Source organism: Phacochoerus africanus, chromosome 1 (genome assembly GCF_016906955.1).
Source record: "Phacochoerus africanus isolate WHEZ1 chromosome 1, ROS_Pafr_v1, whole genome shotgun sequence".
In the NCBI taxonomy this organism is placed as follows: domain Eukaryota; kingdom Metazoa; phylum Chordata; class Mammalia; order Artiodactyla; family Suidae; genus Phacochoerus; species Phacochoerus africanus.
Genome location: NC_062544.1, coordinates 30635299 through 30779477, shown reverse-complemented (window position 1 = coordinate 30779477; position 144179 = coordinate 30635299).

Genomic DNA, 144179 nt, shown 5'->3' with positions numbered 1-144179 from the left:
CTTTTTTTTTTTTTAATGGCCATACTGCCTATAGAAGTTCCTGGGCTAAGGGTTTAATCAGAGCTGCAGCTGCTGGCCTATGCCATAGCCATGGCAACATCAGATCCAAGCCACATCCATGACCTATGCTGCAGCTTGCAGCAATACCAGGTACTTAACCCACTGAGTAAGGCCAGGGGTTGAACCCCCATCCTCATGGACACTATGTCACGTTCTTAACTGAGCCACACGGGAACTCAATCTTTCCTTTTTTCTTGGTTTATCAATATTTTATTTTATTTATTTATTTTTGCTTTTTAGGGCCACATCCTTGGCCTATGGAGGTTCCCAGGCTAATGGTCTAATTGGAGATACAGCTGCTGGCCTATACCACAGCTCACGGCACTGCCGGATCCTTAACCCACTGAGCGAGGCCAGAGATCAAACCCACAACTTCATGGTTCCTAGTCAGATTTGTTTCTACTGCACCATGATGGGAACTCCTTATCAAAATTTTAAATCAGTTTTATTGATTCTTCCCAAGAATCAATAATTTTTAAAAATGTTTTTCTGTTTTCAATTTCATTGACTTTGACTTCTCTTTGAAGAAATAATGTATATACATATATACACACACATATACATGTATATGCTTTCTTTAGTTCCCTTTTGGCTCAAGTTACTCTCAGTTCTCTAGTTTTCTAAGGTAGAAGCTTAGGTGATTGATTTTAGATTTCTTTTTTAAAAGATAAATTTCCCGGAGTTCCCGTCGTGGCGCAGTGGTTAACGAATCCAACTAGGAACCATGAGGTTGCGGGTTCGGTCCCTGCCCTTGCTCAGTGGGTTAACAATCCGGCGTTGCCGTGAGCTGTGGTGTAGGTTGCAGACGCGGCTCGGATCCGGAGTTGCTGTGGCTCTGGCGTAGGCTGGTGGCTACAGCTCCGATTCAACCCCTAGCCTGGGAACCTCCATATGCCGTGGGAGCGGCCCAAGAAATAGCAACAACAACAACAACAACAACAACAACAACAACAACAACAAAAGACAAAAGACAAAAAAAAAGATAAATTTCCCTTGAAGAACTGGTTTTGCTGCATCCCATATACTTTGATAATTTTATTTTTATTTTCATTTAGTTCAAAATATTTTAAAACTTTGCTTGAGACTTTTCCTTTGAAGCCTGTGTTATTTAGAAATGTGTCATTTATAATTTACAAACATTTGGGAGTTATCTTTCTGTGATGCATTTCTGGCTTACCTCCACTATGTTCTGACAATATTCTTTGTATGTTTCTAGCCTTAAATATTTTTAAAGATTATGTTCTGTGCCCCAGAATATAGTCTATCTTGGGGAGTACTCCATGTAAACGTGCTTAAAGGGGACCTCTGTACAGTCTATACATAAAAACAAGCCAAGTGGCATAAACAGACCAGAACCGGTTCTGTCTGCCTTGCTGCAACAAATTCATGTTCTGTTGCATCTACACATCAGGCTCTGCCTTGGAAATTCCTCTTAGGCTATTGGCAAATTTCTCAACAACCATATGAGTTGAGGTACTCTAGATGATTAAATTGAGACTTACAAACGTAAAATTATCTGTCTAGCTCTTTCTGCACGCTGTCCCAGGCCTCACAGCAACATTGCTGTTCTTTCTACCTAATACCGGGGTACCAAGCGGCTTTGGTTCTAGGCTGATTGATTAGTTGGAGTTTTATGGAGGAGGAGCTCGTCCTTTTTTTTCCATCCAGCTGAATTAATCAGTGTAGGAGGCAGCAAGACTTACAACAGGTGAAAAGAAAAGTCGTCTTTAACATGAACAAAAGAAATGTAGGAGGGACTAGCCAAGAATGGATTAGTAATAGGGTATGGGCTAGCGAATGTGACATTTGAAGTCAAGGGCAATTAGAAGCTAAGTCGTAGTTTCAAAGAAAATGAAGTAGCTCCAGAAAAGGGTGAAGAGAGCGCAAGTTTATTGGTGCTTCTATGGCCTCAGCATCACATGGGGCACCTTTACATCCATTTCCTCATTTAATGCCCAGAACCAGCCTGCGATATGGTCTCTGCACTCTGTAGCTTCTCCCTCCCACCCCTGGCCCACTCATAGAGACGCTTCCTTGGGAGGAAGAGAAGGAGCCCAGAAAATAAAGTGGCGGAAGATTTGGAAAGGAAAGTGGGACGGTGACTGGGTATCCTAGACAGAGGGAAGTGTGCCTTTATCAGTCTTTCGGAAGACCTGCAGGGAGGGGATGGACGTTGGACTACTGGTCGTCATGGGTGGGCAGCGAGTGGGTCGTGGGACTGGGGAGGGAGGGGCTTGCTCTAGACCAGGCAAGGGGCGGGGTGTGGAGGCCAAGCCAGGGTTCTGGTGGTAGGATGAGCCCTTGGGCCTGGGGAGGCACCCTGCAGCTCACTGCTCCGACCCAGCTACCTCTTTGTATCAACTTCCCAAGAATTTAGGGGAGGACGAATTCTGGGCAGAGCACATAGCTCCATATGTGCATTCTTCCAAACAGAGACGCCCTGGATCATGGCAGTGTGCATGTGTGTGGCGTGTTTGGAGAGAATTGAGTCCCGAAGGAGCTTCATTCTGGAAGCCAGAGGTCTGGTGCAGTCACCATAGCTGAATAAAACACTTGGGAACAGGGGACTTTTTTTTTTTTAAATCCCCAGAGCCCCTTGATCTCCTTATTTTGTATCTGGTGAGAATAGTACAGGACCAACAGTGGGGATGCCTGTCCTGGGTAGAGATGGCCTTGATGCTGTGAACCCCATCGGCCACAAAAGCCAGAGAGCCCAAGTCACCTAGGACAGCTATTGAGCCAAGCAGGGATTTTTGTGTTCTGACCTTTTGATGATGACTAAGAGACCTGCCTTCTGAGACTGAATTGACACCCTGTAGGTACCCAGGATCCCCCCTACGTGAGAAGAAAGACAGACATTCCCTGATAGGTAGGCTAGGAGGTTGGAGTTGTTTCACTTGAATCTTTAGAAAAATATACATCTCAAGCTGGTGAGGCTGGATGCGTCAGCTAGACACGTGACTAGTCAATTTGCCTTGCGAGGGAAATGTCTCAGAAGTAATCTCTTTGCTGTTGGTGGGGGGTGGAGTGGGGGTGGGCACAGAGGGTAAGCGGGAAGTGTATTCTGGATACCAAGGGTAAAGAATGTACATTTGTGGTAAAACCTGTCAGATAATCCTTTTATGTCCCTCTAGCACCTGGTACAGAATCCAGTGTGCAATTTAGTGTGGTACTATTTTTAAAGATTTTGGCAGCTTCACCAGGAAGAGGCAAAGAGAATGATCTCTGTAAATATTTGCTGATGGGCGGATGAATGGGTGAGTAAGTGGATATATGGATGGGTGGGTGGAGGTGGGGGTGGGTGGGTGGGTGATGGATGGGTGAGTGGCTGGCTGCAAGGATGGAGAGAGCGGACGTCATTAGAATTTCCGAGACTCAGTGTCAGTCGTGAAAGGGAACACGTGACTAGGCCATTGTGAGTCTGGATGTCAGCAGCCTGTCAACACTGTCTTATGTGACGGGCATGTCTGAGTTTCAACTGGACTATGAATCTTTCTTTTAGGGGTGAGGGGAGCACGCCTGTGGCCTATGAAAGTCCCCAGGCTAGGGGTTGAAGCAGAGCTGCAGCTGCCACAGCCACAGCCACCCCAGATCTGAGCTGCATCTGTGACCTGTGCCAAGCTTGCCACAATGCTGGATCCTTAACCCGCTGAGCGAGGCCAGGGATCAAACCTGCATCCTCATGGATACTAGTTGGGGTCTTAACCCACTGGGCCACAATGGGAACTTATGGACTATGATTCTTGAAGGCAAATGTGGGCACAGAGCCCATCAGTTGGACATGAACATAGCTGGGCTGACTCCACCTTTTCCAGCCCCCTCCCAGCCACCGTCACTTCATCACACGGAGCCTCAGTTTCCTCGTCTCCCAGAAGAGGATGAGAACCTCGGTCTTACAGGATGGACGTCAGGATTAAAGACAGTGGTAACAACCCTGGCTGACGCTCACTGAGAGAGCGCTTATTGTGTGCCAGGAACTGTCTTTAGTGCTCGGCACATACAAACCTACAGTCTAATAGGTTGGGTACCTGACAGTCCTCATTTTATGCAGGAGAGGCTAAGGCAGAGAGGTTGAGAAATTTGACTAAGACCATTAGCTAGTAAAGGCAGATCTGGGCTTCAAATCCAGACAGGCTGGCTCCAGAGCCTGTACATTTAGCCTTTTGCTCTGTATCCTTTTGAATGTATACCGTGCTTACCCCAGCCCCCGGCATGTGGTGGTTCTTCCATAAAGGGGTAATTCCTTTCCTCTTGATTCATTAGTTGCTCTGAGATGGCGATGGTGGCGTGTCCCCTGTGGCCAGAGCTGACAGGAGACCAGAGAGACAGTTGGTGCATTCGGTCTTGGCCAGGCATGCAGAGCACCTCAAAATCTGACTTTTATTTTTATGCTTTTTGCCTGGTTCTTTAAAGGTGAAAGACAGAGATGTCAAGATCCTTAAGAGTAAAACCTGCATGGTCCAGGCCTTGTAAAGGAAAAGAAACATCTCTTTCCAAGGCATTTTGAAGACAGTTCTCTGAACTGCTTTGCAGTTTTGCTGCTCGGGCACTTTAGAACAAAGTAATAAAATTACTTAAAAAAAATAAACCCAGCACGCAGTGTTCACTGTTAGGATTGTTATGATCCGTGTTATTATTATTTTCTGTGTCCGTGTGGGAAGATACCTGGGGTGGTGATGAACTTCAGGCTCTTTTCTACTCTAATTCAGGTCGAAATAGCATCACGAGAAGATGGCTCAGCCACTGAGACTCAGAAGCTAGAAGATGCATTCACGCAGGCAGGACCAAGTTCCCATGAATGAAGCAGGCCTTATACTCAATGGTTAGCAGTGTCGTCTTGGGTTGCTGGAGGCAAACCTTACTTCCCCTCCTTGTTGTGTGACCCTGGGTTAGTCATTGTCCCTCTCCAAGCTACACCTGAAAAATGGGGATGGTTTCGCGGAGAGTTGCTGTGATGATCAAATAAGATCATGTGAATAATTATGTTACTGTAACTCAGAAGGACCTGATAAGTGTCTGGGAGAGGACTCATTTTTGGAAAGCAGGGGGTCTGGAGTCTGGCAGAGCTGGTTTGAGTCTCTGCTCAGGCACTGTCTTGCTAAGACTTGGTTTTCTCCTCTTCGAAAGGGGGATAGTCACACTCCCATAAGAGAAGTTTTGTTTTTTTAGGATTCAGTGAGATTGATGTGCGTAAAATATTTGGCATAGTGCACAATAAATGATGGCAATTATCTTTTTTTTTTTGCTTTCTAGGGCCTCACCCTGGTCATAGGGAAGTTCCCAGGCTAGGGGTCAAATTGGAGCTATAGCTGCTGGCCTACACCACAGCCACAGCTATGCTAGATCCTTAACCCACGGAGCAAGGCCAAGGATCGAACCCACATCCTCATGGATCCTAGTCGGGTTCATTACTGCTGAGCCATGACGGGAACTCCGCAATTATAATTTGATTATGACTGCTGGCTCAGTATGATGCCACAAAGGATAGGACATGGGAAAAATGTGAAGTGACTCAAAGCATAAATTGCTCAATGGAACATTCTTTTACTTGTGCGTGTGTTTACGTTTGTGTGTGTACTTTAGCACATTTAATGATGAATTTCCACGGTGAGAATTGGATGAATCACAGAATCAATTTAGTCTTTAGAACAGTTGGAAACAGCATGACACGTTTTTTTCTTCTGGAGGCCATGCCCCCCTCAGCTGACTCTGGCTGGAGTCTCTGCTCTCCAGTTATTGGATGGGCTCGCTGGGCAGCACAGCAGGCATTCTAGAGAGTGGGGTTCGCCCCTGTCAGAGGGACATGACTACGGTGTACGGGGGCACATTGCTAACATAGGATGCACTGCCAACACCTGCAGTTTCACGGGCTGCATGTCCTGTGTAGAACGTGGACTTGCAGGGGAAATTGGATGAAGCAATTCATGCTCCTTTCTTCTCCAGGGAAAACAGTCTCTTGTCTGTTCCTCTGCATCTCATCGGGAGTTGTGCTCACCTTCCTCACGGTCCGCTGGGCCCTAGTCTCGTTCTGGTCAGTCATCTGCATGTCACAGTCACATCCACGGTTTACATACCCCTGTCTGATGGCATCGCGCCCCTCTCCCCTGCCAAAAAACTTACACTGGTGCGGTGTTGGGGGAGGGGTCCTGGCTGCTTTGTGCAATGAACAGACTTTTCCTGAGTTGGCCCCAACTTGCATCTTGAGCCCCTCCTCACAAGTGCCCTGCCCTGCAGTACTTATCAATGCCTACGTTTGCATATCCCGCGAGACTGTGTGCAACTCATACGCAAAAACTGTCTGATTCCCTCTTGCATTCCCTGGTACCTCTTGTAACCAGCATTTAGATGGTGCTCAATAAATGTTTCATAACAGACAGTTGAACCTAGTGTTTAAAACCTTGACTCTGAGGGAGCGGGATGGATTGGGATCTTGGGGTTAATAGATGCAGACTATTGCCTTTGGAATGGATTAGCAATGAGATCTGTTGTGTAGCACTGGGAACTATGTCTACTCACTTATGATGGAACATGATAAGTGAGAAAAAAGAATGTATATGTGTATGTGTAACTGGGTCACCATGCTGTACAGTAGAAAAAAAAATGTACTGGGGAAATTAAAAAAAAAAAAGGTACCAAAAAAAAAGACAAAATAAATAAATAAATAAAAATAAAACCTTGATCCTGGAGTCAGAGAGATCTGAGTTAGACTCTTGGCTTCTCCACCCTATTGATCTGTAACGTAGGTTAAGTAGTAAGTTGGCCAAGTCTTGGTTTCATCTTCTGTACAGTAGAAGCGACAGTGCTTACCTATAGAAATATTTTGGGGGGAGATGAAGCTTGCAAGAGGCTTGGAATCTTAAAAGATCTTAGCTTTTATTGTTATTAAATCTTTATGGAACACACACCATAGCAGAGTCTATAGAAGAAAAAAAAGAATCGCAAAAAGGATACTGAGTAATGTACGCCAACATTGGAGATAGAAACTGTTGGGAAACTTTGACATCTGCGAGTGTGGGGTAGACTGTGTTCAGTTGCAAGTAACTGAACATCCAACCCAAATGGGATCAACCAGTTTTAGGAAGAAGGTGGATTTCTTAGGCTTCCCTAGACAGTAGCAAGCTTGGGTGGGCTTCAGTGTTGGTTTGCTTCAGCTGCTCAATGATCCATCAAGGATCGTTTTCTCTATGCCATACCAGCCTCATCCTAAGGCCATCTTCTTGGTTAGTGTAACTGTAAGAGGGCTGCCAAAATCTTCTGGGATTTGATGACCATGTCCAGGGAGAGGGACAGGATTGCTTCTAGAAACTCTCTTAGAAGACTGAAACTTTGCTTTCCCTGAGCCACTGGCAAATAACTACAATTTTTTTTGGGGGGGGGGTCCCTGAATGAATCACCAACCTATCAATGAACCACTGGCTAGTGTTCAGGGAATGAGGTTGTGCTGACTGGTTTGGCCTGAGCTACCTGCTCCATCCCCAGAACCAAGGCAGGTGTTCAGCTTTGGTGGGTAGGAAAACGCAAGTCCTGAGAAGGAGGACAGGGTGCTAGGAAAGAAATGGTTTTGGTTGCTATAAAAGTTTTGGAGAGTGAGAGACCTATCTCCATACTTCTGTTGCCTCATTATTTAGGTGCTTTTAAAAGTATTCTTGGGGTTCCCATCATGGTTCAGTGGAAACTAATCTGACTAGGAACCATGAGGTTGTGGGTTCGATCCCTGGCCCCACTCAGTGGGTTAAGGATCTGGCATTGCTGTGAACTGTGGTGTAGGTCACAGATGCAGCTTGGATCCTATGCTGGTGTGGCTGTCGTGTAGGCTGGCAGCTATAGCTCTGATTAGACCCCTAGCCTGGGAACCTCCATATGTCATGGGTACAGCCCTAAAAAGGCAAAAAAAAAAAAAAAGTGCATTCTGGAGTTCCTGCTGTGGTGCAATGGGTTCAGTGGCCTCTCTGGGGCACTGCCATGCAGGTTCAATGCCCAGCACAGTAGGTTAAGGATTTGGCATTGCTGCAGCTGCAGTGTGGGTATAATGGCAGCTTGGTTCTGATCCCTGGCCGGGAAACTCTATGTGCCAAGAAGAAAACAAAATAAAAAACAAACAAATATAAAAAGTGCTTTCCTACATCATTCATTTGACAACCACCAACAGTGCAATAAAGAAATACAATAATGACATTCCTCTCTCTCTTTTAATGGCTGCACTTGCAGCATATGGGAGTTCCCAGGCTAGGGGTTGAATTGGAGGTGCAGCTGAGGCCTACACCTTAGCCATGGCAATGCAAGATCCTTAACCCACTGAGCTAGGCCGGGGAAAGAACCTGCATCCTCATGAAGACAATGTCGGGTCCTTAACCCACTGAGCCACAATGGGAACTCCAACATTCCTCAGTTTTTGTTGTATCTACTATGTGCACTACTATCTTTTTAGCTTCGATCCTTGGTTCTCTAAAGATTTTTTTTTTTCCGATAAATTACTAGATTGTCTTTACAGATGAGAAAGCAAACTGAAGCTCAGGGTGTTTGAAGTAAGTTTTTCAAATTCACACGAAAAATTAGCAGCAGAGCCAGGATTTGATCCAGGTCTGTCTGGTTCCAAAGTTTGGGTTCTTTCCAAGACTCCCTGCTACCTTCTCTCTCTCTCTCTCTCTCTTTTTTTTTTTTTTTTGGTCTTTTGGTCTTTTGGTCTTTTTAGGGCTGCACCCGCAGCATATAGAGGTTCCCAGGCTAGAGGTCTAATCGGAGCTACAGCTGCCGGCCTGCACCACAGCCATAGCAATGCGGGATCCAAGCTGCGTCTGCAACCTACACCACAGCTCACAGCAATGCCAGATCCTTAACTCACCAGGTGAGGCCAGGGATCAAACCCACATCCTCATGGATGCCAGTTGGGTTCGCTAACCACTGAGCCATGACAGGAATTCCCATGCTACCTTCTTATTATAGAAGCAAGGCAGAGACTTCCATTTGAACAGGAACGTGCCAACTTGCTATATTCTTCCCATCGCTTTCTGGAAACCATCTGAAACAATAAGGAAGGTCATGGGTGCAGCCCTAAAAAGACAAAAAAAAAAAAAGTGCCTTCTGGATATCCTGCTGTGATGCAATGGGTTCAACAACATTCCACACTCCCTTTTCAGTGCAGCTAAGAGACAGACTGAAAACCATTCTGTAGGGGCCATTCGAGAGCACACAGTGGCTGTGTGACAGGAAGTAGCCAAAAGCAGAGGCGAGAGCTCCATAAAGTATTTGACAAAAACAAAAACTAAACTTCTGAATGCTGGGGAACCATGCCATGGGAGAAAATCTATATCCTTCGACTGAAAAAGAGGGTGAAGACACAGGGTAATCTGAGAGGTAGAAGTTCCCTAAAACTTGGTTAGGTTCAGAGAAGGGAGGAGGCTGAAAGTATCTGTCAGTTTTTGCTCCACTAACAAACATCTCCAAACTCAAATAAACATTTGTTTTTTCCTGTTCATGTGTCTTCAGAGTAGCTGGGGTTGCTGTATCTAGCTGGCCTAAGCTGGGTTTGACTCCGGTCAGAAGTCTGCTTCATATGTATCTCAACCTTCTTAACCCAAGGGCAACCTGAGGCATAGTCTTCTCATGATGGACAGCAAGAATCAAGAAGCTCAGTCGAACCACACAAGCACATTTCCTGCTTTGCTCGTGGCAGACACACTCAGAGCCCTTTAGCCAGCGCAAGTTACATGGTCAGATCTGAAGCTGGGATGTAAGGAAGTACAATCCATCACCATAGGACCATGGCAAGGGTGTGCATGTACAGTACTATGGGGGATGGAGAAGTGAGGGCGGAAATTTAATCCTCCACACCAGGTTCCATGTGTAAGTGTGGCTTCTGACTTCATAGCAAATAAGAAGAGAGCTTCTGAATTGTACAAATCAACTTTATTATAATTCTACCCTGGCCTCTCTCCTCCCACAGAAACCTTTGTGCAATGTTTAGTTCAGAAGGTCCTAATGCAGTCAATAATGAGCCATACAAACAAACCAGAGCTGTGTTTTAGCAAAACTACTATAAGCAAAAAAGAAGGAGCAGCAAAATTTATGAACAAAGAATACTCACTAGTAAAATGGCCTTGGAACAGGCTAAAATTGTGAGCCAAACCTCTACCTTACATGAACTATTATAAAGAGGTAATTGCCTCTGAGAACAACCACCAGGCAGTAACTCAGGGACGAGATTGCAAGGCAGTGGTAGATGAGATGTGATCCAGCAAAACTCAGAAAAGTAGAAGCAAAAGCGAAACCACTGTTAAAATAAAGACAAAATTTGAAAGAGCACAAGGTGAATGAATAAGCACGACAAAAACACAAGAAGGGACATTTCTCATCTGTTAACTACCCACTGGTCAAAGCAAGTCACGTGACCAAGCTTATCATCAGTGGGGGTGGGAGAATATACTGTCCCCGAGTGAAGAACTTAGGACAATAAATCAATCTGTCATGGTATATTTAAGAGTACACAAATGAATGCTAAAGAAAGAAAGACACTGGTAACTAAAATTTGGTGATAGGAAACTGACAAGCAAAAAAATTTAAAAGGCTAAGAATATCATACATGATTATAATTTTTTTTTGTCTTCTTAGGGCTGAACCCTTGGTATATGGAAGTTCCCTAGGCTAGGGGTCCAATCAGAGCTGCTCTGAGCTGCATCTCACAGCAGCTTGGATCCTTAGCCCATTGAGCGAGGCCAGGGATCTAACCCATGTCTTCAGGGATACTAGTCAGGTTCATTATCACTGAGCTACAACAGGAACTCCCCATATATGATTATAATTTTAAAGCTCATCCCTAGGATAAAGTACAAAACCTTTCTTAATATCAAAAGAACTACCCATAGGAAACAAAACAAAGAAAACTGATCACAAAGCAAAGAATGCAGGAGAGGTTATCAGAACTATCAAGTGTAAAAGGGCTAAACTCACTGTGGCAGGAGGAATGATGCTTCCCTCCAGGCCCCCAAAGAGGTTCACATCTTAATCCCCGGAACCTGTGATTAAGTTGTTACGGGGTTGCAGATGGAATTAAGGGCACAGATCAGTTGACCTAGGGAGATTATTTTAATTAATCTGGATTATCTGACTGGGCCTGATGTAATCACAAGGGTTCTTTAAAGAGGCTGAGGGTAACTTGACTATAGAGGAGAAGTGATCCACTATTGTAGAGCACAGGGAAATCTACCCAATATTCTGTGATAGTCTATTTGGGAAAAGAATGGATGTGTGTACATGTCTAACTGAATCACTTTGTTGTATAGCAGAAATTATCACAACATTGTAGATATACTTCCATAAAACTTTAAATAATGGAAAAAGAAAAAAAAAAAGAGAGAGAAGTGGTCCATTTTGGCTTAGAAGATGGAGGAAGTAGCATAAACCAAGGAAGTGCAGGCAGCCTCTGGAACCAAGGAAATGAACGATCTCCCCTAGAACCTCCAGGAGAAAGGCAGCCAAGTTAGAACCCAAATAGACCCATTTCAGAATTCTGTTCTCCAGAACCCTAAGACAGTAAATTTGTGTTGTTTTAGGCTACTAAATTTGTGATAATTTGTTCTCACAGAGAAAAAATATGCTCATCTATTAATAGAAAAATAGATTCAGATTGGGTCACAAATAAAGAACCAATATTATAATGTTTATAAGACATCTCTAAAATTGAGGGATTCAATGAGCCAAGAAAAAAACAAACAAACAAAAAAACAGGCAAAGAGGGTGATTCACACTGATGTGTCATCACTGATTAAAGTGAAAACTACAAGAATTACTTAAAGGGGGAAAATACGTGATAGAAACACAATAGTATAAGTGGGACTTTCTCTTAGTAACAGATCAAGTATATTTATTTTTTATTTTTATTTATTTTTTATTTTTTGTTGTTGTTGTTGTTGCTATTTCTTGGGCCGCTCCCGCGGCATATGGAGGTTCCCAGGCTAGGGGTTGAATCGGAGCTGTAGCCACCGGCCTACGCCAGAGCCACAGCAACGCGGGATCCGAGCCGCGTCTGCAACCTACACCACAGCTCACGGCAACGCCGGATCGTCAATCCACTGAGCAAGGGCAGGGACCGAACCCGCAACCTCATGGTTCCTAGTCGGATTCGTTAACCACTGCGCCACGACGGGAACTCCCCAGATCAAGTATATTTAAATCAAATAATTAGTAAGGGAGATATATATAGCACATAGGAACTGTATGCCTTATAAACAATGAAGAGAGTTTCTTTACCTGTGCCTTCTCTAGCAGCTTTATTTGTAACCAATCCAAACTGGAAACAACCCAAATGTATTTCCATGGGTAAATGGATAAACAAAGGTTGGTGCCTACATATAATGAAATATTATTCAGCCATAAAAAATATAAGACTATTGCTATAGGCAACATTGTACATCTCCAAGGCATTAGGCTTAGTGAAAGAAGCCAGTCTCAAAATGTTACATCATGTATAATTCCTTTTAGATGACATTCTAAACAAGACAAAGAAGAGATGGATCATTGTATGGGGTTAGAGGTTGGGGGATGGAGTGCAAAGGGTCAAAGTGAAGGATTGGGAGTGATGGAACTGTTCTGATTCCTAATATTGGTGGTCGTTATATGAGAACTATACCGCAAAAGCTGATTTTATTGTATGTTAATCTTAAAATGTATAAAATAAAGTGGAGATGAATAAATTAGGCAACAAAAACCCTACAAATAATAAACTAATAAGACTGAAAGTTACTGGAAAAATATTAAAAATAAACTACTAGCCAACTAACCAAGCAAAATAAAAAGAAACTTCAAATATGCACAATAAAAAATGACCGCGGGGAAACACAATCAATACAGGAATTTAAAAAAATGAAATAACTTCCTACAACTCTCTGAAAATAACATTTAAAACCTAGATACAAGGAACGATTTTCTAGGAAAGTGTAATGTATCCAGGCTGATCTTAGAAGAGATGAAAGTCTAAATAAACTAATTATAAAGTATTGAAAGAGCTACCATCCCCTCCATGAAGAAACAAGTACTAAAAAGTTTCAAGGGGAATTTTAACCAAACTATTAAAGCACAACTATTCTTACAGCAGAGAATCTGGGCAGACACTGCATTAACCAAATCATCGAGAACATCATTTGTAGCAGGAGGAACATATGCATGTCTCCTGATATGATGCACTAAGAAGGACATGACCTCGCTTTTGTGGCATTTCCGACAAAACATCATAACTTCAATCTAGTCATGAAGAAACAGCAAAAAAAAAAACCAAGCTGAAGGATATTACACAAGAAAAATAACCTGCATTGTTCAAAAATATCAAGATTTTTAACTGAGGGATTGATCCAGATTAAGAGATGGGAGAGACATGACAATTAAATGCATGTGAGATTTAATTAGGTCCTAACTAGAGGAAAAAAAAATCGTTGGGAAAATGATGCAATTTAAGGAAGGCGTATACATTAGGTGATAGGATTGTATCGATGTTCATTTCCTGACTTGGACTATTGTATTGTGGTTATGTATGATTATGTCCTTGTGTTCAGAAAATATACACCAAAGTATCTAGGGTTAAGGGATGTATCTATAATGTAAGTGAGGCGGAAAAAAATGACATATAGATTTAGGGAACTGGGGGTATGGCAAATGTGCACTTTTTAAAAAATAACTTCTGTAAAATGTATTTCTTCAAAACAAAATGTTAAATAACTGCTCATTTCAATTTTATTTAAGCCAAAACAAAGAAAAAGAAACATATTTTTTCTTCTTTTTAGGAAAAATAGTGACATTAACCTGCTAAAGACTGAGATGAAAAGAAAATTGCAGACCAATTTCACTTATGAGGATCAAAAGTCTAAATAAAGTATTAGAGACTACAGTACAGCATCACATTAAAAGCAAAAGACTTGAAAAGAACTCTCACAAACGAAGGAAAACATAACACAAATAATACTATAAGGCTTAGTATTATTTCAGGAATTCTAGGATGATTGCTTATTAGGAAATTGACTAAATTAATGATTTAAAGAGAAAAATCACCAGATTATCTCTATGCCTGCTGAGAAGGCATTTGTCACAATTCTACTGCTTATTAATAAAATGCAAATCAATGGATTCTTCCATAACATGATAAAATATCTCGGCCTCAAGGCCAGCATAATGCCAAGGGGGGAAACACTAGCAGCATTCCAGCTGAAGTGAAGGAAGCCTTCTTATTCCTTGTGGGTTGATTACATACTAGATGCTTCCCATGTGAAACCTCGTTTATGCCTCCATTTTATTTAACTAATTTCTGCTTTTTTGGGGGGCCATACCCTCGGTATATGGTAAATGGAACTTCCCAGGCCTAGAATCAAACGCCTCAGCAGCGACCCAAGCTGCTGCAGTAACAACTGCAGGATCCTTAACCTGCTGTGCCACAGGGAACTCCAATTTCTGCTCTTTATCATTTCCTTTCTTTTAACTTCATTTGGGCTTAATTTGCTCTTCTTTCTCTAACTTCTTGCAGTAGATTCTGAGATTATTAATTTTCAGGCTTTCTTTCTCCAAATTCATGCAGTTAACATTGTACTTTATATATATTTCCTTCTAAGCCTAGTTTAAGCTGTGGTCCCCAACCACGGTTGCTTAACTTTTTGCGGGGTCTTCTGTGGTTTCCATTCTTGCAGGAGCTGATACAGAAAGCAGTCCCTGACCATCTTTCCGGGTCTCCCTGGACCTTGAAATCTGAGTAGGATCATCTCAAGCTCCCAGTGATGTTGCCCTGGAAATGAGACACCTCCAGCGTTTTTCTCTTCCTGGGCTCACCTGCTTGGGGTCTGCCTGCTGCTCCCTCATGCATTTCACTTTCCTTTGCCTTCCTCTCTGGTGCAAACCTCAGCCTCTTTGCGTCTTCCCAAAAGAAATACACTCACATGGGACGTTTTGGCTGTGCTTGTTGCATTCCTTGAATATTTGCAGGTTGAGGGGAGGGGTCAATGTGTCCCAGCGGGCCTTCCCACCTTGCTGTGTCCACCCCAGCCTCTCATTCCCCTCCATCCATTTCTCCAGAAGAGTAAACACTTTCTGCATCCCTCTCCAGTAACACCTCCACCAAGGGTCTCATCTCCTACCCCAAACACATCTTTGAGGTGTTTTCTCCACAGCCAATAAGGATCCTTTTGGTACCAACTATGAATACTTCCAGCCGCTGCCTCCCCTTTATCACCTTGTGAGTGAGGATTGAAAACCGTGTGAGAACTGGGGTGAAGTAGTCCCAGAAGGTTCAGAAGGTACAAAAGTCCTGAAATGCGGCATTGCCTTGCTGCGTTCTAACATGGTATTCCGTCGAAAATCTCAAGGTTTTGTCAATGCTCCTCAGAAGGCTATGGTTTTTTTTTTTTTTTTTTTCCTGTCTTTTCTCTTTTTAGGGCCGTACCCAGGCATATGGAGGTTCCCAGGCTAGGGGTCTAATTGGAGCTATAGCCTCCAGCCTATACCACAGCTCAAGGCAACGCCGGATCCTTAACCCACTGAGCAAGGGCAGGGACCGAACCCGCAACCTCATGGTGCCTAGTCGGATTCGTTAACCACTGCGCCACGATGGGAACTCCTGGTTTTTTTTTATTTTTAAGTAAAAAATTTTTTTCTTTTTAATGGCGGCACCTGCAGCACATAGATAGTCCCAGGCTAGGGATCGAATTTGAGCTGCAGCTGAGGCCTATGCCACAGCCACAGCAACACCAGATCCAAGCTGCATCTGCCACCTATGCCGCAGCTTGTGGCAATGCTGGATCCTTAACACACTGAGCGAGGCCAGGGATTGAACCCATATCCTTGCAGAGATAGTTTTGGGTTCTTAATGTGCTGAGCCACTATGAGAACTCCTCAGAAGGCTCTGGATAGACAGGAGATAGATTCACCTCTCCTAGATCCAGACCATACATTCTCAACAGGGGCAGTCTTGCTCCCAAGGAAGTGAAAATTGGTCCTTGGAGAAAGAGAAAAAGCCTCTTACTCTTTTAACATACAAAGCAGAAATATATATCAGTGCACAAATATATATATACTAGATCAATGACATTAGAATTTTATGGAAGGTAGTTGAGAAAATAATGACTAAAAAGTCTCCAGTTCAGGAGTGACAATTTTTTAAAAAGTTGCCAGGCGCTGATTTGGATGGGGCAGCCTTGGGAAACGGCATCACCCAGTTGCTCAGGCCAGAAATCTAGGTGTCAACCCTGGTGACTCATTTCTCCAGTCAATCTCAAGCATCCCCACATGTATCCCAAATTGAGTCATCTCTTCCAGTTTGGAGCCCAAACTCCCGCCCCCTCCAAGGGACTCCATCACTAGTCCCCTCGCCTCCACTCCCAGTGCTGGCCTTCATTTCTATCCTTGGGACAATTAAAGGACTTGTGTTTATTTGCCCGTGGCTTCTTCTGCCTCTAGATCAGGGGTGGGCAAACTGGGGCTGCCTGTCAAGTGTTACTGGAACATAGCCTCATGCATTAATTTACCTGGTGTCTCTAGGTGCTTTTGAGCTATAATGACTGGGAGGCGTAGCTGTGGCAGAAACCACATGGCCTGCAACGTCTGAACTAGTTGCTATCTGGCCCTTTATTTAAACAGTTCATGGAGTCCTGCTGTGGATTTTGAGCTGCTGAAGGCAAAGGACGCCTCTTGGTTAACACTGTCCCTGGTGCCCAAGCCTGGTGCAGAGAAGTCCGTAAGTGTAGGGAGCTGCGGTAACAGGACCACTGACTAAAGGGATGCACTGCCAGCTCATCTGGTAGAAGGTGGGCCCACTTGGTGTGAAAACCAACAGGTCATTGACTTTTCTCCAAAAGTGCCGGCCATAGCTCAAGTGCAAATCCAGCGAACTCCCTTCTCTTTCTGCCCTCCTTTCTGTTGTTTCATTTTTGATAAGAGGGAAACTTTCCTTGTGTGGCTCAAAGGATTAAAAATGAATTATCTAAGTACTGCTTCTCCTTTGGGAATCCTGAGCAGAGTCTAATGGTGGTGTGGAAAAAAAATAAAAGAAAACCTTGGGTCAATGTTAATCTTTAGAAAGTGGAAGTGTTTGCTCTGTAAGGAAAAATCCTACAGGCTTCAGATACCTCTGGGGCTGTCCTGCCGGCTTTAGTTATGATCTTTTTATGAAGAACTCATGGCAGGACTTTTTTTTTTTTTTTATGTAAGACAGTTCAGACACATTTTTGCCTGTGTTTATTTGTTTATTTATTTATTTAGTCTTTTTGCCTTTTCTTGAGCAGCTCCCGTGGCATATGGAGGTTCCCAGGCTAGGGCTCTAATCGAAGCTGTAGCCACCAGCCTACTCCAGAGCCACAGCAACACGGGATCCGAGCCGTGTCTGCGACCCACACCACAGCTCATGGCAACGCTGGATCCCCAACCCACTGAGCAAGGGCAGGGGTCAAACCCACAACCTCATGGTTCCCAGTTGGATTCGTTAACCACTGCGCCACAATGGGAACTCTATGGCTGGATTTTTTTAAACCTCTTAACTTTACAGTACCCTGAGTAACAGTGCTATGAGCTCACAGGTGTTGAGCGCTTTTGCTGTATTCTAGGACTTGGTTGGTGGCTGCCATGTGTTGCAAAATCCCCTGAGGTAGTTCTGATTATCCCCCATTTTACTGCTCTGGAAACTGAGGCTCCAAGGGAAGCAACTTGTTCAAGTTCATCAGCTGCCAAGTGGCAAAGTCAGGATTTGACAAAGTCCATTGGAGTGCGAATCCCATGTTCTTTCTCTCCAGTCAGGAGATTCATAATGGTAATAATGATAATATTGCCTTGTTTGTTGGAAGCCAGATTCCAAAGACTAGGCTCTCTTTTGTTTTAATGAACAAAGAGAAAAAGAAGTTTTCTTAAGCTGGGAAATGTGATTCTGGGATTTGAATAAAGTCAAATGGAGATGGATTGGCTCAAGTGGAAATGGATTGACTTGGAGGGTGGTACCCAGGCATGACAGATGCTCTCAAAACACTGGTCTTCATGCCACCTGTCCAGTGCACATGTCACTGGGCCGTCTTGTTCTCCTCCCTCTTTGTTCTCTGTCCTTACTCAGTACAGCCTGACCATTACCCTGCCTCTTGCAGGCTCCTTCCTTTTATCTTCCCACTCTTTCCCTTCCTTCTATTTTCACAGCTACTGCTCTAGCCCAGGCTGTAATGAACCCTGGTCTCTCTATTCCCCCTTGCCCCCCAGAACTTCGAAGGTTTTCTCACAGAAAGTCCCCAATGGCACTCTTGACTCTATCATCAATTTACTTTGATCACACGCTGTTCAACTATCCAGCAACCATCCCCTCCTCTGGAGACAGTACTTTTACGTACTTTTGGAGGGCAGCACCTCTGCACCCTTATCCATAGTGTACAGGGGGCTCTGACGCTGCCCCAAATTCTAGGGGTGAGCCATGGCCCAGGCCTGGATAAACATCCACTTACTACCCTGGTTGGTTCAGAGATGGGCACGTGACTCAGACAGACCAATGGGCTTCAGTTCTGAGATTTTTGTTGGAGCTGTTGGAAAGCTGCACTTTTGTTCATTGGAGCTTTTAGAAGTATCAGCAAGACACATCTGAATCTGAAAAAGCCAACCCAGAGGAAAACAGAGCTGAGATGTGGAAAGAACCCCTAGATCCAGCTATTCCTGAAGCTAAAATTCTTCCTGGACTTTCAAATACCAGAGCCAACAATTTCCCTGAACTCAGTTTGAATGGGGTTTCTGGCCATTTATAATCTTACAATTTACTAATAAGTAAATTAAATAGAATAACTTTCCTTCTCTCTTTTTCAGTTTCTTTGGCAAAAACAAAAAAATTAGGATTCTTTGGCCAACAAAGTGAGATGCTAAAACTATAAAATTAAAACCAAAACAGGAGTTCCCAGTGTATTGTGATTCAGTGGGTTAAGGACATGCCATTGTCTCTATGAAGATGTGGGTTCGATCTCTGGCCTCACCCAGTGGGTTAGGGATCTGGCATTGCCACAAGCTGTGGCATAGGTGGTAGATGCAGCTCGAATCCAGTGTTGCCATGGCTGTGGTGTAGGCCTGCAAGTGCAACTGCTATTCAGCTCCTGGCCTGGGAACCTCTTTATGCTGCAGGTGTGGCTGCTAAAAAACAAAATAAAACAAAACAAAAAATAGTTAAAAAATTACTTTATTAAAATTCATATTCTTGGGAGTTCCCTTCATGGCTCAGTGGTTAACAAGCCCAACTAGGATCCATGAGGATGCGGGCTGGATCCCTGGCATCACTCAGTGCGTTAAGGATCCAGGGTGGCCGAGAGTTGTGATGTAGATTGCAGACATGGCTCCAATCCTGTGTTGCTGTGGCTGTGGTGTAGGCGGGTGGCTACAGCTCCAACTGGACCCCTAGCTTGGGAACATGCACATGCCATGGGGGCAAGCCCTAAAAAGCAAAATAATAATAATGATAATTCATGTTCTCTCTACTCCTATATAACTGTATAGAATGCCTACTCCTTTATATATTGACCCAGTTTTATATGCATTAATATAATAACTTTATTTATGTATAGGCATTGTGTGTTAATGTATGAATATAGTAGGTTTCCTCCCTCTTTTGTTCCTTCTCGTCCTTCATCAGGTGCCTGTGATGTACCAAGCCCTGTGTCAGGCCCTGGATTTAGCCAGATGAGTAAGCATGATTCTGTCCACAAGGAGCCCTCCGTCCAATGTGGTAACATAGCCCAGAGGGCACAGCAATCACCAAAGAGCTTGATGGGAGCCATGATGAAAGAGGGCAGAGGATGAGGGTTTGAACAATACTGGGGTGATGATAGAGGAAGGGAATGTACAGCTGCTTAGAGGAGATTTTTTTTTCTTCTTAAGGATGAGGAAAAGAAATCTAGTCAGTGGGAACAAAGCATTGCTAAAGTAAGGCACATGGGAACAAGAACAAGTTCCTCTTTGTGTTTGGAGCCACCATCTTTCTTTTATAGCAGTTAACATGAGCCCCTACTCCTTCCCCCTGCCCTGCCAACAATATCCTGGACCCACTTCCTGAGCTGTGAAAAGACCAATGGATTTGCTTTAACAGTTTACTATTATCAGCGTGATGTTCTGCTTGCAACATCAGATTCTAAAATTGTCCACCTCCGATGGCACAAGTTCATCAAAACACAGCCTATGAATCTATGCCTGACACATGGATATTTCAAAAATATTTTTTGAGTGGTGAAAGCTAGGAATATGTCCAGAAAACTGTTCTAAAAATGAAACTTTATTAAAATTTACACCTCCTAGCTACTAACTCTTTTATAATATTCCCATATTTCTTTTTACCTGAAATGTACATATCTGTGAGATTTTAAAATGATCCTCCCCCAAATATCTGACTGTTAGGGCAGATGAAGAATGTCCGATAAAATAAACAGGAAAAGGAAGAAATCTTACTCTTATTGAACATTTCTGTGTACCAATACAGGGACATGATTTTATTTAACTTTCATCACAGGCCTGGATGTAGGGAGCATTCCCTCAGAATGACAGCTTGAGGAATGAAGGGGGCACAGGGACACAGCTGCAAAGGGGCCAGGCTTAGATTTAATCTCTGACTCATTTGATTCCAAAGCGCTTTTCCTCACCCCTGGGGAATTAAAAATCTCATCTCAACTTCTCCAAATAGGCAATTGCAAATAGGGTCAGCTTTGAACTCTCATCGCCTTTTCTCATGGTTTCTTCTGTTTTTATCCACTCCCTATAGGTGATGTCTTGGGATACAAACTTTAACTTTCTCAGATGCCCTCCTCTGCTTCTTTCTTTCTCTCTTGTTGACACCTTACCCATCAGGTCACTGTTCCACTTGTGAATTTAGATGTGACACCATGCCACAGGGTGTGGGACCTTGGGACCATGCCCACCTCTGGCATCAGAGAAGACTTCGGTGGTTTGCCCCCGCCACCTTTTGACCACGCCAGAAGCACCCCATCCTGCTTAGCCCATGCAGGAGGTGCTGCAAAGCCTCCTCCTAGTTGCAGGGTCCTGGGAAGTGACAGTGATCAAGCATGTGGGTGCTGCCTAGAGTGTTGGGCAGTGGCAGCAAAAGGGTGGATATATTCCCAGGGTTGTGAGAGCAATAAAAGGCGGTTTTTGGTCACAATGCCCTCCTCTGTGGTGCCCTCTGAGGTGATTGGGGCTGCAAGGGCTGCCTGTTCATGGACCCCTTGTGGTGGCAGGCCACGCCCACCTCTGGAGTCAGAGATAACTGTGGTAGTTTGCTCCTGCCACCTCTAGTCTATGCAAGAAGCACCTCGTCCTGCTTAGCCACCACAGGTGGTGCTGGAAAGGCTGCTCCTAGTTGTAGGTTCCTGGGAAGGGACAGCGATCAAGCGTCTAGGCCCTGCCCAGAGTGTTTGGCAGTGGCAGCAGCAGGGCAGGTATGCTCCCAGGGGAGCGAGAGCAACAAGAGGTGGTGTTTGGTCGCAATGCCTTCTCTGCGGTGCCCTCTGAGGTGGTTGGGGCTGCAATTGGTGCCTATTCAGGGACCCCGGTGGCGATGGGCCATGCCCACTTCTGGAGTCAGAGAAGACTGCGGTGGTTTGCCCCCGTCACTTGTCGACCACGACAGAAGCACACTGCCCTGCTTAGCCCATGCAGGAGCTGCTGCTCCTAGTTGCAGGGTCCTGGGGCTGTGACAGTGATCAAGCGTGTGGGAGTGTTTGGCAGTGGCAGCAGCAGGGCGGGTGTGTTCCCAGGGTAGTGAGAGCAACAACGGGTGGTGCTCAGTTGCAGTGCCCTCTTTTTTGCTGACCTCTGAGGTGACTGGGGCCACAGGCGGAGCCTGTTCACAAACCCCTAGTGGTTGCAAGCCATGCCTCCCTCTGGTTTCTGAGGTGACTGCTGTGGTTTGTCTCTAGTGCCTATAGATCATGCAAGCTTAGCCCCTGCTGCCCTTAGCCCACACAAGAGGTTCCTGGCCACCTGCAGCCAGTAGGAGAAGTGCCCGGTCTCCCAGAGCTGGGCAAGGGGCCTCTCCCACCCGCAATTGTAGAGACGCCCCGCCCTCTGAGAGCCGCGCATGCGCAGGGAAAGTTTCTTATGGCGTGGGGCTCCCTCCTCTGGCCCCTCCCCAACAATGGCACCTTGCTTCTCCTGCAGGCCCATACCTCCTCCCGGTTTTCCCCTGCTGTGGCCTTCCGCTCCCCAGCTGGTGGCACACCGCTCCCTAGCCCCTCAGGCTGTCTCCACACAGCCAATCCTAGTCCTCGCCTTGGAACTTCCCTCTGGAGCCTGAGTCTCAGCGCCCAGGTCCCCCCGGAGCGTCTCAGGCTAGGGTATCCTTGTGGGTGGTGCGGATGCATCTATGCAGCTCTCGCTCTGCTTTGCCCTCCTCAGTCCAGCTGCTGCACTTTTCTTGGCAACTCTGAGGTCTCTGCGTCTCAGCTGATCTCCCCCTCGGTTAGGTGAGTTCCCAGGGTGGGGTGGGGGGGTTCCTTTTCTCTTTCACAAGTTCCTCTCCTGAATGCTAGTCCTGTCCTGATTCTCCTGATTCCTTTTCTCTCTCTCTTTTTCTTTTGTTCTACACAGTTATGTCGAGGGTTTTTTGCCCTTTTTGGAGGTTTAAGTTCTTCTGCAAGTGTTCAGTAGATGTTCTGTGCGAATCATTCTACATGTAGATGTATTTTTTTGACGTGTTTGGGGGAGAAGATGACCATGACGTCTTGCTCCTCCGCCATCTTGACTTCCTCCCTAGGATACCGATAAAATTCTTCTTCCTCTGTTTTTCCAGCCTTTTATATCAACCAAGTGGGTGAGGGGTCTGGGAAATCATTCTTAAGCATTTACCTTGAAATGTCTGCAGTGGTTCCTCACTTGGAAATGTCACACCTATTATGTATGCGTGTATATAAAATATAAAAAGCAATATATATATATTGTTTCTTAGGGCCACACCTGTGGCCTGTGGAAGTTCCCAGGGTAGGGGTCGAATCAGAGCCACGACTGCTGGCCTACACCACAGCCACAGCAACTCAGGATCCAAGCTGCATCTGGGACCTACACCACAGCTCAAGGCAGTGCCAGATTCCCCACTCACTGAGCAAGGCCAGGGATCGAACCCGCATCCTCATGGATATTGGTTGAATTTGTTTTTGCTGCACCAGGTGGGAACTCCCACACTTCTTGCATGGTGATGTCTGGATGAAAATTCAGTTTTTTTTTTTTTTTAAATGGCTGCACCTGTAGCATATTAAAGTTCCCAGGCCAGGGATTGAATCCAAGCCACAGGTGTGACCTACACCACAGCTGCATCAAATGCTGTGTTTCTTAACCCATGGTGCTGGCCTGGGATGGAACCCACCCCTCTGAAGCGACCCAAGCCACTGCAATAGGATTCTTAACCCACTGCGCCACAGCAGGAAATCCTGAAAATTCAATTTTAATACCTGTTTCATATATAAATAAAATTGTGCTATAGAACATATAGGATACATTATTCTAATCAAATTCTCTGTCACTTACCATGGGGACTTCAGCTGCTGTAAACTCTGGGCTTCAATTAGTTTTTCTGAAAATTGGGAGCAATATTATGGACCTCATAGGATTACAGATGGGAGAAATTTCTAGCCTGGTGCCCAGCCCATTCTAGGCACTCAAGAATCTGGCTACAATATCCATTATACAGCAACAGACAGTTAAGCAGTGAGTCAGTGGGAGAACTCATGCCCCATCATAAAGACTGACAGTGACAACAATAAAGCACCAAAGTGTTTGCATGTTTCTTTTTCCTGTTTAAGAAACTCAGCAAACATAAAACAATTAGCTTTTCTATTTTGAAAAGAACACAGTTCAATGAGGAAAATTTTTAAAATATGAAAAATGAACAAAAACCATAATCCCAATCATATTATTATTTTGAAGTTTTTCTGTGTATATTTGACAAAGTTGTGATTATATTGCATGTAAGGTTTTGCATCCTGCCTTTGTTCACAGGTATTATAGACATCTCTATTGTATTACATATCCTAATAACTGATTTTTATTGACAGAATAATATTTCCTTGAGTGGATAAACTCTACATCACTGTTTTTCAATTCTTTGACATTTAGATGATACCTGTATTTTTCTCCTTTTATAAATCAAGTCAGGGTGCTTTGTTCGCAAGTAATGGAAACCAATTCTGGATAGCTTAGGCAGAAAGGGGTACATATATAAGCTCACAAAGTTCGCAAGGGGGTTGCAGAATCAGGTGAATAAAAATCCCAAAAGTTTGGGAAATTCTGGGGGTCTTGATGATTTGTAACAGCTCTGCTGTTAGAGTGAATACATTGTCAGCTACAGTTTCCTTTCCATGGGTTATTTCACTACAGAGAGGGAGAGAGAGAAGTAATGTGACTGACCTTGCTTGGATCACATGCGCAGACAGACCAGACTTAGGAGAGGCAAAGGCTGAATGCCTAGATGCATGGTAGGACCAAGACTATGCACAGCGGAGCCTCAAGGAAAATAAGGGCTTTGGAATTAGGTGACTCCTAAGCCAAGTTTTCACTACATAAATACTCCGTCTTTGCACATATAGCTTTTTTGAGATTTTTGAGTCATTTTTTTAGATGACATTTCCCAAAGTAGGATGAGTGGACGAGAAGGTTGAACTTTGGTAGTGGTTCTTGATGGACATTGTCAAGCATGTGTATAGCCCTATAGGAGGAACTTTATTAGAAATATTTGGAAGTGGTAGTTAAAAATGGAGGGTCAAGAATTATACAAACACACCTTAGGCATTTTATTTACCTATGTACCTATCTGAGTCTATTACATTGCTAATCTTATGCTATAGAGCCAAGACCATGGCGTGTATGCGTCTCTGGATTTTTATGTTGTCTTTTCTGCATAAGCATTACCCTCAACGCATCTCTGAAATTTCCCCTTTAGCATTCTGTAAAAGAGAGCAAGAACTAGAGATCTTTGGGAGACCACATGAATGCAGCATTCTTTGGGATTTTTAAGATTCTTACCCCCCAAATCTTTTCCTGTTGGCTCACCCACGCCTAATTCAACATCCATAGTTTTGCATATGTGATTTGCTCTTTTTCTAAACCTTTCCAAGGCCTTCAATTTAGTTTTCATTGAAACAGCCATTCTCTTACTTATCCCACTCATATTTAATCAGGTTTTATTATGTTTATTTTAATTAAGTAATTAGAAAAATAGTTCAAGTGGTCCCAACGGCTTGAGAACAAATACAGCTCATTCTTAGTAAACAGACAGCTCAACTGGTGGGAGCATGCGAACACCGAGTGCTAGAGTATAGACGCAGTGGTGAGTGATAACATCTCAGTGGGCATTAGTTGGCTTGCTTTACAGGGAGAATGCTGAATGGCTAAGTGGAGCTGTTTAGGAGAAATGCTGTTGTGCCTGTTGAAATGAACCCTCTCCACATCTTACATAATAAAGCAACAGTATCAACATTATGACTCTGACGTTGGTACAATGTGTGTATTTGTGTAACCATGGCGGAAATCAATTTCAGAACTATTCCATCACCACAAGTGTTTCCCTAGTGCTATCCTTTTATAGCTGAACCCATATCCTTCCCCTCCACCACCCCTGACCCATGGCAGCAACCAAGCCATTGCACATCTCCATAATTTTGTCATTTGGGGGATGTTATGTCAATAGAATCATATAGTATTTGTCCTTTTGAGAACTGAGTTTTTTTTCCACTCAGCATAATATCCTTTAGGTCCATCCAAGTTGTTGCATGTATCAACAGTTCACTTCTTTCATTGCTGAATAGTATTCCCAGGTATGGATAAACTTCAGTTTGTTTAACCATTCACCTATTGAAGGACATTTGAGTTTGCAGTTTGGGCTATTACAAATAAAACTGCTGTAAATAATCATGTGCAGGCTTTTAAGTGGATAGATACCTTCGTTTCCCTGGGATAAATATCCAAGAGCGCAGGTTCTTGGGTTGTTTTGTACGTGTGTGCCAAACTACTTTCCCGAGCGGTTGTTGTACATTTTACACCCTTAGCGGTAATAAATGAGAGGTCCAGTTTCTCCACATCCTCACCATCATTTAGTGTTGCCAGTATTTTAAGTGTCAGCTGTTCTAATGGGTATATAGTGGTATCTCATCATCACCTTCATTGCATTTCCCTAAAGGCTAGTGGTGCAGAACATCTTTCCATGTGTTTGTATCTGGGATTTGAGAGATTTTGATCAGATCAGAGAAGATGTGACCAGGAGAGGCAGTAATACCCCACAAGCTTTATTGGGTTGTGCTTGGACAGAGTTGCACATGAGTCTGTTCAGAGGCTATGACTTGAGGGGTTCCTGCTACTCAGAAGGGGTGGAGGTCAAGGGAAGAGGAGGGTCAGAGAGGAGGCTGACCTGCTTAGGGGATGTCATTCAGCAGCACAGCAGGCAGCCTCTGGGTCACAGGACCCCTAAGGGCCATCGTCTCTTGGGATTGTATAACCATAAGGCTTTAGCTTATCAATGGTCAGCAGATATAAGATGAGGTTTTGCAGGGAACGTAAAGCAGGCAAGCTCTAAATGGCTACAAATCTGCTTAGTTGGGCTATCTTTAAAACAGCTGGATGTGTAAAAATGTGAGTTTGGTGCCAGCAGGCTTTTAGCCTAATGCGTCTGAGCCTGTAGTGAAGAAGTCAGCGGCCAGGGGGCCAGTACCCAAAGGCCCTTTTGGGTTCATTTATATAACAATTTGCCATCTGTTTATTCTCTCCTAGGTAATGTCTGTTCATGTTCTTTGCCTATTTTCTAATTGAGTTAATTTTTTAAAAAAATCCTGAGTTTAGGAGTTCTTTATATGTTTTAGATACGAGTCTTTTGTTAGATAAGTGGTCTGCAAATATTTTCTCCAAGCCTGTAGCTTATCTTCTCATTGTCTTAACAGGGTCTTTCATAAAACAAAAGCCTTTAATTTTTGATAACGTCCAGTTTATTGATTTTTTTTTATGAATTGTGTTTCTAGTGTTATATCTAAATACTCTTCATCAATTCCCAGGTCCGCCAATTTTTTCTTCTTTCTTTCTTTCCCTTCCTTCCTTTTCTTTTTTCTTTTTCTTTTTCTTTCTGAAAGTGTTATAGTTCATAATTAACATTTCAATCTATAGCCAATTTTGAGTTAATTTGGGTAAGAGGTGACACTTGAATTGAGGTTTATTTATTTTTTATGGATATCTACTTTTTCTGATACAATTTTTTTTGGAAAAGATTGTGCTTTCTCCATTGAGTTACTCTTTGCCTTTGTCAGAATGAGTTGTCTCTACTTGTTGGGCCTATTTCTGGCCTCTCCGTTCTGTTCCATTGATCTGTGTGTGCCTCATCAATACCACACAGTCTTGATTCTGTAAATACATAATGAGTCTTGAAATTAAGTGGAAGGATTCCTCCCACTTTGTTCTTTTTCAGAATTGTTTTAGTAATTTTATTTCTTTAAAAATTTTAGAACAATGATGACTTTATTTACAAAATCTTCATAGGAATTGCATTAAACTAGTATATTAATTTAAGAAGAATTCATATATTTACTATGCTGAGTCTTTCAGTCCATGAACAGGGCATGCTGGTGCATTTACTTAGATTTTTAATTTTTTTTTCCCCATCAGTGTTTGTAATTTTCAAACAACAAGTTCTGTACTTGTTTTGGAAGATTCATATGTAATGATTGTTATTTTTAAACAATTATAAATCATTTGGATTTTAAAATTTCACTGTCTACATGTTCATTGATAGTATATAGAAATATAATTGATTTTTATATTTTTATTTTAAATCTTGTACATTATATATAGATCATTTGCAAAGAGGGATAGTTTTATTTTTTTATTCTGACTTGCGTGTCTTTTCAGTACTATGTTGAATACCTGTGCTGAAAGTAAACATTCTTGTTTTGTTTTCAGTCTTGGGGGAAAATCCTGTCATCATTAAGCATGATATTAGCTATAGGTTTTGCTTTATTTTGTTTTTGTAGATGTTCTTATCAAGTTGAGGATAAACTATCCATAGAGACAGATAGAATAGATAGATGAAGATCTTTCTATTCCTAATTTTCTTTCTTTCTTGTCATGTCTTTTTTTTTTTTTTTCTTTTTTGGCAGCACTTGTGGCATATGGAAGTTCCTGGGCTAGGAATCGAATCCAAGCAGCAGCTGCACAGCTGTGGCAACACTGGATCCTTAACCCACTGTGCCACAGTGGGAACTCCTGATCCTAATTTTCTGAAAGTTTTTTTTAATATGAAAAATGGTCAAATACTTTTTTTTCTTCGTTTATATAATTGTGTGATTTTTTTCCCTTTAGCTTGTTAATGTAGTGCATCACACTGATTGATCTTTCAGATATTGAACTAGGCTTGCATGCCTAGAGTAAACCCCACATGGTCTTGGTGTATAATTCTTCAATGTATTGATGAATTCAGTTTGTCAATATTAATTAAGAAGTTTTGCATCTGGAGTTCCCGTCGTGGTGCAGTGGAAACAAATCCGACTAGGAACCATGAGGTTGTGGGTTTGATCCCTGGCCTTGCTCAGTGGGTTAAGGATCCTGCATTGCTGTGGCTCTGGCGTAGGCCGGCGGCTACAGCTCTGATTAGTCCCCTATCCTGGGAATCCCCGTATGCCATGGGAGCGGGCCTTGAAAAGGCAAAAAGACAAAAAAAAAAGAAAAAAAAAGTTTTGCATCTATATTTATGAGGGATATTGCTCTGTAGTTTTTACCTTTCTTTATGTTGTCTTTGTCTGGTTTTGTTGTTGTTGTTTTGGCCACACCCTCGACACGTGGAAGTTCCCAGGCCAGGGATTGAAGGAGAGTCACAGCCATGACAACTCCGAGTCATTAAAGTCATTAACTGCTAGGCCACCAGGGAACTCTCTCTGGTTTTGGAATTCATTGTAAGACTGGCCTTATAGAATAATTTGGAAAGTATTCCCTTCTATTCTATTTTCTGGAAAAAATAAACAGAATATGTATTAATTCTTCCTAAACACTTAATTCATCTAGGCCTGGATATTTTTTTGGCTGGGAGATTTTTAATTTCTTTGGTAGCTGTGGATCTTGTTCAAACAGTTTATTTCAGATTGGGTGAGTTGGAATAGTTTGTACTTTTTGAGTATTGGTTCATTTCATCTAAGTTGTCAAATTTATATGTGTAAAATTGTTTATAGTATTGCTTATTATCTTTTTTATGTCTGCAGGGTCTATAATGACATCCCTGCTTTATTCTAGATATTAGTAATTTGTCTTCTCTATCTTTTCTTTGTTAGTTTTAACTAGAGATGTGAAATTTTAATTGGTCTTTTCAAAGAACCATCTCTTTATGTCATTGATTTTTCTCTGTTGCTTTTTTATTCTGAATTTTATTGGTTTCCGCCCTTCTCTGTATTATTCTGTGGCTTTGGGTTTATTTATTCTCCTTTTTAAAAAATTCTTTGGGTGGATCTTAGATTGTTGATTTGATACTTTTATTCTTTGCTAATATATGAATTTAGTGCTACAAGTTTCCTTCTCAATACTGCTTCAGCTCTGTCCCACAAATTGTGATTGTATTTCATTTTTATTCAGTTCAGTGTATTTAAAAACATTTTCTTTGAGACTTTCTTTTTGACCCGTGGATTATTTAGAAGTGTGTTGTCTGGTTTCCAGTGTTTAGAGATTTCATGCTTGTCTTTTTAAAAAAATGATTGCTAGTTTGATTCCATTGTGATCAGAGAACATACTCTGTATGGTTTAATCCTTTTAAATCTGAAGTTTGTTTCCTGGCCTGGATAATTGTCTAGTGTGTTCCATAGGTGCTTGAAAATGTGTGTTCTGTTGGATGGAATGTTGTGTAAATGTTGATTAGATCCTTTTGGTTTGTGGTTTGAGTTTTTCTATATCCTTGCTGATTTTTTTTTTGTCTAGTTTTTTCAATTATTGAGAGAGGGATGTTGTAGTCTGCAGCTGTAATTATGGATTTGTATCCCCAGTATTTGTATTTGTCACTAACTTAATAGATAAAATTTAGAACAACATGATTGTTTGAATTTGCATTTTGGGCTTTATGAAAGAGTGAAACTTTACCAATTTTAGTTTTTTTTTTGTGAATTAGCTCTCATCTTTTAGCCATTTATGTGTTGGCATCTTATAGTTTTGTTTTTAATTTCTGATTCACCATTAGTTCTAGCTCTGTGTATAATAAATATATTAACTGATTAATCTCCAGGGGGTGAGATTATGAGTTGTTTTAATTTTCTTATTTATTCTGATGATAAGGCAATTAATTTTATGAAAAATTAATAAAGTGGACTAATAAACTTAAAAATTGACTAGGTCTTTTTTTTTGGAAGTGGTCTCATCACTGGAGAAAACCAATCTTTCCTTACACTGTTCAGTAGGACTTTGTGTCTTTGAGGTCTGGCCTTCTTTTTTCTTTCTAGGGAGAATTAACAGGGCTTTGTTCATGAAATCTTGGCCCATGCAAAGTATTAGGCTTCACTGCCCAAGAAGATGGGGTTGGGGCTGTGTGATTTAGTGGACAAAGGTGAAGAGGGGTCCAGTTCTAAAGGAGTCTTCTTAAATACTTTCAAGAGTGGCAAGTTTGTTGCTTAATTTATAAATATTGAGGTTTTTTTCAGATATATTTTTGTTATTGATTTAATCATATGGTTTAATTATGATCAGAGCACATATCCATGTGATTCCAGTCCTTTTAAATAGACTTGTTATGGCTCAACATAACATCTAACAGTGTTTTCCTTGTGCACTTGACCAAAGTGTATATTCTGCAGTTATTGGGTATTGTCTGGGGTCTCTACTGAAGGTCATCTATGTTTAGTGAGTTCTTTCCACTCTGGCTGGTAGAAACTCAAATGTCTCCCAGCAGTGGGAATCGTTCAGCTAAGTTCTTTGCATAGTCTTGTAGAGTTTAACCTCATGCATACACAAATTATTAGTCCTCCAAAGACAGGAAAGGGACTCTTATACAGATTTTTGGAGGATATTCTCTGCTTAGCTCTCTCCTTTCTAATATTCTTCTGCACACATTCCAGTTATCGCTGTCTTCTATTGTTTCTATTTTAGTCTCTTCAGTTTAGCAAGATTTCAGTCTTGGTTTGGGCTTCTTCCCTATTCTGAGGTCCATAAATTTACTCCAGATACAAAGTCAGTGCATTTATAAAGCTCATCTTATCTGTTTCCCTACTCTTAGTAACTTTTCTGCTGGAATCACAGTACTCTTCTGCTTATTGTCCAATGTTTAAAAAAAGCTTGTCTTGTTCTTTAGGTGGTTATGGTATAGACATGGGACATTTCTTAGAGGTGCACTTTGCATACAAACTTTAATGCAATGAACAAGCAAGCCATGTAGATACCTATCTATGGGAAAAAAGCATTCTTGGCAGAAGGAAGAACAGGCCAAAATCTCTGAGGTTGAGCCATCTGTGGCTTAGTTATTATTATCCCCACCTCAGAGTGAAGAGACCGAGGATCATAGAAGTTAGCCACTTACCTGAGCCCTTACAGGTAGAAAATGGCAGGTTCAACCCAGAGCTGAAAACAGCCCCTGAACTCCTTCCTCTGGGTCTCATCGCCTTCCTTGAAGGCTGTTGTGTTTGAGAAGAAGAGATTTATAGGCTATGACTAACAAGTGGAGCTTGTTATCCCAGTAGGTTTTATGAGCTGAAAAATATAAATTGCTTAAAAACATGCTTAGACAAACTCAAGGTTGGTAGATTTGTAATGGCTTATGGGCACCAAGGGGCTTTCCTGTGAATGTTTGTTAGTTCTGGTAATGGCATTGTGTCAATGTATTTTTCCTTTGCAGTGCTTTCAGTTTGGTCTCCTGGGTCAAGGAAGTGTGCTGTCTTGTTTGACACCGCCAAGGCACTGCTCCAACTCAGGCTAGATGGGAGCCATAAATGAGGTATGTGTGTTAACAACAGCTCCACTACTTGAAAGCCTAGTGTATTCCATGTGCTTTGCATATATTATCTTGAGTCCACACAGCAACCCTGTACAATAGGAATTATTAACACCATTTATGGAGCAAGAAAGAGAGCTCTGAGAAATGTCTTGTCAAGTCCACTCAGTTTGCAAGTGGTGGAGCCGGGGTTTAATTTTTTGCCTACCCTGTCTCTGCCACATCTCGCCCTAATGTTGGCTTTATAAACACTGGGACAGAGGAACATAGTGTGATTGTTATTATTATTATTAGTCACTTCATCAGATATGAGGCTCTTTACTTTCATTTTCTTATTTTTCTATGGTTTCTGTGAGAGGGTTAAAGAAAAATAGATAGCAAAGTCAAGGAAAGTTGCAGAGAAGTGTTTTCCCCCTCTTCCAAGACTGTGGTTTTTGCTTTTTGTTTATTTTGCAGGGAGGTGTTGTGAATTGGGGGTTTCAGAATTATGAATCACAAAGAACACAGAGCTGAGGATATTTTGGATGGGAGAAGAGTTAGTAGGTTGGTTGGGAGATAAGGAGGTTCTCAGCTGTGTGAAGTGGTGCAGGTGCCAGGGCCCAGGAAAGAAGAGAGGGCAGTCTCAGCCAGCCATGTGAGCACCCACTTGAGAGAGCTTGGGAGGTCACAAAGAATCATCTATTGGACTTCTTTTGCTCCCAAGAGAGAGGAGAAGAACTATGGGGGTGGATCTCAGCGTGCATAGATGATTTGACTATTGTCAAGTTTTTCACTGTTTTTTTCTGAAACACAGTGTTAGGACTGCTTGCGAGGTTTGGGTACAGAGGGGATAAGAAAAGGGACAGTGCTTGTTCGGGCTTCTACACATTTCTAGGCATATCATGTGTGAGCAATGTGAGAACTCTCTACATGTCATAATACCTTTATAGACAAAAGGATGACATCAAGTTTCTTTTCTTTTTTTTTTCATTCGTTCATTCGTTTCCCCTAGTGTTTATGAGAGTAAGGATCTTTGTCCTTTTTTACGGCCCTCAGGTCCAAGTTTAATTCCTCAGGCTCCTAGGGATAAAAGAAATTGGGAAGAAGATGAAAAATTATCTAGATCCCAGAATCTTAAGCAAGTTTGTTGACATGCTGGAATTTTTCTTCTTCCCTTCTTCCCTTCCTCCCTCCTTCCTCCCTTCCTTTCTCCTTCCTTCCTTCCCCCTTCTTCCTTCTCTCCCTCCCTTCCCCCTTCCTTCCTCCTTCCTTCCTTCCTCTCTCCCTCCCTTCCTAACCCCCTTCCATAATATTTATTGGATTTCCTATTATATACCAGGCTTAGTACATCCAAAACTTAGCTCAAAGAGTTACCTTTCAATATTCATATGTGTATGTTGCAATCTCAACTATGTTACAAAATACCCATTGAGTTCATTATCTTTGCATCACAGTGACAACCCACATGTCATGGTAAGTATCTGAGAAGTAACTGGAAATGATGGGAAGAAAAGGAAACTCATAAGAACAGTTGAAGCATATTCTTCAGCTCTAGTCTTTGAGCACTGAGCAGTTTGCAGACAGATCTGGGCGCTTTTGACCATCATGGCACCTAAGGAGGGCTGCCATGGTCTTCCATCATTAATAGATGAGGTCAGTTGATGTCAAAACAACATAAACCTTACATGTCAACTAGGGGAAGGGGGGGGGCAGTTCTTTGACAATGGGATCTTGGTGTAGGCTTATTACATCAAAGACTCTGAGAGAATGAGAGAAGACTCTGCCATCTCCTGGCCAACTGACCAAAGATGATCTAGGCTTTTGTCATTTAAACGATGGATTCTGATTGCACTTTCCTCTCAACATTACCTCTTTAAAAAAAAGGGGGGGGGAGTTCCCGTCGTGGCGCAGTCGTTAATGAATCTGACTAGGAACCATGAGGTTGCAGGTTCGATCCCTGCCCTTGCTCAGTGGGTTAATGATCCGGCATTGCCGTGAGCTGTGGTGTAGGTTACAGACGTGGCTCGGATCCCGCGTTGCTGTGGCTCTGGCATAGGCCAGTGGCTACAGCTCCGATTCAACCCCTAGCCTGGGAACCTCCATATGCCACGGGAGCGGCCCAAAAAGCAAAAAGACCAAAAAAAAAAAAAAGGTATAAAGTGGTTTATAATAAAATCAAAGAAAAATAAGATAAGACAAAATAACAGGATAAAGGACTCAATGGGAAGGACTAGAAAAATATAAGGAAAAAATATACCTCTGTTTAGAAGGGCTATAGAATGTGCAAGAAAAACTTAGTTCTGAACTTTCTGACAACTTTGGTAAAGAAGGAAATGTTAAGGCTTTTATGGTGAAACGTTAAGGTATTATTCAGAATTACAGCCCTGACTGTGAGAGAATTTGTCATGTGAACCTTTACATTGGAGCATTGAATGCTATGTAATTTTGTGGAAAGATTTATATGCAAAGATACTCCATGCAGCTAGTGATCTCAATACTGGCATTCAATGAAAATACTGATATTTTTGCATTTATTTCATTCAATACCAAGCTGTATTTTATTTTCATTTGATTTATGTAATTATTTTTGATGTAATGGTTGGAATTCAACAGAAATAAAAATGAATAAATGCAATAGAATGACATTTACTATAACATACATAGCATTTATTCACACTTCAGAACATGAAGCCAAAACATCTATAAAAATACTTCATTCATCTTAATTCCAATATAAATCATTAACTGTTACTGGTTCTGCTGTTTTCTGGAATGTCAGTCTTATTCTAGGTGCTTTTTTGCAGGGTTTTGCTCCCCTCAGCTGAGAGCTCTGGAAAACTACTCTTGACTGGGGATTCTAAGTTGCTTACAATTTTGATTTCTCTCCCTGCCCACCCGGAGCTGTGGTCTTGCCCTGGGTTTTAAGCCTTTCCATATGCAGCTTCAGGGAGTTTTCTTCATTATCTCCTCGAACTGGGTCCATGGCAGCACTTGGTTTTGGGGGATGGGAAGTGGGTAGAGGTGTTGTGGATACTGGATGATAAAGAGGGATTTTAGGGGGGTCTAGTGAGAGTATGAGACATAAAGGAAGGGTTGAAGGAGAGAAGAATCATAGAACAAATGGTGAACAGAATTCAAACATGTGGTCCAAAGATACTGTTATGTCCATAAAAAATCAGTGTTTAGTAGAGTTGAAAAATACCCCAATTTGGATTGCAATCACTAATTGTGCTTTGTAAGGAAACAATTTGTAGCAATCTGAATGTTCAACTCTAAGGACTTGCTTCGATTAGTATGTGTATTAGTATGATGAAATAGTAAATGACCATTAACATGCAATGTCAAACAATTTTTAATGACATGAAAAATACTCACAATACCATGTTACCTTATAAAAGTCAGAGTGCATAGAGAACTTGTGATTGCTGGGGCGTGGGGGTGGTGGGGTGGGATGGACTGAGAATTTGGGCTTAATAGATGCAAACTATTATATTTAGAATGGATAAGCAATGAGGTCCTGCTGTATTGCACAGGAAACTATCCAATCTCTTGGGATAGAACATGATGGAAGATGTAATGTGTTATATTACATTATTACATTATTATGTATATACATACATTATGTTATAATGTGTATGTATATATACAAGTTTGTATACTGGGTCACTTTACAGCAGAAATTAGCATAACATTGTAAATCAACTGTACTTTAATTAAAAAAAAAGTCATAAAATTCTGTATTCATCATGATCTAACTAAAAGCATTCTGGAAAAGACTGGAAAAATTATACCAAGTGTTACCATGCAGAGAAAAACAGGAAAAATTGGGCTAAGCCTTAGTGTTGCCACCCCAGCTTGCCACAGACCCAGCCTCATACTTGGGAGTAAACATGTTGGTCAAGTTCCTGTAGCCTAGCGCAGGAAGCCAAAGCAGTGTCTCCACTCCAAAGAAGACAAAAAAAGGGCTACATCTCCATCCTTTATCATTTCTCTGGGTGTCAAGCACCATTTGTTCATGAACTCAGGGATAATGCAACTTTTTTACTTTTGACTTGTGTGGGTTGAGTCTGAAGGTGGAACTGATAATACATTTCTGTCCCTGACTCCCTTTGTTCTAAGAATACAGCTTCCTCGACAAATGAAATCATCTTAACAAAAACATGTTCAGTTAATTTCTGATCATTTAACACCCCTAAGGAGGCAGTGCACATCTTCAACTCCCACTCAGATGAGAGTTACATACCCCTGGCCCCAGAAATGTCCCACAGATTTATCACATCCTTGCAGCTTTGGTCAAGATTTTGTTTCTTTGACTTCGACCACTAGAAAAATGTAGTCCTATGGGACATACATTGCTGAGGGTTTAAAAACAAATTCTTGGCTTTCTGGATCACAAGGTCTACCTCCGTGTTATTCTTCTTTTTTCATAAAAGCCTCCCATGGTGCTTGGTACCTATCAGATGCTTAGTGGGATCTGTTATCTCTAGTTCCCATGAAGGCTCAACAAAGTTCTTAGGCCATTTCCTGCTCAACTGCTTGACTTAGCTTTTCCAAAGCAGAACTCTGGACTTCTGCTGCCAATGAGTTCTGCCTCAAATCTTCCCTACCTCCATTCAGCCAGTAGCTCAAGCCCAATGCATTCACTCTTGACCTTCACTCTTCTCTTTCTCCTTCATGTCCCATCGATCAGCAAATTCTGCTGGCTCTGCTTTCAATAGATCCTAAATCTGACCACTTCTCTTAACAACACCATCATCTCTGAAGCAAACCATGGCAACAGTCTGAACTGGTTGTATTAGCTTGCTAGGGCTGATGTAACAAAATGCTACAAACTGACTGTCTGTAACAGCAGAAATTTATTTTCTCTGTCTGGAGACTGTAAGTCTGAGATCAAGTTGTCCATAGGGTTCATTTCTTCAGAGCCTTCTCTCCTTGTCTTGTAGATAGCTATTTTCTCCCTGTGTTTTCTTTTCTCTTTTTTGTCTCTAAGGGCCGCACCAGCGGCACATGGAAGTTCCCAGGTTAGGTGTCGAATTAGAGCTGCAGCTGCAGGCCTGTGCCACAGCCACAGCAACTTGGCATCTGAGCCAAGTCTGTGACCTACACCACAGCTCAAGGTAAAGCTGGATCCTTAACCCAATGAGTGAGGCTAGGGATTAACATCCTCATGGATACTAGTCGAGTTTGTAACCCACTGAGTCATAATGGGAACTCCTTCACATAATCTTCTCTGTGTGTCTGTAGCCTAATCTCCTCCTTTTATAAGGACATCAGTTATATTGAATTAGGGCCCATCCTAATGACTTCATTTTAACTTAATTACATTTGTAAAGACCCTATTTCCAAATATAGTCACATTCTGTTGTGTGTGTATGTCTATGTGTTTTCGTTTTACTTTTAGCTATGTTGGGTTCTTAACCCACTGAGCCATAACAGGAACTCTTACATTTTTAACCTCATTTTACTTTGCTGTCTCTGAAATTTTCATGCATGTGGTCTTCTTGTACTTTTTCTTTTTTCTTTTGGCTATAAAATATTTATTAAGGTATATTTTAAGGAATATAGTGAATATAAAATTTAGGATCACAATAGGAAGCAGTTTCAATCCTCTTAAAAATCAGCCCTGTCCTCAATATACCCTGATCCATCAAAGTTAGGGAGGGGTCATTGGCCATCCATGTTGGTTCTATGTGGCCCTGTTGGCCTGTCGTACTGACTGGGATGAGGGGCCAGAGTTCATGTCCTACAAAGATGCAATTCATATTGGTGGGGACTCAGTCTTACTGCAAGGCTTGGCTTATAATTGTGAGCTCTGGGATTCTAGGAGGCGTGTTCTTTTTTTTTGGTCTTTTTTTCACCCTCTAAATTGTATGGTTTTGCAAGCAGGAGGCATAACTCTCCCAGACTTCAGGCAATACTACAAAGTCACAGTAATCAAGACAGTGTGGTACTGGTACCAAAACAGACATACAGACCAATGGAACAGAATAGAGAACCCAATAATCAACCCAGATACCTATGGTCAATTAATCTTCAACAAAGGGGGCAAGAATATAGAACAGGAAAAAGAGTCTTTTCAGCAGATGATGCTGGGAAAACTGGACAGCCCCATGTAAGTCAATAAAATTGGAACACACCCTCACACCGTGCACAAAAATAAACTCAAAATGGCTTAAAGACTTCAATGTAAGGCAAGACACCGTCAACTTCCTAGAAGAGAACATAGGAAAACATTCTCTGACATCACCCTTCAAATGTTTTCTCAGGTCAGTCTCCCAAGGCAAAAGAAATAAAAGCAAAAATAAACCAATGGGACCTAATCAAACTGAAAAGCTTTTGCACAGCAAAGGAAATCATAAAAAAAGGCAACTTACAGAATGGGAGAAAATAGTTTCAAGTGATGCAACTGACAAGGGCTTAATCTCTGAAGTATACAAACAACTTATACAACTTAACAGCAAAAAAGCCAACAACCCAATTGAAAAATGGGCAAAAGACCTGAGTAGATATATCTCCAAAGACGATATACAGATGGCCAAGAAGCGCATTAAAAAATGCTCAACATCACAGATTATTAGAGAAATGCAAATCAAAACTGCTATGAGGTGCCACCTCACACCAGTCAGAATGGCCATCCTTAATAAGTCCACAGATAACAAATGCTGGAGGGGGTGTGGAGAAAAGGGAATCCTCCTGCACTGTTGGTGGGAATGTAAGCTGGTACAGCCACTATGGAGAACAGTATGGAGGTACGTTAGGAAACCATACATAGAACTATCATATGACCCAGCAATCCCACTCTTGGGCATATATCCGGACAAAACTCTCCTTAAAAAAGACACATGCACCTGCATGTTCATTGCAGCATTATTCACAATAGCCAAGACATGGAAACAATCCAAACGTCCATTGACAGATTATTGGATTAAGATGTGGTGACTATATATATATATATATATACACACATACACATACACAATGGATTACTACTCAGCCATAATAAAGAACAAAATAATGCCATGTGCAGCAACATGGATAGAACTAGAGACTTTCATACCAAGTGAAGTAAAGTCAGAAAAAGACAAATACCATATGATATCACATATATCTGGAGTCTAATGTTTGCACAAATGAACCTTTCCACAGAAAAGAAACTCATGGACTTGGAGAACAGATTTGTGGTTGCCAAGGGGGAGGGGGAGAGAGTGGGATGGACTGGGAGTTTGGGGTTAATAGATGCAAATGATTGCCTTTGGAATGGATAAGCAATGAAATCCTGCTGTATAGCACTGGGAACTATATCTAGTCACTTATGCTAGAGCATGATAATGTGAAAAAAAAAAAGAATGTACATGTGTATGTGTGACTGGGTCACCTTGCTGTACAGTAGAAAATTGACAGAATGCTTGTAAACCAGCTATAATGGAAAAAAAATCCTTAAATATAAAATAAATTTATATGGTTTTACTTTTAGCATAAATCTTTGATGTAAACAGAATTTGTTACTTAAGGAGTGAAGTATACACATAAATATATTTTCCTAAAGCTTAAATGTTATCCCAATTTTATTTATTAAATAATTTGTCTTGTCTCCAATGATTTGACATTATTAATCATATTCAACATCAGAATGTATACTTGAGATTATTTCTAGAGTCTGTTCCATTCATTGAGATTACAATTAATTTGTAACTCTAGGAGCTATGTTCTAAATACTTCAAGGATCAAGTTTCAAAGAGAGTAAGTTTTTTGAGAGGAGAAAAATGAAGCAGATGCATATAAACAAGAAGGCTCTAGGATGCAGAGAGCATCCGGATGGTTTTTTCTACCCTTTTCTAGACTTTTCTGAGGTTCCTCCTACATCTCTGTCCTGAGGCTCCATGAGACATTTGTTTCCTTTTAACACATCTCTCTTTGCTTAAGCTGAGGACTTACATTCCTTGAAAATAAAATAATTATGTCTATAACAGTTAGTAAAGAGACTTTTAAAAAGATTATTCCAAGTCATACAGAGTTCTTTCCATAATACTATTTTATATATTCTTTAAAAACCATGTATTCTTTAAAACTGGGCCCCAAATACAATAGGACTGCATTTGTCAGTGATCCCAATCCTAGCTCTTGTCTTAGGGAAATGAAAAACCCCACAGCGAGGGCTGTGGCCAGAGAACTGAAAAAGGGCCTGGAAAGTACAGGATCCAGAGTAGGGGCCCCTCTTGCTAGGGGCTAAGAAAATACTACTTGGAATTATACTGACCAATATGATAGCCATGGGCCACAGTAGGGCTATGTTCATTTAAGCTAATTAAAGTTAAATAACATTCTGGAGTTCCCATTATGGCACAGCAGAAACAAATCCAACTAGGAACCATGAGATTGCAGGTTTGATCTTTGGCCTTTCTCAGTGGGTTAAAGATCCAGTGTTGCCATGAGCTGTGGTGTAGGTAGCAGACATGACTTGGATTTGGTGTTGCTGTGGTGTAGGCTGACAGCTGTAGCTCTGATTCGACCCCAAGCCTGGGGGCTTCCATATGCCGCTGTTGTGGCCCTACAAAGCAAAACAAAACAAAAAATTAAATAACATTTAAATACAGTTCTTCTCTTGCCTTAGCTGCATTTCAAGAGCTCTGTGTGGTTCATGGTTACTTCACTTGGCATCACAGATATAGGTCCTTTCCATTATCACGGAAAGTTCTACTGGACAGCACTGGTCTGGAGGCTCACAGGAGTTGATTGTTTGTTCAGATTCACAGAGTAGATAGGTCTGCAGCTGAAATTTGGACAAAAGTCTGGTCTGATTCTGAAACCTCTATTCTCTTTCCTTTCCTGATCTTGAAAAAACCAACTTTAGGGAGTTCCTTGTGGCTGAGGAGTTAAGGACCTGACATTGTCTCCGTGAGGATGCAGGTTCAATCCTTGGCCTCACTCAGTGGGTTAAGGATCTGGTGCTGCTGCAGGCTGTGGCGTTGGAGGTAGATGTGGCTCAGATCCATTGTTGCTGTGGCTGTGACATAGGCCAGCAGCTGCAGCTCTGATTCATGACCCCTGGCCTGGGAACATCCACATGCTACAAGTGTAGCTATAAAAAGAAACAAATAACAGAACAAAACAAAACAAAACAAAAAAACAGATGGGATTAAGATTGTAGAATAGAAGGATTTGAGCTCAACTTCTCCCCTAAAAATAACAAAATTTACAACTAAATGCTGAGAAATCTTCAACCAAATGGACCAGAAACCTTCAAAAAGATATCCTACTCTAGTAGACAGAGAGGAGGCCACATCAAGAGGTAGGAGGGATGATTTCGTGATATAAGCAACCCCATACCTCCTGGGTGTGAAGCCCCACAGACTGGAGAGTATAGTTCACAGAGACTCACCAACAGGAGTGAGAGTTCTGAGTCCCACATCAGACTCCCACATGTGGGGATCTGGCACCAGGAGAAAGAGCCCCTGGAGCAACTGGCACTGAAGGCCAGTTGGGCTTGTGCATAGGAGCTCCACGGGACTAGAGGAAATGGAGACCCCATTCTTAAAAGGGGCACACAGACTTTCACATGCACTGGGTTCCAGGGCAAAGCAAAATCTCCATAGGAGCCTTACTGCAGTTCCTGGAGGACCTCCTGGGAAAACATGGGTGAATGTGGTGTGTTGTGAGGGAAGGACATTGGAAGCAGAGCTCTCAGGACTATTCAGCAGTATGCCTTTCTCTGGAAGTGCCCATTTTTGGAAAATATGGTGCCACCTATCAGCCCTGAGAAGTCTCAGGGCAAACAACAATCCAGGTGGGATCACAGCCCTTCCCCTCAGTAAACAGGCTGCCTAAAGACCCCTCAAGCACACAGCTGCCTCTAATCCCATCCAGAGACAAAGCACCACCCACCAGAGGGATAGGAATCTGCACCACCTACCAGTGGGCAGGCATCATTCCCTCCCATCAGGAAGCCTACAGCAAACCTCTGTACTAACTGCAGCCACAAGGGGGGCAGACACCAGAAGTAAGAGAGACTACAACTCTATTATCTGTAAAAAGGTCACCACACCAAAAACCTATAAAAATGAAAAGACAAAGAACTATAACTCAGACGAGGGAGAAAGGAAAAACCTCAGAAAATAAGCTAAGTGATGAGATTCTCAGCCTCCAGGAAAAAGACTTTAGATTGTTGATGCTGAAGATGATGCAAGACATTGGAAATAAACTGGAAGCAAAGATGGATAACTTACAGGAAACAATGAGCAAAGAGATACAAGATATAAAACTTAAACAAGAGATACAAAATACAATAACTGAAATAAATTCACTAGAAGCAGCTAACAGCAGAATACAGGAGGCAGAAGAACAAATAAACGAGGTGGAGGACAGATTAGTGGAAATTATGGTTGTGGAACACAAAAGAGAACAAAGATTGAAAACAAATGAAGAGCGTCTCAGAGAACTCTGGGACAACATTAAACACACCAACATCTGTATTATAAGGGTGCCAGAAGGAGAAGAGAGAAGGGGACAAAAAATATTCCAAGAGATATTAACTGAAAACTTCCCTAACATGGGAAAGGAACCACTGACTCAAATCCAGGAAGCACAACAAGTACCATATGAAATAAACCTAAGGAGGAACACCCTGAGACACATATTAATCAAACTGACCAAAATTAAAGACAGAAGCAGTTAGGGAAAAGAAACAAATAACATACAAGAGAACCCCGCTAATGTTATTGGCAGATTTTTCAACAGAAACTCTGCAGGCCAGAAGGGAGTGGCATGATGTACTTAACGTGATGAAAGGAAAAAACCTCCAACCAAGATTACTTTACCCAGCAAGGGTCTCATTCATATTGAAGGAGAAATCAAAAGCTTTACAGATAAGCAAAAAGCTGAGAGAATTCAGTAACACTAAACCAGCCTTACAACAAATACTAAAGGAACTTCTTTAGGCAGAAAAGCAAAGACAGCAACAGGAAACAAAAATTCCACAAATGACAAGGCTCACCAGTAAAGGTGTATATACAGTAAAGATACGAAATTGTCCATGCACAATTATATCACCAAAATCAGAAATCATGAGAAGAGGTGGGTACAAATGCAGGACACTGGAGATGCACTTGCAGTTAAGAGACCAACAACTTAAAAAAATCTCTTGCATATATATATAGACTCTTACATCAAAACTTCAGAGTAACTGCAAACCAAAAAATCTACAGTTGACACACAAATAAGAAAAATCAATGTAAATACAACACTAAAGATAGTCATCAACCTAGAAGAGGAGAGAGCAAGAGAAGAAGGGAAGAAAAAATAGCAACAAAAACAAATCCAAAGCAATTAATAAAATGGCAATAAGAACATACATATCAATAATTACCTTAAATGTCAATGGATAAATGCCCCAACCAAAGGACATAGAGTGGCTGAACCATATATATACTGTCTTCACGAGACCCACTTCACTTCTAGGTACACATACAAATTGAAAGTGAGAGGATTGAAGAAAATATTCCATGCAAACGGGAATCAAAAGAAAGCTGGAGTAGCAATACTCACAACAGACAAAATAGACTTTAAAATGAAGAATATTTTAAGGGACAAGGAAGGTCACTACCTAATGATCAAAGAATCAATCCAAGAAGATATAACAGTTTTAAATATCTACACACCCAACATAGGTTCACCACAATACATAAGGCAACTGCTGACAACCTTAAAAGGAGAAATCGACAAGAACACAATCATAGTGGGGGACTTTTACACCCCATGTACAGCAATGGACAGATCATCTAGAGAGAAAATCAATAAGGAAAGACAGGCCCTCATTGAAGCATTAGACCAGATGGACTTAATTTATTTATAGGGCATTCCATCCAAAAGCAACAGAATACACATTCTTCTCAAGGGCACACGGAACATTCTCTAAAATGGATCACATCCTGGGCTACAAATGCAACCTCGGTAACTTTAAGAAAATTGAAATCATATCAAGCATCTTTTCTGACCACAACGCACTATGACTGGAAATCAACACAAGGAAAAAACTGCAAAAAACAGAAACATGTGGAGACTAAACAACATGCCACTAAACAATCAATGGATCACTGAAGAAATCAAAGAGGAAATTAAAAAATACCTAGAAGCAAATGACAACAAAGGTATGACACTCCAAAACCTATGGGATGCAGCAAAAGCCATTCTAAGAGGAAAGTTCATAGCAATACAAGCCCACCTTAGGAAACAAGAAAAAGCTCAAATAAACAAGCTAACTTTACATTAAAGCAGCTCGAGAGAGAAGAACAGACAAGACCTAAAGTTAGTAGAAGGAAAGAAATCATAAAGATCAGAGCAGAAATCAATGAAATAGAAACAACGAAAACCATAGAAAGGATCAATGAGATGAAAAGCTGGTTCTTTGAAAAGATCAACAAAATTGAGAAACCCTTAGCCAGACTTATCAAGCAAAAAAGAGAGAGGACTCAAATCAATAAAATTAGAAATGAAAAAGGAGAAGTAACAATGGACATCACAGAAATACAAAGGATCATAAGAGACTCCTATATGCAACTATATGCCAATAAAATGGAAAACCTGGAAGAAATCGACAAACTCTTAGAAAGGTATAATCTTCCAAGACTAAACCCAGATGAAATAGAAAAGATGAACGGACCAATCACAAGTACTGAAATTGAAACTGTGATTAAAAAACTTCCAACAAACAAAAGTTCAGGACCAGATGGCTTCACAGGCGAATTCTATCAAACATTTGGAGAAGAGCTAATAACACCTATCCTTCTGAAACTATTTCAAAAAATTGTAGAGGAAGGGATACTCCCTCATTCTGTGAGGCCACCAGCACCCTGATACCAAAATTAGACGAAGATACCACAAAAAAAGAAAACTACAGGCCAATTTCACTGATGAACATAGAAGCAAAAATCCTCAACATAATACTAGCAAACCACATCCAACAATACATTAAAAGGATTGTACATCATGATCAAGTGGGATTTATCCCGGGGATGCAAGGGTTTTTCAATATCCACAAATCCATCAGTGTGATACACCACATTAACAAACTGAAGAATAAAAACCATATGATCCTCTCAATAGATGCAAAAAAATCCTTTGAAAAAATCCAACATCCATTTCTGATAACCCTTCAGAAAGTGGGCATAGAGGGAACCTACCTCAACATGATAAAGGCCATATATGACAAACCCACAGTGAACATCATTCTCAATGGTGAAAAGCTGAAAGAATTCCTGCTGAGATCAGGAACAAAACAAGGATGTCCGCTCTTGCCACTACTGTTCAACATAGTTTTGGAAGTCCTAGCCACAGCAATCAGAGAAGTAAAAGAGATGAAAGGAATCCAAATTGGAAACGAAGAAGTAAAGCTGTCACTATTTGCAGATGACATGATACTATACTAGAGAATCCTAAAGACTCTACTATAAAACTGTTAGAGCTCATCCATGAATTTGGCAAAGTCTCAGGATACAAAATTAATACACAGAAGTTTATATACTAACAATGAAAGATCAGAAAGGGAAATTAGGGAAGCAATCCCGTTGACCATCACATCCAAAAGAATAAAATACCTAGGAGTAAACCTATCTAAAGAGACAAAAGACCTATACTCTGAAAACTATAAGACTGATGAAAGAAATCAAAGATGACACAAATAGATGGAAAGACATACCATGATCTTGGACTGGAAGAGTTAATATTATCAAAATGACTCTACTGCCCAAGGCAATCTACAGATTCAATGCAATCCCTATCAAATTACCAAGGACATTTTTCACAGAACTCAAAATATTTTAAAGTTTGTTTGGAAGTGCAAAAGACCCAGAATAGCCAAAGATATCCTGAAAAAGAAAAATGGAGGTGGAACAATCAGGCCCCCGGACTTCATACTATACTACAAAGCAACAATCATCAAAACTGTATGGTACTGGCACAAAGACAGAACTATGGGTCAGTGGAACAGGATAGAAAGCCCAGAATTAAACCCATGTACCTACAGTCAACTAATCTATGACAGAGGAGGCAAGAATATACAATGGAGAAGAGACAGCCTGTTCAATAAGTGGTGCTGGGAAAACTAGACAGCTACATGGAAAAGAATGAAATTAGAGGACTTCCTAACACCACACACAAAAATAAACTCAAAATGGATTAAAGACCTAGATATAAGACCAGACACTATAAAACTCTTAGAGGAAAACATAGGCCAAACACTCTTTGACATAAACGACAGCAACATCTTCTCAGATCCACCTCTTAGATAATGATAGCAAAAACAAAAATAAACAGATGGGACTTAATTAAACTTAAAAGTTTATGCACAGCAAAGGAAACCCTAAACAAAACTAAAAGACAACCCACAGAATGGGAGAAAATCTTTGCAAATGAATAGACTGACAAGGGATTAATTTCCAAAATTTATAAACACCTCCTACTACTCAATACCAAAAAAACAACCCCATCAAAGAATGGGCAGAAGATCTACACAGATAGTTCTCCAAAGAAGACATGCAGATGGCCAAAAAACACATGAAAAGATGTTCAACGTCACTCATTATTAGAGAAATGCAAATCAAGACTGCTATGAGGTACCCCCTTACACCAGCCAGAATGGCCATCATCAAAAAGTCTACAAACAGTAAGTGCTGGAGAGGGTGTGGAGAAAAAGGAACCCTAGTACACTGCTGGTGGAATTGTAAATTGGAGCAACCACTGTGGAAACAGTATGGAGATTCCTCAGAAAACTAAACAGAACTACCATTTGATCCAGGAATCCCAGTCCTGGGCATCTATCCAGAAAAAACCGTGACTCAAAAAAGACACATGTACTCTGATGTTCATTGCAGCACTATTTACAATAGCCAAGACATGGAAACAACCTAAATGTCCATTGACAGAGGAGTGGATCCAAAAGACGTGGTACGTATATGCAATGGAATATTACTCAGCCATTAAAATGAACGAAATACCAGCATTTTTAGCAACATGGATGGACTTAGAAATTAAGTGAAGTCAGTCAGACAATGAGACACCAACATAAATGCTTTCACTGACATGTGGAATCTGAAAAAAGGACAGAATGAACTTCTTTGCAGAGCAGATACTGACTCACAGACTTTGAAAAACTTATGGTCTCCAAAGGAGACAGTTTGGGAGGTGGGGAGATGCGCTGGGGTTGTGGGTTGGAAATCCTGTGAAATTGGATTGTGATGATCATTGTACAACTATAAATGTAGTAAATTCATTGAGTAATAAAATTTAAAAAACACCCACAAAAACCAGCTTTACCTCTCCTAGCTTGCTCCTTCATCTGTAAAAACAAAAATAAATCCCTTGAATGGCAGGGATGAGGATTAAATGAGATCTTATCTACAAAATGACCACAACAGTGTAGATTATTGGTTCTCAATAAATTTGGATTGTTCTCCAGCCTCAGCAGGGGCTGGAAAAGGAAGCAGTGGAAGGATTAAGAAGCTCTTTCTACTTCAAATGCTCAAAGTAAGAGAAAAGTTCTTTGAAAATGGATGAAAGACATTCCCTGGTAAACACTTCAATGACTATACACCTACATTGGAAAGACAACCAATTTTGATGTGAGATACCAAAGATTAGCTAATTAAACTCTAAAGCCAGAATTTTTGTTTGAATGATAAAAATAATTTCACATGCAATTGGGACTTTTTTTTAAGGTGTGGGGAGTATATTCATTCTCTGATTATTTATAACTGCGAGAGAAGAATCCATTAGCCATTAAAGGTCCACATTTAATAGCTGAATCTATTTTCTTATAAATGCTACTTTCAAGATTAAAAAAGACAGGCCTCTGAAGATGAGTTTTCTTAGGTTGCAAAGTTAAATACCCTTGACTCACTGTAAGGATGCTAGTATGAGCCTTTTCCTGCTCTGTGACCTTGAGAGTTCCCTTCCCCTCTTTGGATTCACAGTCCCCTCTGGGAAGAGAAGAAAGGATGAGGGGCCTCTGAGGACACAGAATTATAAAGAACAATCTTTAAAAGCAATTATTGAGGAGTTCCTAAGTGGCTGAGTGGTTTAAGAGTCTGACACAAGTATCCATGAGAAAGGGGGGTTTGATCCCTGCCTTCCCTTAGTTGGTTAAGGACCCGGCATTGCCACAAGCTGCAGCATCGGTCACAGATGCAGTTTGGATCCGTTGTTGCCATGGCTGTGGTGTAGGCCGGCAGCTGCAACTCCAGTTCAGCCCCCATCCTGGGAACTTCCATATGCCATAGGTGCAGCCTTAAAAAGAAAAAAAATAAAAGCAATTATTTAAAAATCAGAAGTAGCTTGCTTTATCTTTCATACATCACCAGTGCTTGAACATGTTTAAGGGATATCCTGTCTTTAGGAGAAGACTTTTGTGCCATTCATTTGTAAAAGTGGGAGACGGAATTTTTTTTTTTTCTTTTTTCACTGTATTCCTGATGAAGGAAAATTAGACCAGCCACGCAAAAGAGTTTGCTCTTCTATATGTATGTGTCCTTCATTGAGGAAAGTTTTCTAATACCCGTAATGCTACATATTTATTCATTCATTCATTCATCTACAGATTTGAAAAATATTTAGCTCAGATAATGTGGTCCAGGCAGTTTTCTAGGCACTGAGGAGGTAACAATGAGCAAAGTAGACAGAGTGCTTGCTCACAGACCTTACCTTCTAGGCTGCGAAGATAGGTCATCAAGAAAAAGAGATCTTTTTCTTTTTTTTTTTTTTTTAAGCTTTTTAGGGCTGCACCTGCAGTATGTGGAAGTTCCCTGGCTAGGGGGTGAATCAGAGCTGCAGCTTTTGGCCTACACCACAGCCGCAGCAATGTGGGATCTAAGCCACATCTGCGACCTATACCACAGCTCACAGAAACACTGGATCCTTAACCCACTAAGTGAGGCCAGTGATCAAACCCATATCCTTATGGATACTATTCGGGTTCTGCTGCTGAGTGACAACAGGAACTTCCAGAAAACGAGAAAGATGTGTTGTGTGTGTCATGTGTCAGGTTTTGATAAATACACTGACAAAGCATTAATCAAAGGTGGGTAGATAAAGCATGCTGTGGCTGGGGAAGGCTGGTATCTTAGATGGAGTATCAGGGGACATATCTTTAAGGAGATGACATGTGAGTATGTTGTTGCATGAACAATACCAAACCTAAATAAAAATGATAACCGAAAGGCCTTGTTTTCTACTAAAATATCTGAAATTGATATGTGTTAGTAATTATAACCTCCATATTTTCCCCCAAATTTTTTTGTGTGGTAAAAGGCACAGACATAAAATAACCATCTGAATGATGTTTAAGTGGACAGTTTAGTAGCGTGAAACACATTATAATGTGCCAGCAGCTGTGCCAGAACTCTTCATCTTGTAAAACTGCACCTCTGTCTCCATTAAACAACTAACTCCCCCTTCCCTTCCCCCTGCTCCTGGCAACCACACTCTACATTCTGAGTATTGTTTTTGAGATTTCTTTTCCCCTTTCAAATCAAATGTAAATAAGATCTATGTATTGTAATGGATTGACTTTGCAGGTATTTTTTTTTCTGGCTGAGTCGTGTAATACATTTCAGCCCAAAGAGTTTTCCCCTGGATTTATTGTTATTACATCAATTAGTGTTTCTTTTCTTTTTTTCCTTTTTGTCTTTTTAGGGCACCTGCAGTATATGGAAGTTCCCAGACTAGGGGCTGAATCCGAGCTGCAGCTGCAGCAACAGCCACTCGGGATCCGAGCCATGTCTGCGACTTACACCACAGCTCATGGCAATGATGAATCCTTGACCCACTGAGTGAGGCCAGGGATCAAACCAGCCTCCTCATGGATATTAGTCTGGTCTATTACCGCTGAGCTATGATGGGAACCCCAATTATTGTTTCTTTCTTTCTTTTTTTTAGGATACAGTGCTACACTTTTGTTTATTTATTTATTTTTAATTTTTAAAAGAAAATTTTCCCACTGTACACGTCGTGGCGCAGTGGTTAACGAATCCGACTAGGAACCAGTTAGTGTTTCTATATCGTTCTCACACTTCAAGGCTGAACTAAATCTCCCCTCAAGGTGTTTACTTGGTTGTCCGTGGGTACCACCTTTTTGAATCTGAGTTCATCTCTGGGGACTTCTCATCTCTTCCACTCTGGACAAGTGCCCTCCATGCCTGGTACACAGCTTGCCTCCTGCCATCTCCTTTCTCCATCTCCCTGAGGATTTCCTCCTGGTCCTCCTGTTTCCTGCATCCTGTCTTCCTCTGTCTTGTCTTGACATCTCCTTTAGAAACAGCACAGTCTCAAGCTGCTTCCTGAGAATGGGGACATGGGTGTGCTGAGAACTTGCATTTCTGAAAATACGTATATACCTTTTTTTTTTGGTCTTTTTAGGGCTGCACCTGTGGCATATGGAAGTTCCTAGGCTAGGGTCAAATCAGAGCCACAGCCACAGCAACTTGGGATCCGAGCCACATATGCAACCTTCACTACAGCTCAGGGCGAGCCACATATGCAACCTTCACTACAGCTCAGGGCAATGCTGGATCCTTACCCACTGAGTGAGGCCAGGATCGAACCTACGTCCTCCTAGATACTAGTCGGGTTTGCTACCACTGGGCCACAATGAGAACTCCCTGAAAATACTCTCTTTTTCTTTCTTTCTTCTTTCTTTTTCTTTCTTTCTTTCTTTCTTTCTTTCTTTCTTTCTTTCTTTCTTTCTTTCTTTCTTTCTCTTTCTTTCTTTCTTCTTCTTCCTTCCTTCCTTCCTTCCTTCCTTCCTTCCTTCCTTCCTTCCTTCCTTCCTTCCTTCCTTCCTCTCTCTCTCTCTCTCCTCTCTCTCTCCCCTCCCTCCCTCCCTCCCTCCTTCCTTCCTTCCTTCCTTCCTTCCTTCCTTCCTTCCTTTGTCTTTTTAGGGCCGCACCTGTGGCATATGGATGTTCCCAGGGTAGTGGTCAAATCAGAGCTACAGCTGCTGGCCTATGCCACAGCCACAATAACGCAGGATCCAAGCTGCGATTGCGACCTTCACCACAGCTGACAGCAGCACCGGATTCTTAACCCACTGTGAGAGGCCAGGGATTGAAACCGCATGCTCATGGATGCTAGTTGGGTTCGTTAACCGCTGAGCCACAACGGGAACTCCCTGAAAATATTCTCAATCTCTATTCATACCCATTTGCCTGGCTCTAGAATTCTCTGCCAGAACTTATTTTTCTTTGGAATTTTGAAGGCAAGGCATTCACTGTTGTGTTCTAGTTTGCAGTTGAACAATCCAGAGCAGTTCCTTTTTTTTTTTTAATGGGCATAGCCAGGGCATATGGAGTTCCCAGGCTAGATCAGAACTGAGCCGAAGTTGTGACCTATGCTGCATCTGCAGCAATGCTGGATCCTTTAATGCACAGTAAAGGTGCTGGGGATTGAACCTGTGTCCTGGAGCTGCAGAGATGCCACACATCCCTTTGTGCCATAGCAGGAACCCCAGAGCAGTTCTTATACCTGATCTTTTGGATGTGACAGGTTCCTTGCCGGAAGCTTGAGAGATACTATTTCCTTTATGTTCTGAAATTTCATAATTACGTGCTTTGACCTTGGTCTGTTTTTCTCCTGGGTGGTGGGTTCCTTCCACCTGGGTATTCTTATCTGTCTGGGAAATTTTCTTGAATTATCTTGATGAAGATTTTCTCCCACCTATCCCCCCCACCTTATTTTTTTTTCTTTCTGAAGTTCTCATTGTTTGAACATTGGGCTTCCTGGACCCTTTTAAAAAAATCTTCTGCTTCTTTATTCTTTTTTTTTTCTCTCCCCTCTTTAAGTCTGCACCCCTGGCACATGGAGATTTTCAGGCTAGGGGTCTAATCGGAGCTTGTAGCTGCCAGCCTGCGCCACAGACACAGCCACAGCCACAGTGATGCCAGATCAGAGTCGCATCTTCGACCTATACCACAGCTCACGGCAAAGCCAGATCCTTAACCCACTGAGTGAGGCCAGGGATTGAACCTGCAACCTCATGGTTCCTAGTTGGATTCGTTTCTGCTGCACCATGATAGGAACTCCTGCTTCTTTATTCTGTCTCTTGTTTTGGGGGGGGGGTGTGTGTGCAGATTTCTTCAACTCTTATCTTCCAACCCTGCTATTGAATTCATAATTTCTACTCTTTCCGAGATTATTTTTTGTTCTCTGTTTCTTTTTATAGTGTCCTATTTCCATATCTTTTCATATGTTTCTGAGGATATTAATGAAAGCAAACGGCATGGAGATCTTCATTGGCAATGGCATCCAGATACTTGGAAAACAAAATACTTACTGTGTGTGTTGGGGGGGTGAAGAGCAGGGCCAATGAAGAAAGAACCTTTTGTGAGGGAAGGCTGAGGAAGAAAGAAGGGAGAAAGAGGCAGTTGCTAGGGCGATGGATTTTTGGAGACAGTGATAGGGAGATTTTAAAGGAAACCTTGCTTGGTTTTGTGCCGTGCAATTTCCCCTTGGCATGCTCCTTAAGAAATCTTGGAATACAGGTCTGCCTTACTTTTCAAGGCTTTCATGGTTGTATTTGCATTTCTTTTAGAGATGAGCCAAAGCCAGGGCTGCCTTTAGGGCAACTCATTCTTATTTGGATTGCACCAAATTCCATAGGGGAATCTGATTTCACCTGGGACCTCATTTGGGAAATTACTCTTCTTCATGAAGGGAATGGAGTACAACCATCCTTATCAGGCTCAGAGCAGCTTTCCAAATTGGGCAGTGAACTACACGTCCAGGCAAGCAGAGTCACCACTTCTAGACCATCGCTAAATAGCCAAGGCCATTTCTGAGAGCCTTGGAGTAAGCAGAGCTTCTTAGGAAGGGACTCAGGTGGTTTTATTGAGAGGGATTATGAGCAGTGACAACAGCAGGGGAAATTGAGGGACATGGTAGGAGAAGGCAGCCCCCCAGAGTAGATAGGTCACATATATACAGGCAGGGCTTCACCGCAAACCCAGAAATCCCAGAAGAAAACAAGACACACACGTTGGACTTGAACAGATCAGAACAGAAACTGTCTCCTAGCCTCATCTGCCTATATGATTTCATCACCTGCTTAGTAAGAAGAAAATGGAAATTAATATCAGAACTCTGCTGCAAAGGATTAGTAGTTACTATTTATGATGGATGGGAATCCAAGCATGACCTCTTTCTTAGAAAGCTTGCACAGATGGCTGGCTGCTGGTCAAGAAAGAAATGAGGAATTCTGGATCCTGGGTCACTTGCTTATGCTGGGCACATGCTTATACTCTTTCTCCTCAGTGTGGAGTATGAGCGTGATTCTTAGTCTCCCACTGCAGACTCCCTGGCAGAAAGTATGTACAATACAGTCCTATTTTTGAAGTTTTTTTCCTATGTATATACCCAAGTATATTTGGGTAGAAAAAAAGTAAGGCACCACCTAAAAATATGCACAGTATTATTTGGATCAGCGAGGCTATACATGGTTTGAACATTTTCTTGTAGCCTGTCTATATTTTTTTAAATGTTTTGATGTAAAAGTGATAACTGTCATAGTAAGATAAAAAGTTAATATTTCAGTACGAAGAGTGGCTGGGTCCACACTAGCTATTTGGTGGGTGCTCCCCCAACTTCCAGGCACTGGGCTGGGAATCTCAGAGCCGTTATCCTGTTTCTTCCTCATAGCATCCAGTGAGGCAGAGGCTCTCCTTATCCTCTCCCTGGAGAGGAGTAAACCTGGTACATTGAGTCAGATGTCTCAGCTCACGCAGCCAGTGAGAGGCAGAACTGGGCTTTCTGGCTCCAGAGCTCATGTTCTGTTAACTTTTGTTGTTTATTTTTGTCCTCCTACCTCCCAAGGAAATACTATGCAATGAAAGATGGGCAACACAACTTTCTTCCCCCAAAGATCTTGCATCTTCTAAAATGAGGACTTTTTTTCTTTTTAAAAAAAATTTATTTTTAAAAATTTTATTGGAGTATACTTGACTTACAATATTATGTTAGTTTCAGGTGTATAGCAAAGTAAATCATTTATACATATACATATGTCTATTCTTTTTCAGATTCTTTTCCCATATAAGTTATTACACAGTAACTTTTTTTGATGCCATTTTCTTTTTTTAATTAGAGTGAATTTACAGTGTTGTGTCAATTTCTGCTGTACAGCCTAGTGACTCAGTCATACATACATATGCCTTCTTTTTCTCATACTATCTTTCACCATGTTCTATCCCAAGATGTTGGGTATAGTTCTCTGTGCTATTCAGTAGGACCTCATTTCTCACCTATTCTAAATGTAATAGTTGGCATTTACCACCCCTGAATTCCCAGTCCATCCCATGCCCTCTCCCCCTCCCCCCTTGACAATCACAAGTCTGTTCTGTATGTAAATGGTAACTTTATAAGAAACACATCTGCACATGGCAGAGTGTGGAAGACATTTGCAGGCGTAAAAGGATCCTTTTATGTTGGATAGGTTATAAAGTCTATATTTTACTTCTTTTTGATTTCCCCTGTGTCCTCTGAAGTGATAGATGTTTTACTCCTAGAATAAGAAATGCAGTTTTGAAAAATGTCTCTGAAAAGCCAGTGTTTTCTTGGTGTATCAGCAAGATACAAAATCCCTAGCATTTTAAGACAAAAAATATGACAGACACAGTTGTGGTAGCCTTCGAAGCCCAGAGCCGTAATCTCAGGGTTTTTGAAAAGTAAGCCAGGAAAATGCTATTCAGACCTTTGGATCTCTGATGAGATTATCGTTTCTGTAGCCTCGGTACTTGTGTTGTTATCAGGGCTCTCCAGAGCCTAAAAGGTCGTGCCTGCAGCAGGCTAAGCCTGGCTTTGCTATGGAATTGCTACCGTTTCTTCAGTTCTGCCTGGGCCACCACCACTTCATTTAGAAAAATTAAGCTGGCCTGTTTTAGGAATCATTTTCTTAGACCATTTAAGTTATTTCTCTAGGGAGTTATTGGGGTCTTTTCCTTCTTATTTTCTTTCTTTCTTTCTTTCTTTCTTTCTTTCTTTCTTTCTTTCTTTCTTTCTTTCTTTCTTTCTTTCTAAATTAAGGTATAGTTGACTTATAATGTTGTGCCAATTTCTGCTGTACAGCACAGTGGCCCAGTCATACATATGTATTCATTCTTTTTTTCATATTATCTTCTGTTCTATTGCAAGTGATTGGATATAGTTCCCTGTGCTGTAGAGTAGGATCTCCTTGCTTATCCATTCTAAAGAGTTTGCATCTACTAACCAGTCATATGTCAGTCAAGCAAATGATGCATATGAGTTTCAGAAGAATACTTCTTTTCAACCATTAGGAGACCTGAGAAGTTGTGTCCCATCTCCTCCCCTCTTAATGTCCTCACAGCTTATCATCATTCTCTTTATCGATCCACCCTCTATGTGCCCCAGAGTGAAATTCTAGGACACAGACCCTCACATCTGATCAATCTCAAGTCCCAAATCATTCAGTGGCTTCCCAGTCCTTCAAGGGTGAAGTCCAGCCCTCTCAGCATGGCATTCAAGGCTCTTCTGCTTCAGACTTTTCCAGTCTCACCTGCAGCAATTTCCCCTCCCCATCATTCACCTGCATTCCAGCCATTGAAAACTGATTGCTTTTCCTTGCTCATGCCATGCACTCTGAAGCTCTGTCTTTGCTCATGTTGTTCCTGGTGCCTGGAGTGCCACATCATTCCTGACCCCTTGTCCATCCAGAAAACTCACGAGGAGTCCAGTAAATGGAGCTTAGGAGTTCCCTGGTGGCTCAGTGGGTTAAGGATCAAGTGTTTTCACTACTGTGGCTCTGGTCACTGCTGTTGCATGGGTTTGATCCCTGACCTGGAGACTTCTGCATGCTGTGGGAGTGGCCAATAAATAAATAAGTAAATAAATAAATCTCAAATGCAGCTACCTCTAGGATGCTTTTCCTCCAGTTCATCTTTCCCTCTACTTCTCCATTTCACGTCTTCCACTGAATTACTTCCTCCTTTCCTCTGCGCCCCACTGTCCCCTGTCTACCCCTCTGGTGTAGCATTCAGCATGCTGCTTTGTGATCTTGAGAGACCAGTGGGTAACAGCATGGATTTTGAAGTCATGGGTTAAGAGTCCAGGTTCCCCTCGTGATGGCTGTGCAACTTTTTGCAACTCTCTCAGAATGAGTTTCTTATCTATGAATTTGGGGCACAATAAAATCTCCTTGTAAGGTTATAAAGATTAAATGGGGTCATGCGTGCAAAGTATAGGCATGGCACCTGCAGTATAGAAGCTTTCTACTAGAGGCAGCTGCTGTCATTTCTGTCATTGATTGCCCCTGAGTTTGTGATCATGCCATCCTTATGAGTGGAATCATGGCTGGTTCATTTCTGCCACCTAAATGTTTAGCACAGGGCCTGGCCCAGAAAACACCCTGGATTGTGGCATGCAAAGAGCCCTTGTGGGGGGGTTGTCCTCCTTGTTTGAATAATGGAAATCAATATTCCAATCACAATGTGCATGGGGAGTGGTGCTGAGTACCATGCCAAATGCCAGAGGCTGGCCTTCAGATCCCAACAGGAGCCCACATTTGCAAAGCTAACTCCACTTCCCCACCCCTCCTGGAGGCTCTCTGCAAATTTTGTGCCTGGAAGATTAGAGACTAACGCTTGTATTGCAGCCCAAATTCACATTTTACTTTCAAATGTTCCTTGATTCATCTAGTTCTTAAAAGTGTTCCTTGTTCTTCCAGAATTCCCTCATATTCAGGAAATTGGGTAGAAGCCAAAACATAGGCAGGGAAAGCAAAATTAAGTTTCTGAATTAGCAGGAGCTTTCTGTAAAGAGCATGGTTTGGGGAACTTGTTAGATAATGTCTTCTTTGAATCACAGAGCCTGGTGGGAAGGCTGGTTCTGGGTGGCCCAGCTCTGTCTCCCCTGCCTCTGAGGTCCTGGTTCAGGTCCTGGTTAGTCTCTTGAGCTTGGTTCTGTGAAATGTGTGTGGAACTGAGTCTCCCCAAGGCTGAGACACTTGTTTGGCCCAGAGCAGGTGCTCAATTAATGAAAAAGGATGAAAGGTAATGTTTGATAGGATTATCCTGATGAGAACTCAGTGGGAGCCCAGTTCACCCTGTGGCTGCCCAGGTGAGGTGGTGGGTGCTGTGTGACTGCAATACATTGGTGAGGGGGCTGGGGGAGTCTCTTTGCAGAGAACTGACCCCAAGAGAGGAAGGTACCAGGGGTGGCTGCAAGTGGTTGTTTAGTAACCAAGTCATAGTCATTATAGGGAAGTGAGTTTCTTCTTCTTCTTTTTTTTTTTTTTAATTTTTTTAGGGCTGCACCTGCAACATGTAGAATTTCCTGGGCTAGGGACTGAATTGGAGCTGCAGCTGCAGGCCTACACCACAGCCACAGCAACACCAGATTGCAGGTCGCATCTGTGACTTGAACATCCTTAACCCACTGAGCAAGGCCAGGGATCAAACCCACATCCTCATGGATAGTAGTCAGGTTTTTAAACTGCTGAGCCACAAGGGCAACTCCAGAAGTGACGTTCTTAAGTAGACTGGGCAGCAGGATATCTGCTATTCCACATGCCCCTGGATCAGCTGCCTGGATGCATGTTTGGACTCTAGCAAAAGAATGCATGTACTGGAGTAAAAGAGGAATGGGCACTTTCACAGTGGTCGATGTAATATCTTGGGGTCCATGGTGGGGTCCTTTTCTCATTCAAAGGGGAATCATTCTTCTGCCCCTCTTTGCCATGCATTCCTGTGGCCCTTGACCCAGAGTGAGTTTGGGGTGTCTCTAGTGGGCAACAGACTGTTCTGGGTGGTAAGGAATGGCCCTGTCTCTAAAGCAGAGCTGCAGTGACAGAGTCAGCAGGTGGCCTGTGCCTAACATGATGTCTGGAAGAATGGTACTGCTATTCACTATTTCTACTGCAGTCACTCTGGGGAGCTGCTTTCCTGAAGAGGCAGCAGGAAGCAGGAAAATGTTACCTAGAGGAAAAGCAGAGAGAAGTAGCAGCCCAGTGGGAACCTCGCGGTCCAATGAAAAGTCTTTCTGGCTGGAACATGCTGGCAAACCAAGGAAAGACCACAGGGCAGGGAGTTCCCGTCATGACACAGTGGAAACAAATCCGACTAGGAACCATGAGGTTGTGGGTTCTATCCCTGGACTCACTCAGTGGGTTAAAGATCCAGAGTTACCGTGAGCTGTGGTGTAGGTCACAGATGTGGCTCAGATCCTGCATTGCTATGGCTGTGGCATAGGCCGGCAGATATAGCTCTGATTAGACCCTTAGCCTGGAAACCTCCATATGCCTTGGGTGCAGCCCTAAAAAGCAAAAACCAAGCAAACAAACAAAAAAACAAACACAGGGCAGGCAGTGGAGGGATTTCCTCATCCAGGAGAGTGGTGTTGAGTCTGGTAGGGGTGTCAGTGGAGACATCAATTTAAGAATTAAGATATTTCTGTGGTATGAACTGGGGAGCCTGGGGGAAGAGCGGAGAGACTGTAGAGTTGGCAGGAACAGAGCTGGAACATGAACATCCAGGAGGGTCTTCTGGGGCCTTCTGGAACTTCTTGGTGGCGACTTTAGTGGGGGCTGGTTGTCATGTGCCAGGGAAGTTGGAGTCATTATTGTCCTCATTGACCTCCGTTACATTCACAGATGAAGAGGGCTAAAGGAAATTTGAGTTACAAATTTAAGAACTTGCAAGCATAAGATATTGTTGGCAATAATAAAAACAAGAAGGGGATTTACCCTACATCGTGTCTCACGTGTCCTCTTGAATTTAAACGTGATGAATCGCAGAAGAGCTTCCATCAGAATACCAGTAGAGCTTCATATTCAAAAAATCTTCAATTTCCCTCATAATTAATTATGATTATAATTGTTCTCTCCCTGTTGCCATGCTCTACCAACTATGAGATGATGAGATTAGATTCCAATTTGCATACATTAGACTTGAAATAAAACTTTTTTCCATTGTGTTCATCTCCCATGTAGGTTTAGCAACAGGAGGCTCCCTCCTCCCCAGACCCCAACCTCCTGACCTAGCTGGGTGTGTAAGCAGGGGGTGGAGGGATGGAAAGGGTCATGGATGAGGTGTCTTAAGCTAGATTTTGGAAGTTTGAGGTTCAAGAGGGATGATATCAGGGGAGATCAGGACTCTGGACAGAAGATTCAACATGGGTGTGGCATGGAGGCTTGTGGAATGATCCAGGCTTGGAGAACAGTGAATAGCGGTTCCTCCAGCAGAGTGCTGCACTGACTGTTAATAAACAGAGGGAATGAACAGAACCAACAGATGTGAACAGCAGGAAATGAGAGCTGCAAGGTGGGCTGGGATCCAGTTGTGAAAGCACTGGACAACCTGTACCTATTTCAACCTGTTCCACTTTGCCCCTTGTCCACTACGATGAACTGTTTGACCTTTGATTGTTCTTGGAGTCCTTCTTGCTGCTGCTACAAATTCAGGGTAGCCTGATGCCCCTGATTCCAACATTAGCTCTGCTCCTTTTCTTGTCTCAGCTTGCAAGCTTTGTAGCTGGTGGTTAAGGGAGGGGTTTGATTATCTGGTGAAGTCAGTCCTGGGGGCGGGGGCAGTGGGAGAGACAGGACAAGTCCTTGGGGCCGTCACAATGCTGGAGTCGGAGACTCGATGCTCATTCTGGTGTCAGGTAGGTCATTCACTCCAGGAGCCTCATTGGCCCACTTGCAAAGTGGGGCTGCACAGGGTCCCCAGAACGGTGGCATTCTTTACACTCAGACAATGCCTCTTAACAGAAAATTGAGTAGATAGATGGGAGAGACAGTCACTTGGCATTTGCTGAAACTAGTTTATTTGATAGAAAAGCAGAATGCACTGGGGACAAATCCAACAAAATGTTACACTTCTGCCACCTGCTACCTTTGTATCAGTGGCTTGAGGGGTGGGGCATAATTTGTTTATAGCAGAGCTGACCTTTTGTTGGGAAGACATCTCCATGGGCTTTTGTGGTGTGCAGGTAAGACTAGGCAACCTGGGAGATGAAGAAGCAGGGGTGGATGATAGTTAACTTTGGGAGCAGCTGGGAGGATAATGGCTATGAAGAGGGGAAACCAGGAGAAAGGGCTTGGTACTGAGTGAGAGAAAACACTGGAAAGTGGCAACAAGATGGACTACAGTATGACATGACTATGCACTTGAACTTCTAGACTTCAGAGCCCTGGTTTATGGTATTGAAATGTCAATGTTTATTTTCTGGGGAAAAAAAAAAAAAACACTTGTAAATCCACAGACTATCTGGATGGGTACATAAGGAACTAAAGGCAGTGGTTCTTTTTGAGTAGGGAATTAGAGGATATGGAAGGCTTACTTTTTAACTATATATATACTGTTTTGTGTGTGTGTTAGTAAAGTAATTTCAAATATCCTCTTGTTTTGCATTAGAATTTGCCTCTAATAGCCACAAGTTTTGAGTAAACACCAAATGACCCAGCATCCCTGTTTTGGTGCTGCCTCCAGCATGTGAAGAGAGGGTCTGTTTTCTCTATGCCTGGGAGAAGGGACTACCACAAAACTGGAGCAGAGGGGAGATATGGGGGGTATACTAGCAGGTGAGAATGTATGACAGTCATGGCCAGGGAACCCTCAGAAATGTTTAGAAGGAGGCTCTCTTTCTTATGGTCCAAGAAGATGGGAACTTGGGTTCTTTTGCCTGGCAGCTATATTATAGAAAGTGTGACCCCAGAAGCCTTGGGGGACTTGAGGCTCTCAGAGTAAAGCAGAGAAGGACAAAGAAGAAAAGACTGAGCGCTCCGCCCCAGAGCTATGTGTCTTCTCCTATTTAGTCCTGGATAATCCTCACTTCTACACTACAGAGTGAATCTTCTTGTTCCTCTTTGATTGATTAGGAACCTGAAGCTTAGAAGTAAATCAATGTGCTCAAGGTTGAGAGATCCTTCTGAAGCCAAGTTCAAAGCAGCCCCTTCATAGGAGAGCAGGGGAGGAAAAGGGAAGACAAGATGGAGGTCTGGATGGGGAACATAGATGGGACTTGAACAGACCATTGAGAAACTGGCTCATTATCCTCATGGGCTTGAATAATTCATGGACACCTCCCAAATCGCTGATGAGACTTCCAAATCAGAGTAATGCACCTTTGAAAAAAAACCCCTGTGCTTTGAAAGCTGGCAGTGAGGAGTCTCTTTAGAAGTGCACTCTGGCAGAGAAAGTTGCCGTCATGGGGAGAATAAGGGGAGGACGGTGAGAATGAGTCATTCAGGGACTGTTCATCCATCTCTCGAAGAGGAACATGGCGGCCACAGCTGTTTTCTGGAGCAGCACCACTTGACTCACTCCCTACCATCCTGGTTTGAACTGTTCACATGGCCAGGAACAGGAGAGCTAAACCAAACTGGCTTAGAAAATTCATTGAGTCCTTTTACTGACTAGTCCAGGGACAAGCAGTTTCACAGGTGATGAGAGTTAAGGGGCGGGGAGGTAGTTGAGTTGCTCTGTCTCTTAGCTCCTTGGAGAGCACCTAGTCTCAGGTAGCCTTCCTCCTGGTTGTGGTCCTACAGTGATGACCAGAAGTTCCTGGAGACATATCCCTTTTCATTAATGTCCAGCAGGAGAAAGAGAGGGCTTCTCCTTGGCTCCTTGGATAAAGAGAAAGCTTTTTCCCATTGGATCAAATTGGTAGTCTGTCTAGCAGGATCCACTTGGGAAGCTTGGCTCAAGTCAATCTTTTCTGTATCAAATGACCGAGGGGGAGGAGGAGTGAATTGCCTAGTGGCTTACAACATTCTTCCCAACTCTCATGGTCAGAAGGCAGAGAGGAAATAGACAGGATAGATACATTTTTCTTTTCTTTTCCCCCCTTTATTTTTTGGCTGTTCCTGCAGCATGCAGAAGTTCTAGGGCCAGGGATTGAACCTGTATCATATCAGTGACAGTACAGGATCCTTAACCTGCTGAGCCACAGGGGAACTCCCAGATATATTTTTCTTATGGACAGGCTACCCACGAGTGGGCGTACAATTCTTGTCCATGGGGCATGGGAACAAAGTTCTGAATGGGAGCCTCAGCCTGATGCAGCAGATTAATCAGAGGTTTAGTTGCTTGAAAAGGGCTCTGGTGGATGTTTTGGGTTCTCCAGGATGTATATCTGAATACTTTGTGTTTCTCCACCCTAATTTTTTATTGTGAAAAATTTCGAACATGCGGAAAAGTTGCATATTGCGATGACCACCTGATTTTCTAATATAAATTCAAAAATTAACATTTTTGTCATATTTCCTTTATATAAATGAACTCCTTTAAAATCAGCTGTAGACATCAGGACACTTTTCCCATAACTGCTTCCTTTATGCATGTTCTAAAAATATGTACTTTAGTCTTCATAATTATGACATCGTCATACCTTGGAAAATTAACAGTCATTTTTTCTTTTTTCATTTTTGGCTTCCCTATGGCATATGGAATTCCTGGGCCAGGAATTGAATCTGAGCTGGAGCTGTGATCCTATGCCACAGCAACACTGGATCTTTAACCCACTGCCCCAGACCGGGCTTTGAGCCCAAGTCCCTGCTTCTGCAGAGACGGTGTTGATCCTGTTGTGTCACATCAGGAACTCCCTCACTTTCTAATATCATCTAATATTCGGCCTCGGTTGTCCCCCAAAGACTTTGTAGCTGTGTTTTCTTTGAACCAAATTCCAGTCAAGTTTCATGCATCTATTCTATAGTCTCTTTTGGTTTAAGAACATGATAGCCCCTTTTCAAAAATGACACGGATTTTAATTTATTGAACATTTAAAAAAATTAATGCACTTTTAAAAGCTTACTCTCCACTAACAATTACTACAAAATATTGGCTATATTCTGCATTGTACAATGTATCCTTGAGCTTATCTTACACCCTGTCTTACCTCCCACTCCCTCAACTCTTGTACTGCCGCAGCTGGTAACCACACATTTATTCTCTATATCTGTGAATCTGCTTCTTTTTTGTTATTTTCACTAGTTTGTTGCATTTTTTAGATTCTGTATATGTGATATCATACAATATTTGCCTTTCATTGTCTGACTTCTTTCACTTAGCACCATGCCCTCCAAGTCCATCCATGTTGCCTCAAATGGCAAAATTTCGTTCTTTTTAATGATGAGTAATAATCCACTGGATATATATATATATATACCCCATTTTCTTTATTCATTTATCTATTGAAGGACATTTAAGTTGCCTTCATATCTTGGCAGTTGTAAAGAAAGCTGCTATAAAAATCAGGGTGCATATATCTTTTCGAATTAGTGTTTTTCAAATTACCCAGGAGTGGAATTGCTGGTCACATGATAGTTGTACTTATAGTTTTTTGAGAAGTCTCTATACTTTTTTTTCCCCACAGTGGTTGCACTAATTTACATTCCCACCAACAGGGTGCAAGAGTTCCCTTTTCTCCATATCCTTGCCAACATTTGTTATTTGTGTTCTTTTTGATGATAGCCATTCTGACAGGTGTGGAGTGATATCTCACTGTGGATTTGATTTGCATTTCCCTGATGATTAGTGATGTTGAGCATCTTTTCATGTGCCTGTTGGCCATCTGCATTTCATCTTTGGAAAAATGTCTATTCAATTCTTCTGCCCACTTTTTAATTGAGTTGTTTTTTGTTTTTGATGTTGTATTGTGTGAACTCTTTATATATTTTGAATATTAATCCCTTATCGGTCATATCATTTGCAGATATTTTCTCCTCTTTATTAGCCTTTGCACAGCAAAGGAAATAATTGACAAAACAAAATAAAACACTTTTAAAGGAGATTGTCCAACTGTTTTCTCATCCCAGTCTATTCCTTGTTTTTCTGGCAAATTTGAGGTTAAGTACGATGGGATAATAATTATGATCAGGTTAAATGCTTTTGGCAAGACTATTTCATAGATGATGCTAAGATACTATTTGTCCCCTCTGATAGGTTACTAATTTGGTTAGGGTGATGCTTGTCAGAGCCTTTCAATGCATAGTTACTTTTTTTATCCAGAAGTATTTCCCTGCCCCAAAGCTTTCAGCTAATACTCTTAGGATTTAATGATGAAACTTGGCTGAGGCAATTATTTCATCAGAAATTGTAGGATGATTTTTCTTCTAATTCCGTCACCCTGGATTATTTTAAATGAGGACAATTCTCCTTCCAGGAGTAGAACAGCTGGGAATAGGAAAGTTCACATACTCTCCACCAGGTGCTCTCTACCTGCTCAGTTCCTAGACGTCCTTCAGGTATTGGCTTGGATGATACTCGCTAGAGAGGACTTCTCTGGCTGCCTCAGTCTACAGCAGGTGCCTCTGCCAGTCCCTCTCATTGCATTTATCACAGTTAATAAGGAGAGCCTATTTGTAGGTTATGTGCTTCCTCCCACTTATGTGCTTAAATGCCCTATGGAGGCATTAGCCTTGCCTATTTTATTACTGCTCTTGATCCAGCATAAAGCCCAGAGCCTGGCACATAGTAGGTAGTCAGCAAAAATATGTGTTGATTGGGTATAGCTGGTTGAATACACAGACTGTGGAGTCAGACAGAACTGAGTCCTGGCTAGTCCAGTCTGACTTCAATCACTTCATGTCTCTGAGCCTCAAGAAGGTTATCAGCGTGTTTGAGGCTACTCATCCTATTCAGCTTGTGCTAAATAAATGCATATCAGTTATTTCTCTCCTGAGCACTGAGATTCGGCTCTGTCTCTTTAGAATATATAGGGCCCTAAACTTATCATATCTGCACAGGGGCCACTGGGCTGGGAAGAAAGCTAGACATTATTATCTCCCTGGAGGAAATACACTCCAAGGACCCCCTCCTCGGTCTTGTCATTCCCTTGACTCCCCCTGGCCTAACAGCCCGCCAGCATTGATTTATGTGAGGCAGTAGGGAGAACATACAAATAAAATGGGAAGACCAAGCCTTTTCCAGTGCTTTGGAGTGAGAAACCCTGGGTGATTCTCTGCCTGTCCCCGTGTCCTAATCTGGGCATGTTTTATGGGAACAGAGATGGTAGAGATGACGGTGGTGGATCTGCCTGCTAAACACAAGGCATTTATGCCCATTGCCTTCTTTCCATTTGTTTACCGCCTTATACAGCCCTCCAGGTGCTGTGACAGAAACCATCTCTTGTAATTCTCTCAGCCAATGAAGCAGCTGTTAACATCCCTTTCCCAGATGAGGTCACAGATGTTCAGAAAACCAGTCATGTTACTTGCTCCAGCTTCTAGGATGGTCATGTGTCCAGGTAAAGTTCCTCCTCTCGAGTGTTTCCCCAAACTAGAGGATTTTCCATTACATTTCCACTATTAAGGCTATTTCCATGAGCCATACGTATTACCTCACACTCAATAATTTTCTTTAGACAGACTTCTGCTCTTGAATCTTTACTTAGCCTTGCATTTATGTAACAATATCTGCAGAACGGCAGGTTTGAGGAGCTGTTTACCAACTTTTCTAATTTGCATTAAGTAGAATAGGAGCTCTTTTTTATCCAGTGCCACCGAGTCTTATAGTTGAATGGTTAGTAGAATAAATTCAGGTTAGAGTATAACTAGTATTCTAACTTCAAATATGTACCTTGTTTGATGTGAACGGTGGACTTCTCTTGTACAATTTTATTAGTCTCCTAGAGGTGATATAACTAAGTATCACCAACAGAGTAGCTTCAACAAGAGAAACATAGGCTCACAGTCTGGAGGCTAGAAATCCAAGGCGAAGGTGTCAGCAGAATTGGGGGAGAATGTGCCCCTTCTCCGAGCTTCTGGTGGTTTGCTGACAGTCTAGTAAACCTTGGCTTATAGAAGGCATCACTCCAATCTCTCCTTCCATCTTCCTCTGGTGGGCATGTCTACGTCCAAATCCCCCCTTTATAAGGACACCTGTCATCTTACTCCAGTATGACCTCATCTTAGTTTAACTGATTATATCTGGAATGGACCCTATTTCCAAATAAGGTCACATTCTGAGGTAGTGGAGGTTAGGACTTCAACATATCTCATAGGATTTAGTGACATCTAGCATAAACAGCACCCAAAGTGCATGACCCACAATTTCTAAATTCAGATTCTTTAAAATGGGGTGGGAATTCAGATCCTCGGCTATAAATCTTAATGTGAAACCCTCCAGGATTTTATTACTTTTCTTTCGTCTTTTTATAGATGTCTTCCTGCCCATTAACCTCAACAGCAAGATTTATCATGCTGTTCTTCAGCAATTCATGTTTGCTTTATCTCTCTAAAGGATTCAATTTGCTTTTCATGTAACAAGTGCTTCTCTTTCTTTTCCGACTCATATTTCATTGGTTTATTTGGTATTTAATTGAATCATGTATGTGCCATAAGAAATGCAATTGGAAACTATTACATTTAGATGGCTAAACAGTGAGGTCCTACTGTGCAGCACAGGGAACTATATCCAGTCTCTTGGGATGGACCATGATGGAAGATAATATAAGAAAGGGAATGTATGTATATGACTGGGTCACTTTGTGTGCAGCAGAAATTGGCACAGCATTGAAAATCAACTATACCTTAATAAAACAAGAAAAAGAAAAAAATGCAATTGGTGTAGCTTGATTTGGTGAGCTCTTGTGGTGACCTCTTGATGTGGGCACAGTAACCCTGGTGGCAGCAGAAGTCTGTGGGTGGATGAGTGAGCATTTGTAGGGATGAAGATGTCAATCAACAGACTTGATTGAGAAAACAGAGTTCAGTGTAGTGGACATTGGATAAGGGAACTTCTATATATTAAGTGTCAAAAAAAAATGTGCAACCCCCCTAACATCTCGCCACCAATGGGATATGCACACTTTGAAAAACACTATCATTGAGTCACTGGTTTATACATTTTGAAAGTTTATAAGTACTTGCCTTGTGCCAGTCCTGTGCTGAGTGCTAAAGGCAGAGACAAATGATTAAAGCTTAGTCTTGTACTCTCAGTGTAGTGGAGGAGATGGGGATTAGGAATTTCCTTTAGTGCCTTTCCCAGAACCACAGAAGGTTTTTGGAATAGATTTGGAGAGAATGTGATTGTATTAGTCAGGCTTCTCTAGAGAAAGAGAACCAATAAGATATAGGATGTATCCTACATACAAATATATTATCGTAAATGCACAAACGCATACTTTCTTTTAATTAATTTACTAATTTATATATATACACTTTCTTTTAATTAATTTACTAATTCCTGTAAACACAGAGGCTGGAAAGTCCAGAATCCCTGGGAAGCACTGATGTTGCAGTTCAAGTCTAGAGGGTGTCTGCTGCAGAATTCCCTTTTGCTCAGGAGAGGTCTGTCTTTAGTCTATCAAGGCTTTCAACTGATAGGACAAGGCCCACCCTCATCAGGGCAATCTGCTTTACTTAGTCCACTGATATGAATGTTAATCTCATCCAAAAAACACCTTCATAGAAACATGCAGAATAATTTTTGACCAAATATCTGGGCACCGTGGCCCAAGTTGACACATAAAATTAACCAACCCAATGACATATGACAGTTATACCTGGTCTTATTCCTTCAAATTCTTCTTCTTTTTACCTATCATCCTCCAACCTTGTCTCAGAGAGCTCTTTCTACAACCTTTTGGTCCTCATTTGCTTATAGCCGAAATCCAAACACTCTACAAGTCATGGGCCCCATCTCAGGGTAGCCCAATTCTGTCTCCAGGCTCATCTCTCTTACTCTTGGCCATGCAACCACAGGCAGCCTCCTAGGCTGACCTTGTCTTGAGCCACTACATCCTGTGACCTGGCCCATGTATTCTAGTCTCTGTGCCTAGAGTGCTTTCCTCCTCTACATTGAATGGACAGCCTTTAAGATTCAGCTCCACAGCATTTTCTGTGGGAAGTCTCCCTGATGCCATAAGCCTAATGAGTAACTCTTTCCTTCAGGACTCATTGTGTGCCCTCGTATCACTGCTCCTTGTCCTGCTGAATCAGGATTGACAGTTATTCTATCTATTTCTCCTGCTAGAAGGGGAGATCTGGCAGGGTGGGAACTATACCCCCACATCCCCTCACTCCTCCCCCTAGAGCCTAGCACATAGCAGTGGTTTGGGAGCTGGTGTTCTTTATTATATGCATAGAGAACTTAGGGGTGAAGATTAAAAGAAGGAGAAAAATCCTCTACCATGTGCTATCCTGGCCAAGAAGACCAGCAGTATCAAATAAAGAAGGCTTCCTTGATGGGAATGTGTTTACTAGAATCTTCTGGAGAGATAATACAAACGCCTTAATGAGAGGAGGACATTCCCCTTGGAAAGAAGAATGTTGAGGGGTGCTTGGGATCTGGGGTAAAGTTTACTCAATGCCAGCACTTCCTGGGCCACCTTTTAGGGAATTGTGTAAACCTGACCTCTGCCTCCAACAGGAGAGTCCTTTATTTATCTGCTGAAGGCTTCTGTCTGCTGAAAAGGTGTCAGCAGGGCCCAGGCTGAGGGCGACTGTGGAAGAACTGGAAGCCAAAGTAGGTCCAGCCCCTGAAGGTCATTTTCTTCAAGCCTAATTTCAGTCAGAGTCACTCTGTATTTCCTGGAAGGGACTGCCATGTCTTGTTACATGGTTCTCAAAAGGGACATTAGAGTCAGATAAAATGATGCTCTCTCTCACCTCAAGGAGATGGTCATTGTCATGAAGATGAATAATCTGTGGGAAGCCATGGCCACGAAGGATCCTTATTCCAGGGAACTCACGTACACTATGAAATAGTTCCCCCTTCCAGGCTTTCATAGTTATTGATTGATCAAGAAGCAAGTACCTGGCAGCATTGCAGAATGAAAAAGGCATGAACCAGGGCATCATAGGTTTGAATAATGGACATGGAATAGGCATAGCAAGGGGGGAAAACAAGTGAATAATTCTATATCAGTGCTCAGGGCATTTAAAACCATTTATCTCATTGAATCCTTACAGTCTCTGAAGATAGACATTCTTTTTTTTTTTTAAATTGAAGTATAGTTGATTTACAATGTTAGTTTCTGGTGTATAGCAAAGTGATTCAGTTATATGTATATATTTTATACACATATATACATATCTATAAATGTGGATATGTAAATATATATTCTTTTTCAGATTCTTTTCCCTGATAAGTTATTACAAGATATTGAATACAGTTACCTGTGCTATACAGTGGGGCCTTGCTGTTTATTTTATATATGGTACTATGTATCTGCTAATCTCAAACTCTTAATTTATCCCTCTCCCCCGTTCCCCTTTTGTAACCATAAGTTTGTCTTCTATATCTATGGGTCTATTGCTGTTTTTTAAATAAATTTATTCATATTTGTTATGATTCTACATATAAGCGATATCACATGATATTTGTCTTTCTCTGCCTGACTTACTTCACTTAGAATGATAATCTCTAGGCCCATCCATGTTGCTGCAAATGGCATTATTTTGTTCTTTTTTATGGCTGAGTAGTATTCCATTGTGTGTGTATGTGTGTGTGCATACCACATCTTCTTTATCTGTTCATCTGCCATTGGATGTTTGGGTGAATTCTATTTCTTGGCTATTGTGAATAGTGCTGCAATGGACATTAAGGTGCATGTATCTTTTTGCATTAGAGTTTTCTCCAGATATATGCTCAAGAATTAGAGTGCTGGTTCATATGGCAACCCTATTTTTAGTTTTTAAAGGCACCTCCATACTATTCTCTGCAGTAGTTACACTAATTTACATTCCCACCAACAATGTAGGAGGATTCCCTTTTCTCCACATCCTCTCCAGGTTTTATAATTGGTAGACTTTAATCATGTCCATTCTGAAAGGTGTGAGGTGATACCTCATTGTAGTTTTGATTTGCATTTCTCTAATAATTAGCTCTATTGAGCAGACTTTCATGTGCCTATAGGCCATCTGTATGCCAGAAAGTAGATATTTTTATTCACACTTTAGAGGTGAGGAAACTGAGGCCCAGAAAGCTGAAGGACATATTACAAGGCCAGGTGTGCCTGGCTCTAATCCTTTCCTCTGCTCTTTTTCTTTCCTGTGGATATTATAAGTCTAGTAAACCCAGCTCACTTGACTTTCCTTTAATTAACCACTTACTGAATCCCAGGCCCTGTGATTTCTCCAGATGACTGGCTTAGGAATGGGCAGAGGAGCCAGACTGGTTCAGTGAGACTCAGTTCCAAAGCTTTTGTTGGACTTATTAGGAACGAAAGATCTTTTTCCACCAGGGTTGCTAACTTCATCTTTAAGATGAAGCAAGGCAGGAACTGTTGGCAGCCATCTCGTGGGAAGAATTTACCTAAAAGAAAGCCAACGCAGAATAAGGCAGAGTCCCAAGATGAAAAAAGCAAGATGCTGAATCTTGATGACCTTGAGCTCCTAGATCCAGCCATGACTGAAATCAATATATCCCCAAACTTTTCATCCACACGAACCAGTAAAATCTTGTGGGTTTTTTTGTTCTGTTTTGTTATGTTTTACCTAAGCTAATTGACATTGGGTTTCTGTACCTGCAAGGGAAAAAAACTGCAATAGGGAATATTTTTTTTCCTGTGAATTTTGGGTTTTTCATTTAATAAATGTGGAAACTAAAAATATTACATATCCTAGACCACCACCTTGAGCTCTGGGCTTATGGTTCACACCGCCTACTAGATATCCCTCCCCTCATTTGTGGTGTCATGACTGAAGGGAAAGAAGGGTCCTGGCTTTCCTGTACTCCCTGTTTTCAGGCCCTTGTGAGGAAGTGGTGCTATAATCCAGAAAGCTCATGGACAAATGTATTCGTAGACACATGAATTTTTTTTGACATGCATCACACTATGGATTTCCTCCTCTCTTTGGAAAAAATTATACAAAGGACAAATTACGACTCATAACACTTGTTCTCAAGCAAGGCCCACTGGGATAAGGATACACTTTTCTTCAATGAGATGGTTTCCCTGGATGCAGCAGACAGAACATAAAATGCTTATAGTTTCCCGTGAGAAATGTTTGCCCGTTTGTGGCTTGATATCCCTGATGAAGTTCAGAGACAGAGAGAGCGCCTCACTGCTCCAACTGCTGAAAGGGAGTGAGGGATGAATAGCAATCAGAGCTGCCCAGGAAAGGTTGTGAAAATGTCAAAGTACCCTCCCCCATCCTACACAGCCTCCTGATGCAGGCAAACGCCTCTAGGTCAACCTGCTGAAAAAAGTGGGTGAGTGGTCCAGACCTGCACAGCAGAGGACTCAGGCCTAGGCAATCCCATCTGAGTATTGGGTACACTAGGTTAAGCAAAGAATGAAAAGGTGAAAATAGGACCCTCTGACAGGTCTTTCTGGAAATTTTGGCACTTCTCACATTTTAAGTTGTTTTAATGTGTGGGTTTTTATGCTCACTCTTCCGTGAAACTTCAACCTTCATGAAGAGAGGGAACTTTTCTCTCCTACTCACCCCTGAATCCCCATATCTGACTGAGTGCCTGGCATATAGCAGGTACTAAATGAATATTTGTTGAAATGAAATGAAATGAGCGAGGGGACCATGCTAAAAACTTCCACAAGTGACTGATCATTTAATCTTCACAGCAATCTCATGAGAAATAGAACATTACTTCTGTGGTATTAATGTGGAAACTGAGGTCCAAGGTCATATGGTTTGTAGGGGTGGAGCTCAGTTTAAGTTCAGGACTCTTCCTTAGATTGACTAACAGGCTCTAAGACACCACCAAGCACCTCTAACAGGCTGTGTGTACATGCCCAAAAGGGGACACACACACCCCCACACACACGAACACGCACATACACACCCCTCTATTTTTTTTTTTTTTCAAAGCAGCTCCTTTGTTCAATGCAGAATGCCTTCTCCCTTGTTTGAAACACTAGTTTCTGCACCCAGGTAGTGTTCCTCCTCTGTGATGCTCATGAAACTTAACAGGCATTGCTCCCATAATCCACCTCTGAAATCAAATGGTACTTCGTTCAAGGTAGGAGGATGCTCAGATAATTCAGAGCCACATGAGCATGAAATAATGACAACTACACTGGGCACATCTCAGAATATATTACATGTTACCACCAAAAATTCCGTGACCGTGATTCACGTGTAAAGTGATTTTTTTTTTCTGGATATTTCAGGGAGGAGCTGGTATATCAATTTCCCCTAAAATATGAATCACTGGTAAGCAGCTAAAAACCCACAGTGCTTGGGAAGTGCCATGAACCTCCATAGCTATTTTGGTTATCTTTAGAGACATGAGAGAAATTGTGCATTTCCCAATCTGGCTGCCAGTTCCCTGTGGTCCTCTGTTCTGGGCTGGCATAATAACATTCTCTGTGGCATATTTTATAACTCCTTCTCTCTCTGGAATCATGCTTTTGGGGAATATTTTGCTTTATTAAATGATCGCTGGGTAGTGTTGAAATAGAATTTGCTTTCTGGGTTTCTGCTAATCGTAAGCACGGAGACAAGCTTGGCAGAACTCCTGATTGAAGGAAATCATGGGATAATAACGATGGTCCTGGGCCACAGTCCTTTCCAGGAAATCCCCAGACCCTCAGAGCTCTGGAAACCCAGAGTGGTTGTATCTCACAATAAGCCATGGATCAGCAACCTTGACCATTGTGGCAGAGGCCCTATGGCCTCAAAGCTTGGAATATGTACTATCTGGTCCTTTACAGGGGAGTTTCCTGACTTGTACCTTAAGTGGCAAAACCTGAGGCAATTTGTTTGTTCCACTGCGTGTGATATTCGTATCTTTTAGTAGACATGTGTTTAATTATGGAGTGCAATCCAGAATGCACTGGTACTCTTCCTTAGTATATAGCATATGCAGCACATTCATTTTTCACTTGTGGTTGCCAAGGGGGAGGGGGATGGGTGGGATGGCTTGGGAGTTTGGGGTTAGTAGATGCAAACTATTACGTTTAGAATGGATGAGCATTGAGGTCCTACTGTACAGCATAGGGAACTATATATAATCACTTGTGATAGAATATGATGGGAGATAGTATGAGAAAAAGAATGTATATTTATATATATATAGATAGATATAACTGAGAACATTGTAAATCAACTATATTTTAATAAAATATATTAAAAAGCACAATATAATACTTTTTTGGGGGGCTGTGCCTACAGCATGCCAAAATTCCTGGGCCTGGGATCCAGCTTGCACCACAGCAATGACAAAGCCAGATCCTTAACCAAATGTGCCACCAGGGAACTCCCAACATATTACTTTCTTAATACCCAAGTATCCTGGACTATGCCTGCTGTCAGGGTTTCAAACAGAGAAGTATGGATTGGCAATAGCTAACACTCAGTGATTTCTCTGTGCCGACACTGCTTTAAGGCATATCGGTGTAGTAATTTTCATCCTCAGGCAGTTCTCCCGGGTTAGTCATATTGCAGTGCTTCTTTGACAGGGGAGAACACTACAGCAAGGGAAGCTGGTATGCCTGAGGTTGCCCAGCAGGTACATGGCAGGGTGGGAGGCTAGCCCCACACTCAGCCTCCACCACCTGTGTTCCCATCCCTCTTACTGTGTTCTTGTTCCCCCACCAGCTGGCTTCTCCCAAACGATGGCTTCTGATCTAGCCAGGCAGATGCTGGGTAAAGAGAGGAAATGTGGGCTGGGAGTCTGGCATACCTGGCCTCACCTCTGGCCTGGCATGTGACCTTAGGCAGATATGTCATCTCTCCAGCCTCCTTATCTGCAGAATAACCCCAAGAGAAGCCATCTGTTTGGGTTATTCTAGGGCTTGCTGATATTGGTAGTCATGGTAGTTCGCACTGCCATTGAATTACCAAATGCCTAGCACTATTCAAAGCCATTTATATACATTAACTCAGTCCTTGTAACAACCCAGGAGGTAAGTACTACTATTAGCCCCATTTTACAGATGAGGAAACTGAGGCACAGAGAGGTAAGGGACCTGTCCATGGTCACCCTCCTGGTAAGTAATGAAGCCGTGATGTGAACTCAGCCAACTGCTCTAGGTTCTATGCCCATAGCAACCATTCTCTGGTCATAAGCTGACCACTGTTATAAACTTGAGCCTCAATCTGCCCCTTCCTAGAAAGGGGACCATTTCTGTGCCTTGCAGGACTGCGAGAGATACTCTGTGTAAAAGGGCCTGATGTACAGATAGTCTGCACAGATACTAATATGTGACAAATGTCATGAGGAGATGGTCTTAGCATTTCTGAAAACTTTGAGATAACTGCAGTGAACCCACTCCTCCAACATGCAACATCAAAGTGGACGTTGGGCTTGTGCAGAGGTAAGGACTGTACAGTTTTCTCCTTTGCTCCACTCACAGCTTCATCCACCTTGTCACCTATGTAGATGATGCCCCGGACGCTTGGCTTTCTTTCTCTTCTTCCATGTGAGTCACATCCTCTACCACTGAGCCATCACAGACAATCCCCTCTGCCCCTTGCCTGGCTTAATGCCTGTTCCTGACAGGGATCGGCATGATATCACTTCCCCTTGGAGCCCTTCCCTGACTCTGGTCTGGGTCAGAAACCCTGGGAGTTAGTTCCCACAGCTGCCTAGTCATGACACAGCCCTGCCAGTATGGGCCTTGCTCCCTTGTCAGCTGCCAGAGTTGGATCCTAAGCTCTAGGAGGGCAGGGCTGGGTGTGGTTATCCAGGAGAGTACTTCTCAAGCTTTAGTGTTCACAGAATCTACCTGGGGAGCTTTCTTAGCCATGTAGACACTGAGCTCATCTCTAGAGCTTCTAGTCCAGCAGTGCTAGGCTGTGCTCCAGAAATCAGCATTTTTTTAAATTAAAAATACTATTTGAAATTTTCAGAATTTTCACACAGATGATTTCATATAATCCTCTAATAACCTCTTTTAAAAAAATTAACCTACCCCTAAATTGCCCCTCCCCCCTTCCTCCTCCCCACTGGTAACCACTAGCTGGTTCTCTATACTTGTGAATCCGTTTACTTTTTGTTTTATTCACTAATTTGTTGTATTAGATTCCACAGGTAAGTGATATTATAGAGTAGTTGTCTTTGTCTGACTAATTTCACTTAGCTTAATACCCTCCAGGTCCATCTATATTGTTGCAAAGGGCAAAATTTCATTCTTTCTAATGGCTGGGTAGTATACCATTGTGTGTATTATATATGTATGATATGAATATACATCTATATGTCTGTAGCTATAGATCTCATATCTTCTTTATGCATTTGTCTATTGATGGTCACTTGGGTTGCTTCCATATCTTGGCAGTTGTAAATAATGTTGCTAAGAACATTGAGGTGCATGTATCTTTCTGAATTAGTGGTTTTGGTTTTTTTCAGATATATCCCAGGAGTGGAATTGCTGGGTCACAGGGTAGTTCTATTTTTAGTTTTTCGAGGAATTGCCACACTGTTTTCCATATCGGCTCTACTAATTTACATTCTCACCAATAGTGTACAAGGGTTCCCTTTTCTCCACATCCTTGCCAACATTTGTTATTTGTGTTCTTTTTGATGACAGCCATTCTGACAGGTGCGAGGTGTTATCTCATTGCTGTTTTGATTTTCATTGTCCTGATGCAGAAATCAACATTTTTAGCTGCTAACTCCCCTACTCCCATCACTAGAAGAGGCTGAAAGTCCTTTGAAGCAGGACTGGGTCTGCCTGGTTACCACCTGGTCCCTGTCCTTAGCTCAGTGGATATGGGAGGCAGATAATGCATACAGATTTGCTGGGTGATTGGGAAGAAAAGCTGCTACCTTTCACCTTAAACAGTTTCTCAACGTGTCCAGGGGCCACGTACATGAAATGTATCTTGGCAGGGGGGTGGTATTTGTTAAAAATTCAGAATCCTGGGCTCCAGCCCTATGGAGTCAGAATCTCTGGGGATCCAGGCTTATTGTTCTTTTATGTGAGATTTTTGGCTACATTTTATGCACTCAAAATCCTAGTGGATCAAAGCCATCGACAGGGCGTGGACATATTAGGCATGTTGATTGGCAGTCTCTCGAGGGCAGGATCTGAGCTGATTTTTCTCCTAAATCTTGCCTGGTCCTGAGCAGAGGCAGTAAATGAGCTGCATGCATCCTCACAGAAAAATCAGGAGGGAAGGGCAGACCCTCAGGGTCTGTCTGTTGTGGCTGAGACTTCAACTGTCATCATCAAGTCACCCTCACAGAATTTATCTCATTTGAAAAGGCAGGAAAGGGAACTAGTATCTCTTGCTCACCTCTGAGCCAGACAGAGTGCAAAATGCTGCATACATGTTGTACCATTTAATCTGCCTCATAGTCCAGTGGGGGTGAAGCTAACTCCCCATTATTTATTTATTTATTTATTTATTTTTGTCTTTTTTCTTTTTAGGGCTGCACCTAAGGCATATGGAGGTTCCCAGGCTAGGGGTCTAATTGGAGCTGTTGCCTTGGCCCACACCACAGCAACACAGGATCTGAGCCGCGTTCTTCAACCTACACCACAGATCATGGCAATACCGGATCCTTGACCCACTGAGCGAGGCCAGGGATTCAACCCGTAATCTCATGGTTCCTAGTCGGATTTGTTTCCGCTGCACCGCAACGGGAACTCCGTAACTCCCCATTTTATAGATGTGAAAACCGAGCTTCAGACTTGTCCAAAGCCTCACAGTGAATGGATGATGAGCTGAGATCTGAACCCAAGGCCATCTACTTCCCTTGTTTTCTCTTTGTTTTGGCCATGCCTGTGCTCTAAGGGATTATTTGTGTTTACTTCAGAGATGAGAAAACAGATGAGGGGGGGCTTCAAGGTCAATGTGGGTGTTGGAACCAGAATTCTTTTATTTATTTCTTTATTTTTATGGCCACACCAATGGCACATGGAAGTTCCTGGGCCAGGGATTGAATTGGAGCCACCCCGCGGCAACACCAGATTCTTTAATCCACTGTGCTGGCCGGGGATCAAACCCATGCCTCTGCAGTGACCCTAGCCACTCCAGTCAGATTCTTAACCCACTGTACCACAGCAGGAACTCCTGGAGCCAGAATTCTTAATCCCACATTTTACCTTTCTCACACGGGAGAGTTGGTGGAGGCATCAATCCTGGCTGGATTCCTAAGTCAACAGAGTATGTGGCAGAAATTCTCCTCTAGAGCTTGGTCTCCCAGACTGACTGTTGTAGAAAGTGCCACATGTCTCTAGATTCCTAGTGTCAGCTAGAAGGATTCAGAGTAAGATGCCATGTGGCCAGGCTTGCTGCAGAAACTATAAGGAGCAGAAAGAATCAGGAATGTGCTTTAGGCAAAGGAACTAGCTCTTCCAGACACAGACCACCATGCTTTTAGTCTAGCTTTTATACGCCCAGCTAAACATGGCTGATCAGAGAGGGGATTTCTTCATCACCAACTCCAACCAAATTATAGTTACTCAGATTCAAGCAATCCTTTAAATATACTGTACTCTTGAGACCCAGGTATAATGGAGATAAGGAAATAATACACATGAGGGAAATTATTCATATGACATTCAAGGAAGTACAAAGTTAAAGGGTTACTGTTTTATACCTATGAAATAAGCAAAATAAATGGAAAACTCATAACTCCCAGTGCTGGTCAGGATGTGGGAAAACTGGCACACTTGTGTCCTGAGGATACTGGTGTGAATGCATACAGCACATCTTGAAAAGTAAGATGTGTGAAAAGTCAAACAATGTTGCTTCCTTTGATTTAATAATTTTGCTCTCCAAGGAAGTAACTTAATGCAAAGGGAAAGCCATGTGCACTAAGAGGTTCACTGTAACAGTAGCTAAAAGAGCAAAAGAGAAAAAACAAAAAGAAGGCGTTAAAGGCTCCGCCAAGGGATTATGTCTGTGGACAATAACAGGGGCCAGCAGGAAGACCCCAGTGTGCAGGGGCAGTTTGTGGTGCGAAGAGCTGGCATCTGGCAGCTAGAGTGGCAGTGGCCATAGGGATGGGAAGAGGTGAGAATGGATTGAATGCTGGAGCCTGTGCTGTATGTACTAAACAGCCATATGAGGTGGGGCACTTTAACTGTCCTTGTGAACACACCTCCACCTGGTTAGTAGGGCCACATCCTTTGGAGCACAGACTCATAATTGCTGGCAGTACTCCCTCTCAGGGGACCACACATCTGCCTCTTCCATGCCCGTGATGTGCCTGCCAGCTGTGTGGGTGCTTCACGTGTCCTCACGACCTCATTTACTCTCCATGGGACCCCACGTGGTAGGCTCTCACTTTCAGTGGGCCACTGGGTAGCAGATGTGGAAGGAACATTAGATCTTCTATGGCTAGGAAGAGGAGGGGTAAGTGGCTTAGTAATGAATGATTATCGATTATTAATCATACAATTCATTAGTGTCCATACAGTATAATAGTCATCACAGTGCAGTTAAGTAATGTCTACATGCCAGACATCATCTCACTTACTCTTGATTAGATGCAATTACTGTCTTCCTCATTTTGCAGATGAGGGAATTGATGTTTGGAAGGTTGAAACAGTTTCCCCAAGACCACACAGTTAAACTCAAGCTGGAATTCCCAGCAGATTTGTCTGTCCAGAGGCCACAATCTGATTACCTCCCCACTTCTGTGGAATAAGACATTGAGTCCCCAGCTGAGCACAAAAATGTCGAGGTTGGTCCAGGAGAAGGATTTGGGAGCCTCTGAGCCAAGACCTTGAGGCTGTAGGCAAGATGCTGGTTAACAGGGCATGACTAGGGGCTCAGCCAGTGAACGGGGCCAGACTGGCCCCACAGTTCTGCTTTTCTGTGGCTGCTTCCCTCCAAGGACCAGTGCAGGCAGCAGGGATTCATCACCAGCGTTGCTTCTGTTGAGTTTGCAACATGAAGATGAAAAGCAAAATGCCTGGGGTTGCAGTGCTGGATTTGGAGCAGAGCAGCTTAACTTTCTGGAGTTTGTAGCTAATTTGTCAACGCCCACACTCGTTTGGCAGGTTGGAGTTGATGAGCGTGAGTGAGCCAAGAGGCAGTAGTGATCTTTCTGCCAGTGGCTGGCACAAAGGCTCGGGCTAATGCTGAGGACTGGAGGCCGTCCATAGTGGCTTTTTCAGAGTCTCACCAACCAGCCCGGGGTCCACATCCCTTGACACGGTCCCATGTGAGGGGGGAACAGATGACTGATGCTGGTTTGGAGGCTGTAATCTTATGTCACGCAGAGGCAGTGAAACATGGAATCAAAAGTGAGTCAGACCTCCATTTGAATCTCACTTCTGCCATGGATAACCTTGAACCATCACTTCGCCTCTCTGAGCTTTGCTTTCCTCACCTGTAAAATGGGGAGAGCAGTAATCCCCACCTTGCGAAGGTTACATTAGACAATGCACACAATGTGGTCATCCCGGAGCACCCAGCACTTCTTACTTATTATTAATTCTTTTGATTGAAGGTAATTAGTTTACCCGGTCCTTTTCTATGGCTCTTGATGTATTCAGTGACATAGTATCTCTGAAAGGAGGAAAGAGGGAGCTAGTAGTGACTGGCTGCCTCTACCTCTACCTCAGGGCTTTTACTCAGCATTCCATTTATTGTTGCAAAAGTTCAGCTCCTGGGAGACTGGAGGAAAATACAACTTTTTTTTTCAATGAAAGAAAACCCCAAACAGTAGTACAAGGTTTCCTTGGGCTGGATGAGCACTCAGCAGGGAGAACAGTAGCACAAAGGCTCTGACTTCTGGTCTTTCTGGCTCTGATCCCACTGGCCCTCTTTAGTGCTGTGGTCACCCAGTGAAGACCTTGACCCAGTGTCCACTGAGCTTGCAGAGATAGTCCAGGCACACTGATAAACATACAGGAGTGTAAACCTTGGAGAATCCAGGCAGCATAATCATAGGGACAGCCCTCCCTGTTCTCATTTCAGAGATCCTTCTCTTTCCCTAGATAACTGCCGGCAGGAGTAAGAAATAGTCTCTCCTTTTGGATGACAAGTTGGTTCTCCATGGAGAACTGCTATATTTTCTGTCCAGCAGATGTTCACATGATCAAAGCTTCGCACCCTCAATGCATTCATCCCATGGATAAATATATGTAGTGACGAGAGGGGCTTTCATTTATAAAGGATGGGCTGGAGTCTGGGTTTCCATCAAACCTCTCCTTCTCCACTCCCCTCTCACCATCTTATGATAGTGTAGGGATAGAGGGAAGCAAGCACCCCCACCATGAGAGCTCTGGGGTCCCCCTGGTATGGAGCTGAGAGAGGGGAATAGCTCACTACAAAGCTATGGACTCTCTACTGCTTTGTGGCCTCATTATTTAAGCACCATCATTTGTTGGTCCAGAACTTCTGGGAGTCTGTAACGGGAAAATACTTGTTTAGGTTGCCAAGGGGGAAGGGAAGGGAGTGGGAGGGACTAGGAGCTTGGGGTAAATAGAGGCAGAATGTTGCCTTCGGGATGGATTAGCAATGGGATCCTGCTGTGTAGCACTGGGAACTCTGTCTAGTCAATTATGATGGAACACGTAATGTGAGAAAAAAGAATGTATACATATATGTGTAACTAGGTCACCATTACTGTACAGTAGGAAAAAAAAAGAATAAATGATAAAAAAATTCTAAAAAAATAGATTTCAAGAAAAATAAATAAATTTCTTAAATTTCTAATGTTAAAGTAATAAGTTCCAGCATTTGTTGTCTTTATTTTTTCAGGGTCACACCCATAGCATATGTAAGTTCCTAGGCTAGAGTTCGAATTGGAGCTGCAGCTGCCAGCCTACATGACAGCCACAGTAATGCCAGATCTGAGCCACATCTGTGACCTATGCCACAGGTTGTGGCAATGCTGGATCCTTAACCCACTGAGCAAGGCCAGGGATCAAACCTGCATCCTCATGGATACTAGTCATGTTTTTAACTGGCTGAGCCACAACGGGAGCCACAGGTCCCAGCATTTGTTATTTGTTGACTTGTTAATGTGGCCATTCTAACCGGTGTGAGGTGGTACTTCATTGTAGTTTTGATTTGCATTTCTCTGATAATTAGTGATGTTGAACATTTTTTCATGTGCCTCCGGCCATCTATATGTCTTCTTTGGATAAATGTCTATTTAGGTCTTTTGCCCATTTTTCAATTGGGTCATTTGTTTTTTTTTTTTTTTTTGGTTGTTGTTGTTGTTTAGTTGTATGAGTTGTTTGTATATTTTGGAGATTAAGCTCTTGTCAGTTGCATAGTTTGCAAAGATTTTCTCCCATTCTGTGGGCTGTATTTTTTTTAATGGTTTCCTTTTATAAGTAGAATCTAAAATATGGCACAAAGAACCTATCTACAGAACAGAAACAGGCTCACAGACATAGAGAACAGATTTGTGGTTGCCAAGAGGGTGTGGGGAGGAAGCAGGATGGACGGAGATTTTGGGGTTGATAGAAGCAAACTGACATTTAGAATGGATAAAAAACGAGGCCCTACTGTACAGCACAGGGAACTATATCCAATCTTTTGGGATAGACAGATGATGGAAGATAGTATGAGAAAAAGAATGTGTATATATACTCACGTGTATATGTGAACAAGTGGGTCATTATGCTGTACAGCAGAAATTGACACGACACTATAAATCAACTTTGCTCTAATAAAAAAAAGTGATAGATCCCTCTCTGGGCTTCAGTTTCCCCATTTGTAATGTGAGCTGGATGACCTAGAGTAGCTCTCAGTTTGCTTTTTTTTTGTGAAATAACTTTATATTAACATGATATGGAAGAATTTAGATCAAACATATTAAAATACTAACAAATCTAAATGAGTTTATCTCAGTAAGAAAAAAATATCAAGAAAAAAAAAAAAGAGAGAAGAAAGGAGTTCCCGTCGTGGCGCAGTGGTTAACGAATCCGACTAGGAACCATGAGGTTGCGGGTTCGGTCCCTGCCCTTGCTCAGTGGGTTAACGATCCGGCGTTGCCATGAGCTGTGGTGTAGGTTGCAGACGCGGCTCGGATCCCGAGTTGCTGTGGCTCTGGCGTAGGCCAGTGGCTACAGCTCCGATTCAACCCCTAGCCTGGGAACCTCCATATGCCGCGGGAGTGGCCCAAGAAATAGCAATAACAACAAAAAGACAAAAGACAAAAAGAAAAAAAAAAGAAAAAAATATCAGATTGGAATACACAAACAAAAACCCAATTCTTTACTGTGTACATGAGACACATCTAAAAATATAGTGATCCATAATGGCTAAAGATAAATGATTGGGAAAATATGCCAGGAAAATACAATAAAAAGAAAGGGCAATGATTCTGGAATCAAGCAAGACTTGCAGTCCAAAAAGTATTAAAGAATGTAAGCCTGACAGTCAGTTTGCTTTTCATCTCTGATAGAGTTCTATGAGTTTTCTGCTTCCCCTGCCCTTGACAGCCTCTGTGGACAGGTGGAAATTAACCAGGAAATGGTCCACTCCAAGGCCATTGGGAATGTAGGCTGTTGCACTTGACAGCTTTTGGCATGGTCACAGCTTGGACAGCAGGGACCTGCTAATGAGCCTGCAAGAGACAGAAACACATGTGTGGCCAGGATGAGAAGTAATGACTGATTGATTAAAGTACATTACTAGTCTGGGAGGCTAGCATGGGGAGCAGAGTTAGAATTTTGCCAAAGGCTTTTTGGAAAAGTAAAAGGAAATACATTAATATATTTTGATCACAGTTCTTTCTGTGCTGAGAGCTGTATATACATTGTGATGTCCTAGGTTGCACTTCTAGGCTGGGTTATCACCTTCCTTTTCCAGCCAAGCAAACAGAGGTTCTAGAGAGGCTGGATAAGTTGCCTGAGGTCCCATAGGGATTTTGCAGAGGAAGCCAGCCTAGGGTTCCATTTACTCTCTGTTTTCCCATCTGCCTAGCAAGGGTAGACAGGCTCATAAGTAGTCGGAGGCTTTTGAAGTAAAATGTGTCGTAAAAATGTTTGCATGGGGTTCTGGGGAGCTCACATATGGGAGTTTGGGTTAAGAGAATGTTGCTCTTGTTGCTGCTGCTGCTGTTGTTTGGATAGAAAGAGCGCAGAGTCCTCTTAGAAACACAGAAATAAAGCTAGTCCACGTATAGGAGGAGTAGTCATCTGCTGAGCACCTTCTGGTTCTAGGTAATGTGCCGACACCTTAGAGACATCATCTCATTTCCCTTTGCACAAGCCCAGAAGTTGTTGATGTTATTATTTTCAGAGACAGAGGTAATAATCCTTCCTTACATGGTATAATCTCTGTGCAGACTCTAAGATAGAGTTTCCCAACCTTGGCACTATTGTCATTTTGGATGGGATAATTCTCTGTGTGGGAGTCCATCCTGTGCTTTGCAGAGGCCAACATCCCTGGCCTCTGCCCAATAGATGCTAGCAACAGTCCTCTAATCCCCTAGTTGTGACAGACAAAAATGTCTCCTGAAATTGGCAGATGTCATCTGGTGGCAAAATCCCCTTGTCTTCCCACCCCCATAAGAACTCCTGCTCTAAATATAATCTATACATAAAAGATGCAGAATGAATATCCAACTTGAGAAGAGCTTCAGGTTTATCTCACGAGCTGTTTACTTAATACCTTCACTTGGATGCTTCTTAGTTCTCTCAAACTTAGCATGTTCAAAATGGAACTCCTGACCCATCATTGGTCTGTTCTCCCCACATCAATTTTGCACAGGCAGTTAAAGACATCTCTATTCACTCAGCCGCTCAAATGAGAAACTTCAAATGTAATCTTCCTTTTTTTCTTACCCTCATTTTCAATGTAACAACAAGATCTTCAACTTCCAAAATATTTCCTGAATCCATACACTTTTCTCTATCTCAAACTCTTTCCTCATCCAGCCTCATTTTTCACTTGGACAAATCATATACTTTCTTGTTCCTCCTCCTTAACTCATTTCAGTTCATGCTCCAAACAACAGCAAACATGGTCTTTCAAAGCGTAAATCTGATTATGTCACCTCCCTGCCTAAGTCATTCCCATCACTTCTCATCATTTGTAGAATAAAACCCAGACCCTTAACCTGGGCTGGATAGCCTCGGTTGTTGTGGTCCCTAGGACTACCCTTCCTCACCTCATCACATGACTTCATCTTGCTGGAATCCATGAGGCCACATTTCTTTCTTTCTATTCTGCAAACAAGGCAACCTCATTCTGGCTTCAGAGCTGTTGCCCTTTCTGTTCCAATTCCTGGAAATATTTTGACCCTAGAGGCCAGTTTGTTCCTTTTCCCCAGACCTTTGCATACACTGTTTAGCTTCAGTGGGTGTACCCCTCTGCTCTTTGTATGGCCAGCATGTTTTAGTCCAGATTCCATATTACCTTCTCAGATTGCCTTTCATTGATCAGCCAATCTTTTTTTTTTTTTGTCTTTTTGTCTTTTTTGTTGTTGTTGTTGCTATTTCTTGGGCCACTCCTGCGGCATATGGAGGTTCCCAGGCTAGGGGTTGAATCGGAGCTGTAGCCACTGGCCTACGCCAGAGCCACAGCAACGCGGGATCCGAGCCGCGTCTGCAACCTACACCACAGCTCACGGCAACACCGGATCGTTAACCCACTGAGCAAGGGCAGGGACCGAACCCGCAACCTCATGGTTCCTAGTCGGATTCGTTAACCACTGCGCCACGATGGGAACTCCCCAATCTTTTTTTAATTTTATTTTATTTTCCCACTGTACAGCAAGGGGATCTAGTTATCCTTACATGTATACATTACATTTACCTTTTTCCCCCCACCCTTTGTTCTGTTGCAACGTGAGTATCTAGACAAAGTTCTCAATGCTACTCAGCAGGATCTCCTTGTAAATCTGTTCTAAGTTGTGTCTGATAATCCCAAGCTCCCAATCCCTCCCACTCCCTCCCTCTCCCATCAGGCAGCCACAAGTCTTTTCTCCAAGTCCATGATTTTCTTTTCTGAGGAGGTGTTCATTTGTGCTGGATATTAGATTCCAGTTATAAGTGATATCCTATGGTATTTGTCTTTGTCTTTCTGGCTCATTTCACTCAGTATGAGATTCTCTAGCTCCATCCATGTTGCTGCAAATGGCATTATGTCATTCTCTTTTATGGATCAGCCAATCTTAAATCATTCCTCTAACCCTGTTATTCTCTTTCTCAGGATTTTTTCCTTGATTTCTTTTGAAAAGTATGTGTTTATACATCTAGATGCTTGCTTTTGAAATCTTTCTTCCCCAGGAGAACGTTGCCTAGCACACAATCTGGTAGAAAACTGTCTTAAATGAACTGTTCAATATGGTTGAAATTCAAGTTTTGATGATTTTTTTTTCCCAAAAACTGTCAAGAAATGGCCTCCAGCTCCTTGCAGTTTCACTAAGAATAAGACCCTATTACTAAAGTTAGTGGAGAACTGCAGAGGTTAGTTCTGGCAGCCTCAATTGCTTTTATGACTCAAAAGCCTTGGGAGCTGGCAGAGATCAGTTTTGGTAATGCAGGCTCAGCATACCAGGGAGCTGTCCTTGGTGCTGAACTCGACAGATTAGTGCGGGCAGGATGGAAGATGCTGTAGTGGGGATTGGATGTAATAAAGGTGAGTGCTGACTGCCTGCAGCTCTGTGAGTTTCCAAAGTTTGGATCAAGGGCAGAGGGAAAGTGATTGGCAGCAAGAGGAGACTCCAGGGAGGCAGTACCTCCTGTTTGAATTTCCCCTTCTTACACTGTGATCCTTCTGCTGAAGGGCTCATCTTCATGGTGGGTATTTAAACATTCAAGATGATCTCTGAAGGTGAAGACAACATTTTAGAGTCTTGACATTTGTTCCACTCTCCACACTCAGGTATTTACAAATGGGACAGTTAGGATGTTTTACTTTAAAGGAATCAAGGTGCCAATAAGTAAGTAATCTCCCCTGGACGCATTTTAAAATAACTTACATGGTTATTACTCTTTGTTCATTTATTCAACACGCATTTTTGAGCACTTGATCTGTGCCAGACCCTGCACTGAACAGTTATAGAGCTAATATTTTCTACTGTCTACAAAACTCTTTAAACAATTCTTTATTCCCATATTGTGCATGAGGAAACTGAGGCTTAAAAGGTAACTTGTGTATGATCTCCCAGTCAGTAGCAGAGATATGAAATTTCCAACTCCCAATCCCATGCTCTTTATTTTCCTTTTAGAATTCTTTTAAAGATATTTAACATGCATATAAAGTAGAACACACTGTCCAGCTTGAAGAAACAAAATATTCCAGTAAAGATGTAGCCTTTTGGATAGATAAGACACACCCTCCCTTCATTGCATATCCCATTAATCCTCTCCAGGAAATAGTTGTCATACATACTGCATTTATTTTTCTCATGCATATCTTTTTACTCCTACCACATATACACATATTTTTAAAATATATGCAATATCATTGCATGTTTAAAGACTTTAATGTTATTTGTTCTATATGTAGTATTCTGTAACATCTTTTCACTAATAGGGTTTTGAGATTCTCCCAAGTAGCTCATTTATAAGTGAAAATATGTTCATCTGTTTTCCCCATGATCTTGCCATAAGACCTCACCTTCAAAAGTGCTCAGTCTAGTGGTATCACAGGAAGATAACTTATATAAGTGTGAGATAAATGGTAATAAGGCACAAAGAATCAGAGAGCCCTGAGGGTATTGAAAACAACCAACCCAGCTTAGGGAGATCATGGAGGTGATCCTATTTGAAAAGGTTGAGGAAAGAATTGAAAAGACAGCCAAGAAGACCATGTAAGAGAGAACATAATTCAATTGTAAGAAACATAAATTGCTAAACATAAATTGTAAGAAAGAAATTAGTAGCGGGAGGTGAGGCTCGAGGGACAACTTAGAGTTTGATAACAAAGGGCTTTAATTCCCTTCCTTTGGTGTTGTGCTCAATTACTCAATTACAAAAGGTGGTCACAGCTCTTCTGAAAGATGGAGAAATTGAAGCTTAAAAAATTAAGTTACTGGAGTTCCCGTCATGGCGCAGTGGTTAACGAATCCGACTAGGAACCATGAGGTTGCGGGTTCGGTCCCTGCCCTTGCTCAGTGGGTTAACCATCCGGTGTTGCCGTGAGCTGTGGTGTAGGTTGCAGACGCGGCTCGGATCCCGCGTTGCTGTGGCTCTGGTGTAGGCTGGTGGCTACAGCTCCGATTCAACCCCTAGCCTGGGAACCTCCATATGCCGCGGGAGCGGCCCAAGAAATAGCAACAACTACAACAACAACAACAACAACAACAACAACAACAACAACAACAAATTAAGTTACTGCCCCAAAGTCACACAGCTGGAAAGTGGCAGATGTGGGAATCAAACTTGAGCCTCCTTGATGCTTGCTTTTGTGTCATAGATATGGACGTTACATTGGCAGATAGGAAAAGTAGGGAAATGGTTTTATAGGGAAACTAGAAGAGGGGTGTATAATGAAAGTTGATACCATTATATGCATAAGAAAAAATGCTAATCAGAATATGTGATTTCAACTTATAAAACAAATATAAAATTGAGCCTTTTATAATATTTTAATATTATTAATTAATTCAAACATTTAATTAGAAGCATAGTGGTCTAGTCCAAACATATTTGCGACTTACCACCTATCCATGGTCACTTTTTGTGACTTTTGGCCCACAGGATGGGTCTGTCACAGATATATATATAGCTAGCTAGCTAGATAGGGATAGAAATCATACAGATTGTGATCACTTATTTTATGGATGAAAAGCTGAGGCCCAGAGATGAGATAGGATATGAGGAGCAGGAACTAAACCCAAGTATGTGTCCTTTTTACATAACTTCATCTCAGTGCTTCTCCATGCTGAAGGCTATGGTCATACAGTAGATGTTTGTTATTCTTCTTCACCTAACATCTAAACCTCCTTCCTCTGTTTGAAGACCTCCTCATCTTTGGGGCAGAATCCACATTTCACTATTAAAAAAATGAAAATTCCGATCTTCTTATTCTAGGCTTTATGTGGTACTGGATTTGTCCTTGAAGTGGATCACATCCCAGACTTTGAATGACAAGACAGAGACAAATAAAGGCAGGATCATGCCAAATCTTTTGTGGTGATGGGTTGTAGCAATAGTGCCAGCTTCTTCTACATTCCAGTTCTACTGCCATGACCCCTAATATTAGCCATGTAAGCTGCAGTCTATCCCTAGTAGTGATTGCTATGAATTGGTATATTTACTGGGTCAGCAGTGTACAATGACTTGGAGAAATTACCTTGGCTACAGAGCATCTGAATCCAGTTCTCCAGCCATCTTTGAGATGCAAGGGATATCCAATATCCCTAGAACAATTTTTTTTTCCTTAAATTAGAGCTAGTGTCTCATACAGGTGGCCTGATCCTGGGACATAGAAAACATACAAGAGATTACTGGGAGCTTTTCATAATGTTTTTTCTTCGTTGAACACTTCACTTGCAAAGTTCCATTTAAAATTACTGGCAACAGTTTTCTGATTGCCCATGATAATATATTCTGGCTATTTACAACTCCATCTGTGGGGAGAAAAAAAAAATCCTCCTGAATTCCTTGAGTGATGGCCCTTGCATAATTTTGCTTTGCCCTCTTGTTCTTAGAATTGCTGCTTCTCTAAATAGCCATGGAGTACTGATTGTCTTCCTTTTCAAGTCACAGGAGCAGAAGTCTCTTCTTTGAAGTCACCTAATTTTCAGAGAATATGAATGGTTGCACAGGTTCAGTGTGCTCTTTCATTAGGTATTTTTAACTTCTTTGTTGTCCCCAAATCCTTGTTTGGGAACACTGTATAAGTCAAGACAGGCTAGATTATATCATGATAACAAGCAATCCTGAAATCTCAGTGTCTTGTAAGAACAAAAGTTTATTACTATCCATCCTGAGTCAGCCAGGTTCTACTCTTTACTCTGAGACACAGCTGACGGAAAACCTCTGTCTGGAACATTGGCAGTTGTATAGCAGAAAGAAAGGAGATGAAGCAAATCATGTGCTGAGTCTAAAAACTTTCCCCAGGAAATGACTCATTACTCCCATCATATGGGCCAAAAAAATCACATGGTTTACTTCTAAGTTCAATAGAACGGGGGTGCATTATTCTCCTACAGGAAAGGGGAACAGTGCAGGTTCGTTCTTCTAGTCACCAGATATTCAGTTCCTCTACCTCAAGCAGAAACACTCAACTCTTCCACAAAGGAGGCAATTCAAGAGTATCCCCACCACTGACACCATCACTGCTTCAAACTCAAAGTTAAAGCTTTCTGCAGGAGATGTGGTAATTTCTACATGGTCTCTACCAGATACGTAATTTCTGGATCCAGATCCAATTGTCATAGTTGCTTAAAACAACACTCATAATGATCTCATACTTCCGTAAGTCAGAGGTCCACGTGTAGTGAGGCTGGGTTCTCTGCCTAGGGTCAAGCAAGGTTGAAATCAAGGTTTCAGCAGGGTTGTGTATCTCTCTGGAGCTTGGGGTTGTCTTCCAAGCTCATACGGTTTTGGGAATACTCCATTCCATGTGGTTGAAGGAGTACATTTCTGGTGTTTTTGCTGGCTCCTATCCAGGGTTTACTTTCAACTTCTAGAGGCTGTCCTCAGATCCTTACATGGAAGCTGACTTCTTTAAAGTCTGAAACAGAATTTTTTTTTCCTTCAAATCTCTCAAACTTCTTTTAAGGGCTCACCTGATTATCAGGGTCACCCAGGAAAAATCTCCCTTTTGATAAATTCAAAGTCTTCTGATCAGGAACCTTAATTACATTTGAAAAACCTCTTTTGCCATATGGTTTAAGAAAATCATGGGAGTGATAGCCCATCATATTCAGTTTCTGCTCACCCTCAAGGGAAGTACAATGTGTGTACATACATGCCATCTTAATGAAAATACGCAGATGCAAACTTAATTCAAAGCATTGGCCAATTCTTTATGATATTATCTTCCTTGTGTTATTTTGTTACATGCTATGATGAGAAATTATGACATACTGCAGAAATTCTGTTTTAGAATAAAATACAAGCTCATAAGGGGATTACATGTTTTCTAAATTATGGCAAGTGAAAGTTTAACCAAATGTTTCACTAATGCATTACATGGACTGCCGTACTTCCAGTTTCAAATGCTGCCTATTTTAGAGTTTATTGAAGAAACCCCACTTTTGGAACCAGTTTCTTTATTAGCAGAACAGCCTCATTATATTGCAGTATAGCAAATGACTTAAAGCCTCACCGATGGCTTTCTTACAACATATTCATCCTGGGTCAGTCACATCTTCACTCTGATAACCAGATGATGGAGCTGGCTCTATAGGGGACAGTTCCAATTTTGTTTGAGAAGGGAAAAGAGACATGAGTAATCATGCTAGCCTCTTTAACTTTCTGCCTGAAGTGACAAACACCACTTCTGCCCGCATTCATCATAAAAAGCAAGTTAAATTGACACCCCTGTGTTCAACAGGATAGAGAGATATGTATGGATGGAGATGTGGAATTTCCCCCTGCAAGGACAGAAGGGAAATCAGAATATTGGACAAAAGGTAATACAATCCCATTGCTCTATGAAAAGACAAATCTGTCTTTCAAACTAGAGTTCTAGACTTCCATATTTTCTCTATCCCTCCAGTGTCTCTGTTGAGATACATGCTTTAGAAACTTGGGAGGCATGACAGAGAATGCTCTTAGAGGTGGTGGTAGAATAGTTTTTTTTGACTAGCTCCCCCCCCCCACTAGGATTTGGTCACTGTTAAATCTCCTCATGTCTCTAACCACATAATAGGACATGTTCAGTGATAATCTTCACTCCTATTACCTTACAATATTCATCTTTGTCTCTTTTTGGTTTACATATAGAACTTACGTAATTTAAAAAATTCATTTGACCAGTTGTTTTTGGATAAGAGGGAGAACCTGGTTGACAAACATCAGAGATCTTGGTGGGCTTTGCAGCATAAGCAGCCTAACTGGCAGTTCTGTTTAGCAACTTTTTAAGGGCCAAAAGATAGATGGGGAAGGCGGCTCTAACTGCTTTCTAGGTTGCTATGATAATGGCATACATATTAGTCAAGGTTCAATCAGGCAAGGGGAAGCCACACTAGTGTTTGTGCTCTTTGAGAAGCATAGCTGATCATTGGAGGATGAAATACAGGTGGCTGGTGGTGAACAGGAAAAGCTCTGTTGACATTGTGATGTGTGAGCCTGAAAGGATGAGAAGGAGTTTCCTAGATGGAGGAGATAGAAGCTTGGGAAGTGAGATTAGGAATTCCAAGCAGAGAACAATATGTATGAAAGCTTGAGAACAGTTTAGTATGATGGTTAAGAGTTTAGGCTTTAGAATTAGACTGGTTTGGGTTTGAATGCCTGATCTGATACTTACAAGCTGGTCATAGTAATACTTCAATAACAAAGTGATATTGTGAAAATTAAAAGATAAGGCATATTAGTAATTAGGAACATCAAAATAAGTAACCAAAGTCTATTTTATTTTTCTTTCTTTTTAGGACTGCACCTGTGGCATATAGGAATTCCCAGGATAGGGCTGGCCTTTGCCACAGCCACAGCAACGCCAGATCCAAGATGCATCTGTGACCTACGCCACAGCTTGCAGCAACACTGGATCCTTAACCCACTGAGTAAGGCCAGGGATCGAACCTGCATCCTCATGAATACCCTCTGAGCCACAATGGGAACCCCCCAAATCACTTTTAATAAAAGCATATAAATATAATAGAGTAGGTGTCTTTAGGAAAAAAGAGTACATTTGTGTGTGGATAGTATGAATGTAAGACATGATACCCCAGAGTTGGTGAGACACATAATAGAATATGAAGCTAGACATGTGCCGTAAAGTCTTGAGTGTCTTTTGAGATAAGGGTTTTGGTTTTTATGTATAAGCAAAAAGAATGATGGAAATAACTAACAAGAGACATAGCAGGGGAGTTCCCATTGTGGCTCAGGAGGTTAACAACCCAACATTGTCTCTGTTAGGATGCAGGTTTGATCCCTGACCTCACTCAGTGGGTTAAGGATCTGGCATTGCCGTAAGATACAGCAGAGGCCACAGTTGTGGCTCAGGTCCAGCATTGCCATGGCTGTGACATAGGCTGCAGCCACAGCTCTGATTTGACCCCTGGCCTAGGACCTTCCATATGCTGCAGGTGTGGCTATAAAAAAATAAATAAATAAATAAAAGAAAAGAAAAATGAGATATAGTATGATCACATTAGGGCATAAAAGTCTCACTCTGTAGCAGTAAGAATGGTAATGTGGAAGGAGGGGGAACCAGCCAGGACTGGTATCACGACCTCAGTGAGGAATGAAGTGGCTTGATCTGGGGCAGGGACGGAATCATGGGGATACTGAAACACTAGAGATTGAGAATAATTTGTTGTGAAATCAAAGGCAGATTAGAGGAAAACCAACCCGTGTCCTGATAAGTGGTCCAGAGGTCTTTGAGGGGCTCTAATCTCTACTAATTAGGGGTACAGATAGTCCCAGGCATTAGATATTCATATTACTATTCTTCAGAAGCAAAAAACTGAGGCTTTGAAGAATGACAATTCATATATATTAGTCCAGGTGGACTCTTAACTCTTGTAATAGACATACCTCAAACATCAGTAGCTTAATCATGGTTGTGTTCACTAATTATTATCACTGTTGTGATGATCAGTTTTATGTGTCAGCTTGAAGAGGATACAATACCAAATCATTCAATCAAACATAAGTCCATGTATTGCAGTGAAGGTATTTGGTAGATGTAATTAACATTAGTTGACTCTAAGTAAGGGAGATTGTCCTAGATATTCTGGGTGAGCAGTTGAAAGGCCTTAACAGCAGAGCTAAGACTTTATGTAGAGGAAGAAATTCCACCTGTGGATTGAAGCTTCAGTTTGTCCTGGGAAGTTCCATCCTGCCTTATTGATGCCCTGCTCTAAGGATTTGGATATGCATAGCCATGTACCACAATGATGTAAGCCAATTTCTTGCAAAACATGTCTTAATAACTTTATCTTTGCCTGCTATTTTCAACAGGCAATCAACATTTACCATGCTCTTAAGGGGGCTTATTAAAATTAAAGCAGATAGGTAAAAGTCATTTGATGTAAGATTTATTTTTCAGTAGACTATATTTCACATATAGAAGACTGCACAACAGTGAGACATTTTGCATATGACTTAATTAGTAGCTATTTGCTTGGTAAAGCCTAATGCGACCCATAAAGTAATCAAAATAATTATGGGCACATCTCTGATATGTAAAATTGAGACCTGGTAGGTGTTCTCAGCCACTCTGCTTATCCCCCAGGGAATTGCTGGTTCCTGACAATAGGGTTGTCTGCAGACACAAGTTCTCTTTCTCTGGTAAGCCCCAGATAATTGACCTTATCTAATAAGGGTCAACGAGTGGGTTGAAGCTTAGCTCCATGCAGTCCTTCAGGGATCTGGGAGCCTTTTACCATGTTTCTGCCATCTCCCAGGGCCTCAGGATTTTCCACTGGAATGTTTTCAGTTGGTGGCTGAGAGAAGAGAGAGGAAGAATAGAGAAGGCGCACTCCCCTAACTCTTTTGTCCTAGAAGTGGCAGTAGCACTCTGGGAAGTTGATATTTCCATTGGTGAGAACCAGTGTCATGATTAGCAAGGGGGCTGGGAAATGAGATCTAACACCATGCTTGGGAAGAAGGAGAGGATCCAGATACTGGTGAACATTAGCTATCTGGTCCCTGGAGAAGGTGCAGTCGACATTGGTCCCTTCCCCTTCTCTTAGTGCAGTTCAGCCGCAAGTCGGCTTGGCCACTCAAGGCCATGAGTGGTATTCCCTTTGCAGGTTTTCTGTCAGATACTCAAATCCTCCAGAACTGAAGCCTGAGTGATGCATCCAGTTCAGGATGCCAAGGAAGATGGCTGCGGTTAATATGGGAAAACTAGGTTTAAATCCAAAGGGTGTGAGAAAACAAAGATGTATCCCTAGCCCTGTATATTAATTTTATGTGTTACATTAAAAATTACCAAAAACTTAGCAGCTTTAATTAAGACACATATATTATCTTAGAGTTAGATTCATTAGAAATCCAAGTATGGCTTAGCTGGATCCTTTGCTCTGGAGGTTGTAAGACTTTTATCAAGAGGTTGACTGGGATGCATTCTTGTTTGGAGGTTCAGCTGGGAAAAAAAATCCACTTCCAAACTTCCTCAGGTTGTTGGCAGAATCAAACTTCCTGAGGTCCTTGAAAATGAAGGTCCCTGTTTTCTTGTTGGCCAGGTGCTGTTCTCAGCTTCTAGAGGCCACCCCAGTTCCTTGAGGCTGTGCTTATGTTGCAGTCATGCAGAACATTTTCACAACATGGCAGCTTACTTCTTCAAGGTCATTAAGGGAGAGTCTCTCCCTCTCCAGTTTTCCAAGATGAGGTCTTATATAATCACAGAGTGTCAGCTTTGCCTTCTCCTGTTGGTTATCAGCAAGTCATGGATTTTTCTGTGCTTGAGGGGAGGGGATTACACAAGGACATGATTCAATGGGGGTGGTCACTTTATCCATCATATTCTGTCACAGAGATGGGACACAGTAGGCGCACAATAAATATTTGTTAAAGAAGTGAATGAAAAAAGTGAATTTGGTGAAAGGAGGTCTGGGAAAATCCTAGACAGGACTTTCATTTCTATACTTTTGCAGCTTTTATTCACATGGGCATGTGAGTTTGTTTAAAAGAGACCAATGACTTCTAGTGTAACAGAATACACAAAGTTCAGGGATATGATTTCCAATCTCACATTTTGGTATTGTGCCAAAGAAGAATAACCACAATTAACTGAAAAAGCTATTAAGATACACCATTCTTTTCTAACAATGTATCTGTGTGAGGCCACATTTTTTTTTTTTTTTTTTGCTGTATTTCTGAACAACATATCACAACAAACTGCATACAGAAGCAGATTTAAGAAGTGAACTGTCTTCTATTAAAGCCAGAAGCTAAAGAGAATTTAAAAAATTCAATAATGACTCTCTTCTTACTGATATATTTTGTTTTGGAAAATATGATTATTTTAAAATAAAAATATATTATTTATCACATGAAAAAGAGAGATAATGGGAGTTCCCACTGCGGCTCAGTGAGTTTTGAATCTGGCAGCTGCAGATCAGATTCAGTCCCTGGCCTGGGAACTTCCACATGTAGGTGTGGCCATTAAAAAAAAAAAATGGGAGAGATAATAGAATGGATGCCATGTTGTTGGATTTTTTTTTTTTTTTATTAGGGCTACACCTGTGGCATATAGAAGTTCCCAGGCTAGGGGTTGAATCAGAGATGCAGCTGCTGGCCTACATCATAGCAACAGCAACACCAGATCCAAGCCATGTTTGGAGCCCACACCATAGCTCATGGCAATACTGGATCCTTAACCCACTGAGTGAGGCCAGGGATCAAACCATATATAATTGGGCAGCCAGGTTTTGGGGTGTGGTAGGGGGTGTAGTTTGCTTTGCAAGGTGAGTAACATTGTCTCACCCAGGTGAATACCAGGTAAATGAGGGAAAGTCTCCTAATACCATTGTTTCTGCTAAATGAAGTCAGTATTCTTATTATAATGAACACAATGATTGGACTGGATTTCCAGAATTAACCATATCAGCGCTGCCTATTGAGTGAGATATGAAAGCCCAAATGCCAAGGGCGACTCAATTCCTTCTGTTGCTGAATTTTCTTCTCTCTGCGCAAATTAATTTTTTTTCAAGCCTTTCTTGGAAAAATCAGTTATAATCTGAGGTGCCATCTGTCTTTCGGGCTTCAAGCCAAACAACTTCATTAAAAATCAGGGGAGAGGAGTTCCCGTCGTGGGGCAGCGGTTAACGAATCCGACTAGGAACCATGAGGTTGCGGGTTCGGTCCCTGCCCTTGCTCAGTGGGTTAACCATCCGGCGTTGCCGTGAGCTGTGGTGTAGGTTGCAGACGCGGCTCGGATCCCGCGTTGCTGTGGCTCTGGCGTAGGCCGGTGGCTACAGCTCCGATTCAGCCCCTAGCCTGGGAACCTCCATATGCCGCGGGAGCGGCCCAAGAAATAGCAACAACAACAACAACAAAAGACAAAAAAAAAAAAATTAGGGGAGATTTTCCTGCACTGTTCTTAGCTTGAGCCATAGCAGAAAGAAAGGAGTTGTCAAGGAGGGCATCTTGGGAGTAGAACCGGAGGCAAAGAATTGAGTAAACATAGTTTGGGGGAGGTGACCCCAAGGGGCCTCGGTGGAGGAGTGTGGAAGTGAGGCAGGGAAGGGAAAGAAGCTCATACAGGGTACATTTATGAGCTGGTTACCACTATCTGTTGTTGAGGTGCAATCCCAGCGGTGGCCCTGGGAAGCTGTAAAATGTGCCTTAAAGTCATCTCATGGGTAAGTAAGCAGGGGTATTAATCACCAGTTCTTGTCCACGAATGTTTAAAGGAAGCCCCAGTGGTGTTATTTTCCATGATTCTGTAGCCTATATGCCAAAAAGAATAAAATACTTAGGAATAAACTTAGTCAATGAGGTAAAAGATTTGTACATTGAAAATTACAAAATAGAAATGGTATTATTTATGTATTTTCTATTTGGATTGTTCATTATTAATGTATAGAAATACAACAAATTTGAGGTTGAGTTTGTATCCTGCAAATTTGCTGAATTGATTTATTAGCTTCAACTGGTATTACACAGACTATTTAGAGTACTCTACATGTAAGATTATGTTATCTATGAAACAAGATTATCTTACTCCCTCCTTTGCAATATATAAGCTTTTAATTTGTTTCTCTTGCCTAATTACTCTGGATAGGGCTTCCAGTACTATTTTAAATAGAAGTGGCAAAAATGGGCATCCTTGTCTTGCTCTTAACCTTTAGAGGAAAAGCTTTCATTCTTTCACCATTGAGTGTGAGGTTAGCTGTGGGTCATTCATACATGGCTTTTATTACGTTGAGGTAGTTGCCTTCTATGCCTGCTTTGTTAAGTGTGTTTTTTTTTTTTTTATCATAAAAGAGTATTAGATTTTGTCAAATACTTTTTCTGCATCAATTGAAATGATCATGTGTTTTTTCCATCATTCTCTTTATGTGTTTTGCACTGATTAATTTTTACATGTTGAACTGTCCTTGCATTCCGAGAATAAATCCCATTCGGTAGTGCTCTACAATGCTTTTAAGGTGCTGTTGAATTCTGTTTGTTAATTTTTTTTTGTCTTTTTTTGCTATTTCTTGGGCCTCTCCCTCGGCATATGGAGGTTCCCAGGCTAGGGGTCGAATCAGAGCCATAGCCACCAGCCTACGCCAGAGCCACAGCAACGCAGGATCCGAGCCGCGTCTGCAACCTACACCACAGCTCACGGCAACGCCGGATCGTTAACCCACTGAGCAAGGGCAGGGACCGAACCCGCAACCTCATGGTTCCTAGTCGGATTCGTTAACCCCTGCGCCACGATGGGAACTCCCTGTTTGTTAATATTTGTTGAGGATTTTTGCTCAGTATTCATCAGAGCATATTAGTCTATAGTTTTATTTTCTTGTAGTGTCTTTATTTAATTTATGGATCAGAGTAATGTTGACTTCCTAGAATAAGTTTGGATGTGCCCCCTCCTTTTCAATTTTTTTGGAAGTTAAAGGAGGATTTTTAATTCTTTAAATGTTTGGTAGAAATTACCAGTGAAGCCATCTGGTTCTGGGCTTCTTTGTTGCTATTGTTAGGAGATTTTCGATTACTGATTGCACTAGTTATATAGTGGTCTAGTTATAGGTCTATTTGGATTTTCTCTTTCTTCTTGATTCAATCTTGGTAGATTGTGTATTCCCAGGAGTTTATCCATTTCAATAGGTTGCCAAGTTTGTTGATGTACAGTTACTCATAATATTTTTTCTAATTCTTTTCATTTCTGAAAAATCTGTTATAATGTCACATTTTTCATTTCTTAGTTATTTGAGTCTTAGCTCTTCATCTTGATCAGTCTGGTCCAAGTCTTGTCAATTTTTTATATCTTTAAATGACCAATTTTTGTTTTCTTTGATTTTTCTTTATTATTTTTCCATACTCTTATTTCATTTATTTCTGCTATAACCTTTATTATTTCTTTACATCTGCTACTTTTGTATTTAGTTTGTTCTTTTTCTAGTTCCTTAAGGTGTAAATTTAGGTCATAGGCTCAGAGTCTTTTTTCTCTTCTAATGTGTTCATTGCTATGAACTTCTCTCTTTGTACTTCTTTGCTGTATTTCGTAAGTTTTGATATATTGTGTTTTTTTCATTTGTCTCAAAATATGTTCTATTATCTCTTGTGATTTCTTCTTTGACCCACTGTTTGTTTAATGTCCACACATTTGTGATTTTTCCAGCTTTCCTTCTGTTGAAGTCTAGCTTCATTCCATTGTGACTGAACAAGGCATTTTGTGTGATTTCAATCTTACTAAACTTTTGGATACTTAGTTGTGGCCCAAAACATGGTGTATCTTGGAGAGATACATTTGAGGAGAACATGTATTATGTTGTAGTTGGGTGGAGTGTTCTATATATACCTGCCAAGTTCAGTTGGTGTATAGTATTGTGTTAGTACTATATTTTCTTATTTCTGTTTGTTTTCTCCATCCATTATTGAAAGTGGGCATTGAAGTCTCCCTATTATTGTAAATCTGTCTACTTTTCCTTTCAGTTCTCTCAGTGTTTGTTTTACATATTTAGAAGTTCTGATATTTAGTGGATTGACTCCTTTTATCATTATATAATGTTTTTCTTCTGATGCAGTTTTTTTTTGTTGTTGTTGTTTTTCCATTTTTTAAAATTACTCAAATGAATTTATCACATCTGTAGTTGTATAATGATCATAACAATCTGATTTCACAGGATTTCCATCCCACAGCCCAAGCACATTCCCCCACCCCACAAACTGTCTCCTCTGGAGACCATAAGTTTTTCAATGTCTGTGAGTCAGCATCTGTTCTGCAAAGAAGTTCAGTCTGTCCTTTTTTCAGATTCCACATGTCAGTGAAAGCATTTGATGTTGGTGTCTGATGCAGTTTTTTACTTGAAATCTATTTTGTCTGATGTTGGTATAGCCATATTTGCCCTCTTTTTCTTACTAGTTGCATGGGATATATTTTCCCATCCTTTCACTTTCAACCTGTCTTTGTGTGTCCTTTGATCTAATGTGAGTCTGTTTTGTTTTTTGTTTTTTGTCTTTTTGCCATTTCTTGGGCCGCTCCTGCGGCATATGGGAGGTTCCCAGGCTAGGAGTCGAATCGGAGCTGTAGCCCCCGGCCTACACCAGAGCCATGGCAACGGGGGATCCAAGCCGAGTCTGCTACCTACACCACAGCTCAAGGCAACGCCGGATCGTTAACCCAGTGAGCAAGGCCAGGGATCGAACCCGCAACCTCATGGTTCCTAGTCGGATTCGTTAACCACTGCGCCATGACGGGAACTCCCTAATGTGAGTCTGTTTTAAATGAAATGATGCTATTTGCAGCAACAAGGATGCACCTAGAAATTATCGTACTAAGTAAGTCAGAGAAAAACAAGTATATGAGATCACTAATATGTGGAATATATTATAAAATATGAAATATAAATATAATATAATATAAATATTTATATTATAAAATATAAATATAAAATAGGTAACAAGAACCTACTTTATAGCACAGGGTAATCTATTGAATACTGTAATAACCTATATGGAAAAGAATATGAAAAGGAATGAATGCATGTATATGTATAACTGATTTACTTTATTGTACACCTGAAAATAGCACAACTTTGTAAGTAACCATACTCCAATAGATTTATATAAAAAAATAAAGTAAGTCTCTTTTAGAGAGCATATATTTGGATTCTGTTATTTATTTGTTTGTTTGTTTGCCACTCTTGTGGCGTATGGAAATTCCCAGGCCAGGTATTGAATCTGAGCTGCAGCTGTGGCCCATGCTGCAGATTTGGCAATACCAGATCCTTAACCCACTGCATCACAATAGGAACACCACAGAGTCTATTTTTTAAATGTTTTATTCAGGTGGAGTTCCCCCATGGCTGAGTAGTTAACATATCTGACTAGCATCTATGAGGACTCAGGTTTGATTCCTGGCCTTGCTCAGTGGGTTAAGGATCCAGCGTTGCTGTGAGCTGTGGTGTAGGTTGCAGATGTGGCTCAGATCTGGGTTGCTGTGGCTGTGGTGTAGGCCAGCAGCTACAGCTCTAATTCAACCCCTCGCCTGGGAACCTCCATATGCCATGGGTGAGGCCCTAAAAAGCAAAAAAATAAAAATAAAAATAAAAATTTTATTCAGCCAAACTATTTCTTTTGATGGAGTAATTTATTCCATTGGTATTTAAGGTAAATACTGCTAAGGAAGTACTTACCTATTGCCATTTTGTTTTCCATATGTTTTTCAGCTTTTTTTTGTTCCTCATTTCCTTTGCCACCTTTGTGTTTATTTAAATTTTTTGAAATACCATGCTCTGATTCCTTTCTCATTTATTTTTATGGATACTATGTAGTTGTTTTCCTTTGCAGTTACCAGGAGAATTACATAAAACATCTTGAGAGGAGTTCCCATTGTGCCTCAGTGGTTAATGAATCTGACTAGCATCCGTGAGGATGCAGGTTCGATCCCTGTCCTTGATCAGTGGGTTAAGGTTCGGTGTTTCCATGAGCTGTGGTGTAGGTTGCAGAGCAGCTCAGATCCTGCATTTCTGTGGCTGTGGCATAGGCCAGCAGCTACAGTTCCGATTTGACCCCTAGCCTGGGGACCTCCATATGCCACAGGTGTGACCCTAAAAAGACAAAAAAAAAACAAACTTGAAATCATAACAACCTATTTTAAAATGATAGCAAATTAATCACATACAAATATCTAGTCTTTTATAGCTTCACTCTTCCTTCTTTGTATTTCTTATGCCCAAATATTTGTTTATTGTATACTCAGTAACATAAATATATAGCTATTTTATGATCTTGTTTCTTAAATTCTACAAAATAATTTAAAATGCAATTATGAACCAAGATTACAGTAATTACAAGTTTGTACATTTTGACCACCTATTTACCTTTGTCAAAGAACTTTATACTCTCACAAAGCTTCAAGTCACTTTCTAGCATCATTTTGTTTCACTCGAAGAACTCCTTTTTACATTTATTGTAGGGAAAGTCTAGTGGTATTAAATTAATTCAGCTTTTGATTATCTGGGTATCTTTATTTCTCCTTCATTTTTGATGGACAGTTTTGCTGAATATAATATTCTTGGTTTTCATTTTTTTTTCTTTCAATACTTTGAATATATTTTCTTACTGCCTTCAGGCCTGGAAGTTATGCTAAGAAATATCTTGACATTTTAATAGAGGCTCCATTGTATGTCATGCCACTTTCAAGTTTCTTTGTCTTTTGACTTTCAACAGTTTGATGATAATATGTTTGATGTGGGTCTCTTCCAGTTTTCTTTGTTGGAGTTTATTGAGCTTACTGACAAATTAGAATGTTGCAAATAATTTCCAACCTTTTCCTTTCCATCCCAAGGGAGGAACCAGAAGTTGGATGGTTTTTCTCTATCATGCTACTCTGTGCCAAGGTAGGAGGAGGGGCATGAATGAGAAAAATGCAATGAAATTTCCTTCTGTTTCGAAGGCAGTTTTTTCTTGGTGAGGGCATCCCTAAATTTCTTCAGCTTTTTAAATTGTTTCTAGAGTTCTCAGAAAGTTATTTTGGTCTGTATACCATTGCTAACCTGATGTTTCTGTGGGGGAATAAGAATCTGAAATTTCCTTGTGTGCTGTTGTGTTGACACCATTTTATCAAGGATAGTTTTTACATAACAAATCTTTATATTCTTTTACTTACATCCTAAGTTTTCAACTTTTGCAACTAAAAGATACAGACAACATATAGTAGGATCTTAATTTTTATTTAGTCAGGCAATTTCTGTCTTTGGTTTGGAATTTTCAGTCCATTCACAATATAATGACTGATGTGGTTGTACTTATATCTGCAATTTTGCTAATTTCTCTTTTAGGCTTTTTTTTGGGGGGGGGTCTCTTTTTCTCATTTGCTGTTTTGTGTGTGTGTGTGTTTGTGTGTGTGTGTTAAACAGAACTTTTTATGTATGTACCGTTTTAATCCCTCTCCTGTTTAGGTTGTCTTTAGGAGTTATTTAAGGGTTTGTTATAGGGATTACACTATGCATCTCTAATTTATCAAAATCTACATCTGTTTTATACTGACAATTTCAATAACAGGTTAGCTCCATTTTCTCCCCTTTTTATATGATTTATTTTCCTATGTATTAAATCTCTGTAGGTTATCAACCCAGCAATATAGTGTTATGATTTTTGCTTTAAGCAGGCTTATGTTTTAAAGAAATTGTAGAAGAAAAGAGAATATATAACACAGAGCTCTTGTGGTTTTATTCTCATATGTACCTTTTCCAGTGTTGTTTGTTCCTGTGGATCTAATTTATTATCTGGGGGTTATTTTCTTTCAGCCTGTAGAACTTCTTTCGATATTTTTAAAGAACAGATCTTCTAGCAAATATCTTTTTTTTTGGGGGGGGGGCGTTTATTTCACCTTCATTTGGAAGATTCACAGGTTATAGAAATACAGATTTTTTTGTTCACTTTTTAACAATTGCTTCTATGGTATTTAGGGTCTCTTTTTAGCCTCCATTTTGTTTTGATTAAAAAGTCAGCCATTAATTATGTTGTCATTTAGTTCATTTCCCACTTTCTAGATATTTTCTTTGTCTTTAGTTATCAGCAGTGTGGTCCTCTTTGTTTATTTTTGTTTTTGTTTGTTTTAGGGCTGCACTGGCAGCATATGGAGATTCTCAGGCTAGGGGTCTAATCAGAGCTACAGCTGCCGGCCTACACCACAGCCACGGCAGTGCCAGATCCTTAACCCACTGAACGAGGCCAGGGATCGAACCTGCAATCTCATGGTTTCTAGTCAGATTTGTTTCCACTGGGCCACGACGGGAACTCAGGTGTATCCTTCTTGAAAATCACTGAGATTCTTAAATCTACAAATTAATGTTTTTTCATCAAAATAGGAAAGTTTTGGGAATTATTTCTTCATTTTTTCTGTTCCGCTCTTTCTCTTTTTTATCTCCTTCTGAGATGGTGACACTTGCCTTTTTTTTCCCCATAAATCTCTAAGACTTTGGTTATTATTCTTCAATTTTCTTTTTTTTCTTTTCTTCTTCAGATTAAATTATTCCTATTGCTCTATCTTCAAATTTACTGATTCCTATTTTTGCCATTCACATTTAATTTTTGAGCCATCTACTGAATTTTTTGATTATTGTAACTTTTTTGGTAATTTGTTGATAGTTTTTTTTTTTTTTCTGTATTTTTAGGGCCACACCCATGGCATACAGAAGTTCCCAGGCTGGGGGTTGAATCAGAGCTGTGGCTGCTGGCCTACACCACAGCCATCACAGTGCAGGATCTGAGCTGCTTCTTCGGCCTACACCACAGCTCATGGCAATGCCAGATCCTTAACCCATTAAGTGAGGCCAGGGATTGAACCCACATCCTCATGGATACTAGTCAGGTTCATTACTGCTGAACCATGATGAAAACACCATTTTGGTAGTTTTTATTTCTTTACTGGAATTCTTTACTTATTAACCTATTTTTCATCATATTTCCCTTCAAGTTTTTTGTACATAGATTCATTAAATTTTTTTGAACATTTTTATAGTATCTTTTAAAATAACTCTACCTGTTAAATACATCTAAAGTAAGTTTCTACTTACTACTTTTTCCCCTGAATATGATCATATTTTGCTGCTCTTTGCATGCCACAGTATTTGGTTGAAACTAAATATTTTAGGTAAAATATTATAAGACTCTGGATTTTTATTTTTAAAAGTAACTTCCTTGGACTTAAGCTGTGGAATCCATTTCTTCTACAATGGCATCCACTGATGTCTCTGCTCAGGTTTTATTTATTAGTCACCTCTTGGGGAACCCCTGTGTCTGCATAACTGGGTGGTCAATGATTTGGCTATAGATTGTGCTCAAACAGCCTGAACTCCTAAGCTCTCAGATGTGCTCAAAGTTGCAGGCAGTTCCCAAGGTTTCCTTGTCTTTTACTTTCTTCTGTGCTCTTTTGGTTTCTCTTGAACATATGTATAGTTTTTCTAGTCAGCCAAGCAATGTGTGTAGAGCCTGTCTCAACACTTCGATAGTGTCCTCATTTCCAAGATTTTGGGCTGGCCCACCCCATCTGAGATCGCAGCTCTGGGTAAGCAAATCTAAACTTGTTCTCTCTTCATTCCCAACCAATTTTGCAGTTTTTGTCTGGCAAGAACACAGGATTTTAGCCCTAATTCTACCTTAAACGAAATCTTCCTTTTGGCAGCAGAGCTATTAATTTTCAAGCCTAACTCCACGCTCAGAGAGTAAAATGAGTCTTTTACTCTCTGAGCTGGTAGGTGGAGGGTAGGTGCTGTTCTAGGTAAGACCCCTGCTGTTCTTTCCTGAAAATCTTGTAGTTTTTCCAATAACAGACAGTTCTCAATTTGTTTTCTGCTCTTGGTCAATTATCAGTGTCTCAAAATACCTGTTTTTGACTATTTTGTCCAATTTTATGCTTGTTCTCTTGTGGAGAGAAATTACACATTCCTTGAGACTACCATAGAAGGAAGTTCCTTTTCTTCCATTGTTATAGACTGAATTGTGCCTCCTGCCTCTTCCCCCACCCCAGTATCACAGTATCACAGTATTTGGAGATAGAGCCTTTAAAAGGGCAATTAAGGTTAAATGAGTTTATATGACAGGGTCTTTTTTTTTTTCTTTTTTGTCTTTTTGTCTTTTAGGGCCATGCCAGTGGCATATGGAGGTTCCCAGGCTAGGGGTTGAATTGGAGCTGTAGCTGCTGGCCTACGCCAGAGCCACAGCAATGCAGGATCTGAGCTGTATCTGCGACCTACACCACAACTCACGGCAACACCAGATCCTTAACCCAGTGAGCGAGGCCAGGGATTGAACCCACTTCCTCATGAATACTAGTTGGGTTTGTTAACCACTGAGCCACAATGGGAACTCTGTCAGGGTCTTAATCTGATAAGATTAGTGTCCTTATAAGAAGAGGGAGAGACACCAGTAGTGTATACATGTGAAGGAAAGGGGAAGACACAGCAAAATGTGACCATCTACAAGCCAAAGAGAGAGGCCACTGGAGAAACCAAACCAGCTGGCACCTGGATCTGGGACTTCTAGCCTCTACAATTGTGTGAAAATAAACTTCTGTTGTTTAAGCCACCTGGTTTGTGGTATTTCGTAATGGAAGCCAGAGCAGACTAACACACCCATTATATCTTGAAGCTACTTTAATCAGATTTTTACTCCCATAATTATGATCAAACGTCCCCTGGTCCTGTCACCAGTGATCTCTTCATTGTTAAATCCAGTGATTAATTATCAGTCTAGATCTACAGATCTTGATGTATCAGTAGCATTTGACACAGTCGATCACTTCCTCAGCTTTGACATACTTTGCTCACTTTCTTCCCATAGAGCATATTGTGTTGATTTTCTCCTTCCTCACTGGCCACTCTTCTCCAGTCTTCTTTGCTGACTCCTCTTCATATGTCCTGCTTCTTTATGAGAAGTGCTCCAGAATTCAGTCCTTGGACCTCCATCTTCTCTATCATTTCCCTGGTTATATTATTTAAGACCATGTCTTTAAACACCATCTGAAGAAGATGAAGCCTAAATTGATGTCTCTAGCCTAGGCTTCTTTCCTAAATTCCAAACTCCCATATCCACTTGCATACTAGACATCTCTACTTGTCCATCTAAATTAAACTTAACACGTGCAAAATGGAAATTTTAGTCCATGAATTGAAGTGAGTTTCAGCCTAAATTAATGACAACTTAATTTTTTCCATTGCTTGAGCTAAAAACATTGGACACTTTTTGTCGCCAATATGGATCCTGTTTTGGATCTGTCAGCAAATCTTACTGCTTAATCTTCAAAGAACTGGAATCTGACCACTTCTGTCCATTTCCACTTTGGTTGTCATGGTCCAGGCCATCATTGTCATTACCTGATTGACTGCAGTAGCCTCTTCAGTGGTCCCTTGGCTGCTGGTCTCTTTCTCTATTCAACATGGAAACCAGAGCAGTCCCATTAAAACATATTAGATATCATCATGAAAACCTCCCATTGCTTTCCGTCTCAGTCAGAGCAAAAGTCAAATTTCTTCCAAGTTCTTCCTAAGGCTGGGCTCATGGCATCTCTGACTCCATCTGATTCTCCCTCTCTGTTGTCAAGCTTTTTCCAGCCATGCCACCCTCCTTGTCTTTCCCCCTGTGTGACACACACCTCTGGGCCTTGCACATGCCTTTCCTACCTCTAAGCTTTGCATATGCCTTTCTCCCCTCTCTGCATACTTCCTTCCTTCAAGTCTTTGCCTATAGAGAGGCCCTTTCAAACTTACCTATATCAAAGTACAACCCCCGTCCCACATTTCTTATTCCTTTCTCTGCTCTTTTTCTGTAGAGTATTAGCACCTTGTAACCTTCTGTATTATTTTCTTTTCTGTTTACTGTTTTTTCCATGCACTAAAATATAAGTTCCATGAGGGCAGGGATTCTTTCTTCCTGATTTGTTCATTGTTGGACCCACGGTGCCTAGAAGAATGCCTGACTTATAAGAGATGCTTAGTAAATACCAGTTCAATAAATAGGTCACTGTTTCATTTATGTGTCCCCAACTTAAAGCACAGAACTTGACCCAAAGGGGCCGCATACTCACACACTAACAAAAGTAATATAAAAATGACGTTTGCTCATGAAGGTTCTATAGGTAAGATATGCCAAATATTCAACTAACAGGCAATCCTTACTTTGTACAGTAACTTCTAGAGTGCAGCAATATAGGCAAAGCCAATCAGTGTATTTCATAAGCCTGAAATGACCTTGATGTCAAACTGAAAAGTATTGTTTGACACAAGAAAGTTACAGGCTGCCTGTTCTCACTGTATAAACATAAATATAAATAATTCCAAATGAAACTGTTAAAATAAAATTAATTCTAATTTTATAAAACAAAATTTAAAAATCAGTCTATCTTAAAGACAAGGCCACAGTGGAGTTTCCACTGTGGTGCAACAGGATCATGATGTCTTTGCAGCACCAGGACGCAGATTCCATCCCTGGCCCAGCACAGTGTGTTAAAGGATCTGGCATTACCACGGTTGCAGCATAGATCACAACTGTGGCTCGTATCTAATCCCTGGCCAAGGAAGTCTGTATACCGTGGGGTAGCCAAAAAGAAAAAAAACAAAGAAAAAAGAAGGACTAGACCACAATCAGCTTATTCTAGATCTGCTGCTTCTAACTGTGGGGCCTTGGGAAACTTAAATTCTCACAGCTTCTGTTTCATTATTTTAAAAATAGAATTGATAAATTCCGACTCGTTCATCCATGTTTGCATTCATTCTCTTTTTGTCAGAGTGCCCATATAATGCTCTTGGTACCATTGACCAAAGTCAGCATAGTGACTGCCATGGTAGCTTATGAAGATTAAATAAATGGAAATGTATTAACACAGCATAGTCCATTGCACACACTAGGTGCTTAAAAAGGAAGAATTCCTTCCCTATATTCAATCTTCTAGCTTGATGATATTACTAGCTTATGTTCATACTCATCCTCATTTCTCAAATGTCACCTCTCAAGGAAGTGCATTCCCGAAGACCATTCCATTGAAATATCTCCCCTCCCTTTATGTCTTCTTACCCAATTCAGGTTTTTTCGTAGCACTTTTCACTTACTAAATTGATCTTAAGAAAATTTTCCTGGGAGTTCCTACTGTGACTCAGTGGGTTAAGAACCCGACTGGTATCCATGAGAATGGTTTGATCCCTGGCCTTGCTCACTGGGTTAAGGATTGAGGGTTGTGGCAAGCTGCGGTGTAGGTTGCAGATGTGGCTTGGATATGGCATTGCTGTGGCTATGGCGTAGGCTGAAAGCTGAAGCTCTGATTTTTTTTTTTTTTTTTTTTTTTTAGGGCTTCCATGGGTACAGCCCTAAAAATGAAGACAAAAAAAAAAAAAAAGAATAAATATTTCCCTTTCATTGCATTTCCCCTCTCTGAAAATATAAGTTTCATGAGAGCAAGATCCTGTTTCCTTTATTCTCTGTTGTATCCCCAGCATCTGAAAGGGCATTTGGCACAGTTGAAATACACCACAAATATGTAGGGCATGAAATTATTGAGTGGCCTCTCTATTTCCTCTCTGTAGCTCCATGCCACGCATAAGGCTTGGCCCAGATCTAGGGCTCAGAAATTGTGTGGAATGAAATTGTCATTATGTAGCAGCTTCTGGGTCATTCTTCTAAATGTGTAAACTGCTTCTCCACAAAGATTGGCTGCATGGAGAGGTGTTGGGTGTGACTTTAGCCTGGTTGATGCTTTTGGAGCAAAGCCAACACTCCATCCTTAGACATGTACCTATAAACACCCTTGGGACACAGGCCCTGAATTTCCTACATTAACTTCTGAGTAAAACTCCACTTTCCTCTGCCTACTACTCTGTCCTCCCAGGGAGATGGGTAAGCACAGAAAGTCATAGCAACCCTGGAAGGCAGGGGATGTTTTGATTCATTTGATTCATACAGAGTGGAGGGCTAGGAGATTTGCTCCCATGACACAGCAAATAGATGGAGAAGCCAATCTCTGGTTTTTAATCCTACACTTTTCTACTTTTATTTCCATCTCTTGGCATGAGATGGGACTAGAAATTTGCCGAAATATGTGTTCAAGCTGGAAGGTAAGAACATGAAAAAGAAAGGAAAAACAAAATTTATATTTGAAAGAGCTTATTAAAAGGTGTAAGGGAGAGGATGGATGATAAAAGGTTCAAAACAACCTCAGATTTACTCTTTTAGGTGGAAAAAAATATCAAGTGTTCCACATATTGCCTCCAAAACAGCAGACATCAGGTACTGTTATCTGTCAAGAAAGAAATTAGAAAACTTTTAGTAAGTAATTATGGAATGTGTTTACTTGCTTTTTTAGACAGAAAGCAGAAAATTTGAAAAGGATGCAAAATCTCCCAACCGATTTGACAATGCTTCAAAGAAAAAGAGCTGAGATTTTTTAAAGATTCAACACACTTTGGCAATATACCACATTTATCAGGCATTTCTGTAGTCTAGCACATTGCCGCCATACCTCATTCAATGCTCACAACAACCTTGCAAAGTAAGGATTCTTCTCTCCCTTTGGGGGTTGAGCTCAGCTATGTGAAGTGATTTGTCTAAGGACACATGGTTAATAAGTGGCAGGACCGGAGTTTATTTTTATTTTTTTATTTTTATTTTTTTTTGCTATTTCTTTGGGCCGCTCTCGCGGCATATGGAGGTTCCCAGGCTGGGGGTCGAATCGGAGCTGTAGCCACCGGCCTACGCCAGAGCCACAGCAACGCGGGATCCGAGCCGCGTGTGCAACCTACACCACAGCTCACGGCAACGCCAGATGGTTAACCCACTGAGCAAGGGCAGGGACCGAACCCGCAACCTCATGGTTCCTAGTCGGATTCGTTAACCACTGCGCCACGACGGGAACTCCAGGACCAGAGTTTAAAATGCCTCTTCACTAGGTTGTCTGTTTAGGTCTAAAGTGTCCTGGGCCACATGACATAGACCCACTCCTCAGCTCTGGGTTTGTATCCATGGCTTTGGCGATGGCATTATCAGGATGAGGTGGCATGAAAGAGTGCCACCCCCGGGCGGGGCCCTCGTTCTTGTGGAGCTGTGTGCACTAACGTGCAGGGACAGCTGTCGGGAAGAAACATGCTGTGTTTCAAGGCAGGTGGAAATCAATGAAGAACTCTGAGGAATTAAAAATCTCGCTGTACAATTAATATCTCAGCTTCACATGGATGCGCATGGAACATGGACCAGAATGGGATACAGGAGTGGCTCAGAGGATATTAGAATCAGGCAAAGGAAAGAGGTCAGAAATCAAGCTTTGGCAGTAGCCGGGGTTCTTCTGTGTTATGTGCTTCCTTCACCAACACCCCACTGTGAAGGGCTTGGTTATATCAAAGCAGTACTTGTAATTCGATGAGTGCATGCAGTACACCTGTGCATGCAAGTGGCTATGTGTGAGCCTAATCTCTCTCACACACACACTCGTAATTAAACTGCTTAATAAATTATTTATTTTTCTTTCCATAAATAATTGAATGTTCATTAATTAAATTTTCAGGGGTAGCATAACATAGGGTAGTAATTTTTAGATTTTCAACTCTCTTTAAAGAAAATGGAAGCTTACATGGAAAAAATTGTTTTACATAAAACACACAAGTAGTACTTTGTTCATATTTATTTTACAATTTCATATTATAGCTATGGCTTTTGCTAAAGTTAGTCAATAAAGACAGTAAGCTGGTTTCAGTGCATTCACAGTCTGAAACTTACCATATATTAGCCTCAGCAACCTGTGTGGTCCTGTATTTTGTTTTATAATTTAGTCAGTCTGAACACCATACACAGTGTTGAGAAAGTTTTGAGTCACATATAGAAGTAGCTACAAATGGCAAACTTAAAAAACTACCATAATGGCAGGCTTAAAAATAGACTATTTTTTCCTCTTTCTGGAGATGTGACATACACGTTTTCTGGTCAGTAATGTTCTACCAAACATTGTACTAAACCAAAGCTTGACAGGTGACTTGTAAAGCTGTCCTACCCCCTACTGATGCTGAGCTGGACCATTGGAACACCAAGTTAGTAAGAGAGGTTTTGAAAGAAGAAATTAGTCATCTTTAAAAAACAAACAACAAAACAAACTCACATCCACCACCCAACGGAAAATCTAACAAACTGGGTTTTACAGAAAAAGGACGTTAAACAAACCTAAATAAACACACCTAACATGGGATAGAGAAAGGATATTTTTTAGTCTACTTCCAGTGCATAGCACACATCCACTGGTACCCAATAAAATAAGAATGCTAATGTATTTTGCCTTCATAGCACTAACTAGAAAATATGCAATACATAATACTTTAATATTTTAGGGGGTGATCAAGGAAATCCCAAAAATAGATCCATGAGATTAACCTGAATGTTCATCTATAAAATATTTTTTCAAAGATAATGCTTAAGAGGGGCTTCCAGAAACAGTGAGACTCCATCAGAATCAGCAGAAGACAAGGCAACAATTGGACTGCAAATGCAACATGGAGTGATTTTCACATGGGGCTTTTAGTTAAAGGACATTCCTTTCAGTTAATTCCCCTAGCTAAGGCTAGCTGTGATAATAAGAGCTTCAAAAATCTCAAGACAGGGATAAACACTTCCAAACTGTTCTCACACAGCTGGGCCATTGGGGCCGAAGGACTGACTGACCCTCTTACCCAAGTGAAAGAGCTGAGAATATATAGAAATTTGTGCTGAGCCTTCTGCGGTATTTGGGAAGAAGGGGGCTTCATGATGGTGAGATAGGCCACATTTTTGGCACACCAGTATGTGTGCTGGGGGAAGGGGAGCCCTAGGTGGAATGTTTAACATCAGCTTGCCTCAGAAGCCTGACTCAGAAGCAGCTGGAGAGGAGTGTGCTCCGAGAGGTACACTCAACACAAGGTGTTTCAGGGTCAGGTGATTGTCTTTTTGACTCATCAATAATTAGCCTTCAAAAAAGAGCTGCAGCTCAGAGTCTGTCTCTCCATGATATATTCTCCTCTCACCATTAGCCAAAGCCTTCCCAGTCTATAAGGCCAGCGATGACTAGAACCATCCTGTTACCTGGATGTGGGAATTGGTGCTGAGAGATGACATGGAAGATGATTTGCACAACAAAGTCTCCACTGAACTATTGCTGACATTTAGTCCTTGACCTTCTTCTTTTGCCCTGTAGTCCAGAAGCATGTCTCTACAAGCTTGAAAATCAGTACTGTTGACTCTTGAGCAACATAGGTGTCAGGGGTGCCACTGACTTTGGTACAGTCAAAAATCCATCTGTAACTTTATGGTTGACTCCCTGTGTCTACCATTTTGCATCTAAGGATACTACCAACTACAGATCCTGTAGTACTGTAGTATGTATTTATAGGAAAAAAATTGCATATAAGTGGAACCAGCAGTTCAAACCTATGCTGTTCAGGGGTCAGCTGTAAATGGGAGCAGCATGTTGAGAATGCCCCCAGCCGCTTCATCTTTGGGATGCTCTATATTGCTGTGAAGGCCGCCATGTTGACTGTGGGGATCTGTTCCAGCTGCTTTTCTTCAATATGCTTTTTTTTTCTTTTTAAGGCTGCACCTGTGGCATTTGGGGCTTGCTGAACTAGGGGTTGAATCGGACCTGTAATTGCTGACCTACACTGCAGCTCACAGCAACACTAGATCCCTAACCCACTGAGCAAGGCCAGGGATCAAACCCGCATCCTCATGGATACTAGTCGGGTTCTTAACTCACTGAGCCACAGTGGGAACTCCTCAATATGCTTTTCTATCAAAACATTATTAAAAGTAGACATGTAGATGAGGTAATTCTCTTCCTGTTTTCACACTCCTGGTAGTTACTTGTCCATGGAATTTCTCTACAACAACTGGAACTTATCATTCATGGTAATGTCCTCTAAATAGCCAACCATGGCTTCAAGTTCAGCTTCAGGGGTGAAAGAGAAGAACAGCATGAACTCATGGGCCTCCTTCTACACTCAAAGTCTGGGCCTAGTCTCCGCTCTAACCTCTTAGCCCCATCTGGCCTCGAGGGCATGTTGTGGGCCTGGACGCCTCATAGGCCAGACGATGACCTTTCAAGGGCCAACTGGCTGTGAGCCCCTGTGTGAGACTCTAGCCTCAGCCTCCTCTGGCTGCTGCTTCTGCACAGCTGAGTCTACCACTGCTGCTACTCCCTGCAGATGATTGTTTTTAACAGCTCACTGAGTAATCGCAGATATTTGTCAAACTAAACTGATCAAGCAGCTTGAAAATGTAGAAAATTTCTGTTGCAACACTAAATCATTGACAATGTGTTGGCAGTTCTGCACTGCAGTGTACAACTTGAAGAAAGTCAATGCATAGATTCTTGGGTCAATGTAGAATCCCTTATTTAGGTTTTTATAATAAGGTTTCATTGTTAAAGTAATAACCACCCTTGTGAGTTTCAAAGCTGCCCAACTACTTGTGTTTTGCATATTGGACTGCACCTTTGCGTTTCAGTTTCATCGTGGACACTTTACGTGCAGTGGGAAGCATGGCAACCATCCGACAGAGCTTAATCACATTTGGAGGGGAGTCCTCAAACTTGCTGCAAACCCATCAAGTTGTCCTTGAAGGACGTGGATGTGTTGTGCCATGTAAGCCTTCACCTGGTGTCACACCCCTGGCTCGACACTTTGATGAGCATTTGCACTGAGCAGGTGTATTTTGCATTTGTCCAAGGATGCTGGGCACATATAATATACTCATTTGAATAATTTTACGTAAGTATAAATACTCCCAAGCCTGATTCTTTTAAAGAGCACTTATAATCAGTGAATCCATTTTCCAGATATTTAGTTGTAAATACTGAGGTGGCAGAAAAATCCTTTGTTGGTGGTCTGCATCACCATGAGTTAGCACAGAAACACAGGAGGAGTTCCCTTCATGGTTCAGCGGTTAATGAACCTGACTAAGATCCATGAGGATGCGGGTTCAATCCCTAGCCTTGCTCAGCAGGTTAAGGATCTGGTGTTGCTCTGAGCTGTGGTGTGGGTCGCAGACTTGGCTTAGATCCTATGTTGCCGTGGCTGTGGCTGTGGCTGGCAGCTGTAGCTCGGATTTGACCCCTAGCCTGGGAACTTCCATATGCTGAGGATGCAGCCCTAAAAAGCAAAAAAAAAAAAAAAAAAAGAAAGAAAGAAAGAAAGAAACACAACAAAGCACTAGAAGCCTTAAATGTGCTGCAGTTTGGTAGATGGGTCAATTGGGTGGGTGCTATTTTATTTTATTTTTGTCTTTTTAGAGCCACACCCTTGGCATATGGATTTCCCAGGCTAGTGATCGAATCGGAGCTCTAGCTGCTGACCTACACCACAGCTCATGGCAACGCTGAATGCTTAACCCCACTGAGCAAGGCCAGGGATCAAACCTGCATCCTCGTGGATCCTAGTCGAGTTCATTAACTGCTGAGCCATGACAGAAATTCCAGGGTGTGTGCTCTTTTATGTTGTAGCTTCAAAAAGTGTAAATATACATTTAAAAATGATAATTGATTAGATTTCCTCAACACCTCAAACACCTCCGTAGTCTGAAAACCACTGGCGTAGAGGAAAAGGCTTTTTGAACTGAATCCTGCCTGCTGCTTGTTATGTGTAAACAAGATTTTCCTTCTTTAAACCTCAGTTTCCTCATTTCTCAAAGGAGGTGGTCATTCCATGGGGTTGGTGTGGTGATTAAATAAAATTCTGTGTAAGGCGTATACCACCAAGGTCTTTCATCTAGAGGGCACCCTGCCAATACTAACTCATCTCTCCCAGTTTCATAGAATATAGGTGTTGACTGAAAAAATGCACGACCTAAAAGTTGAGAGTTAGGTTGTATTTGGTTGACAACACTGAGGACTTTAAGCCCGGGAGGCAGGATCTCAAGTAACCCTGAGAAGAACACTCTGAGGAGGCAGCAACTGGGAGCGAGGATATATAGGAGTTTTGCAACAAAGGTCATGTAGTAGGAGAAAAAGATCGCTGCTAATGGCAGAAAATCAGATATCTCAAGTTAAGGGATTTAGCGCTTTTCTCTGTATGGAAAAATGCCAGATCTGGTGTCACTGAAATCATTCCTTTGATATGCACCTCAGTCTGGGGTCAGTATCTTGTGTTTTCACATCCTGAGTTTCCTCAGCCATCACCATTGGGTGTGGCTGCAGTCTGATGTCTGCTAGATGGCAGATATTCTGTTTCCTTCCTGAGTTCCCTCAGGGCTCACAGGCTCACCCTTGGAGGTGGCTGCACTCTCTGATGACTGTGACATCTTTTGTTTTCTGATATGGCAAGTGATATTTTATTTCTCATGGGTATTGGTAAGGACAAACTTATGCCACAGTTGCTGTCAGCCTCCTGGGATCTGCTGGGAAGACAAAGCGAAGGCTGTGCTCAGGAGTGGTGGCTGTCAGCTCTGGTCGCACATGAATCACATAGGGAGTTCTGGAAAATGCTGATACCTGTGCCCCACCCCCAAGAGATTCTGATCTAACTAGTCTGGGATGCTGTCTAGCCATTGGCATTTAAAAAAAGTCTCCGGGAAACGGTAATGTGCCATCAGAATTGAGAACCACTACTCCAGACAGAAGGGCCATCCATCTGCAGCATTCTACCCTGGTCTTGGCACAACACTCCAGTCTTATTTAGTCTCCCCCACCATCCCCTGCATGAGTGTAATTTATCCTCCAAGATATTCCCATGGCCAATATAAGTGCTGCCATCTCTGGCAAGGTGCCATTGCGACCATATGCCACACCATGTGCTGCTTCTTCTCCATCCTGCTGGGCCACTCTAGGTCCTCCTTGAGATCCTGAAGCAAGATGCTTGGCACATTCACTGACTATCTAGAGAAAATTGCTAAGGGCATCCTTTAGGTTAAAGCTAAACCTGGCATCCTACAGTGCAGGGGTAACATTCTTAACATGCTTCTTCTCACTCTGCAGGGAGAAATGACAATTTAGAATGAAAGATAAGGGCTAAGGATTTTATAGTCTGAGTGTACTTACTATAGCAAAAGATGGCAGACAAGTTATATCTGGTCATAGAGCCTCCCTCCACCCACTTCTCCACTCAGTCATTCATGAAATGTTTTCTGAGCTGAGTTCAAAGGAGAATGCTTTTACTTCTTCTTCCAGAAGACTGAGAAGCCTTCATGGAGGAGGTGTTAGTTGATCCTGATTTGGAGGAGGTATTGGAGGTTGGTTGTATGTTGGAGAGCATGTGAATAAAGACCAAGAGTGACCAGCATGGAGATAAATTGTCACATTGTATGTATAGAAATCATATCATATGGAGTTCCCGTCGTGGCTCAGTGGTTAACAAATCCGACTAAAAACCATGAGGTTGCGGGTTTGATCCCTGGCCTTGCACAGTGGGTTAAGGATCCGGCATTGCTGTGAGCTGTGGTGTAGGTTGCAGATGTGGCTTGGATCCTGCGTTGCTGTGGCTCTGGTGTAGGCCAGCGGCTACAGCTCTGATTCGACCCCTAGCCTAGGAACCTCCATATGCCATGGAAGCGGCCCAAGAAATGGCAAAAAGACAAAAAGACAAAAAAAAGAAAAATCATATCATATGGAAAGGGATTGTGAGGCCAGTAATGTATGCGTCAGCAAGGGTCAGGTCCTACTCCAGGAATGGACAGCTTCTAAATCTCAGTGGCTTAACTATTTCTCAACCTAGGCTGATAATCCGTCATGTTTGAACTGGGATCTTCTCTGCACTATTCTGATAAACCAGAAACAACCTGGATCATCATCATTCACTCTGGCAAAGGCACAAGAAAATGATGAGTGAACTGGATTTTATAGACTCCCAAATAGAAGTGACACATTTATTGGTCAAAATCAGCTACACAGATGGTCCTGACTCACTTGAAGACAATTGGAAAGTACAAGCCTCCCATAGGCTCTAAAAGAGAGTTAGAAACATTGGGAAGAGCTTTAATGACCACCACTGGGAGGAAGGGCCTTAAATATCCACTAGGGAACTAGGATTTTATCTGAAAGGTATAGGGAAATCAGCCAAGATTTGGAAGTGGGAGAGACACTCTTAGAACTGAGGTTACATGGAAGTGGACTGGAGAGGAATACTTCTTCCTCTGCCCTGTAGAGTCTTTTTCTCTCTTCCTGCTTTTCAGATCTACTGGTCTGAAGAAAATTCACCATATTTATCTACTCTCTGCTTTTTGATGAACGTACCAAGAAAGACTGCCCTCTCATTATTTACCCTGCAGTTTTGAGGGTCACTGAAAATCATGGGATTATTGTCAACCTGCAAGCCCCCAGGTCTAAGCACTATCCTTCAGCCTAGCTTTTCTCAGGAATAAAGCTGATGTGGTCATCTCTATCTGACCTCTGAATCTATTTCCTCAATTAATTGATTCCTAACTTAATAGGGCAGAGAGAGGCTTTCTGTACAGACCACCTCAAATTCCAAAATGGATTAAAAGGAGAGAGAAGAGGAAGGTAGATCAGTAAAAAGGTGTATATAGAGGCCCCATGGGGGGGGAAAAAAAAAAGGTAAAAACAGTGTAGAGAAAAGGAAGAATTCAAGAGAGGTATTTCTGACTAAGCAGAATATGTGATGGAAGAGGAGCCCAGGAGCCAGGCTGCCCTGGGCTCCAATCCCCAAAAGGTGAGAAGTGAGACCTGTTTTACCTTCTTCTGCTTTATTGGCCAACTCTGCAAAATGGGGGCAATATTACTAGAATCCCGATTGTAGCATTGCATGAAAAATAAATGAGTGAATCTAGGACAAGTGTTTAATATAGTCTCTGACATATTAACCACTAGTTGAGGCCATTGTAGTTTTGTATGTATATGTGGCCCTCCATGTCTGCATCCTTGCATCCTAGGATTCCTCCAACTTTTCAATCCACCATTGGTTGAATATGTGGATGCAAAACCTGTGGATACAGAGGGCTGAGGACACTACATCATTTTATGTAAGAGACTTAGGCCTCCTCAGATACTGACCTGGAACCAATCCCCTGTGGTTACTGAGGGAGGACTATGGAAGTGACAACCTGTTTGGGTTGAGTGTGTATGAAAATACTTGAACCCCCTAAAAGTAAAAGGCCAAGGCCTGACTTCACTTTGTCTCATCTTTTGCCTCTTGCCCCTAAAATCAAGTTCTTACTGATAAAGAGATTTGGTGACTCAGTCTAGATGAATAGAGCTAGTACATGTCTCCATTTCTTTCTGCCTCTTGTCCCTAGTGTGGTTCAAATTCTATTTGTCTTTAGAACTTTAACAAACTTTTTCTTATTTTCATTCTCACTAAGCTGGTTTTAATTATCATAATACATTCTAGTTCCTTCAACCAGCACAGATGGGCCCAGGTCATTCTCTCTCTGGGGGTCTGCAATTGATCATTACAGTGTTTATTGAAGGGTGGTGGTTTGGGGGGATAAAGTAGGATATAGATTGCAGGATTACTCCCTACTCTGGACTGGAGTATCCCATGCATTTTCCAGTATTCTCTTAAGGTAGGTGGAACCAGACTAATTTTTCCATGAGCATCTTCATTTTAAAAACTGCATGGATGAAATCACTCATATCTGGTATCTAAGTTACAGCACAAATGAACAGTTCCACAGAAAATAAAATCATGGACTTAGAGAATAGACTTGTGGTTGCCCTGGGGGGAGGAGGAGGAGGGAGTGGGAGGGATTGGGTGCTTGGGGTTAATGAATGCAAAGTATTGCTTTTGGAATGGACTAACAATGAGATCCTGCTATGTAGCACTGAGAACTATGTCTAGATACTTACAATGCAACACGACAATGGGAGAAAAAATTATGTATACATGTATGTGTAACTGAGTCCCCATGCTGTACAGTGGGGAAAAAAAAAAAAAGAAAATGTAAGGAAAAAAAAAAGTTGCATGGAAGTTTACCTTTGCAGAGGGAACTTTTTCTTTAATTAACATACCTTGATTATATTTTGTTCTTCAAAAGTGCCCTCCAGGTTTTTTATAGATGCAAATCTGAGACTGGCCAAAAGTCTCTGTTCCTTTTGTGGGGCCAGACATCCCATTTGTGGGATATCTTAGGTTGAGGTCCCTGGAGGAAGACCCTGGAGAGAGGTTTGTGTGCAGGGGGTGTGCAGGGTGCACAGGAGCAAATTTGCAAAGAAGTGGGGGAATCTGAATTGCACTGTGAGGGAAGTTGGAACATGATGCAGTTACAGTATAGGCTTTAGTCGATCCTATAGGGAGCTTGGAAGTGAGATGACCTCATAGAGATGTCCTGAAATGAAGCAAGTGGTCTCTCCACCCTCACCTCAGATATGGTTTGAGTTGAGGAACAGGATGGGATATCAGGGCAGGTACCCCTTTCCCTTGAGGGCACTTCCTGGGGAGGGACTTATCTATGAGCCCACAGCAGCCACCATTCCCAGGTGGGGACAATGAGTGTCTTAGTCCTGAAAGGGGGATTTAGGGAGTACATCCCAGTACCCACTATGTGGGGGCATTTCTTTTTCTTTTTTCTTTTTTAGCTGCACCCATGACATGTGGAAGTTCCTGGGTCAGGAATCAAACCCTCGCCATAACAGTGACCTGAGCCACAGCAGTGACAACATCAGATCCTTAACTGCTAAGCCACTAGGGAACTCCTGCAAGGGCATTTATTAATGATTATAACATCATTTGAAACGCTAGAAAATATTTGCCGAATTCTCTTTCTCTCTGTGCAATTGTATTAGTTTCCTAGAGCTGCTGTAGCAAAGTGCCAGAAACTAGACAGCTTGAAACAACAGTTATCTCTTGTCCCACAGTTCTGGAGGCTGGAAGTCCAAGATCAAGGTGTTGGCAGGGCTGTGCTCCCTTTGATGGCTGTAGGGGAGGAGTCCTCCTTTCTTTTTGCCCAGCTGCTGATGGTTGCTGGAAGTCCTTGGTGCTCCTCGGCTTGCAGATGCACCACTCTGATCTCTGCCTGTCATCACATGGCATTTTCCCAATGTGTCTAAAATTTTCTCTTAGTATAAGGACACCAGATTTTGAATGAGGTTTCACCCTAATCCAGTAGACCTTACTTGATTACTTTGCAAAGACTCTACTTCCTAATAGGATCATGTTCTACAGATTCCCAGGGTTAGGACTTCAATATATCTCTTTTTTTTGGGGGGGGGGGAGCCACAATTTAGCCCATAAGAACCACTATGTAAGCAGGTGTATTATTTCACCTACCAGACCACTGTTGAGACCACAATCACCCCCTCTTGCTCAGAGACATAAAGATGATGTATCCACTTCCACTGTTCTTTTTCAGGTCTCACCATCTCTTTCTTGGACTACTGTATAGCCTCTCTGCTTTCTCCCTCCAGTCCCTCTGCCTCCATTTAACCTCCTCGTTACCCCAAGGGACCCTTCTAAGACCCTGTTTTCAATGTGTAGCTCTGTTGCTCACAAGTCGCCAAAGTTTTCTTTGCCTACATTATGAAATCCATACTCTTAGTTTGATATTCAAGGGCCCGTGTTACCTGATCCTGCCAACCTAAGTAACCTCATCTCAGATTTGTGTTTGCTTTGTACTTCCCACTCAAGAAATATTAAGTTGCTGTGTGTGCCTGGCACATAATTGGCACTCAATACATGGCAGTTCTCTCTCCTCCCTCTACAGTTTACAGAGAGACTTTACTCCTCCAATGATCTACTGAAATTCTCACATTCATCTGGTGATGTAGGTATTTTCATAGGTAGTAGACGTAGTTGACAAGGATGATCGTGGTTATGGAGGTGAAATAACTAACTAGATAGTGGCAAGGCCAAGAGTCACATTCAGATTTCTGACTTCTAGTATGAGGTCCTTCCTGAGGTGTCATGTCTGTGCAGTTCATACTTAACAAACTTGGCCTTCCATATATTTAAACTTGCCACCTGCTTCTCATATCAGCTCTTTGCAGGAGGCAAAGATTGAACTTAGGGAATAAATCTCTCCTATTTTACACCAGAAACAGAAACAATTATGGAGCAAGAAATAGATTTTCCAGAAGTTGGGAATACAGTGAACATTTAGGGTAGAATAAAAATGGATTGGGGCTATGAGAAACTGCATTGTTCTCCTAAACTGCTCCCTTAAAAAAAGATTGATGTTTAATGCATGTCAGTAAATGTCCCTTCACTGTAGATCAGGAAAGCATAGTTGGCTCCAGGAATTGAATAAAAGCATCAGTTTATGGATATATTTCTTTAAGATACAGCTGTGTGAATCAGAGGTGCTATGCCAGGTGTCACAGAGGTTTCCATGGCAACTTCATCTTTATTTTCCTTCCCGAATAGCAATGCTAAATGGTGACTTTGAGGCAACACTCATTTGAGATTCTCAGTCTTAAAGGTTCTATTCTGTTGTAGGTTGTATTTACACATCTCCAAGTAGAGAGGAGACTCGAACAATTTCTTGAGGAATTGGGAAAACAGACCTCTAAGGTCTGATTTGGATTACTTACCCACCTTGTCCTATTACTACTGCTACTATTATTATTATTATTGGAAAGACACTGTGCTTACTTTAACTCTCAATGTGGATTTTCTTTGGTAGAATTAGCTGAAGACTCTTTAGACCCTCATTGTGACCCTCATTGTCATGGAAGGGATATTTCTAGAATAATATCCAGAAAAACCAGGTCAGGATCATCAGGCAAGTATGATGTACAAAGTATTGCAGTATTTAGGCAGTCAAAATGGTGTATCTAGAAAACTGGAGCAAGAGTAGATTTACTTTGTGAGTATGGTCATTTTTCACATTTCACAGCCTACAGGAAGGAGTTGAAATGAGTTAAACATGATAACTGGTCTGAGAGTCTGTAGTGGTGTTGAATTTCTCATTTTTTGTGACAATATCATGGGACAAAAACTTGGCAATGGGTTTATTGACAAAGACCTTCCACAAAGATCTTTTTCTCAAGCAGCTGCATGATGTTCTTTTTTGGACAATGTTTTCTTTTAAGACTGATCCTTAATCAATGTCTTCACTGAATTGTAGCTGTTGGCCACCAATTGGGACAAGGAGTATGAATACGGCCATAGACAAGGGGCCAGGTGACTTGATTCTTGGTAGAAATCAGCCATTCATCAGCTGCGTGACTCAGATAAGCGAGTCACATTTATAAAATTGAACTAACAATAGTTCTAGATGCTGACCTTTCAAAGTAGCAGCTGAACTTAGCGTTAAGAGATTTCCATCCAAGAATGTCATACTTGTGTTTATCTTGTTGGTGGACAAACATTGATCTTATCAGAGACCATTCATTCATTCATTCATTCATCAAGTGCAGTGGAACAGTGGTTAGTACTTGCATAGTCAAGTCTGGCAAAACTGGGTTTGATTTAATCTCTCAAGCATCAGTTTCCTGAACTTTAAATTGGGGTCAAAATAACACCTACCACGAGGAGAATTGCGAAGATTAAATAGATAATGCATATAAAGCATGTAGCACAATTTATGCTTATCGTAGGTGCTCAATAAATTTTTGTTGAATATATGAATGGAAATGTTTATTGAGTCTGTTCAAGGCTCATTTTGAGACATTGAAGCCAAAGAGGACTCAGACATGATCTGGGCTTCAGTAGATGAAGAAAACACAACACACCAATAATTGGCCTCATCATCACCCCAGGCCTGCAGCATGGTATTTATAAATATTATTAAGTGAACAGAACTTCCTTGAACATCCTTGTTATAAGCTCTGAGTTCATTTCAGATTATAAGTCATTAAGCTCAATTCCTTAAAGTGGAATTCGTGGATTGAAGAGTGTAATTTGCACCACACCAGGGACAAGCTTGGGATCATGAGAGTACTGAAAGGGGAAAATAGCACTGGACTCAAGCAAATGGAATAGAACAATCTTCTGTTCTCTTCAACCAAAGAACCAAAGTCTTCTGGTTGAGTCTGAAAAGATGAAATAACAACAATACCAAGAATAGTGGGAGGTAGTCTCTGTTCTTAGTGCTGCACTTTATAGATGAGGAAACAAAGGTAGAAAAAGTCTGGACATTTTTGCAGGGTCCTATAGCTACTAGCATGGGGTGGAACTAGGGTCCTAACTAAGATTGTTCAATTCTGCTCGCTGTGTGGTGGGCAGAGGAGGGTAGTGGGGAGTAGCTGGGAAAAGGACAGGAGGAAAAAGGGAACTACATGTGGAAGGAACAGCATGTGCAAAGATAAGAAGGTCTTAAAAGCCAAGGTGTAGTTCTGGAAATGTAGGGGACTTCTTTTATTGTGAACAGTAGGGAATAGCTCTGATGGAATCCCTCTGGAGACCTACTGACAGTTTCCAAAATGTTTAAACATTTGTTCTAAAAATCCCAGGTAAACCTACTTTCATCACTTTGAGGGGATGTCGTTCAGATAAATTGAGACAGGTACTTTGAAGAAATGCAAGCTGGAGTTCTTCTTTGGTGCAGTGGGTTAAGGATCCAGAGTTGACACTGCAGTGGCTCAGGTTGCTGCTGTGGTGTAGCTTTGATTCCCTCGCCCAGGAACTTCCACAGGCTGCAGGCATTGCCAAAAAAGAAAAAGAGCAAGATTCTGCAAAAGTATGAATACTTATTATTATAGCCCGAACAAGGACAAATTGGAAGGGATTCAATTTATACTCAATTTAATTAATTTACTTTGACTTGTCCATATGGTTCTCAGGCTAGCTGCTAGCATGCTCCTAGCTGGTGAATAATCATTTTGTAGATGGAAGTATCTGCTGCTTGCCAGGCCCACATAAAGCTGTGCTTGAACAGTCTTTCTTATCTTTTAACTACATTCTGAAAGAGGTGTTTTCAATCTCATTATACAGGTAACACATTGAGCTCAGGCATGTTGGATGGTTTTTCCCAAGGCTGCTCAGCAAGGCATAGTGGAGCCACTGTTTGAACCCACTGGAACCTGTCCTCAGAGTCTGTAGTGTGATAGTCCAGGGAACAGAAGCAAATAGTCTAGATTCTCAGAGCAGACCAGAGGAGAAACTGGGATACCTCTAATTTCTCCCATGAGCCTAAATCTGCCTCTCTTCCCCTCACTTATACCAAAAGACTAAAAATGGCCCTTTAACATATTTCCCAGCCTTCAAATTCCCTTTCACACCACTTCCCACAAGAAGACACACAACACTCCTCTCCTTCCATGTTCACTAACCCCTCTCATGGTCCCCAAGGCCAAGGCCAAAGTGAACTCCTTAACTGACCATCTATTCCATGCCTCCACCATATGCTGGGACTTCCACCTACCTGCCTTAATGCCTAATGCTTGTGATAGTCCAGTGATGCATGTATTGCAACCCGTATTTTATAAGATGAATAGTAAAGAGCAAAGCTGGAATATAAGCCATGGCTGGCTGACCTCAAAGTGTGTGTTTATAAAAAATCTTGACAGTCCATGAGGAATCCTGAGATATATGTGAACCCACATGTACCACCTGTAATAGATAAGAGGACCATACAGAGAAAAGTGGTGTTTAACTTTCTTCCTCCCTAAGAGATAAACAGTGTTTCACCTTTCATTCAGAGGAGGAAGACAAAGGGTTTCTTCTTGTTCAAGGTGCTCATCTGTCCTTGTGATGAGTGATGAGGCAAGTAAAGAGGGAAAAAGACCTAGACTGTCCCCAGAGGTAGCCTCCAGCCATGAGCCTCATTTAGTGGCAAACCAAGGAGCTGGATGGGTAGATGTGCATGGAAAGCAGCTCCTGCCCACCAGGTGCTGTGATGCAAGAATGAAAGACATGATGGAGAATAACCCAAAAAAGGCAGAAAAGAGAAATGTAGTTTAATGTATCATTGCTGAGTGACCATGGCTCATGACTTGGTATTCTGTGATCAAGAAAAATACACTTTTCTCAAAGGTTCACTTAGTGTTTTTTGTTGTTGTTGTTTGGTTTTCGTTTTTGTTTGGTCGTGCCCCAGGCATAGGGAAGTACCTAGGTCAGGGATAGAACCCGCAGCTGCAACCTACGCCCCAGGTGCAGCAACACTGGACCCTTGACCCACTGTGCCATGGCAGGAACTCCAAAAAAAATGTTTCACTTATTATTATCTTCTTTATTTTGTCTAACTAACTGCAAGCCTAAAGTACTGAGATTTAATCCTTAAATGACAATGAATGGGCATGTTTTCTTAGAAACAAGTATGGCTTCGAATCTTGGGTCCACTACGGGCTTACCACCTTGGGCAAGCAATTCAGTTTTTCGGACTTCAGTTTCAGTTCAGTTTCTGTAAAATGAGGGTAATATACCTTGGGAAGTTGTGGCAAAGGATAAGGTATGTGAAATGATGAGCATCATGCCCAGAAGGCCCACCATAGTCAGTAGGGAGCAGTTTTGACTCCTGAGATCAAGGATAATCCTTGCGCCTATGCAACATTTTCACAACCTGTATGTCTGGTCATTTGAATAAAGGATTAAGTTGATTTTTTGAAGCTCTTTGATTTCACATATGTGGCATTCAGCCTCCAGGGCCTACTCCTGTCCCCAAAACACACAATGAGCAGAATCAAAAGCTTTAGTTAGGACCCCAGCTCCACCCCATGTTAACTATAGGAACTTGGGTACATTTCCCAACCTCTTCTGCCTCTGTTCCTTTACGTGTGAAATATCAGTAATAGCCCCTGCTTCCAACTCTTCTTTGTATTGTCATCTCATAGTTACCATTTTTATTGTGAGAGAATAATTTATTCACTCTTTACCTATTTCTTCATTCATCTGTCAGTTAATCTAATTCATGTGTTTATTTATTCCCTCACTCCTTCAACTATTCATTCAGTAAAGAGCTGTGGGTGATAGATTAGGACCTGGAGAGGCAGAAATGACTTGGATGTGGCTTTCTCTTGGGTACTTCTCTTACCAGCAATAGGAAGATGCTGAGGAAGGGTAAGCTCATAGGCCCTGTGCAAGTTGCTAGGTCAAGAACTCTCCCATATGCAATTTTATTTATGTTCCAGCATAACCCACTGATAGAGGTGTCACTTTCTCATACTAGGAAAGATGATTCAGCAGGTAAATTCATGTACCCTAGGTCACACACCTGGCCAGTGATAGAGCAGAAATTTGGATATAAACATGCGCAATCCAATGCATGGGTTCTTTTCAACACTTCATGGGGTCTCTCTGAGCAGAGCCAGGAAGGTAGACTCATAACCAGTACATTTTATTTCATGAAGAAGAGCTTGAGGTATGGATGGCAGTAGGTAAGGTCTAGTGAATGTAACATTACTTAGTGCCACACCCAATGCCATCCTTAGCCTGGTCTGTAAAGTAGAATCCTATCTGAACTACCTTGATAATATAAGCCATCTTCCTCTGTCTGTACACTTTACACATCATACTTTTTATAAAGTGCCCTATTGACCTCTTTTGAAGCCCCTGTTTTTTGGTTACTATGTTTTCCCCCCATACATCCACTTTCCAACCTCTAGCCTTTTGCTCATGCTGTTCCTTCCACTTAAATGGCCTCCCTTCTCCATTGTCCATATTGAAACACTGCTGGGAAGAAGCAACCTTTCCTTTTCTGAAACTTTTTCCGTTCCTTTGTTAAGTCATTTTCTTCTTGTTATTGTTGACTCTGCATACTTCTTAAATGGTCCGCCTGACTCTCTCTTCCTTGAAGATAACAAAAGTGTTCAATACCCCTGCTGAGCTCTGTGGTTATACAAATATAAAATGCCGCATTCTATCTTTGTGGCTGAACCCAGTTACCTCCTTGGTGTGCAGTCCAAATTTGTCCTGTAGAATGGAAAATACCTAGGTTTGCCATATGCTTATAAAATAGATCTAGCCAAGGCTGGTCTTTTTTTTTGATAGCAAACAAGAACCGATGCTTGGTGTATCCCAAGGCCTGTGTTAGATACTGGAGATTCAGTAATTAATAATACATTGAATGTTCCCCCAAGGAGCTCAAGGTGGGAGGGTGGCAAGTGGAGGTAAAACTAATGATTACTATGCACTGTGACTTTGAGTGCATTATGACGAGCCACCCTCACCAATCTGGGAGGCGTGGTGTCAGGGAAGGATTCTCAGGGAGGTGACCTTTAGTTGAATTGTAAAGGAGAAAAATGTGTTCTAGAAGTATGGGGGGAGGGGTCATGGACATTTGAAGCAGAAAGAACAGCCTAGGAGGAAACCCTGGAATAAATCGTCCTAATTCGTTTGAAATCCTTGTAGCTCAATATGACCTTAGTGTCAAAGGATGGATCAGGTAATGCCAGAGATTCTTTAAAACTCTATGACATGAGGGATAGAACACTCCTTATACTTCTCTTCTCAATAATAATTTAAATATCAGGTACAAGGTGTACTGTAGAAAGAGTTGGGTATTAATCTTGGTTCATTACAAATATTCTTGTAGAGTTTTCATGGGGCTAGATCTAGACAACTTTCTCAGATTTGGAGGTTGAAAATCTTGTATAAAGGACTAGTCAGTTTCGAATCTTTAGAAGACTGGTCTAATTAAGCCTTCTGGGAGAAATAAAATTCACCAAAATCAATGTTCTCCTATCCCATCTCACATATTTAGATGTTTTTGTTTAATGAGATTATTCATTTTATTCCAAGACCTCAGGATAAGCAGCAATGTTGAATGTTAATGCTTTCAAAATAACTGCAGAATCACACTTGCTTTAAGATACAAAAATGATTTCTTTTTATCTTTTTTGTCTTTTTTTTTTTTGCTTTTTAGGGGTACACCTGCTGCATATGGGGGTTCCCAGGCTAGGGGTCTGATCAGAGCTACAGCTGCTGGCCTACACCATAGCCATAGCAATGCAAGATCTGAGCTGCATCTATGACCTACACCACAGCTCACGGCAACACTGGATCCTTAACCCACTGAGTGAGGTTGTAGGTTCACTCAACCTACAACCTCATGGTTCCTAGTTGGATTCGTTTCCGCTGCGCCACAACAGGAACTCCATGATTTGCCATTTCATTACGTATTATAAAAGATGCCCTTGAGTTCTGCCATTGGCGATACCTGGTTAAAGCTGTTAAAAAAAAAAAAAAAAAACAGAAAAGAAAAGAGAAAAGAGGAGTTTTTGCTGTGGTTCAGTGGGTTAAGTACCTAACGCCTCTGTGAAGATTCAGGTTCAATCCTTGGCCTTTCTCAGTGGGTTAAGGATCTGGTGCTGCCATGGCTGAGGCATAGGCCCCAGCTGCAGCTCCAGTTGGATCCCTGGCCTTGGAACTTCCATATGCCACAGGTGTGGCTGTAAAAAGAAAAATAAATAAATGAATAAATAATATTTTTTTTTTCAAAAGGGAGGTCCCTGGCAGCCTAATAGTTAAGGATCTAGTGTTGTCACTGCTGTGGTGCAGGCTTGATCTCTGGCCCAGGAACTTCTGCATGTCATGAGGGTGGCCAAAAAAGAAAGAAAAAGCAAGCAAGCAAGATATTCATTTCTAGGCAAGTAAGGTGAGAAGAACATTGACCAATAGCCTCTTCCTTGCACCAGTTACCCTCAACAACTAATGGCTTTAATTCTTACAACAGCCCTAAGAGCTGCCCATTACCCCCAGGAGCTCAGAAGGGTGACTCCAGAAATGATAGGTATATACACACACACACACATATATACATTCCCTTTTTTATATTATCTTCCATCATAGTCTATCCCAAGGGACTGGATATAGTTCCCTGTGCTGCATAGTAAGACCTCTTTGCTTATCCATTGTAAATGTAACAGTTTGTATCTAAAACCCCCAAACTCCCAGTCCATCCCACTCCCTCCCTCTCCCCTTCAGCAACCACAAGTCTGTTCTCTATGTCTGTGGGTCTGTTTCTGTTTTGTATATAGGTTCATTTGTACCATATTTTAGATTCCACAGGTAAGTGAAATATATCAAGTCTTGATATAAATATTTAACCTTTTGGGTCGACCCATGTCTGATGCCTGACTTCACAATGACTTTTCTGTTACTTCAGCCAACACATTTACTTTTCTACTTAAGCCAAGTTGAGTTGGTTTCTACCACTTGCAAATGAGAGGATCCTGATTAATACATCACACCAAACTTGAGGTTTGGACCTTCTCACAGGAGCCTACAAGATGGTTTTGTAAGGAAGCAGGGAAAGACAAGACATGGTGTGTTGCTAGAGAAAAGTTCAAGATGGTTGCTGTAATGAAAGTGCTGTGGGAATTCCAAGGCAGTAAATGTCCAGGAGAGGTTAGGTCTTAACTGGATCTTGAATGCAGTTCAAGCTTTGGGTTGCATTAAGAAGAGGGGAGACAGAGAAAAAAAGAGCTCACTGAATAACAACAAAATACATTCAGTCAAAAATAATGCTTCTGGAGTTCCTGTTGTGGCACAGTGGTTAATGAATCCGACTAGGGACCATGAGGTTGCGGGTTCGATCCCTGCCCTTGCTCAGTGGGTTAAGGATCCGGCGTTGAAGTGAGCTGTGGTGTAGGTCGCAGACACAGCTCGGATCCCGTGTTGCTGTGGCTCTGGCTTAGGCCGGTGGCTACAGCTCCAATTCGACCCCTAGCCTGGGAACCTCCATATGCCGTGGGAGCAGCTCAAGAAAAAAGGCAAAAAAAAAAAAAAGGCTTCTCCCTAAATGATAATATCAAGAAAAACTGTCTAAACTAATTTTACTTTTGGGTAGTTAATTCTAGAAGGATCTTAGAAGATCATCACACAAGTTTATGAGCTGTTTTTAAAATTAACATACCTCAATTATAAGTCTGAACAGGTTGTCAGAAGTGGTGTGTGCCCTTGCTTTGGCGCAGAGTTCCATCAGCCCTTTCCTTCTGATTGACAGGGTCATAAACCTTTGATTAACAACTTCTGCTCCATAGAGGCAGTTAATCGAGTAGATAAGATCTTTTAAAGAAGTCTGTGAGGATAAAAGGGGTCACAAAGAAAATCTTGGTGCTGAAAGAATTAAAGGGTTATGAATCACATATCTAGGGTGAGGTACCTTATAGGACTTGGAGACAGATTTGGATTAAAAAATGACACAGAAACTGCATGTCCTTGGGTTAACAATTTGATTTTTCTGAGCTTAGTTACCTTATTGGTCAAATAAATAATATATAGTTAACGAGATCTTATATGCAAAGCGCTGCGCCTGGGCTTAGTAGGAGTTGAGCCTGATAGTTCCTTTCTCCTGCCAAGGTTGTCAGGTTACAAAGCAAAGAAGTTGATTTTACAATTGCTTCTAGCAGGTAGATACTTCCTGTCTCTCTCCAGGGATGGAGATCTGACTATCTCACAACATGACTCAGCCTGGACAGCTCAGATGGTTAGAAATTCTCTCCTTATTTTTTAGGCAACATCTGTCTCCTTGTAACCTTTCCTCAGTGATACAAGTTAAACCCTCTGTGGTGGTTCTAGTAAGTTTAATTTTTTATTCATTGTGAAAATCCTTCAGTATTTGACCACAGCTTTCATTTCAACAATTCTAGATGGATCTGGTAAGGGTGATGTGAGATGACAATAATGTAGAAAGCTCAACACAGAGTCTGGGAGTTCCCGTTGTGGTTCAGTGGTTAACGAATCCGACTAGGAACCATGAGGTGGTGAGTTCAATCCCTGGCCTTGCTCAGTGGGTTAAAGATCAGGTGTTGCCGTGAGCTGTGGTGTAGGTCGCAGACGTGGCTCGGATTCCACACTGCTGTGGCTCTGGGGTAGGTCCGCAGCTACAGCACCGATTAGACCCCTAGCCTGGGAACCTCCATATGCCATGGGAGCAGCCTTAGAAAAGGCAAAAAGGCAAAAAGCCAAAAAACAAACAAACAAAAACACCAACCCCCCTCCCCCAGTGTCTGATGTGTTGACAAGACCTCAGTAGAGGGTAATCCATCAGACTTTGGGGTTAGAAAGTCCTGGGGTCAAATCCTAGCTCTGCTATTTTCTAGATGAGAGACTTGGAGCAAGTTACTTAACTGCTTTAACCTTAGTATACTTCTCTATAAAATGGGGATAAGCTATAGTTTATAAAGTTGTTTTGAATTAATTCTAAGTGAAAGGTATTATTAATATAAATCATGTCCCTTACACCTAAATTTGTCATAAGATTCAGGAGAGAGGTAGGGATCTCTGCACTTTCTATAGGGTTCAGAACCAAAGGGTATAAACCCCAAATGAGGAAGACATGGTATTAAGAAAACAAGGGGTCCAACTCAGAAAAGAAATTATGGGAAATCCCAGAGTATCGTCTGTGTAGAGGGCTAGAAAAGGAACAGTCTAGAGAAGAAAGAAGAAGACCCTAGAAATGCAGATTCCTTGAAAAATGGGGGCTCATTAGAATAGCTAATGTGGTAATACTAACAAAAACTTTATACTTTCTGCTTATAATAAATTGCAAGCATAAAATATGGTAATTAGAAACTATACATAGCCGTTCAAAAATATAATAGTATTCTTCTTGGCTCTGAAGCAAGCAAATTTAATACAGTCATAATAATATTATTGATCATCAAAAGATAGTGGCACAAGTGTGTTTGGATGATGATGGAAGAAAAAGTGAGAGTGAAAGTGTCAATGAGCTAATCTTTATCTAGATTAATAGGTGGTAAATAATGTCTGTAACAAATCATTGAGGACATAGAAGTACAAACCTATCACTGGAATATGGAGCAAATATGAAAAGAAATAGCTAAAATAATTTAACGTTGTTGTCTCAGGGGAGTATAACTGGAAATTAGGGCAGGACATTAAACATTCATTTATTTATTCAAAAAATATGTACTTACCTACCATGTTTACAGCAATGTTCTAGACAAAGACGAGACGATCCATCAGTGGCCAAGATAGAATCTCTGCCCTTACAGGTTTTATCTGCTAGTGGAGAAAACAGACAAGCAACTAGACAAGTAGGTAATTTCAGATAGTGGTAGATAGAATGAAACAAAGTAAGGAAATGGTTAAGGATAGGATATGTGATTTTAAATACGGTGGTAGAAAAGAGAAGGTAACACACAAAACTGAAGGAATAAGGCAATGAAGCCAAGGAAGACCTGGAAGAAAACCTTTCCAAGAGGGAAGCATAGACCTGAGATGGTGATGAGAGCAACATATTTGAGCAAGAGAAAGAAGGCCAGCGTGGCTGACTGTAAGAACAGGGGAAGCATGCAATTGATTAGAGAGGTAGCAATGAACCATATCCTACAGGGCTTCTATGCTTTATGGTACTTGGATTTTATTTTCTGTAGTAGAACAAACTGGCATAGTAACTCATCTTCTTTATATTTTTAAACTGTATTTTTGGCTGCTGAGTGCAGAATGGGCTGTAGAAGAACTAGAGAGGATTCAGGGAGACCAGTTGGGAAGGGGTGGAATCTTTTTCAAGGAAGAGATGAGGGTGGCTTGGACCATTGAGGTAGCAGAGGGGCATTCCCTTTGGATGGAGAATTTCCCAGATTATCTTCTCTGAAGCCATGGGGTTGGCTGATGATAGTTGCAGGAGGCTTTATCTCCTGGGAAGAGAAAATTCCCCAGTTACTTTCTGAGGGAGTGTATGAGCAGGTCTCACTGCAGTCTCTGGGAGCATCCAGAGGAGAGGCAGTCCCTATGGGGAATTATATCTATTTCAAGTCTCTGTGGGATTTTCCCAGAGAAATGCCAAAGGGCTGGAAATGTCCTACTCTCCTCTCTCTCACTTAAAAAAAAAAACAACAAAAACCTTATTTTATTTTTAAAGATTTTTTGTTATGGTTGGTTTTTGTTATAGTTAATTTACAATGTTCTGTCAATTTCTGCTGTACAGCAAAGTGACCCGGTCATATATATACATTCTTTTTCTCACATTATTCTCCATCATGTTCCATCACAAGTAATTAGATATAGTTCCCTGTGCTGTACAGCAGGATCTCATTGCTTATCCACTCCAAATGCAATAGTTTGCATCTATTAACCCCAGACTCCCAGTTCACCCTGCTCCCTTCCCCTCCCTCTTGGCAACCGTAAGTCTGTTCTCTGTGTCCATGAGTTTGTTTCTCCTCTGTAGATAGGTTTATTTGTGCCATATATTAGATTCCAGATATAAGTGATATCATATAGGATTTGCCTTTCTCTTTCCAACTTACTTCACTTAGAATGAGAGTCTCTAGTTTCATCCATGTTGCTATAAATGGCATTTTTTATGGCTGAGTAGTATTCCGTTGTGTGTGTGTGTGTATGTATGTATGTGTATATATATATATATATATATATATCTCCACCACATCTTCTTAATCCATTCATCTGTTGATGGACATTTAGTTGTTTCCATGTCTTGGCTATTGTGAATAGTGCTGCAAAGAACATAGAGGTGTATGTATCTTTTTGAATAAATGTTTATATAGTTGTGTAAACATCACCACCATCCATCTCTAGAACTATTTTCATCTTGCAAACTGAAACTCTGTAACCATTAAACACTAGTTGAACTCTCTATTATTGTAGAAATACCAATTGCTCACTTGAATTCTGTCAATTCTTGCCTCAAATACTTTGATATTCTGTTATTATATGTGTAAGAGTTTATAATTGTATCTTCTTGCTGTATTGAACATTTTATTAATATATAATGTCTTTTTTGCCTCTTACCTCTTGACTTAAAGTCTGTTTTGTCTTGTATTAGTTTAGTCCCTCTCCTCTCTTTTGGTTACTATTTGCATGAAATATTTTTTCTGTTCTTTCACCTTTAACTTGTCTGGATGTGTCCTTAGATCTAGAGTGAGTCTCTTATAGAAAGCATATAGTTGGATCCTATTTTTGTTTTTAAATATATTCAGCCAATCTTTGTCTTTTGATTGGAGAATTTAATCCATTTACATTTAAAGAAATTATTGATAGGGAGGGACTTGCTATTTTTATGTTGTTAATTGTTTTCTTTGTGGCTTGTAGCATTTTTGTCCTCTGTTTCCTCCCTCACTATCTTCCTTTGTGTTTAGTTGCTTTATTATAGTTAAATGTTTTAATTCCCTTTTTCATATCCTTTTGTGTATTTCTATAACTATTTTCTTTGTGGTTTTCTCAGGGATTACATTTAATATCATAAAGTTAGAGCACTCTAATTGAATTTATACTAGCTTAACTTCCATAACATACACAAATTCTACTCATTTACAGCTCTGTACTTATCCCTTTTCAATTTTGATGTACATCTTTGTATACAGTGTATCCCAAAATGTAGATTGATTTTTTTTAAAAAAACGTGTTAGTCTCTTCAATAATGGAGAAAGCAAAATGTGGAGTTACAATCCAAAGTTGTAATAATCCAAACTTTCATAATTGCTCCTGATTTATTTTTACTGGGTTATTTACTTTTTCATAAGCTACTGTCCTTACATTTCAACCTACAGGGCTCCTTTTAGGATTTCATTCAGGGCAGGTATAGTGGCAATGAGATTTTTCAGTTTTTAAACATCCATGAATGTCTTAATTTTCCCCCAAATTCCATTTTCCCAGATATAGGATTCTTGGGTAAGAGCTTTTTCTTTTAGCCCTTTGAATATATCAATGACTGCCTTCTTATATACTTCAAAATTTTGCTAAGAAATTTGTTGATAACCTTATTGTGATCCCTTGTACCTGACAAGCCACTTGTCTTGCTACATTTAAGATTCTCTCTTTGTCTTTCCACCATTTGATTGCATTGGGTCTCAGTATGGATCTCTTTGAATTCATCCTACTTGGAGTTTGTTGCACTTCCTAGATATATCTATTCACGTATTTCATCAAATTTGAAAAGTTTTTGGCTATGTTTCTTCAAATATTTTCTCTTCCCTTTTCTTTCTCTCTTCTCAGTGTGGGACTCCTGTAGTGTATATGTTGGTCAGCTCGACGGTGTTTGGATCTGCTCACTTTTCTTCAGTCTTTTTTTTCTATTCCTTAGACCCAATAGTTTCAGTTATCCTATGATCAAGTTCACTGATTTTTTTTTTTTCCTGCCTACTCAAACCTGCCTTTGAATCCCTCTGGTGAAATTTTTTTTTTTTTCTTTTCTAGGGCCGCTCCTGCGGCATGTGGAGGTTCCCAGGCTAGGGGTCTAATCGGGAGCTGTAGCCACCACCCTATGCCAGAGCCACAGCAACACGGGATCTGAGCTGCGTCTGCAACCTACATCACAGCTCAAGGCAACGCTGGATCCTTAACCCACTGAACAAGGCCAGGGATTGAACCTGAAACCTCATGGTTCCTAGTCGGATTCGTTAACCACTGTGCTAAGACGGGAACTCCCTGAATTTTTCATTTTAGATAGTATACTTTTCAGCTCTAAGATTTCTTATTGGCTTATCATTAGGTTTTTAGTCTTTCCATTTTGTTTAAACATTGTTTCCTCGACTTTTACTATATCTTCTTTTAATTCTTGGGACATCTTTAATACAATTGTGTTAAAGTCTTTATCTAGATTTATCATTTGGTCCTTCTTGGGGACAATTTCTGTTGGTTTTTTTCCTTTGAATGTGTAATACTTCCCTGTTTCCTTGTATACTCTGATTTTTTTTGTTGCTTAAAACTGAACATTTGAATCTAATAATGTAGTAACTCTGGAAATAAAATTCTCCCTTTCCCCATGGTTTGATGTTTTTCCTTTTGTTTTGCTTTTTGATTTTTGTAGGCTGTTTCCATGCTGAGAATCAGCTGGGGGTATACAAGTAAGGTCTTCCCAGGTTTTTTTCTGAACCTTTGTTTTTCCCTGGAAATATGCAGTGACTTTCTAATTTTCCTATATATACAGGAAAATAACTTATTTTTTAAGGTCTGCCTCCTAAATTGGGGGAAAAGAGGGGAAAATAAAGGAAGGGAGGGTGCTGGCCCTTTAAATCTTCTGAAAGTGCTTTAGAGAAGGGTATAAAACATTGCTGCCCACCTCTGTGTGTGTACCACCACGATCAGAAACAGTGATTCGAACATAGATCTACAATATTTATAAGACAAGTTTATTATTAGCCCACTTATAATAAGCTGCAAGCTCTTGAAAGTTGCATGCAAGCTGTTTCAAGAACACATGCATGGCTGCCTGCCACAGAGCTAGAGGGTGGTGGATGGGTAGCTGTTACTGAACTAAAGGGCCTTAAATTTATTAAAATTGACCATAATTTATTACTCAAGCCTTCTCCTGGGAGTTACAAGCTTTCGGTAGACTTGAGCTCCAAAATAGTTATATCAGACAGATTCTGCCAGTGTAATTGTTGTTTAGGTACTTCCTACTCTACAGTAATCCCAGAATATACCTATTTTAAATTTGTTTTTAATAGAAAACATCAAGTATATATGAAAGTAGAGAAAGTAAGAGTCAAGTCCCCTCTGCAGCCCAAAGTGGATGTCCAGTGGTTCCAGTAACATTTGTTAAAAAGGCCATTCTTTACTCATTGAATTATTTTTGTACTTGTGTCAAAAAAAAAAATCAATTGCTGTATAGGTGTTAGTCTATTTCTGGACTTTCTTTTCTGTTTCATTGATCTATGTAGCCATCTTTTATGCCATAACCACACCATCATGTTCCCCGTAGTGTCATATGAAGCTTTAAAATCAGATAGTATAAGCCCTCCAACTTTTTTTTTTTGTCTTTTGTCCTTTTAGGGCAAACTCGTGGCATATGGAGGTTCCCAGGCTAGGGGTTTAATTGGAGCTATAGCCTTTGGCCTTTGCCACAGCCACAGTAATGCCAGATCTGAGCCATGTCTGTGACCTACACCACAGCTCATGGCAACGCCGGATCCTCAACCCACTGAGTGAGGCCAGGGATTGAACCCACAACCTCATGGTTCCTAGTTGGATTCATTTCTGCTGCACCATGACGGAAACTCTCAACTTTGTTTTTGCAAATTGTTTTGGCTGGTCATGAGGAAGAAGCATTAAATATACGTAAGGGTCAAGGAGACTCCTAGGAGGAAACAATTCAAAATCCCCTTTGTTTTTGCAACTTAATGCCATTGGACATCAATAAGCAAGAAAGGGAGTTCCCGTTGTGGCACAGTGGTTAAATCCGACTAGGAACCATGAAGTTGCAGGTTCCGTCCCTGCCCTTGCTCAGTGGGTTAACGATCCGGCGTTGCCGTGAGCTGTGGTGTAGGTTGCAGACGCGGCTCGGATCCCGCGTTGCTGTGGCTACAGCATAGGCCAGTGGCTACAGCTCCGATTCGACCCCTAGCCCAGGAACCTCCATATGCTGTGGGAGCAGCCCAAAGAAATAGCAAAAAGACAAAATAAATAAATAAATAAATAAGCAAGAAAGGACATCAGGAGCCTAGGGTACAACTCACCAGGAAGAAAGGGAATTTCTAGGTGGGTGAGTAACTTCAGTTTAGCTCAAAGGGTCTGAGGGCTGGACTTCTAGCACAACTCATGGCTGTAGTTGGGTATCCCTATTCAGCCTTAACTGCCCAGGGGAAATAAGGGCTGAGCTTGTGAACAAAATCTAACGGAGCCGTAATCATGGAGATCATCTATATGGAGATCACGGCCATGATGTTGAGGATCTGGGCCAACCAAGATTTGATGCAGTAATGGATGCATGGTCCCTAGATCAGTGCTTTTCATACTGCAGTGTGCCTATGGATCACTTGCAAATTTTCTTCTTCTTCTTTTTTTTTTTTTCTAGGACTGCACCTGTGGCATACAGAGGTTCCCAGGCTAGGGGTCTAATCAGAGCCACAGCTGCTGGCCTACACCATAGCCACAGCAATGTGGGATCTGACCCTTGTCTGTGACCTGTAGTGCTGCTCACAGCAATGCTGGATCCTTAACTCACTGAGCGAGGCCAGGGATTGAACCTACAACCTCAGTGTTCCTAGTGGGATTTGTTTCTGCTGTGCCATGATGGGAACTCCTAAATCTTCTTAAAGTATACTTTCTTATTCAGTAGGTCTGAGAAGAGTCTGAGATTCTGCATTTCTAACAACCCATCCAAGAAGGCTGATGTTGCTTCTCTGTTGCTCATACTCCGAGTAGCCAACTGTACAGGACAAGTGGTTAACAGCAGTGCTTAGCAGTAGTAACAAAAGTTACAGCACTGGCCATGACCGGACTGGGCAGACTTCCCAGTCTTTCTGTTTCTAGATTATTTATGAACTGTTCTCCTTGGCTTTTGAAAGGAGGATAAAGAGGAGGAGAAGAAGGAGACCTAATAAGTTCTTAGAGTTTTCAGGCAGTGGGGGCACAGTGGATAGATCTAAGACAGGACTATTTGGTGATTGAGGCATTAGGGAAACATAGAACGAAAACAGTCATAGAAATGTGTCTGTTAAAGGAGCAAGCTAGTGACATGGGTTGTAACCTGTTAAATTTTCAGTATTGCTGCATCAGACTTCATAGCTCTTGACTCTAAAACCTGAAGTGGGGACTTGAGTGTTTTAAGTGACCTTGGGAGGAGAGAGATGGGCTGTAGGAATAGTGATAGGGACAATGTTATCAAAATAACCTTCCAACTGTCAACTATTCTCTGCTAAGGCTGTTTGCAAAATTGCTCCCTGGAGACATTTCTAGACATTAAGATATGGGAGAAGATTTTGTTTTAAAAATGAACATGTATAAATGAATGTCACATGGTAGAATGATGAATTGATTAGGAAGAATAAATGTGTGAATGAAGAAATGAATGCCGGTGAAATTGGAAAATTTCTCAATCTAGTTAGATTTCTATTGCCTGTGTTTTGAATATCTGGCAAAATACAACAGAGGGGATAATGATTTGCAATTTCTCTCTAATCATTTCAGTTAAAACTGTTGGGCTTCTTGCAACACCCTTTTGGAATGCAAAATATTCATCTCAGAATGAAATGGTAGTAAAATCCACTTAAGAAATCCAGAGAAAGACTTAAGCTCCAACCCTGCACCCTAATAAAGTACTGTGCTTATTAGACAAATACAGCTTCATACACATGAATTAATTTGTCTTACACGGTTTTGCTGGAGCTCAGGTGGAGAGGCAAATGTTATCTACATTTATTAAAAGTGCCTCTGAATCATGACCTCCAGGGTATAACTTGAGTCTGGGAGACAAATAGCCTCCTTCAGTGACCCTGGAAGTCTTATCTTAAGAACAAGAAGCCTCAGTGGGAGAATTTCTCTGCCCCTTTGCTTTTCCAATGTAACTTAACTATATATACTGTGTGGGAACTTCATCCCGGGACTTTACAGCTGGGGACAGAAAGAGGAACTGATTCATGGACCCTGCCTCAGGGGGCTCCCTGTGGAGGAGATGGAGACATACAGAGAAACCCAAAATATGTAATAAGCATAAAAAGAGGATTCAGAATCTCTTTGGATCAGAGAGAAGAAAAAACACATTTTTGCAATCAAGGAAGACTTCACAGAGAAGATGAAATACAAAATGGGTCTTGAAGGTCAAATAGGATTTTGACAGAGAAAAGGGGGGAGCAGCATTTAAAATCCACAGAAAAACAGATACAAAGGTGTAGAAATGCAGAAGACGTTTAAGATTATAGAAATCTTGGTGAGACTTGGAGTGTTCTCAGGTCTCAAGGACTGGAAAACTTCTGTTGACATCTGTCAGGATGACCTGACATTGGGACTAAAGTGCTAATAACCTTGAGGGAAAAATGATAACTTCAGCAAAAGTTCAACAGAACCAGTTTCTCTGGTTTCAGTTCCTTCCCAGAAATCTATCTCAAAGTGGGTGTGGGGCCCATTCCCCAGACTGGTAATCAAAAGAAAGGTGCACGTCAGGCTTTGTAAGGTGATGTCTGTCCTTTGTCCTTTATCAGGAATAAGGGGTCTTGAACATTTGGGATGCTTGGCTACAAGGATGCTCAATAATGTTTACATTCACCTTGAATAGTTTAGATGCAAGTGACAGAATGCCTGGTCCAAACATGCTTGTGTTCCCAGGATGTGGGAACCACTGAGGGTCATCTTAGAGGCTGCCTATAATACCCGTGCACTGTGTCCGAGGAAGAATGACTAGGTTCCATGCCAAGACCAGCTCACTTTGGGATCCAGAAGAAACCCACATATGGACACCAAGTAGTGGGAACAGTGGAAGTCACTATAAAGTATGTCACATACTACCCTTTTCAATTTAAAAGCAACAAAATTAAAAGTTCCTATCCCTCCTTTAAGTTTCTATTCCTCCATGTTCAAGTAGCTGCTTCCTCAGAAAAATTTCCAGGTTTTCCCTTTCTTCTCTTGGCAGGTGGTGGAGCTTCCTTTCTGGGGACCCACAATCTTTGTGCATCTCATCTCCCTGGTGGGCATGTGTCTCCCTGAGTTACAGCGGTCTGTTTAGACTGTCATTAGACTGTGAATTCCCAGAGGGTGAGTCATGCAACATAGTGGTGAACAAAAGATAGACAAGGTCTCATTCCATATGAAATCCCAGGGTGATGGGAGAGCTAGTCATCAGTGTAATAATTACATCATAAATTTCAAACTGTGATAAGTTCCATGAACTCAAAGTTCAGGTCCAATAAAACAGAGAGCTCCAATCTGGTCTGTCTTTTGGGTTCATCAGTGTATCACTAGCTTATAGCAATGAACATGGCCCAGTTCTGACATTGAGAAAACGTTTGTTATATGAATGAATGAAATAAGGAAAGAATTATTCAAAAGTATGTTTGTGTTTAGTCTTCCCCATTGGAATATAAATTCTTTGAACATAGGGACTGTTGCATAACTCAATATGGTCAACATGATTTGAGCTTAGTAAGTGGGTTAAAAGTTTGACTCTATTCTCAACTATTGTAATTATTATCTTTAATATGTTATTCATGATTTTTTGTTGTAAATGGCAGAAACCTAGTTCAGATAATTTTTAGCAGAAAAAAAGAGAATTTTTTTTCTTACAATGGATAACTGGTAAGTCCTCAGATAGCACAGGTCTTAGTCATGGGGTCTTCATTGTCATCAGTGCCTGACAGCTCTTGAATCTGCTTTCTTTTTTTTGTTTCGTTTTGTTTTGTCTGGTTCCAAGAGCTTTTTTACTTTTTTTACTGATGATTTTTATTTTTTTCCATTATAGCTGATTTACAGTGTTCTGCCAATATTCTACTGTACAGCAAGGTGACCCAGTCACACATGCACATATACATTCCTTTTTCTCATGTTATCATGCTCCATCATAAGTGACTAGATATAGTTCCCAGTGCCATAGAGCAGGATCTCATTGATTATCCATTCCAAAGGCAACAGTTTTCACCTATTGATACCAAATTCCCAGTCTATTCCACTCCCTCTCCTTCCCCCTTGGCAACCACAAGTCTCTTCTCCATGTCAATGAGTTTCTCTTCTGTGGAAAAGTTCATTTCTGCTATCTATTAGATTCCAGATATGTGATATCATATGATATTTGTCTTTCTCTTTCTGACCTACTTCACTTGGTATGAAAGTCTCTAGTTCCATCCATGTGAATCTGCTTCCTATGAAGCCTCAGACAGGCTTTTTTTCCTAGGTGATGACAAAGGTAGCTGCCAGAGGTTGTAGGCTCAGTGACCACAGCAGATCAAGAGCAGCACTTTCCTGAAGGCTCCAGCAAAATCACAAGCTTGACTCCAGTTCATCTGGCTTGGCCCTCTGCTCTCATCTAAATCAGTCCCTTTAGCCAGTGGGATACAGGATCACCTTGGGCAGGTCTGGGTCAAGTGGCCATAATGAGTTCCAGGGCACTGAGTGTTTCCCACACCCCCTGCTCCAACCACACAGAGGTCAGAAGTGGTTTTGCATGGAGTTACTAGGCAGCCAAAAATCTCTATCCAGATTTGCTTACGCTAAAGGAGACGCAAGAGAGTATGACTCTTTAGATTGCAAAATCAAAGGCTCAAAATAAACTTTGACATAAACAGACAAAGAAAAGCCTTTCTACTATGATTGCAGAGTACAGTTTCATGTTCTATAAAAGACCTAAAAATGAAAACTGAGTTAGATTGCTACATTTTATAACCTGCCATTTCCAGACAATGGATAAGTACTAATTATTTCTCCCACAAGCCCTTTAAAGGCAAATAGTGCTATTCAAATAAATCTCTCACATATTAGAAAACAGAGAGGTTGTGACAACTTTTATACCAGAGAATAAGGCTGGTATTAATGATTTTGTTAAGAGGCCTGGAATCATAAAACCAGGGTTAAAACCCTTCCTCCATCTCTAAGAGGCTGTGTGGCATCCATAAACAAATTTATCTTTCTGGGCAATAATGATAGAGCTCCCAGAAGCCTCTAAAGAGGGCTGAAATATGTTTTTAAGATATGAAACTGATGGTCAATTCATTTCTTAAGTCATCCAATCCATATTTATTTGCCCTGACACTAGAGGTAAGAGTCCCGCGCTTGAGATGCATGAACCCAAATCAGCTGTGTAACTAAAAGACTGTGATGAGGAGTGTAGTTATTGTGATAAAGGCTTGTTCCCAGGAACCTAAGCAGGGAGGAACTGACTCCCCCAGTGGGTGTGGAGGCTGGTTCACAAAACCAGAGGCCGAGGCTTAAATGATGCATGGGTGCTCACAAGTGAAAAGTGGGAGAGGCAGGTGACCAGCACCGAGACAGATGCCTGCCCACCTCAGCTCAGCCTCTCCTCTGTAGAAGGCTCTTCGCAGCCATGAGGCAGAGCATGCTGCCCTGTCTCTGCCTGGTCACAGCTGATTGGACCAAGGTGGTCCAATCCTACCCCGGAGACACACCCCATTGGCTTAAAGGAGCCAATCAGATTCTCTTTCCTGGGAACTGGAAATTGCTGAACCCTCAAGGTCATATTGACTTGTGGCCGAGGCTGCCATATAGAAGCGGTGGTTTGGAATATTCTACATTGATGGGTGACTGCAGGTTTGCAGAGAAGTCTAGAGAAAAAGAGTAAAGAGAAGAGCAGAATGAGAGACCCTAGGGCTTGGAGGGAGAAACACATACAGGAAGGGAGTGGCTGCACCCAGCTGCAGGGCCTGTCTTATAATAAATTACCTTTAATTAATGCTCAGGTTTTGTTTGTTTATAACAAGCAATCCTTGACCCAAATAACATTCCAGTTAGCAGGATACTAGCACAAGCAAAGTCCTGGAGATGCAATCTTTTAATTAATATTCTTCTTCCCCTTTCCTTTAATTATATTTACTTTCACTTCTCTCCTCTTGTGTCTCATGGAGCTAATTTTCTGATGCTCTTTAACGTTTTTTGAGGCTCTTTTCGGAAAATGGCCAAGAATAGCTTCCCATTCATTGTATGCCTTACCATCACCACCACCACCATCATCATGTTAGTCTGAAAAGTGAGGAATAAAAAAGTCACACTGTCAAATTTTCTTTAAGTCAAATCCAGTGTAATTTGGAGCTCCCATCCACGTAGTTAGTGGGAGATTTAACTTCAGCCACTGTCTTGTCACAATTAATCCAGGCAAAATCCTACCCCATCCTAGGATGCCGCCTGCATCCTTCACTGCTCATCTTGACTTGTTTAGTTTACAAGAGACCCTTCCCCATCTTCTTTTTTTAAAATTACTTTATGAGTTTTATTACATTTATAGGTGTACAACAATCATCAGAACCAAATTTTTACAGCATTTCCATCCCAACCCATCTTCTCAACTCAGAGGTATGCCTTCTCTCCCCTTTCTCTGCCTAATCCCCTTAATGGATACCTGTTCCAGAAAAAACAAAGACCCAGAAGACAGTTCCTGAAGGAAAAATACTAGAATAAAAACAAAAATCCCTTTAAGTTACCATGCCATCCACATAACATTGCTTGAATGGTTAGTTGAGCACATAACCAGAGGTCAAGCATTGTGCTAAGAGGTTTTTTCTTTTCCAACTTTTTTTTTGTCTTTTTGCCATTTCTTGGGCTGCTCCCACGGCAAATGGAGGTTCCCAGGCTAGGGGTCGAATTGGAGCTGTAGCCGCCAGCCTATGCCAGAGCCACAGCAATGTGGGATACGAGCCGAGTCTGCAACCTACACCACAGCTCACAGCAATGCTGGATCCTTAACCCACTGAGCAAGGTCAGGGATTGAACCCGCAACCCCATGGTTCCTAGTCGAATTCGATAAGCACTGAGCCATGATGGGAACTCCTCTTTTCCAACTTTTAACAAAGTGTGGTAAAATATAGATAACATGTGCTGAGAGTTTTACACATTTTATTTCATTTAGCTGGATAGTGCAGCAACCCTGTGATATATGATATATGCTGTAATATTATCTCCATTATATCTGAGGGCATTATGGTTTAGGAAGGTTAAGTAATATTCCTAAAGTCATCCACAAGGTTGCGGCATTGCAGGAATCCATACTGGATCAGTCTTACCTGGGAGTCCCCTCATTGACTCAACTGAAGAATATTCTAGGAATTGGTCTGTCATCTCTGAAAACACAGGATGTGTGAGCCCTCTGAATAAGATGCTCTTAAAAGCTCTGTGTCCTGAACTTTGTTGGTGCCATTTCTGGAGCTTTTCAGAGGAATTTGAAATTAGACAAGATGAAAGTTAGAGATCCTAAAAGGCCACTGTGTTTAACTTGAGGCAGTTCTTGCCAACCTATTACTCTTGAACAGTAGAGGATGTTTTGTGGGTGTCCTGTTAAACAAGTTCACAGTCCCAGAAGGAGGTCTAGAGAGCACCCAACTTGAAACCTGCCATGGGCCTGGGGTCAGTGATCTGAGATGGCTGGTGAGGCTGGTAGACTTGTCATAAACCAATGCAAAAAGCCATGATGTTTGTCTTCTCTAATGGGATGCAGTAGATGAAATGAAGGAACTCCTCTAAAGTGGCTGTAGGAGGCATCTCTGATCAGAATTAACACCAGGATTTCAACTGTGGGTCATGGATGGGACAGCTTGCAGGCAAGGACCTCTAATGGGCTGAAAATTTGCATCTCCCCA